Source organism: Stomoxys calcitrans, chromosome 1, assembly GCF_963082655.1.
Source record: "Stomoxys calcitrans chromosome 1, idStoCalc2.1, whole genome shotgun sequence".
NCBI lineage: Eukaryota > Metazoa > Arthropoda > Insecta > Diptera > Muscidae > Stomoxys > Stomoxys calcitrans.
Genome location: NC_081552.1, coordinates 200,821,361 through 200,938,771, shown reverse-complemented (window position 1 = coordinate 200,938,771; position 117,411 = coordinate 200,821,361). Strand labels below are relative to the sequence as shown.

Sequence of the window (117,411 nt, the reverse complement as noted above, 5' to 3'; positions counted from 1 at the left end):
TAGAAGGTGGGTCAACTCTACATGGAAGATTCAAAGATACAGAGAAATTTGAAAAATTAATGAGTGTTTCTTTTTTGTTTGAAAAATGGCCAAAGCGAATATCTTTCAAAATTAGAAAATGTTGTTGAAACAATTTTGATATCTAAGAGGAGAGATAGTTCCCCTCTCTTCCTAATTTTAAAAATGTCATCTGCGAGTTGGTTTAACCAATTTCTGCGTGTTGGTTTAACCACTTTGGCCCATTGTGAGAATACCAGTCTCATTTCGTCCCCTCCCTCAACCATACGGGTCTTGGATTTGCACATCTATGGCCATGATCTCATCTCGTCCCATCCCTCAACCATACTCATCTTGGTTACGTATTTGAGGAGACCTATCAGAGAAAGGGTTTCAAGATAACCCATATCAGTAAAAAATCGCCTTCCCAAGATGTTATGAGAATTCCCTGTAAACCGAAATATAAACAAAGCCATTGATTCAACGTCTCCTCCTCATGCTCATCAGACCTTCTCTAAAATAATTATTACATGGAGTAGCCAAACCGGGTTCTGTTATGGATGTTTTAGCGGTTGGACGGTCTCTCGGATATTTCCCCCTAACCTGAATATCAAATTTGTCCTCTACTTCCAAATTTCTTTCATTTGAGCCCAATATATGCTTGGTAGAGCTGGCAATCTATCGATAATGGCAACTTTCGATAAATACCAACACTAATGTCTCATCATCCATAATTCAAACGTCAATGAGAAGTAAAAATCAGGAGATCGATGCATATAGAAGCAATATCAATGCACAGACCAAATAAAATCAAATTTAATTAAGTCAGCCATTAAGTCAGTGAAAAAATCATTGTTAAAAATTTTAGCCCAAACGGATGAAAATTACGATGGTGTCGATAGCAAAAAATATCAATCGATATACGATAGTGCCTTCGATATATTGCAAATTTTGCCCATGGACATTCCACTAAGGAACAGGGGCAAACTTCTCACATATCAATGAGTGCAGTCCGATTCAAGTTTAAGCTTGGGCCTCCTTTTTATAGCCGAGTCCGAACGGCGTGTCGCAATGCGACCCCTCTTTGGCGAGAAGTTTTACATGGCATAGTACCTCACAAATGTTGCCAGCATTAGGAGGGGAAAAGCACCGTTGAAAATGTTTTTCTGATGGTCTCGCCAGGATTCGAACCCAGGCGTTCAGCGTCATAGGCGGACATGCTAACCTCTGCGCTACGATGGCCTCAGCCATCGATATCTTACCAGCTCGAATGCATGGTCGGAATATATGTCCGGTTTGGAGGGTGTTTTGGTCCAGATATTTGGTCCCGACAATGGATATTTGATTCGAGCTCTACTCTTACTTCCCTTTTATTTGAGCCACATATTGTCGCGGTCAGTAAATGAGTCTAGTTTGGGGGATTTTTAAGGGTGTGTGGCGGACCCCCATATATTTGGTCCCTACAATGTTGGATTCGGGGAAAATTCAGGGGGCGCCCCCGGTTTTTAATTTTTGACACTAGGAACACAAATCTGAAGTCCATTTTTGGGGCAAGGGCTCCTGGCCCCCCTATAAGTGGTCCAAATTACTTGGCCCCAAAAGTGGATACCAGATTCGTTTTCTAAATTACCTTTTATTTGAGTCCCATACTGTGCCGATCGGTATATAATTCGGTTTGGGTTGGGTTGGTCCCTCAGATACCCTCCGGTATTGCACCCCATATTTGGTTTTTTTTGGTTGCTATAAGAGTACAAACTAAATTTCGCTTGAATCCTAACAATCATTTCTGAGATCTGACGTTTTTGAAAATTTGGGAATGGGGGAGTGTCTGCCTCCCCTTTAGATATTGAAAAATTTAGTACCCCAGCTTACCCACAGGATTATACAACACCATCTGTGAAAATTTCAAGAAAATCGGTTCATCAAACAGACTTTGATTGATTTTTATATATAAGAAGGTTCCCATGTGCTCCTATCATGCGGTGCCTGATTTTGACTCTTGCCATAGTGCTCAGTGACGATAGCCAACAATTCAATCCTTCTTTAGTCGTTGGTATACCAGAGAGTCCTGGCAGTCCCGCATCTATGCACAGATTCTCAACTCTCCTCTGGCTCCTTACTGGCCATCCCATCTGTTATGTTCATTAGATCGACAAATGGCAGGCATGCAAGACTGACGAGCGGTTCGCTCAGGATGAGCCACATTCGTCCGCCTTCTCATTTCACAGCATACCATGTCAAGTGCACGGATTTTATTCGGGAAATTCAAACTTTCAGCCACACATTTTCATTTCACCGTCCTTGAATCAAAAGCTTTGAGTGCCACCATGCTGTTCACATAAATCTGCAGAAGCCGGTAAATTTTCCCAGAATCTCTTTTAGGGCTATCTCAGTTATGTTAGGTTAGGTTGAAAAGAGGGTGTGGATATTAATCGCCCCATACCCATCCTGTTGTGTTGTGTTGTGCGCTCTAAATACTAAAAAAGTAAACTCGATAAAGGCCCTAGGTTGGTTCATGTCTGGTATTGTGTCTCTACTAACCGCGAAAGCCGGGCAATGACATAGGAAATGAGCCAACGTCCATCATGCAATCACTTGCGGCACCAATGTTGCGTAAGTGTGCTCATAGCCTTATGTGTTCCGTTATGATAGCGAAAGTTATACTGACCTCCTTCTTACTTCTTTTCAGTAATAGCCTCGTCTTCTCCCGATCCGGATTACCCCATAGGATTTTCGTGGTCCTATCGGCCGTTTCGCTGTTCTACAGTGCTACAGGCGCGTTCGTCGCCCACGCCCTAAACTCTGACTGCGTCGAACCGAAGGCTTCGGTTTAGCCAAGTTTATTGACGGTAGTTCTCAGGTCCTCACTGCCAAATCGTTTGCTTTCTCATTCCCAGTTACTCCGCTATGGCCCGGCGGAGAAGGCGTTAACCTCCTTCTTCCATTCCAAGACTGTTCGTGATCTTAGGTGAGAGGTTAGGTTTAGGTGGCAGTCTGCCATCAGACTCACTTAGACGTTTTTCGTCCATTGTGATACCACAGGAACAGAAGAAGGAAGATGCCTTCTAGTTCCCAAGCCCAATAACTTGCGAATGTTCACATCCGCTAAATCAGACAGATTCTCAAAGAAATGAGAACCTAAAGTGGAACTGCTAGTGCGGGACATACACCCAGCAGATGTTCTATAGTCTCTTCTTCTTCGATGTCCTCACAGCTTCTGCAAAAGTCGTTGCTGGCAACCTTCAGTATGTCAGCATTTTTTTCGATTGGACAGTGACCTGTCATGACGGACACAATGACTGAGACATCTGTTCTTGCCAGTGACAGCAAAGCGGTAAACCTCTTCAAGTCTAAATTAGGAATGCTCACAGCCCGCTCCTTGTGACCATCTGTCATTCGTTGCCCTTCGGGTCTGGTTTTGAAAACGAAGCTTACACGTTGTTAGAGGCATACCCACAGATTCCAGTTTCCCTGGTTTTCCATGGGTTATCTCTATGGCCCGGCACCCAGAACAGGTGAATTGAACTGTTCAGCCATCTCGTTGAGAGATCTGCTACAGTCGAGGGCGGTTTTTGTTTTAAGAAATACGTTCTCCAGGGATTTAAAGGCCAATCGTCCTTATGTCGTTTGGAACCATTCGTATAGAAGTCTATGTAACTTCTATAACCAGGGATATCGTAGTTCCAATCGGTTCCATCAGAAATAATGGTACAGTCCTTTATTTTTAAAGCGGCTGAGGTAAGGTATAATCCACACTGCATGGAACATCGGACATTGTATCAACGCTAACACAGTGTCCGTAGCCGCCACATGATCAAAGAGAAAGCTTCTTAACCTCACGGCAGTGGTCACAGCAATTTGTCTAGCCACAATGTCCAGAGGCATTATGTGTAGCATTAAATTCAGTGCATCAGATGGTGTCGTCCTCAGTTCAGCTGTGATGCACGAACAAGCCATTCTTTGGATCCGGTTGAGTATTGAATAGTAGGTGGATTTTTGAAGCGCCGTCCACCAGACCACAACACCATATAGCATTATAGGTCTGACAACTGCAGTATATACACAATTCATGACGCGCGGTCTAAACCCCCAACTTTTGCCAATGGCTCTCTTGCAGGTGTATAGAGCAAGGGTTGCCTTTCTTGCCCTTTCCAAAATGTTGGATTTGAAGTTCGTAATCTTACCGTCCTCGTTCTTATTGCCCTTATGGTTTGTTTACTTACCGTTAAGATGTTCATATTTGACGTCCCCGCGATAATACCACATCACTCACGCATTTCGTAATCGCACAGATCTCCGCCTGAAGGAACGTATTATAGCCAGGCAGTCGATGACAGACCAGTGGTGTCCTCAAACTTTGATCCATCTGTGTAGCATAATCTTCCAGAAGAGTCCCTGGCTGGCAGCAATGCCTCGCACTCGACATCAAGTTTCGTCTCAAGTCTCCGATCGGTAACCTCTTCCATTCCTTCCAGGTTTCCTATCTTCGCTTCGATTATACTGCGATGATATGACCTACTCCTATCCGCTATCCATTCTCCCATCGCTTTAAGTCTCATAGGCACAGTGGCAGCCTAGCGCTTAATCTGAATATCTAGAATAGTCTCCACTGCCCTAGTGGACGTGGTCCTCATCGGTCCGCCTATGCCAAGGCAACATGTTCTCTGAAACTGTTGTATTATCCTTACATTGCACTTTTTCTCTTTGCAGTCCACCAATCTAAGTAAGTTGTATTGGTCTAATCACGCTTTTGATGAGCCAGTGAACTACTCTCGGATTCCTGTGATATCACAATGGGCGAAAACGTCTAAGTGAGGCTGATGGCCTCAGGGAACATGTTGTCTTGGCATAGGCGCCTTCTTTGAGGGTGACACCATTCGCATTGTTTGGGTGCCGGGCCATAGCGGAGTAAGGGTGAATGGTGGAACAATGAAACGGTTGATAGGACGACGTAAATACTACACAAAGGACTGCGGGCAACCCATCGGCTCCTGCTACCTTGTTGTTCTTCATTGGGATCACTGCTATTTGGACCTCATTCTGACTAGGTCGGAGATGAACTTTCTATACCATCATCAGGGAATGTTTCTGCGTTACCCCATTTGCCGTCATCGTCGAACAATATCAGACTGGGAAAATGTTATTTTAATATCCCGAGCACACTATCCGTACCTTCATCTGTCGCATTGCTACCGATTGCATGGTTGCTCTGTATATTCTTGGTTTCAGTAGCATTTCCACACTCTTGGTCGTACCATGGGTTTCTTGGGGGAGGCTTCTGGTACCCATGTACGGATTTCGCGGCATTTTGCATGGGGTGGGGAATGGATTGCCACTGCGCCGTTATATCATCGGGACTTGGTGTGCTTTCATCAAGCAGCTGGGTGGTCAGTCGAGTGGAGTATGCCGTTGCCTTCTGATGTGTTTGCAGTTTTTCTATGTCCAGCTTTCGGTCAGTGTCAGATGGTACTGCATGTACGGATTTCGCGGCACTTTCCATGGGGTGGATTGTCACTGCGCCGTTATATCATATACACCTATATGGTGTATATGGGAGCTAAAGTCGTAGTTTTTGCCAGATTTCGCTGAAATTTTAAACTTGATGTAGTACTGGAAGTCAAACCGAATATGGCCCATATCGGAACATATTAACATATAGCTGACATATAGACGGATTTGCCGACAGAGGGCCTTAAGCCCTTATAAGCCGCTATTATTATCCGATTTCGATTAAATTTGAAATGGTGAATTGTTTTAAGCCTCCCGACATTCGAAGTATGGTTCAGATCGGACTATATTTAGATATAGCTGCTATATAGACCGATCTGACGATTTAGGGTCTTAAGCCCATAAAAGCCACAATTTTTATTCGATTTCGGGGAAATTCGTTCAGATTCGTTCGTTCAGATCGGTGTTTATTCAGATATAGCTGCCATATAGAGCGATTTGCCGATTAAGGGTCTTTAGCCCATAAAAGCTGCATTAATTACCCGATTTCGCTGGGATTTGACACAGAGACTTGTATTAAGCTTCCCATCACCATCCGATCAGCACATTGTCCAGATCAGACTAATTTAGATATAGCTGCCGTATGAAGGCCACCGTAGCGCAGAGGTTAGCATGTCCGCCTATGACGCTGAAAGCCTGGTTTCGAATCCTGGCGAGACCATCAGAAAAAAACATTCAGCGGTGGTTTTCCCCTTCTAATGCTGGCAACATTTGTGAGCTACTATGCCATGTAAAATTTCTCTCCAAAGAGGTGATGCACTGCGGCACGCCGTTCGGACTCGGCTAAAAAAAAAGGAAGCCCCTTATCATTGACCTTAAACTTGAATTGGACTGCACTCATTGGTATGTGAGAAGTTTTCCCCTGTTCCTTAATGGAATGTTCATGGGCAAAATTAGCATTTTTTGCCATATAGATCGACCTTACAATTTAGGGTCTTAATCCCATAAAAAGCGGATTTGTTGACCGATTTCGCTGAAACTGGAGTTCTCGGGACCTCAACCAAATATGATCCAGACCAGCCCCTATTGCATATCACAATGGATATGGTAGTGGAGTTGTTATAAAATAGGATGGTTAATTTATCCATGGTGGTGGGTATTCAAAGTTCAACCGAACTTAACTCGTTTTACTTGAGACTTGCACATAATACATGTAAATTGTTTTAGTGATGCACCATTTCCAATACGAGAAAACACATTGAAATTCGTGAAACGTGCGAGTACATTGATTACCACAACAGCATTGTTGCATATTCGTATCTGTCGTTCAGACAAGACATTGGAATGTTGCCAATAGACTATGAGAAATGTTGTCGTACACATCTCAATGAGGTCTACTTGGATTCAATGGATGGATCGTCGATGTTGATGGGTACCATAAATCTCAATCGATGCGATACTTCTTTGTCATTTACATAAAGAGTAATTTAAAATATTTGCAAGTGACATGTCTTCCCTCAAAAAATGCTAGATATAATCTTCTTTGGCGTTTTTTACATTTACATTAATGATGTGATAAATTAATTAACACACATGGACATGCAGATTTGAAGTGGAAGAATGCATCAATGGGAATTATGTTAACTAAACTTATAAAACTTTGAATGGAGATGTAGGGGCGTAGTTAATATAGTGTTATGATTCACATTCAGCGTATAATTAAGCGCTTGTGGGGCGGAAATTTGTAAATGGTGTATATAGGATGTTATGACACATCATAATATGAAACCGTATTATGTGATCACTTCAAAAGCTTGGCTACAAAACAAAGCAAACTACAGCCCAAAGTGTGGTATCGTTATCGGGCAAAATGTTTTTTAAAACCGCAGCTATGGGCTGGGGGTTGGTAATTGAACAAATAATCGGCAATTCGGCGATGGAATAATGTTCAGACGGACCAATGAGTATAAGGAGGTATAGAAGACGAATGAACAGAGAGGTATGACGATCTTTCTCCTACTCTAGATTCTAAAATGTTAAAAATCCTCGAGGTGTCTCCCACCACTTGATCTTTCCCATCGGGCTTTTAGTTGTTGTTGTTGTAACCTCGACAAGCTCCTGTATGTGAGTAAGTACGTTTCGGTCCAAAGGACCGATCGCTGTGGGAACAAGGTGGCCATTGATTGTTTAAAAGCGCCAATAACTCGCCTTGCCATATCAAGCATCGTAGGCACTCAGTATTTGTGCAAGAGCCGCTGCCACCCGTCCTCTCACTGAGACTCTCCGCTCGATACCGCTGATTGTACGCGGCTGCCGTTGTAGCTACTCCGTATGGAGTATTCCACTATCCGCAGCCTGTGGACGCGCCCGGTAGCTCGCAGCTAAACTTCTGGTGACAGCAATGAACACCACATAGATCGGACTTCAATGCTACAGCCTGTGTGGTGCTTACAGCTATCCCGCGCCGGGGGGCTTTTAGTCGTACCGGTTTGCGAGTACCACCGTGTTTGCCTTCAAAAGGCTTCTTTGCTGGAGCTTCTTCGTCCATTCTGACAACATGACCTAGCTAACGTACCCGTTGTATTTTGATACGTGTAACTATGCTATCGTGGTCATACAGCTCGTGATTCATACGATGCCTATATTCTTCATTAACGCAAACTGGTCTATATACTTTACGAAGAATCTTTCTCTCAAACACTCGAAGCACTGCCTCATCGGCTTTCGCAAGTACCCATGCCTCAGAACCATATAACAGCAGGAGTAGTATCAGTGCCTTTTATAGTGTAATCTTCGTCTGTCGAGAGGTGGCCTCTCATCTCTTAGCCAGTATTATTCTTCGCTTTTTTCAAAACTGGTGTCATTCATTTCCGGTACGGCGGTGGCGAGGTAGATAAAATTGCTGACTATCTCAAAGTTGTGATTCCCAACTTTCTGCATATTCTTTATCTGAGTAGTTTTGGGAGTTGAACTCATCCATTTCGTCTTATCTTCATTTACTGCCAAGCTCATTTTCATTGAATTTCTTTCGATTTTTTCAAAGGCTGCAGTTACTACTTCCGATGACTGATCTATGATACCGATGTCGTCGGCATAGGCGTGTAGCATGTGTTGTCTTCTGAGTAGTGTGCCATATCTATTCACAATTGCATCTCGTACAATCTTTTCCAGCAGGATAATAAAGAGATCACACGATAAGCTGTCTTCTTGTCTGAAAGCTCGTTTGGTATTCAATGGTTCGGAGAGATTCTTTCCCATTCTTACTGAGGAATGCGTATCAGCAAGTGTCATCCTGCAGAGTCTTATTAATTTTGCAGGGATACCAAACTCAGCCATGACTTGAAGTACCTTTGGGCGTATAGGGCTGGTGAAGGCGGCTTTGTGGTCAACAGAGAGTTGGTAAGAATTGACCTGTCCTTCTTAGGTATTTTTTAGGATTTGGCGCATTGCGAATGTCTGGTCTATGGTGGATTTACCAGGTCTAAAGCCGCATTGATAGGGCTCAATTATTTCATTGGCAGTTAGCTCTTTCACACAGTACGCTCGAGAGTATCTTGTATTCGATGGGGAAGAGACTTATTCCTCTAAAGTTGGCACATTCCGTGTTGTCTTCTTTCTTGTGTACGGAACATAGTACGAGGGTTGCCTTTTATATTTCGGGAACACAAAAACAAATATTAATCATCGAATGTACTAGGTAGTATTTGTTGTCATAACAAAACACTTCATGCTCAAATCCAGCCAAATCGGACAATAATTGCGTCTCGTGGGGTTGAAGAAGTCAAATCGGGAGATCGGTTTATATGGCAGCTATATCAGGTTATAGACTGATACGGACCGAACTTACACCGTACACAGTTGTTGGAAGTCATAACAAAACACGATGTGCAAAATTTCAGACAAATCGGATAAAAATTGCGGCTTGTAAGGGCTCAAGAAGTCAGTTCGGGAGATCGGTTTATATAGGAGCTATATCATGTTATTGACCGATTTGGACCGTACTTGGCACAGTTGTTGGAATTCATAACAGAACCCGATATGCAAAATTGTTGTCGAATCTGACAAAAATTGCGGCTTGTAAGGGCTCGAGAAGTCAATTCGGGAGATTGGTTCATATGGGAGCTACATCAGATTATAGACCGATTCGGACGGTACAGTTGTTGGAAGTCATAACAGAACACTATGTGCAAAATATCAGCCAGGATATAGCCCCCATATAAATTGATCCCCAGATTTGACTTCTTGAGCCCTCAGAAGCCTCAATTTTCATCCGATGTGGCTGAAATTCGAAACAGAGACTTGTATTACGACTTTCAACATCCATGCCAAGTATGATCCGAGTCGGTCGAAAAACAGTTATAGCCCCCACATAAACCGATCCCCGGTTTTGATATTCGTGAGCCCTTAAAAGTCTCAATTTTCATCCAAATTGCCTGAAATTTGGAACAAAGACTTGTGTTACGACTTTCAACATCCACGCCAAGTATGATCCAAATCGGTCCATAAACAGATATAGCCCCCATATAGACCGCTTCCCAGATTTGACTTCTTGAGGCCTTAAAAGGCTCAATTTGACTTCTTGAGCCCTTACAAGCCTCAATTTTCATCCGATGTGGCAGAAATTTGGAACAAAGACTTGTGATATGGCTTTTAATATCCCTGCCAAGGAAGATCTGAATGGGTCCATAAACAGATATAGTCCCCATATAAACCGATCTCCGGATTTGACTTCTTGAGGTTTTAATAGCCTCAATTGTCATCCGATTTGGCGGAAATTTGGATCGAAGACTTGTGTTACGACTTTCAACATCCGTGCCAAGTATGATCGGAATCGGTATATAAACAGATATAGCCCCTATATAAACCGATCCCCGCATTTGACTTCTTGAGGCCTTAAAAGCCTCAATTTTCATCCGATTTCGCAGAAATTTGGAACAAAGACTTGTGTTACGATTTTTAATATCCATGCCAAGCATGATCTGAATCGGTCATAAAACAGATATAGCCCCTATATAAATCGATCCCCCGATTTGGATTCTTGAGGCCATAAAATCCTCAATTTTCATCCGATTTGGCTGAAATTTGGAACAAAGACTTGTGTTACGACTTTTAACATCCATGTCAAGTATGATCGGAATCGGTATATAAACAGATATAGCTTCTATATAAACCGCTCCTCGGTTTTGATTTCGTGAGCCCTTAAAAGTCTCAATTTTCATCCTGAAATTTGGAACAAAGACTTGTTTAACGGCTTTCAATATACATGCCAAGTAAGATACGAATCGGTCTATAAACAGATATAGCCCCCATATAAACTGATCTCCCAAGTTGACTTCTTAAACCCTTAATAGCCTCAATTTTTATCTGATGTGGCTGAAATTTGGAACAAAGACTTGAGTTATGAAATCCAATCCAACATCCATGCCAAGTAAAATCCGAATCGGTCTATAGAGACCCAAACTCAAACTCAGTTAATATACACTTAAAGTCCCTTAGAAAATGTCATAAAAATACAATAATATGGTCACCCCGTTGTGATGTTACACTTATCTATCTTATAAATCACTTTAGTCTCACATTGCCATTGAAACAAATGCATCGAAAATTGTTTGAAATGAAACCCCATATTTTCATTTAATGCCCTGATTGATTATTTTTTGTCTCCACCGCTCAATGGCATACAATTTTTTTTTTACAAGCAAAAAAGAACCAATCAAATATTCATTTGGGGCACCTTGACATTTGGCAAATCCAATTAAAAATGGAGACAAAAAATTAAAAAAAAAACAAAGAAAAACAACAAAAATTGCAGAAACTCGTCGTACATCACAGTACTACGAGTATTTGGATATGGAGCAAGGAAGACATTAACATCAATAAGAATGACATAAACAAGTTTGCAAATGGACAATTGTCTCCGAATCTACAGTAAGCGACAACGAAATGATAGCTGGCCAGGGTAAAAAATGGAGGTGCTCTTAAGCCCACTCCTGCCCTCCGTCATCTTCTGTACGAAGACTAAGAATATTGATGAGCATTTACACAAAAATATCAAAGTTATAACTTTGATCACAAAAAACTAAAGCAAACCGGATTGTTTGGATTTATTTATTCTAAGCCCATTACCATTGAAGACGACCAGAGAACAATGCGAAAATAAATCTTTGGAATGGCGTTGAATGCATAAAAATGCCATCTATGCTTTAGTCTTCTAAAGCAGTTGGCAATTGTGAGGAATTGTAATTTTTTTTTTGTAAATTCTGATGGCAAGTCGAACAATTTCAAACCAAAGCATTAAATTATGTAAAGATTTGTCTTCCATGGCAATTACAATCATAGAAACGTGTTCAGCTGCAAATGCAATAAAATATTTTTTCATTTATAAACCAGTAAGGGGAGGTAAAAGTCAGGCCCAACCGACCCTACACCACGGAGTCTATCTGCAATTTGCAAATCTACCCATGAACAGGGCAGACTTCTCACATATCAATGAGTGCTATCCGATCCGAAGTTTCAGAGCTCAGTGATAAGGTACCTCCTTTTTATAACCGAGTTTGAACGCCATGCCGCAATGCGACATCACTTTGGTGGAGAAGTTTTTACTCATCATATCAAACTCATCATATCATATCAAAAATTTCGCTAGCATTAGGGGGGATAACCACCACTGAAAACCGTTTTTTGAGATTTTTCTCGCCGGGACTCGTACCCAGGCGGTCAGTGTCCACCTATGACACTGACCGCCTGGGTACATGCTAACCTCTGAGCTACTGTGGCCTCCACCGAGTCTACCTACTACGTTTAATACATACAATCTATGTCTAAATCTAGTCAGACTGTAATTTTTTATTATTTTTGTTAGTGACCACTGTTGCTCTATAATCTCTTACGAGATGTTGCCTATTTTTTTATACCTATTGAAATATCGAATAGACCAGGATCTAAATTGTGGCTACCGGTTACAAGATATATATGGAGAGAGAGCTATACAATCAACCAAATTTGTTATTCAAAATAGCAAAAGCGTTTGCTAAAACAGCAGTATCTGCTGAAAATGGGAAAGCAGACATTACTGCTACATTAGCAAACTATTTTTATACCCACCACCGTAGGATAGGAGGTATATTCATATAGTCATTCCGTTTGCAACACATCTAAATATCAATTTCCGACCCTACAAAGTACATAACGGATCGTCGTAAAATTCTAAGACGATTTAACGATGTCCGGTGTCTGTCCGTCTATCCGTCCGTCTGTTGTAATCACTGTAGAGCCTCCAAAAATTGAGATATTGAGCTGAAATTTGGTACAGATACGTCATTAAGATCTTGAACGGGCCAAATCGGACCGTACTTGGATATATTTGCTATATAGACCGATTTTCCGATAAAGGGTCTAATGCCCATAATTATTTTTCATCCGATTTTGCTGAAATTTGAAACCGTGAGTAGTTTAAGGCTTCCCGACAACTGACCCAAATATGGTTCAGATCGGACTATATTTCGATATAGCTACCATATAGACCGATCTCCCGTTAAAGGGTCTGAAGCCCATAAAAGCTTTATTTATTATCCTATTTCGCTGAAATTTCAAACAGTGGGTTATTTTAAGCCTCCCGACATTTGACGTAAATATGATTTAGATTGCACTATATTTTGATATGGCTGTCCGATCTCCCGTTAAAGGGTCTGAAGCCCATAAAAGCTTTATTTATTACCCTATTTCGCTGAAACTTAAAACAAGTGGTTATTTTAAGCCTCCCGATATCTGACCCAAATATGGTTCAGATCGGACTATATTTCGATATAGCTACCATATAGACCGATCTCCCGATAAAGGGTCTAAAGACCATAAAAGCTTTATTTATTATCCGATTTCGCTGAAATTTGCAATAGTGGGTTATTTTAAGCCTCCTGATACCCAACCTAAATATGGTTCAGATTGGACTATATTTAGATATAGCTGCCATATACACCGATCTGCCGATAAGGGGATTGAAGCCCATATTAGCTTTATTTATTATCCGATTTCGCTGAAATTTGAAACAGTGAGTTTTTCTGAGCCTCACGATATCCGACCTTAATGAAAGTACGATCGACACTGCACGGTAGCTGGACATTGAAAAGCTGCAAACACAACAGATGGCAACGACATACTCCACTCGACTGACCCAACTGCTTGATGAAAGCACACCTTGTTCCGATGATATAATGGCGCAGTGGCAAACTATTGCCTACTCCATGGAAAATGCCCCGAAATCCGTACTTGGGTACCGGAAGCCTCCTCCAAAAAACCCATGGTACGACCAAGAGTGTCGAGGTGCTATTGAAACCAAGAATGCGGCATATAGAGCAACCCTGCGATCAGTAGTAACGCGCCAGATGAAGGAGAGGTATCGGGAAAAAAGGAGAGAGCACAAACTTTTATTGCGCAGAAAGAAAAATGAAATGGAAAGACGTGAGTGTGAGCGAATTGAGATGTACAGCAGTCAGAATGAAGTCCGGAAATTTTACCAAAGAATTAAACATCAAACCGATGGCTCTGGTGCAGGAACATCCTTCAAAGAAGGTCACAGAAGGAAATCTGGTTACTGACACAGATAATATGCTGAGGATATGTAAAGAACATTTTACCCAACTGCTAGTGACCGAAATTGGCGGCGAAGAGGATACGGCAGAACTAATCAATGATGAGGTCCAAGTAACAGTGACCCGACTAAAGAACAACAAGAACGGGTTACCCGCTGAACAATTTAAGACCGGAGGCGACACGCTGATAAGGCGTATGCATCAGCTTATCTGCGCAATCTGGCTAGAAGAACGCATACCCGATGATTGGAACCTCAGCATACTATGTCCCGTACACAAGAAAGGAGACAAGACGGAATGTGCCAACTACAGAGGCACATCGTATACAAGGTACTCTTGCGTGTACTGTGTGAAAGAATAAAACCTTAAGTCAATGAGATAATTGGGCCCTATCAATGCGGCTTTAGACCAGGTAAATCCACTCTGGGCCAGATATTCACACTGCACCAAATCCTGGAAAATACCCGAGAAGAACAAATCAACACCTACCATCTCTTTGTTGACTACAAAGCCGCCATCAATACTCCTTTACGTTCAAAGGTATTTCGAGCCATGTCTGAGTTTGGTATGCCTGCAAAATGAATAAGACTCTGCAGGATGACACTTGCTGACACGCGTTCTTCAGTAAGAATAGGAAAGTATCTCTCCGAACCATTTCGTGTGATCTCTTTAATATCCTGCTGAAGAAGATTATACGAGATGCAGATGTGAATAGATATGGCACACTAATCACAAGAGAACACATGCTACTCGCCTATGCCGATGATATCGGCATCATAGGTCGATCACCGGAAGTAGTAACTGCAGCCTTTGAATGAATCGAAAGAGAGTCAGTGAAAATGGGTCTGGCAGTAAATGGAGATAAGACGAAATTGATGGTTTCAACTCCCAAAAAGCCTTGCACAACTGATCAGATAAAGAAAATGGAGAAAGTTGGGAACCACAATTTTGAGACAGTCAGTAACTTTATCTACCTCGGCACTGCCGTAATCGAAACGAATGACACCAGTTTTGAGATTAAGAGAAGAATAACACTGGCAAACAGATGCTACTTTGGACTAAGTAAGCAGTTTAGAAACAAGGACACCTCTCGACAGACGAAGACTACACTATACAAGACACTGATACTACCCGTGTTGTTATGTGGTTCTAAAGCGTGGGTACTTGTGAAAGCAGATGAGGCAGTGCTTGGAGTATTTGAGAGAAAGATACTTCGTAAAATATATGGACCAGTTTGCGTTAATGGCGAATATAGGCGACGTATGAACCAAGAGCTGTATGACGACGATAGCATAGTTACACGCATCAAAATACAACAGCTGCGTTGGCTAGGTCATGTTGTCAGAATGGATAAAGAAGCTCCAGCAAAGAAGTCTTTTGAAGGCAAACACGGTGGTACACTCAAACCGGGAAGACCAAAAGCACAGTGGAAAGATCAAGTGGTGGCAGACACCTCGAAACTTGGTGTCTGAGATTTTAGAATGAGCGCAGAAGATGGAGGCGCTTGGAACGCCATTCTACATTCGGCTAGTGGAACAAATGTTCTGTCATAGCCAATTAAAGTAATGTGAGTAAGTAAGGGACAAAAGTACAGCTTTGTGTTTGTAGTTTATTGAAATGATGGCGCCGCCGTTTAGTAATTAAGCAGCAGTTTTTTTCAGCAAACAACTGACTTTTCAGCAGTAAGCCTGCTTTCTGAAATTGCAGAAGTACTGCTGTAATAGCAGAACTACTGCTACAATAGCAGCAATATTAACTACTAATAATAGTCAGCAGACAGTGTTTGCTGTTTGTAGCAAACTTTTTTTCTATGAGTGGAGATAATAATAACCGTAATAATCTATCAACTTGCTTGCTGATTAGAACTAATCATTGACCATTATGATGTTTATAAATCATGAAAAAGCTTTACCAGGTCAACATTTCTGCCCTTGTATATGTTCCATTTATTTTTTTGATTTAATTTAATCAGATTATAACAACCATTCAAGAGAAACCAGTTTTCGACAGCAGGAACTCTGTGGGATGCTGGCATAATTAATTCAACTCCTTTTTTTTGCAAATTTTCAATATCAGCGAAGTCAAGCTTGATTATCAGTGTACATTGCATTGTTGAAGATTACACAGTTTATGACATTCGTAGAGATGCACTTTGGTAGTTAGTTAAGCCAGGTGCCCAAACCGGAGAATTGGCATTTGCATCGTTTATTGCTGTTGGTGCTGCCACCGCACATACAGCAAATCAACTTGACATTGTTATGTGGGGAAGAAGTAGTTTCCACATTTTAAATATGCAAAATATGTTTCTGTGAATGGATGAAAAAGTAAGTGGTAACATGGCCATTTCATATATACAAGCAAAGCTATCCCGACCGGCGGAAAAATCAACTTAATGGTGGCCTTTCTTTCTGTTTTTATTTGCTTGCTTGGAAGTAGCGTAGATTATTTCCACCATTTGTAATGGCAGTAGGCACACGGCAGGCACATTGTACTGTTCGTGATGCAATAATTAAACAAAACTAAAATTACATTTCAATGACAATGAATTTTTTTAAAACAATATCACAACAGCAGCCAGCCACCACCCAGCCATGAAACAATGAAAATAAACCCAGCATTTCTAAGATATTAAATGTAAAATAGTTCAACTTTTTATAATGCAATGCCACATGCTGAAAAAATTGCCTCAAAAAACGTAGACTGCAAGTAGATTTATACCCGGCATGGATATTTTGGGTCCGGATTTTTTTGATCCGATTGAACTCACATTTCGTATCTAGAGAAATTTTTAAGTAAAAATATGTCAAAAATATGCAAAATGTAATCTTCCGAATTATAATATTACAATAAAGTTTTGTAGTCAAAGGACGATGCACAAAATGCCTAAACCAAGAATTATTACTTGAAAGCCACCGTAGCGCAGAGGTTCGCATGTCCACCTATGACGTTGAACGCCTGTGTTTGAATCCCCTCCTAATGCTGGCGACATGAGTGAGTTACTATGCCACTTGAAAAAAAAAATGCGATGGCCAGCCATATTGAATACTTTTTCTTAGAGAGTTGTCGCCTTCAAATGACCAATGGCCAACATTAGCGTCTGTTCCCAAGTTAGGGGCGACTGGAGGCGAGCTTCGGATCTTGGAGCAAGCGGGCTCGCCACAACGAGGGATACATGTGCAATCCCACAAAACCCTTGCGGTTGGGGCTCTGGGTCAGTAACCCGCCCCCGGAAAACTATGAGAAATACTATGAGAAACAAAGGAATAGTAAAAACGGACCCCACCAACGTTCACGACCCACTCAAACGAAAAAAGGACCACGATTTGCGGAACTGCACCTGGAATGTCCGCACTCTTTATAGAAGTACATGGCAGATATTATCGCCCTACATCAAGCGCAATGGACTGGGGATGGCGTCACTACAACACCAAATGGTGACGAACTATACTATAGCTGCCATGAGACGAGAAATGAATTTGGCTGTGGATTTGTGGTTAGTCGGAGACTGAAACAGCTTATCAGCGGGTTTACTTCGGTGGATGAGAGGCTAGCCACAATCCGCATAAAAGCCAAATTCTTCCACATCAGCCATATTTGTGTCCATGCCCCGGCGGAAGACAAGGACGAGCAGACCAAGGATATTTTCTACGAGCGCATTGAGACGCCACGTCGAAATATTGATCTAGGACCCCATAAAGTATATACTTGATCGTCTCGACATCTGTGTCGCACTAGCCATGTCCGTCCTTCTGTCCGTCCTTCCGTCCTTCCGTCCTCCGTCCTTCCGCCATCCGTCCTCGGTCCTTCCGTCCTCCGTCCTCCGTCCTTCCGTCCTCCGTCCTTCCGTCCTCCGTCCTTCCGTCCTCCGTCCTTCCGTCCTCCGTCCTTCCGTCCTCCGTCCTTCCGTCCTCCGTCCTTCCGTCCTCCGTCCTTCCGTCCTCCGTCCTTCCGTCCTCCGTCCTTCCGTCCTCCGTCCTCCGTCCTTCCGTCCTCCGTCCTTCCGTCCTTCCGTCCTCCGTCCTTCCGTCCTCCGTCCTTCCGTCCTCCGTCCTCGGTCCTTCCGTCCTCCGTCCGTTCGTCCTCGGTCCTTCCGTCCTCCGTCCTTCCGTCCTTCCGTCCTCCGTCCTTCCGTCCTCCGTCCTTCCGTCCTCCGTCCTTCCGTCCTCCGTCCTTCCGTCCTCCGTCCTTCCGTCCTCCGTCCTTCCGTCCTCCGTCCTTCCGTCCTCCGTCCTTCCGTCCTCCGTCCTTCCGTCCTCCGTCCTTCCGTCCTCCGTCCGTTCGTCCTCCGTCCATTCGTCCTCCGTCCATTCGTCCTCCGTCCTTCCGTCCTCCGTCCGTTCGTCCTCCGTCCGTTCGTTCTCCGTCCGTTCGTTCTCCGTCCGTTCGTCCGTTCGTTCTCCGTCCGTTCGTTCTCCGTCCGTTCGTCCTTCCGTCCTCCGTCCTCCGACCTTCCGTCCTCCGTTCTTCCGTCCTCCGTCCTTCCGTCTCCGTCCTTCCGTCTACCGTCCTCCATCCTTCCGTCCTTTCGTCCGTCCTTTCGTCCGTCCTTTCGTCCGTCCTTTCGTTCGTCCTTTCGTCCCTCCTTCCGTCCGTCCTTTCGTCCCTCCTTCCGTCCGTCTGTCCTTCCATCTGTCGAAATCACGATAGCAGTTGAACGCGTAAAGCTAGCCGCTTGAAATTTTGCACATGTAGTTACTATTGATGAAGGTCGTTGGGAAATGCAAAAGGGTCATATCGGTTCAGATTTGGATATAGCTCCCATATAACCCGATCTCCCGATTTGATTTCTTGAGCCTCTGGAAGCCTCAATTTGTATTCGATTTGGCTGAAATTTTGCACATAGCCTGTCCTTTCGTACGTCTTTTCGTCCTTCCTTTCGTCCGTCTGTCCTTCCGTCTGTCGAAATCACGATAGCAGTTGAACGCGTACAGCTAGCCGCTTGAAATTTTGCACATGTAGTTACAATTGATGAAGGCCGTTGGGAAATGCAAATGGGTCATATCGGTTCAGATTTAGATATAGCTCCCATATAACCCAATCTCCCGATTTGACTTCTTGAGCCTCTGGAAGGCTCAATTTTTATTCGATTTGGCTGAAATTTTGCACATAGTGTTCTATTATGACTTCCACAACTATGACAACGGATATATAACCTCATATAGCTCCCATATAAACCGATCTCCCGATTTGACTTTGTGAGCCCTTACAAGCCGCAATTTTTGTCTGATTTGGCTAAAATTGAGCATGTAGTGTTTCGTTATGACTTTCATACCCTGTGCTAAGCACGGTCTGAATCGGTCTATAGCCTGATATAGCTCCCATATAAACCGATCTCCCGATTTGACTTCGTGAGCCCTTACAAGCTGCAATTTTTGTCCGATTTGACTGAAATTTTGCAAGCGGTGTTCGGTTAGGATTTTCAACAACTGTGCCAAGTACGGTCCAAATCGGCCAAGAACCAATCTCCCGATTTGATTTCTTCCAACAACTGTGTACTTGGCACAGTTCAAATCGGTCTATAACCTGATATAGCTCCCATATAAACCGATCTCCCGATTTGATTTCTTAAGCTCCTAGAAGACTCAATTTTTGGCTGAATTTTTGCACATAGTGTTCTATTATGACTTCCAATAACTATGCCAAGTACAGTCAAAATCTGTGTATAACCTGATATAGCTCCCATATAAACCGATCACCCGATTTGACTTCTTGAGCTCCCGGAAGACTCAATTTTCATCGGATTTGGTAAAATTTTGCACAAAGTGTTTTGTTGTGACTTCTAACCACTGTGCCAAGAACGGTTAAAAGTGGTCAAGAACCTGATATAGCTCCCATGTAAACCAATCTCCCGATTTGACTTCTCGAGCTCTTACAAGCCGCGAGTTTTTTCCAATCTGGCTTTTTTCTTTCAGCCTTGTTTTCTTTCGAAACTCTCTTTAATTTCCTCCCAACCTCATACTTCTAGCCCTTTTTGTTCGAGTTGAACAAAATTTTACCATTTCGTATTATAAAGTACTTTGTAATACCTAAACGTACGAATATCACCAAACCTCGTCGTATCCGAGCCTACGACCCCAGATCAACATCCGTACCAAACTTAATGATTCTTGCTTTCGCCGTTTGGGCTGGTCAATGATCAGTCAGTCAGTCAAGCGCCTCTTTAATATATATAGAGTAGAGAAGGTGTATTAACTATAACATTGTAGGTGTATTAACTATAACATTGTAACATTGAGTTCTTTCTTCAAATGACTTTGTGGCTTCCGATCACATTGTCATCATTTTTCATTGGTCAATGTGCCTATTTTTGTGGGAGGGGTTGGGAGTTGCTCGGCCTCTAGATCAATAGACACAAATCTTTTTCTGTTCTCAAATACCTTTCATTTGAGTCTCATGTGGTTCCAATCGGTCAACTTTTTCCAGGTTTGTTTGGGGTCGATTTTTGTGAAAGTCAGCCCTCCTGAGATTTGACGCAAAATTTGATATCAGTTTTGTATTTCAATCCCAAACACCTTTCATTTGTGTCCCATATTGACCCAATTGGTCTGGATGTCAGTTTGTGCCCTCTGGGTGCCTAACAATTCAACTCGGGAGATCGGTATATGTAGAGTCTATATCTATAACCCTAAGATATGGTGAAGTATGGACAATTAAGTAACCCAGTTTTATCACAAGACCATTCAACTGTTTGAAAAACAGATGAAAAATGCTGCTTTTATAGGCCTAATACTCTATATCGGGAGATCGGTCTGTATGGCAGTTACAGCCAAATATGGACCATAATATGGATCTAAAGGGTGATTTTTTTGAGGTTAGGATTTTCATGCATTAGTATTTGACAGATCACGTGGGATTTCAGACATGGTGTCAAAGAGAAAGATGCTCAGTATGCTTTGACATTTCTTACTAACGAGCAACGCTTGCAAATCATTGAATTTTATTACCAAAATCAGTGTTCGGTTCGAAATGTGTTCATTCACCGTAACGTTGCGTCCAACAGCATCTTTGAAAAAATACGGTCCAATGATTCCACCAGCGTACAAACCACACCAAACAGTGCATTTTTCGGGATGCATGGGCAGTTCTTGAACGGCTTCTGGTTGCTCTTCACTCCAAATGCGGCAATTTTGCTTATTTACGAGAAATGAGCCTCATCGCTCAACAAAATTTGTCAAAATTTGAACACATTTCGAACCGAACACTGATTTTGGTAATAAAATTCAATGATTTGCAAGCGTTGCTCGTTAGTAAGTCTATTCATGATGAAATATCAAAGCATACTGAGCATCTTTCTCTTTGACACCATGTCTGAAATCCCACGTGATCTGTCAAATACTAATGCATGAAAATCCTAACCTCAAAAAAATCACCCTTTAGAAGATATTCAACAAAAAGGTGTAGAGGGGTACTAAAGCTCACTGTTTCCAATCTTCGAAATGGGACGAAAAATGCTCCTTTGATAGGCCCAATAATCTATATCGGGAGATTGGTCTATATGGCAGCTATATTCAAATATGGTACGATCTGGACGATATTCAACAAAAAGGTGTAGAGGGGTGCCAACTGTTTCAAATTTCATCAAAATCGGATGAAAAATCCTCCTTTGATAGGCTCAATACTCTATATTGGGAGATCGGTCTATATGGCAGCCACATTCAAATATGGTCCAATCTGGACGATATTCAACAAAAGGGTGTAGAGGGGTACCAAAGCTCATTGCTGTTCATCGAAATCGGATGAAAAATTCTCATTTGATAGGCTCAATACTCTATGTCGGGAAATCGGTCTATATGGCAGCTACATCCAAATATGGCATGATCTGGAAGATATTCAACAAAAAGGTGTGGAGGGGTACCAAAACACACTGTTTCAAAATTCATCAAAATCGAATGAAATATACGACTTGTGTGTTCAATATATGTGGGATCTGTGTCTTTAATCCTAATTTCATTATTTCGACTGAAACATATAATTGACCATATTTTTTGTTAAGTGTACAACATATCAGACAGACAAATAGGGAACTTAAGACAGCTAGCCAAATTAAATAGCATCAACCCTGAGTGGCAAAAAGTACCACGGAATCGGAAACTTTTGTTTGTTTGCGGTGGCAGGTGAAAGATTATTCTTCCTACCGCCAACATTCAACAACAAATGTATGTGCCCAATACCCATACTCGTATATATGTAACATGTATTACCGATTGCTTGAAAGTACTTTTTGGTGAAAGTCCACTTAGCTGCAGTTTCCAGGCAATACAGGGAAATGAAAATATAATGGGCATTAGGGAAGTTATGGTTCCTGGTAATATAAGAAATAGAGGTCAACTATTAACAATTGGATATAAAAGAGTTTCTTTGTAAGCCCCATCCAATTTAACCGTATAACCACAGTAGTAAAGTCTATTATTCGTTTGCTTGCAATTATAAACAAGTAAATGAGGGCTAGGTTCGGCCGGGCCGAATCTTGTATACCCTCCATCGTGGCTAGCATTTGTCAAGTTCTATGTCCGGCAACTCTTTATAGGCAAACAAAGGATAATGAATAAGGAGATATTCGACTATTCTCAATTTACTTTAATTGGCTATGACAGAACATTTGTTTCACTAGCCGAACGTAGGATATCTTTCCAAGCGTCTTGATCTTCTGCGCTCCTTCTACAATATCTGACACCAAGTTTCGAGGTGTCTCCCACCACTTGATCTTTCCATGGGGCTCTTGGTCATCCCGGTTTATGTTTGCCTACAAAAGACTTCTTTGCTGGAGTTTCTTCATCCATTCTGGCAGCATGACCTAGCCAACGCAGCCGTTTTGTTTTGATACGTGTAACTATGCTACCGTCGTCATACAGCTCATGGTTCATACTTCGCCTATATTCTCCATTAACGCAAACTGGTCCATATATTTTACAAAGACTCTTTCTCTCAAACACTCCAAGCACTGCCTCGTCTGCTTTCACAAGTAACCATGCCTTAGAAACACATAACAGCACGGGTAGTATCAGTGTCTTGTATAGTGTAATCTTCGTGTGTCGAGAAGTGGCCTTGTTTCTAAACTGCTTACTTAGTCCAAAGTAGCATCTGTTTGCCAGTATTATTCTTCGCTTTATCTCAAAACTGGAGTCATTCGTTTCGGTTACGGCGGTGCCGAGATAGATAAAGCTGCTGACTGTCTCAAAGTTGTGGTTCCCAACTTTTTCCATTTCCTTTGTCTGCTCGGTTGTACAAGGTGTTTTGGGTGTTGAAACCATTCCATTTGGTCTTAACTCCATTAACTGCCAAATCCATTTTCACTGATTCCCTTTCGATTCTTTCAAAGACTGGTGTTACTTCTTTCGGTGACCGAGCTATGATGTAGATGTCGTCGGCATAGGCGAATAGCATATGTTGTCTTGTGAGTAGTATGCCATATCTATTCACATCTGCATCTCGTATAATCTTCTTCAGTAGGATATTAAAGATATCACACGATAAGCTGTGTGTCTTTGTCTGAAACCTAGTCTGGTATTGAATGATTCGGAAAGATTCTTTCCTATTCTTACTGAGGAACGTGTTTCAGCAAGTGTCATCCTGCAGAGTATTATTAATATTGCAAGGATGCCAAACTGGAAAATGGCTTGTTGCCTCCGGTCTTAAATTGTTCAGCGGGTAACCCGTCGGCTTCTGGTTCCTTGTGGATCTTTAGTCGGGTCACTGCTACTTGGACCTGATTCTGACTAGGAGGAAAACATTCTATACCATCATCATTGATTGCTTCTGCGGTATCCTCTTCGCCGCCAACGTCGGACACTATCAGTTGGGTAAAATATTCTTTCGATATCCTCAGCACGCTGTCTATGTCAGTTACCAGATTTCCTTCTTTGTCTCTGCAGGAGGATGTGCCTGGACCAAAGCTATCGGTTTGATTTTTAATTCTTTGGTGGAATTTCCGGACTTTATTCTGACTCCTGTACATCTCAATTCGCTCACACTCATGTCTTTCTAATTCCCTATTCTTTCTGCGGAATGGACGCAGGACGTAACCTTTTCTCCGGATACCACTCCTTAAACTGGCGCGTTGCTACTGATTGCAAGGTTGCTCTGTTTACAGCACTCTTGGCTTCAGTAGCATCTCGACACTCTTTGTCGTACCATGGGTTTCTTGGAGGGGAGGCTTCCGGTACCCAAGTACGGATTTCGCGGATTTTCCATGTAGTGGGCAATGGTTTGCCACTGCGCCATTATATCATCGGAACAAGGTGTGCATTCATCAAGCAGTTGGGTCAGCCGAGTGAAGTGTGCCAATGCCATCTATTGTGGTTGCAGCCTTTCAATGTCCAGCTTCCGTGCAGTGTCAGGTCGTACTTTCCTCGCCATGTTCAAACGGGTGCGAACCTTTGCTGTAACAAGGTAATGATCCGAATCTATATTCGCTCCACGGATCGATCGTACATCTTACACGCTGGATGAATGCCTTCCATCTATCACAACTTCCTGTTCTAACTGTGCATGAATGGTCCAAATCGGTTCATAACCTGATATAGCTGCCATATAAACCGATCTTGGATCTTGACTTTTTGTGCCTCTAGAGGACGCATTTCTTATCCGGTTTGTGCCGACTTCCAAGAACTGTGCCAGAAATGGTCCCAATTGGTTCATAACCTGATATAACTGCCATATAAACCGATCTCGGGTCTCGACTTCTTGAGCCTCCAGAGGGCGCAATTCTTATTTGATTTGGCACGAGGTGTTTTGTTTTGACTTCCAATAAGTGTGCAAAGAATGGTTCAAATCGGTTCATAACCTGATATAGCTGTCATATAAAGCGATCTCGGATTTTAATTTCTTAAGCCTCTAGAGGGCGCAATACTTATCCCATATGGCTGAAATTTGGCATGAAGTGGTTAGTTTCGACTTCCAATAAATGTGCCAAGAATGGTCCAAATCGGTTCATAACCTGATATAGCTGTCATATAAACCGATCTCGGATTTTGATTTCTTGAGCCTCTAGAGGGCGCAATACTTATCCCATATGGCTGAAATTTGGCATGAAGTGGTTAGTTTCGACTTCCAATAACTGTACCAAGCATGATCCAAATTGGTTCATCACCTAATGTTGCTGTCACATAAACCGATCTTGGATCTTGACTTCTTGAGTCTCTAGAGAGCGCAATTCTTATCCGATTACCTGATATAACTGCCTTTTAAAGCATCTCGCATAATCGAAACACCATAAAAACGCTTTTAAATATTTTTTTTTTAATTTTTTTTCAGCTATTTGGCATTTTAAATCTTTCACCCAAAATTTCTCCAAATTTCCCTAATACGAAATTAATTATGGACTTACTTTTTACAAGCTTGCTTTTATGAGTCGTAACAAGTTGGCAATTTTTTCTAAATGCTGGTGGGATCACTTTTATTTTCTCAGCAAATGTCTTAATAATGACATAAATCATTGTGATAATGCAGCCCCATAATTAAGCAAACATCCTATTTAAAGTCATTTAGCAAATTTAAAATTTCTGCACAACAGCGAGTTTACATCACTTGGTCATGCGAAGGTATGGGTGGAGGAGTGGATGGATGGTTGGGTGGTGACTTGTTTGGCTAGTGGCCAATTCATGGAAACCCCTTACCTTGATTCCATTTTCGACTAAACAACAATTTATGAGAATTTCCCACATGGCATGTTGTTGTTGGTGTATAATAATTTTCTTAGTAAATGGCTGCATGTACATATGATTCTCAATTGTTTATTTATTACAAGAAAACGCAATGGAAATAATTACAATGCAAATTCTTCCATCAAATTAACACCTACTCCACCCCACCACCACCACCACCACCACCACCAGCACTGGGCTACTACATCTTGGGACGACTCTAAACAGGCAGATTCAAGGCCAAAGTGCTGATGAGAAGATTTCATTTGTCAAAAACATATTCCCATTACCTTCGGGTTACTCTGGGAAACCAAATGTTTGAAGCGCAAAGGCGTATGGGTGAAACCAAAAAGGCTTTTCCCATTGCATTCATTCACTCACTCACTACCTTCGATTCGGTTTAATTAAAAGATATTGCCAAAGTTCTACCATAGTAGCTGGCTACTATGTACCGGCTGAGACGGTTAAACTTCAAACATTTTATTATTGTCACGTAAGCGATAGATTTGTGCTGTTATAGTGCAATAAATATTTTCTAATGCTTAGCGGCATATATGGTGCTAAACAATCCATTACAGTTTTTGTTGCGATCTTATTTTGTTTTTCCAAATTAGATCATCTATGGCAGGCGGAATTGTTTGTAGATAAAATGTTAAGCTCACATCAAAGTAAACCATCTTAAAGTGATTGAAAACATGAATCACTGCAGTGATTCATTGTTGATTCTTTTATTTTTATAAACAATAAATCAAGGAAAAGATAAAGAGCTAAATGGTTGCCAAGTGGAAGCTTGAATGCTGAGACGCTTGAATGAGTCCTAGAGGGAAGTATGCCTTAATTCGGGACTCAAATTCACAACTACATCGAAAATATAAAATCTTTAAATTGGTTGTATCTCCTAAACTATGCGTCCTAGAGGGATATTGGCCATAATGCGTGACTCCATCAATAAATCAACTATGCGTCCTAGAGGGAAATGGACCATAATTCGTGAATCCATCGAAAATCCATCAAAAATCTAATTTTCTCCTTGAAAATTTTAAATTGACTGTATCTCCTAAACTATGCGTCCTAGAGGAAAATGGGTCATAATTCGTGACTCCATAAAAAAATTCAAAGTTTCATCGAAAATCCATCAAAAATCTAATTTTCGTCATGAAAACTTTAAAATGGCTGTATCTCCTAAACTATGCGTCCTAGCCATAATTCGTGACTCTATCAAAAAATTGAAAAAAAATCGAATTCGTTTTGAAAACTTTAAAATGGCTGTGTTTTTTAACTATGCATACTAGAGGGAAATTGACCAAAAATTCGTGACTCCATCAACAAATTCAAAATTTTATTAAAACACATCAAGAATCGAATTTTTGTCATGAAAACTTAAAAATGGCTGTATCTCCTAAACTATGCGTCCTGGAGGGAAATGAGCCATAATTCGTGACTCTATCAAAAAATTGAAAATTTCTTCGAAAATCCATCAAAAATCGAATTTTCGTCATGAAAACTTTTAAATGGCTGTATCTCCTAAACTATGCGTCCTTGAGGGAAATGGACCATAATTCGTGACACTTTCAAAAAATTAAAAATTTCATCGAAAATTCATCAAAAATCGAATGTCGGTCATGAAAACTCTAAAAATTAAAACACAAAAAAAAATTTGAATTTTTTGGTGGTATCTCCTAAACTATGCGTCCTAGAGGGAAATGGGCCATAAGTTGTGACTCCATCAAAAAATTCAAAACTTCGTCATGAAATGCGAAATGGGCCATAATTCGTGACTCCATCAAAAAATTCAATGTATCTACTAAACTATGCGTCCTGGAGGGAAATGGGCTATAATTCCTGATTCCATCAAAAAATTAAAAATTTCATCGAAAATCCATCAAAAATCGAATTTTGGTCATGAAAACTTTAAAAATTAAAACTCAAAAAAAAAATTGTTTTTTGGTGGTATCTCTTAAACTATGCGTCCTAGAGGGAAATGGGCTATAATTCGTGACTTCATCAAAAATTCAAAATTTCATCGAAAATCCACAAAAATCGAGTTTTCGTCTTGAAAACTTAAAAATGGCTGTATCTCCTAAACTATGCGTCCTAGAGGGAAATGGCCCATAATTTGTGACTCCATCAAATTCCAATTCCAAATGTCATCGAAAATCCATCAAAAATCGAATTTTGGTCATGAAAACTTTAAAAATGAAAACTCTAAAAAAATAAATAGAATTTTTTGGTGGTATCTCCTAAACTATGCGTCCTAGAGGGAAATGGGCCATTAGTTGTGACTCCATCAAAAAAATCAAAACTTCGTCATGAAATGGGAAATGGACCATAAGTCCATTTCCCAATGGACCATAATTCGTGACTCCATTGAAAAATCCGAAAATCCTTCAAAAATCGAAATTTTGTCGTGAAAACTTTAAAATATCTCCTAAACTATGCGTCCTAGAGGTAAATGGGCCATAATTCTTGACTCTATCAAAAAATTAGAAAAATAATCGAAATTTCAGTATGAAAACTTTGCATTGACCGTATCTCCCAAACTCGATCATTAACCATTAGTTTGAATCTAAATTTGTTTGCCTTTAATGTAAATTGGGAGTTCATCTATGGACACATTTGTAATGAAGGCACACAAAAAATAATCACCTTTGAATCACCGACTCGCAAAAAATGTTGAAACGGAAGTCACTTTAATGTTACCCTAGTTAGTAGTATCCAAGACCAAAGATTGAAGTGAACGTTTAAAAATGTCGATATACATTTTATTTTGACAATTAACAAGTCATTATCGATGATGACAGGTCAAAACAGTCAAAATAAAAACAAAACAAAAAGTAATGCAATTAAAAAACCCGAAAAGTTTTTGCGTAGCAAAGTTTTGCAAAATTTCATGTTGGTTAGTCAAATAAATCAGACCAATATAACATTGAAAAAAGGTTTGCAAACTGTAACGACTACCGTCGACCAGGAAGCTTTTGCAAACATTTGTTTTGATATTTGATGCGAGAAAACTGTAAAAACCCCAAACCCCATGACAAATTTAAGAAAAAAATCGACAAATACAACCTCAAACCAGATAAATCAAAGGCGGATTTATTCAAAGTTGCCGGGAAAAAGACATTAACCAAAAAAATAACCAATTAAATGTGGCACAGTGGGGGACATTTAATGAAGAGGGTGAATTGGCACGCTGTGTGCCAATAAGTACCCTCTGCTGATAATGATAGAAAAGGTGCAACGAAGAAAAGAAGTTTTGAAAATCACTTTATAATGATTTCAAGAGCTTTCTCAGGCTAAATCCCGCCCCCAACAAAATTACATTCGAAACAAAAAATAAAAAAAAAAATTATAAAACCTAATTATAATGAATTTTTATTTGGAAATTCCGTCTAACTATTCATATCCTTTATTTGTAGGTGTAAAAAATGCTTGACTCGTCAATTGGCATCTATTTTCCTCATGCTTTTTGGTGTACTTATTGCCAATTTTCTTCCCCACTGTGGCTAATCGACACTCACCTGTGAGTAAGACATCAATTTGTATATTGGACTGAACAGGTGATGAAGAAGTCAATCCTCATTACCAACATCAGCCACCGATGAATGTGTGCTAATATGCGGTACAAGTTTATGTGATTAGATTGTGATTTGCCAACAAGTGCAGGCAGGTCGATGGAACCGTCGCATATAATGTGACATGAATCGAGCAGCCACATACCTACCTTATACATGGATTGGTACACAAAATTCCATCATACCATTCACCACACCACACCACAACATCATGAATGAATCAACGAAGTCATAAAACAATCGGAAAAAGAAAACTATGGGTAAGCACAAAATCATGGTCACATTGACATGCAATGCTATTTTCATGAGTTCCTTATAGCTAATCTCCCAAGTAAAAAACAAACAAAAACTTTAGTAGACATAAACACCATTATGAATAAATTAAAAATGCAAGTCACATTGGACAAATGCTGGCTAAATTTGTATATGTACCAAATTGATTTTCGCGAGATATAAATCGTGATTGAATTTGTGAGTAGTAATTAAGAACTCTTGTAGTTTATAATTATTTTATGGCACAATAGAGACGGCAAATGTAGACAAAAATGCCCCCAAAGAGGCAAGCTGGTATTTTATTAGTTCACATAAGACAATTACACACATTTTAGTTGTTTAAGGGGTGATGTGGACTCCCAGTGTGGTCTCGCGAAAGTGGGTATATATTTCGTGCTCCCAAATACTTTTAATCTAAGCCCCATATTGGTATGATCGTTAAATACATACGTCCAATGAAGGGGTGTTTTGTGGGGTGAGGTGTTCCCCCACACACTTAATCCCGAAAAAATTATACGCATCGTACTCTACTCTCAAATACCATTTATTTATACCCCATATTGTCATTGGTTTAAGGGCAGTTTATGGGCGTCCCTCAAACTCTTGGCCTCAAAATTGTTCATCAAATTTGTTTTCTAATCTCAAATACCTTTCATTTGAGCCACATATTGCCATGGTCGGTAAATTAGTACTCTTTGTGGGGCCCAAATACATGGCCCCACATTTGGATATCAGATTCGTGTTCTACTCCTAAATGCCTTTATTTGAGCCCCATATTGCGATAGTCGAAAGTGGGTATCAATTTCGTGCTCTACTCCTCAATACCTTTCATTTAAGCCCCACATTGACATGGTTGGTAAATATGTCAGATTTAGGGGGGTTTTGGGGAGTGGAGTGGTACCTCAGCATCATGCTATACTTTGAAATACCATTTAGCATATTGCCATTGGTCTCAAAATTCAGTCAGTAAATATGTCCGGTTTAGGATATGGGCCGTAAAAACAATCAATATCGAGCTCCACTCTTTATTTATGAACAAAATGGTCATGGTTAGCAAATACCTCCTATATAGGAGGATTTTTAAGAGGGTGGGACGTCCCCTAGACATTTGGTCCCGAATGTTGATTTCAGATTCCTGGTCTATTCCCAAATAACTTTTCTTTAAGTCCCATATTTTCATAGTCGGCAAACATGTTCGGTTTGGGGCTGTTTTGGGGGATGGGACGGCCACTCAGTGACTTGACCCTGACAACACATATCAGATTCGTGTTCTACTCTAAAATACCATTTATTTGAGGACCATATTGTAATGGTCAAAAAATACGTCCTATTTGGGTAGTGTTATGGGGGTAGGGTTTCCCCATAGACACTTTTTCCCAAATATTCATATCAGATTCGTGCTTTACTCCCAAAGACCTTTCATTTGAGACCCACACTGCTATGGTCGTAAATTTGTCCTCTTGAGGTAGTGTTTTTGGGGAGGAGCGGCCGGCAAAACACTTGGTCCCACATTTCGATATCAGATTCGTATATATATACTCAAATACCTTTTATTCAAGCCCCATATTGCCAATGATCAGTAAATAAGCCCTGATTGCAAATGTTTTGGGGACGGGAAGGACCCCCAGAAACTTTGTCCCACATTTGGATATCAGATTCGTATTCTATTCGCAAATACCTTTCATTTGAGTCCCATATTGCAATGGTCGGAAAAACTGCCCGATTTAGGGGTGTTTTGGGGGGTTGAGATGGTCCCAAAAACACTTGGTACCACAATTGGATATCAGATACGTGTTCTACTCGCAAATACCTTTCATTTAAGTCCCAAATTGTCGTGATTGGACAATATATATATTTGGTAGGTTTGGGGGGCTGGGTGGCCCCCTAGGTACCCCATCCGAAATTTGGATACCAAATTTTTGGTTTTTGGTTAATATAAGAGAGGACACAACATTTCATTTTAAAAACCGCACCTCCCATCTCCGAGATCTGGCATTTCTGAAAATTAGGGTAAGGGGGAGGGTCCGTTCCCCTTTCAGATATCAAAAAATTAAGTACCCAATTTTCACCACGGGCCCATAAAGCATCGTCTGTAAAAAAAAAAATAAAATCGGTTCAGCCGTACGGAACATACATACAAACATTAGATTCGAACTCTAGTGTCATAGTCCTTTTTTATAATTCCCATTTTATCCCAATCAAACTATGCGTCCTATTGAAGGGTATTTAGTGGGTGGGATGGTCCCATGACTCTACCAAATGTGTATACCAGATTCGTAGCCAACTTCCAAAGAACTTTCATTTGATACCCATTCTGTGACGTTGCACATTCATGTCCTATTTAGGGGTTTTTAAGTTAAGGGAGGCCCCATAGACACCTTGGACCAAATTCTTAAAACAAATGTGTGTTCTTCCTTCCAAATACCTTTGATTTGGTATCCATATTGTCCAAATTGGTAAATAAGCCCTCGGGGCCGGGGTGGTGCCTCAGATACCAAGAACAATAGCCTGTTTGTCTATAACGAAACGAATTTGTCGCGTAGCTTAAGAGTTTGTTTAAACTGTAATTCGAGCAAAAAGGGAAGAATTTCGATGTATAAACAGATTCATCAAAGAGCTAATAACTCATCAAAATAAATACTAAAAACCATGCATATAGACGAATATAGATAAGAAAAAGAACCCCAGACGAACGAAAAACAACCTTTCGACATCGACAAGCAGGCTAAAAATTTTTATATCAGTTTCTTACTATATTTTTAAATACATTTCATTTGATATCCATATCGTCCCAATTCGTAAATATGCACTGCTGGGAGGTTTTGGGGGATGTGGAAGTCCCTCGCCAAGAAATACATTTTTATGGCAGATTTGTACTCTACTTCTAAATACCTTTCATTTGATACCCATATTGCCCAAAGCGGTGAAAGTGTCCTATTGGGAATTTTTTTTTGGAGTAGGGGACCCCCCGAACACTTTGGGTGATATTTGTATACCAAGTTCGTACTCTACCCTTAAATACCTTTCATTAGGAACCCATATTGTCCCAGTCGGTAAACATGTCCATTCGGGTGGGTTTTGAGATGGGGCGTCCCCCAGGTTATTCGACCCCAAAATTCTATACCAGTTTCGTGCTTTTGGGGTAGTACAAAATTTCGCTTAAATCGGTACACCCATGTCAGATTTATAATCTACCTTTAAATACCTGCCCAAAGCGTTGAAAGTGTCCTATTGGGAGATTTTTGTTTTGGGGTAGGGGACCCCCCGAACACTTAGGGTGACATTTGAATACCAAGTTCGTACTCTACCCGTAAATACCTTTCATTAGAAACCGATATTGTCCGTATCTGTAAACATGTCCGTTCGGGTGGGTTTTAAGATGGGGCATCCCCCCAGGTTTTTCGACCCCAAAATTCTATACCGATTTCGTGTTTTTGGGGTACCATAAGGTGGCATACAAAATTTCCGTTAAATCCCATCTCCGAGATCTGGCGTTTTTGAAAATTGGGGTAAGGGGGAGGGTCAGCTCCCCTTCGGATATCAAAAAATTTAGTACCCTATTTTCACTGGGGGTTAAAACTCTACCAGACAGACAAAGAAACAAACAACGATTTCATTTTTATACCCACCACCATAGTATAGGGGGTATACTACTCCGTTTGTAAAACCTCGAAATATTCGTCTAAGACCCCATAAAGTATATAAATTCTGGATCGTCTCGTCGTTCTGAGTCGATTTAGCCATATCCGTCCGTCCGTCTGTCGAAATCACGATAGCGGTCGAATGCGTAAAGCTTGCCGCTTCAACTTTTGAACAGATATTTAATATTGATGTAGGTCGTTGGGGATTGCAAATGGACCATATCGGTTCAGATTTAGATTGAGCTTCCATATAAACCGATCTCCCGATTTGATTTCTTGAGCCACTGGAATCCGCAATTTTTGTCCGATTTGGCTGAAATTTTGCATGTAGTGTTCTGTTATGACTTCCAACAACTGTGCCGGGTGCGGTCCAAATCGATCTATAACCTGATATAGCTTCTATATAAACCAATCTCCCGATTTGACTTCTTGAACCCTTACAAGCCGTAATTTTTGTCCCGATTTGACTTCTTGAGCCCTTACAAGCCGAGATTTTTGTCCGATTTGGCTGAAATTTTGCATGTGGTGTTCTCAAGAAGTCAAGACCCAAGATCGGTTTATATGGCAGCTATATCAGGTTATGGACCGATTCGAACCATACTTGGCACAGTTTTTGGATATCATAACAAAACACGTCATGCAAAATTTCATTCCAATCGGATAAGAATTGTGCACTCTAGAGGCTCAAGAAGTCAAGACCCAAGATCGGTTTATATGGCAGCTATATCAAAACATGGACCGATATGGCCCATTTACAATACCAACCGACCTACACTAATAAGAAGTATTTGTGCAAAATTTCAAGCGGCTAGCTTTACTCCTTCGGAAGTTAGCGTGCTTTCGACAGACGGACGGACGGACGGACGGACATGGCTAGATCGACATAAAATGTCGCGACGATCAAGAATATATATACTTTATAGGGTCTCAGACGAATATTTCGAGTAGTTACAAACAGAATGACGAAATTAGTATACCCCCCATCCTATGGTGGAGGGTATAAAAAGTCACAGTGTGGTGCTGTTTTTGGGCTAGTGGCGTCATTGGACCGTACTTCTTCAAAGATGATGCGAATCGTAACCTAAGTGTGAATGGTGAGCGCTACCGTGAGTTGATATCCAACTGTTTTTTGGCCAAAATGCAAGAGCTTGACATGCATGACATGTGGTTTCAACAAGGCGAGTTCAGTGAATATTTTATTTCACTTTCGGGACTGGTCAATTGGCCGCCTAGATCGTCCGATTTAACGCCTTTAGACTATTTTTTGTGGGGCTATGTTAAAGCTCATGTCTATACAGACAAGCTGCGCTTCAATTGACGCATCGGGAGACAAGATTAAAGCATTTATTCGTGCGATACCGGCTGAAATGTTGAAAACTGTCAAAATTGGACTAAGCGGATGGACCATTTGAGGTGCAGTTACGGTCATCATTTGCATGAAATAATCTACAAACATTAATTATATGGACCGTACTATGGATTCAAATAAAGATTTTATGCATTTTTTTTTAAATTTTATGATATTTTTTATTAATTTTTCAATGGCTTTTAAAAATCACCCTTTATAAGAACAGTTTTGTTCTGTGTATAGTAGAAAAGGGCACTGCAGGGCGTGCCTGGTTGGGCTAGTTACCTCTAACTGGTATTGAAGATAAGTGTGCACAATTGATACCAAACAAGAAACAATTATGGCCTGGGCCTTGCCAAGTAGAAGCGACTCAGAACACTCAGTTATTTGACTTAAATATCTGGAAAGATTTTTCACATTTAATTTGGATTGTTAGACAAAATTGCAACCATTTTATTATTAAATCCTTATTAATCCACAGAGATACCACAAATCTAATATGTATTGGCACGGCATTTAACACTTCATGGCCATTGCTTCGATAATAGTTGATGTTATCTCTAAAACGCCTTATTATGGAAAAGCCAATGTGAATAGGCGTCCAATAATAGCCTATTCCGATACGGAAAATTATTTCATTTGATTATGTCTGGCAACCGGTCCGCTAAGTGAGCAACCCACCGAGACAAACATTTGTCCGTTTTCCTGTTGTTTGCAATGGTTTGTTGATGTAACATAATTAAATAATTTTTCAATTGTTTAACAACAAACAGCATCATCAGAGTTGCCATGGTGAAAAAGTGTCAAATTGAGCTGAGGTCATCATAGTTTAATTTTGTAAATTAGTTATGCAAAGAAGTCTTTTGCCTGGGCCTAGGAAGTGGAAAAATTTCATAATAAATGTGATAATCAACATTTAATTTAACTTTGGGTCACCATACAATAAAAATTTTAGTTAACTGACATTTTTAAATTTTAGTCACCTCACATTATTAATTTCTTCACTTCAATGTGGTGAGGTGACTGAGAGCACTTCACATTAATATTTTTTTCGCATCAAAGTATGTAAAGGGTGATTTTTTTGAGGTTAGGATTTTCATGCATTAGTATTTGACAGATCACGTGGGATTTCAGACATGGTGTCAAAGAGAAAGATGCTCAGTATGCTTTGACATTTCTTACTAACGAGCAACGCTTGCAAATCATTGAATTTTATTACCAAAATCAGTGTTCGGTTCGAAATGTGTTCAAATTTTGACAAATTTTGTTCAGCGATGAGGCTCATTTCTGGTTGAATGGCTACGTAAATAAGCAAAATTGCCGCATTTGGAGTGAAGAGCAACCAGAAGCCGTTCAAGAACTGCCCATGCATCCCGAAAAATGCACTGTTTGGTGTGGTTTGTACGCTGGTGGAATCATTGGACCGTATTTTTTCAAAGATGCTGTTGGACGCAACGTTACGGTGAATGAACACATTTCGAACCGAACACTGATTTTGGTAATAAAATTCAATGATTTGCAAGCGTTGCTCGTTAGTAAGTCTATTCATGATGAAATGTCAAAGCATACTGAGCATCTTTCTCTTTGACACCATGTCTGAAATCCTACGTGATCTGTCAAATACTAATGCATGAAAATCCTAACCTCAAAAAAATCACCCTTTATTTGGTTTTAAACCTTAAAATTAAAGATTTAGTTGTGAAAGTTTGTTAACTTGGTGTATGTGGGGCCCAGTAGCATTTTGTACTTTGGTTGTGCATATAGGTATGATGCACCACCATATATCCCAAAGTCTGGGAAATATGTAAAACTTTTTGTATGATTCCCGACACGGGGTACCTATGAGCCCCACACAGGTTGGAACTTTGAGCACCAACTTGTGTGGTGTCCATCGTTACCACGGGAAGCTTAGCTGAAAGCTACTGGGTGCGTCCACAGTTTGCGGATGGTGGAAAGCTCCGTTTTTATGCGGAGTAGCTGCAAATAAGGCCGCGGCAGTCAGTGATTTTCGAGAGGAGAGTCTCAGTGAAGAGTCAGGTGGCACTGGCTCTTAATAAAATACTGAGTGCAAATGATACTCGAGATGACAAGGCGAGTTTTTGGCGTCTTCAAATAACCAATGGCCAACATCAGCGTCTGTTCCCAGGTTAGGGGCGGCTGGAGGCGAGGGTTGGATCTTGGAGCAAGCGAGGGATAAATATGCAATCCCACAAAACCCATGCGGTTGGGGCGCAGGGCCAGTAACCCGCCCCCGGGAGAGAACTACTATGAGAAACAAAGGAATAGTAAATACGCCACCACCACCCCCCCCCCACGCCGACGACCTACGCAAACGAAAAAAGAACCATGATTTGCGGATCTGCACCTGGAATGTCCGCACTCTTTATAAAGATGGTGCAGTATACGCGCTGGCGGATGTATTAGAGAAGTACAAGGCAGATATTACTGCCTTACAGAAAGTGCGATGGACTGGGAATGGCGTTACTACAACACCAAACGGTGACGAACTTTACTATAGCTGCCATAACCCGAGGCATGAATATGGCTGTGGATTTGTGGTTAGTCGGAGACTGAAACACCTTGTCAGCAGGTTTACTCCAGTGGATGAGGGGCTAGCCACAATCCGCATAAAAGCCAAATTCTTCTACATCAACAGCCTTATTTGTGCGGAAGACAAAGACGAGCAGACCAAAGATATTTTCTACGAGCGCCTAGAGAGAAAATATGACCGCTGCCCCGCCCATGATTTTAAAATCTTTCTGGGAGATTTTAATGCGAAGATAGGAAGTTTAGCCTCCACGAGATAACCTCCGGTAATGGGTTGAAGCTAATAGATTTTGCCGCGACAAAAAACATGGTAGTTGGTAGCACCAGATTTCAACATAAAAATATTCACAAAGCCAATCAAAACACGAGGAACCAAATTGATCACGTTGTGATAGATGGAAGGCATTCATCCAGTATGTTAGATGGACGATCGATACGTTGAGCGAATATGTAGGTGGTAGCACCACATGATAATTGGTAGCACCAGATTTCGACATAAAAATATTCATAAAGCCACATGGCTGTCGCCCGATCAAAACACGAGGAACCAAATTGATCACGTTGTGATAGATGGAAGGCATTCATCCAGCGTGTTAGATGTACGATCGATCCGTCGAGCGAATATAGATTCGGATCATTACCTTGTTGCAGCAAAGGTTCGCACCCGTTTGAACATGGCGAGGAAAGTACCATCTGACACTGCACGAAAGCTGGACATTGAAAAGCTGCAAACACAACAGATGGCAACGGCACTCCACTCCACTCGACTGACCCAACTGCTGAACTGAAGAAAGCACTCCTTGTTCCTATGATAAAATGGCGCAGTGGCTAACCATTGCCCACTCCATGGATAATGCCGCGATATCCGTAATTGGGTACCGGAAGCCTCCTCCAAGAAACCCATGGTACTCCCAAAAATGTCGAGATGCTACTGAAGCCAAGAATGCGGCATATAGAGCAATGTAGATGCAATGTGGGAACGCGCCAGATGAAGGAGTGGTATCGGGAGAAAAGGAGAGAGAGGAGAAACGTCTATTCTGCAGAAAGAAAAAGTAAATGGAAATGCGTGAGTGTGAGCGAATTGAGATGTACATATAGTCAGAATGAAGTCCAGAATTTTTCCAAATAATTAAACATCAAACCGTTGGCTTTGGTGCAGGCAGGCCTTAGAAGAAGTTCGCAGAAGGAAATCTGGTAACTGACACAGATAACATGCTTAGGATATGTAACGAACATATTACCCAATTGCTATTGTCCAACGTTGGCGGCGAAGAGGATACCGCAGAAACAATCCTCCTAGTCAGAATGAGGTCCAGGTAGCAGTGATACGATTAAAGAACAACAAGGCAGCAGGAGCCGACGGGTTACCCGCTGAACTATTTAAGACCGGAGGCGGCACGCTGATAACGGAGGCAACAACTGCTAGTGTCCGACGTTGGCGGCGAAGAGGATACCGCAGAACCAATCCTCCTAGTCAGAATGAGGTCCAGGTGGCAGTGATACGATTAATGAACAACAAGGCAGCAGGAGCCGACGGGTTACCCGTGGAACTGTTTAAGATCGGAGGCGACACGCTGATAAGGCGTATGCATCAGCTTATCTGCGCAATCTGGCTAGAAGAACACATATCCGATGGAGACTCGAAAGGTAACGGAATGTGGCAACTACAGAGGAATAAGTCTCCTCCCTCATCGCATACAAGATACTCTCGAGCGTACTGTGTGAAAGATTAAAACCTAAAGTCAATGAGATAATTTGGCCCTTTCAATGTGGCTTTAGACCTGGTAAATCCAACCTGGACCAGATATTCACACTGCGCCAAATCCTGGAAAAGACCCGAGAAGGACAAATCAACACATACCATCTCTTTGTTGGCTATAAAGCCGCGTTCGACAGCCCTATACGTTCAAAAGCATTTCCAGCCATGTCTGAGTTTGGTATGCCTGCAAAATTAATAAGACTCTGCAGGATGACACGCGTTCCTCAATAAGAATAGAAAAGAATCTCTCCAAACCATTTAATACCAAATGACAAAGAGACAGCCTATCGTGTGATCTGTTTAATATCCTGCTGGAGAAGATTGTACGAGATGCAGATGTGAATAGATATGGCACACTAATCACAAGAGAACACATGCTACTCGCCTATGCCGACGAAATCAACATCATAGTCGGTCACTGGAAGTAGTAACTGCTGCCTTCGAGAGAATCGAAAAGAGTCAGTAAAAATGGGCCTGGCAGTAAATGGAGAAAAGACGAAATGGATGGTTGCAACTAACAAAACGCCTTGTACAACCAAGCAGATAAAGAAAATGGAGAAAGTTGTAAACCACAACTTTGAGATAGTCACTAACATTATCTACCTCGTGGGTCCGCCGTAACTTGAACGAATGACACCAGTTTGGAGATAAAGCGAATACTGGCAAACAGATGCTACTTTGGACTTAGTAAGCAGTTTAGAAACAAGGCCATTTCTCGACAGACGAAGATTACACTATACAAGATACTGATACTACCCGTTCCGAGGCATGGGTACTTGTGAGAGCAGACGAGGCAGTGCTTGGAGTGTTTGAGAGAAAGATTCTTTGTAAAATATATGGACCATTTTGCGTTAATGGAGAATATAGGCGTCGTATGAACCACGAGCTGTATGACGACGATAGCATAGTTACACATATCAAGATACAACGGCTGCGTTGGCTAGGTCATGTCAGAATGGTTGAAGTCAAAAAAGTCTTTTGAAGGCAAAGAAGTCTTTCGAAGGCAAAGAAGTCTTTTGAAGGCAAACACGGTGATTAACGCAAACCGGGAAGACCAAAAGCCCGATGGAAAGATCCAGGGGTGGGAGACACCTCGAGACTTAGTGTCAGAGATTTTAGAATGAGCGCAGAAGATCGAGGCGCTTGGAACGCTATTTTACGTTCGGCTAGTGAAACAAATATTCTGTCATATCCAAATAAAGTAAACCAAAGTAATTTGTATGATTAAAAATACAATATTAATTAAATATTTCCAAGCTTGGAGTTGGCAACACTTGCCAAATGATTATGCGGCCTAAATACTTTGGCGAAATTGAGTTTCGCAGCAGTATATCTAAACTGTTTTCTTTCACCGGCTGAGCATTGATATTGTTGACATGTTGTACGACTTTATGCGAAGTGTTGTTAATGTCTTGTTCCTCAAATGGCAAGATTAAATCAAAGTTTTCCATCATGCAAGCGATGGTGATCAGTAAACACAGTGAGAGATCCAGAGACTATCAAGCATTTGTTTTTTTCCTTTCATTCAATTTATTGTAGTTTAACTGATTGGCATGGATCTTTTTTTTTCAATCATTTTTCTTGTGTATCCTTTCCTCAATCACTTGCAAATGGGTACACGCATGTGTTTTATTGTGACGTAATAATAATGCCATCATCTTTGGCACAAACAGTGGTCCGTCCTCTCCATCAGTCATATCTTCTCCAGATGCCCAGAAGTTGGACTGGCACAAACAAATTATTGTCAATGGTCTATTATAGCCGCAGCCATTATCATCATCATCATCGGCACCAGAGTTTCAGCGAGTATAGTTAAATTGTGCAATAATTGCATTCCATTCAGTGGAAACTAAGCTTGGAACAGTCTCGTCTCAACCATCTCAACTATTGAATTGGGAATTCGAACATGCCATGGCAAATACAATAGATGCAGATGCAGGTAGTCAGCAGCAACGGCAGCAGTAGTACATCAGTCCAAAACTATAGACAAAGTATCTCATCATTTGAATCTTTTGAATACCTTTGTGGTCTAAACAAACAATAACAATTACAGTGGGTGTCAAAAGTTTAAGGCAGTCATTCTATGATTTTGATTCTAAGAAATGGGTTTGAAGCGCCTTCATCTTCAGCGCATCATCTAAAATTTCTTATGCTTTTCTCACAGTCTTTTAATCAAAGTTTTGATCTTTCTTTATTCGTCTACTAGCTGGACAGGGCCCGCTCCGCTGTGCCTCCTTTCACTCTGTTATTTTATCTGAGCCCTATAATGGCACGGTCGGGAAAAAAGTCCTGTTTGGGGTGCTAGTACGGCCAAAATGTCGACATCATATTGATGCTCTACTCCCAAATTTCTTTCATTTGAGCCTTATATTGCTATGGTCAATAAATATGTTCGGTATGAGGGTGTTTTTGGGGGTGAGGTGGTATCCCTTCGTGCTCTAGTCTGAAATACCTTTCATTTGAGCCTAATATGGCCATTATTGGTTTAAATTTCCATAGGGTGGGTTTTGGAGGTGAGGCGGCCGCCCCTGTTTTTGGGTTATTGTAAACGTACTAAATTTTGCGTAAATCGCCCCATCCATCTCCGAGACCTGGCGCTTTTGAAATTAAGATAAGGGGAGGGTCCTGCCATTAAAGTTTGGATGTTAGATCTACTTCATTCTCTTGGTTTTGGTGGTGGTTTGGGGTAGGCAAATCCTTTGGCCCGAAAATGGATATCAGATTCATACTCTACTCTCAAAAAAATCTTTGAGCTACATATTGCTATAGTCGGTATATGTGTGGTTCAGGGGGAGTTTATGAGATGAGTCGTCCTTGAAACACTTGGTCATAAAACGGATATCAGATTTGAACTTTTTTTTTGCCATAATCCACAACAAGTCCTGTTTGAGAGGTAAGTAGGGTGGGGAGGACACCCACACACTTTGCCCTGAAAATATATCAGCATCGTGCTTGCCTGTTTAATTCCTTTTATTTGAGACGGCCCCCAAACACTTGGTCTCGAAATTGGATATCAAATTCGATTTCTACTATCAAAAATGCAAATTTTGCTCATGAACATTCCATTAAGGAACAGGCGCAAACTTCTCACATATCAATGAGTGCAGTCTGATCCAAGTTAAAGCTCAATTATAAAGGGCCTCCTTTTTATAGCCGAGTACGAATGGCGTGCCGCAGTGCGACACCTCTTTAGAGAGAAGTTTTACATGGCATAGTACCTCACCAGCATTAGGAGGGGAAAATCACCACAGAAAATTTTTTCTGATGCTCTCGCCAGGATTCGAACCGAGGCGTCATAGACGGACATGCTAACCTCTACGCTACGGTGGCCTCCACTATCAAATACCTGTTATTTGAGCTCCTTATTGCCATAGTAGGCAAACATGGCCAGTTTAAAGGGATTTTAGGGGAGGACTCTGAAATAATATCATCATTTGTGTAAGCCCTATATTGTGAAGCATTTTGAAGGTGGCTATCAAGATATTTAGGACTACGGCCCCTTTCAGGTCCACACTAATTATTTTTTTTATGTTGGTTATCTACTTTCAAAATCATATTTCAAAACTACCACTTGGGGGGGATACCACATTTTTAAAGATCCACGGGTCCTCCAGTGTCTATCCCAAATTGAGGATAAAAAGTGTACTCTCCTACCAATGGCCCATTATTGCTATCCTATTCTATCCTGAGCAGCCTTTATTTATTATTTTTAATTCCTTTCTTTGTGTAGGCGATTGCCCTCTTAAACGTCCTTTCATTTGAATACAATATATTCTCGGTCATCTTACATGACAGTGTTGTTTTTATTGGAAGAAGAGGGTCGGTCCCCCCGACGCTAAGACCCAAAAGACAATTTATTTGAGTCCTTTAATGTCGAGATCTACATGTCCAGTTGAACGGCAGGACGTGACCCTGACACTTGATTCCTTATATCAACATTAGATTCGAACTCCATGACAGTAGATACCTTTCCCTTAATTCCCATATTTTCCCGTTGGAACTACACGTCTTATTGAAGCGTATTGGGTGGGTGGGCCGGTACAAACTCTGTCCTAAATGTGTAAATCAGATTCCTTTCTCATACATCAAGGAATACATTTTTATATCAGCTTTTTACTATACTTTAAAATACCATTCATGTGATATCCATGTGACAATCCCAATCGGTAAATATGTCCTGCTGGGTGGTTTTGTGGGGTGGGGAGGTGCCTCAGGCTCCAAGGAATAAAATGTTATGTCAGATTTGTACTCTACTTTTAAATACATTTCATTTCATACCCATATTGCCCAAAGCGATAAAAGTGTCCCGACACTTAAGGTGACATATTTGTGTCAAGTACATACTCTACTCCTAAATACCTCTCATTTGATACCCATATTGCCCAAAGCGGTAAAAGTGTCCTGTTGGGTGGTATTTTTGGGGGTGGGGGAGCCCCCGACCTTTTTGTGCCATGTTCGTACTCTACTCTTAAATACCTTTCATTTGATACCCATATATTGTCCCAGTCGGTAAACATATCCGTTCGGGTGGGTTTTGAGATGGGGCGTTCCCCTAGGTTAGTTGACCCCGAAATTTTTTCGTTTTTTTGGGGTACCATAAGGTGACATACGAAATTTCGCTGAAATCGGTGCACCTACCTTCGAGATCTGGCGTTTTTGAATGGGGTAAGGGGGAAGTGCCCGTCCCCCCTTCGGATATCAAATAATGTAGTATCGAATTTTCACCGGAGGCTTAAATTCTACCATCTGAGGAAGGGACCTCTTTCTGACTCGACATTGCAATTCTAGGTCTAAGATGTCGCGCAAGACACGGAGGCTTTATCAGGATTTGTGGTGACGGGAAGAAGTTGGAGAGAAACGAGCTCATTATGTAGCACTGTCCTGCGATTGCAAGCAAAAAGTCTAAGGATTATGGGTGAAAACCTCTTGTAATTCATGGATTCCTCCCAGGCAATAGGCCCTCTCGGAATTCCTTTGTCGGTCCGCCAGGCTCCCTTCGCTTTTGTCTTGTGCATTATTCCGTTTGTAAAACCCCGTAATGTTCGTCTAAGACCCCATAAAGTATGTATTCTTGATCGTTTCGACGTTCTGAGTCGATCTAGCCATGTACGTCTGTCTCTCCGACCGTCGGTCCGCCTGTCGAAATCACGATGGTGGTCGAACCCGTAAATCTAGCCGCTAGAAATTTTGCACAGATACTTAATATTGGATCATTGGGCATTGCAAATGGGCCACATCGGTTCAGATTTAGATATAGCTTCCATATAAACCGATTTCCCGGTTTGATTTCTTGAGCCCCTGGAAGCCGTAATTTTTGTCTGATTTGGCTAAAATTGAGCATGCAGTGTTTTGTTATGACTTTCAACAACGGTCCAAATCGGAATACCGAAGTGGTATCCAACGCCCAGAAGCCTCAAGGTCTTAATGATCTAAAGCGAGAGGTGCAGCGCTACTAGAAAGAACCTCTAGATTAAGCGGCACAGACCCAGATCCCTCTGGACACACCCCACCTTAGTCCCATAGTTCCTGGATCTGGATACACAACAGAACCAAGCAGAAGAAAGATATAACAACAAAACTCACTGTTACAACAATAAGGTTAGGTAAGAGTGGCATTCCTTTACAGACTCACTTAGACAATTTTAAGCCCATTGTGATACCACAGTAGCGACACATCAAGGCTTCTGGCGGGAATCGAACCCAAATTAAAAGGCAAATTCATTCCATTCAACCGTATACTTCCTTTTCGCACCCACTGTACATTTTGTAACTACGTGCAGAAGAAATCCCGCTGTTGTTGCCTCTTCTTGCCGCATCAAATGTATGCTAACTGCCTAGCTGGCAGGCTAATACAGATGGTTGCCCATGTTAGTAGAACTGGCGAGCAATGCAAGTGATCTTCATTTATTTATTTATTTTATTTTGTTTGCTTTCAGTTCACGAATCTTGTATTAATGTTTTGGTTGTTGTTGTTGTTGCTGCAGTTTTCTGTAAAGGCAATTATCCGGTTTATAGATCAACATCACAGACCAAACACTGAGGACATTGGGACTTAGACTTCATATATGGTAATCGCAAAACATTTGAGCTCTATAGGTTTCTCCCCTACTGACCCATAGTCAATAGATTCGCAAAATTGTCTGTAAGTCATCCTTTAGCCATAGCTTGGCTGCCACAAGCAAGTCTTAAGACATTGAGCGGATGTTTATGGTTTTTTTATTTTTAACCTTTTATGAGTATGGATGTTTTTTAGGTTATTGAGTATGCTGTATTGAATAATTTGGACTCGATCTTTAACTAATTTGAAATCAGAAGTTTTCTTTGATGTCGGGTTGAATGCCATTTCGTCATAAATCGAAGAAAATGCATCATTTATGAATCCATTGCAGCTATATTTAATTATGGTCCGATTTGGATCAAACTCTGCACGGCCATCGAGTGGTCTTTTAAATACAATTCACTGTTCAAGTTCCAGCTGTCCCCCTTACCCCAATTTTCAAAAACACCAGATCTCGAAGATGGGTGCACCGACTTAAGCAAACTTTTGTATGCCACCTTATGGTACCCCCAAAAGGCCCCCAGCAGGACATTTTTACAGATTGGGACAATATGGGACAAATGAAAGGTATTTGAGAGTTAAATACGAATATGGTATTAAAAATTGGGTCCAAGTATCTAGGAGGCCGCCCCAGGGCCAAAGCCGCCCAAAAGTAGTGTCCAAAATAAAAAGTGAACCGATCGGGACAATATAGGACTCCAATGAAAGTTATTTGAGAGTAGAGTATGAATATGATATTTAAAATTAAGTCCAGGTACCTAGAGAGCCATCCCAAGCCCAAAACCGCCCCAAAAGTAATGTGAAAAATCAAAATGGACCGATCGGGACAAAATGGGACTCAAATGAAAGGTGGTCCGGACGCCTCTTGGCAGGCCCCTACTTTATCATCACGGCATTTCGAAAAACTGTTCGGGCTGCCAAATCTTCATTTGTGGTCGGATTTTCAAAATTTTTGCTGGATGGTGCTCAAAAATCCCCACAAAAAAATCCGCTTGAGGTAAAGAATATCTCCACTGGTTTCGGGGATATACGAGTTTTAATTTTTATTTGTTGATATTTTGGCTGAGATTGGCTTCGTATTTTGAAATTTGCGAAGACATTTGTGGTTCGATTTTAATTTTTTTACATGATTTGGATTCGTGATAAAATTTACAACGATTTTGCCGCAACAATTGTCCACATCTGATTATTCAGTTAAAAGTTATACGGTTTAAAAGTCAAAAAATGTGGAAAAAGTGTAATTTTTGAATTTTTTGGTCAAAAAAGAATATTCACCTTATTCCCTTTGTCGTTTTTTCGATTTTCTCCCACTGTGCGATGGGGGCATATTGAACGCGGTTGTCAAAGGGCTAAACACGGCTCACTGTGCCAAAATTTAACGAAATCGGGTGATAAATGCTTCTTTTTAGGGGCCCAATACCTCAAATCAGAAGATTGGTATATGTGGCAGCTATATCGAAATATAGACTGTTCTGATCCATATAGCGAACGGTTGTCGGAAAGCCTCACATAGATCCTTGTGGCAAATTTTAGCAAAGTCGGGTAATAAATGCTTCCTTATGGGCCCAAGACCCTAAATCGGGAGATCGGTATATGTCGAAAGCTATATCGAAATATAGACCGTTCCGATCCATATAGCGAACGGATGTCGGAAATCCTCACATAGATCCTTGTGGCAAATTTCAGCAAAATCGGGTAATAAATACTGTCTTATGGGCCCAAGACCCAAAATCCAAATATAGCCCGATCTTGAACATACTCAGTACAAAAGTTGAGGAGCTTAACGCTAAACATTGTGTCAAAATTAAGCGATTTTTGATAAGAAATGTGGCCTTAATGGGCCTAAAACCTTAACTCGAAAGATTGGTCTACATGGGGGCTATATCAAGATATAGTCCGATATAACCCATCTTCGAACTGAACCTGCCTACTAATTATCTACATTTTTAAAGCATGTAGCGTGATTTTAACAGAGAGACATACAGATAGAGGGACATAAATAGACCCTCTTAGATTTTTAGGACGATCAAGAATATTAAGGGTGATTTTTTAGCTATTATCTTTGTGCCAGCACTGGTCTAAACAGCTCACGCACGTTTCGTGTTTTGTTTCACTGTCTAACATCTTCAGTTTGGTCTATAATTTAACCATGAATCGTCTTACAAACGAACAACGCACATTATTGAGTTTTATTATCAAAATGCGTGCTCTGTTATGAAAGTTCATAGTGCGTTTCTTCCATTGTATGGACGAAACTCATTTTTGGCTCAATGGGCACATAAATAAGCAGAATTTTCGATCTTGGAGTGAAGATCAACCAGAAGCATTGCAATAGATACTACTACGCATCCAGAAAAGTCACAGTTTGGTGCGGTTTATGGGCTGGTAGCATCATTGGACCGTACTTCTTCAGTTACGCAGTTGACCAATTATACATCAAAGCACCCTGAGTGGGTTAATTAGCCTTTGCTGTTGACATTTGCACATTTTTCATTACACACTGAGACTCAGAATTTCATCCTAATTGTATTGGCAAAAAAATGCTTCAAATAATTTAACTGCTCGGACATTTATTTATAACTCGCCAAAGGCAAAAACCAACGCTCTTGTGCTCTAAATTTTGGAATATTTTTAAAATTCTGCTTAACAAAACAAAGACCTTAACATTTATGTGAACATGAACGGCAGAACAACAGTTTGTATACAAGTGCATCAGATGTCGGTGTTATTGATTTGGTTTTTTGACCAACAAAAATCAAGTCATTTCAAATGAAAAATGTGTTACATTTAAAGTTTTTTTTTTTTTTTGTTATACATCATATTTCTTTTTAAGCTCATTTTTCCACAGAAATAGATTTTTTTGGTTTTAACACATGCGCGTTGTATATACATATGTGAAAAACACAGGTCTAAAAGGGGATTAACCGCTATTTAAAATTTAAAAATAGCCTTCTGTGGCCTCAGGAAGTCAAATCGGAATATCGACTTTTATGGGAGCTGCGAGCATATCAGACCATTGATCGATTCAAACCAAACTCAACAAGTAAAAAGGCATTAAGTTCGGCCGGGCCGAACTTTGGATACCCACCACCTCGGGTATATATGTAAATCCCATTTCGTCACAATCCGGTGAAAATTGGATAACTTATGCACCCAAATTCGGCACTGACATTGAGTGGGCTAATATATGTGTCACTATTCAATTTTGTAGAACAAAATATTGGTCTCTTTGGCAGATATATCCAATTATAAACCTATCTGTACCATATTAAGGTCGGATATCGTGAGGCTTTAAATCTGAGCGAAATCGGTTAAAAAATAAAGCTTTTATGAACTTCAGACCATTTATCGGCAGAACGGTGTATATGACAGCTATATTTAAATATAGCTCGATCTGTATAATATTTAGGTCGAATGTTGGGAGGCTTAAAACTGCGCACTATTCCAAATTTCAGCGAAATCGGTTAAAAATAAAGCTTTTATGGACTTTAGACCCTTTATCGGCAGATCGGTCTCTTTGGCAGATATATCCAATTATAAACCGATCTGTACCATATTAAGGTCGGATATCGTGAGGCTCAGAAAAACACACCGTTTCAAATTTCAGCGAAATCGGTTAAAAAATAAAGCTTTTATGGACTTCAGACCCTTTAACGGCAGATCGGTCTATATGATAGATATATATAAATATAGCTCGATCTGTATCATATTTGGGTCGAATGTTGGGAGGCTTAAAACTGCGCACTATTCCAAATTTCAGCGAAATCGGATAAAAAATAATGCTTTTATGGCCTTTGGACCCTCTATCGGGAGATCGGTCTATATGGCAGCTATATCTAAATATAGTCCGATCTGAACCATATTTAGGTCAGATATCGGGAGGCTTTAAATAACCCACTGTTGTAAATTTCAGCGAAATCGGGTAATAAATAAAGCTTTTATGGTCTTCAGAGCCTTTATCGGGAGATCGGTCTATATGGCAGCTATATCTAAATATATTTCGATCTGAAACATATTTATGTCGGATGTTGGGAGGTCTTAACCTACTCACTGTTTCAAATTTCAGCGAAATCGGGTTATAAATAAAGCTTTTATGGGCTTCAGTCCCCTTATCGGCAGATCGGTCTATATGGCAGCTATATCTAAATATAGCCCGATCTGTATCATATATGGGTCGAATGTTGGGAGGCTAAAAACTGGCCACTATTCCAAATTTCAGTGAAATCGGATAAAAAATAATGCTTTTATGGCCTTTGGTCCCTCTATCGGGAGATCGGTCTATATGGCAGCTATATCTAAATATAGTCCAATCTGAAACATATTTAGGTCGGATGTTGGGAGGTCTTAACCCACTCACTGTTGTAATAAATACTAATAAATAACTAATAAATAAATCCTTTATGGTCTTCAGACCCTTCATCGGGAGATCGGTCTATATGGCAGCTATATCTAAATATAGTCGGATCTGAACCATATTTAGGTCGGGTATCAGGAGGCTAAAAATAACTCACTGTTTCAGCAAAATCGGTTGAAAAATAAAGTTTTTATGGGCATTAGACCCTTTATCGGAAAATCGGTCTATATAGGCTTAAAACTGCGCACTATTCCAAATTTCAGCGAAATCGGTTAAAAATAAATATTTTATGGACTTTAGACCCTCTATCGGCAGATCGGTCTATATTGCAGCTATATCTAAATATAGTCCGATCTGAACCATATTGAGGTCAGATGCCGGGAGGCTTAAAATAACCCACTGTTGTAAATTTCAGCGATATCGGGTAATAAATAAATCTTTTATGGTCTTCAGACCCTTCATCCAAATATGGTCCGATCTGTGCCAAATTTCAGCTCAATATCTCAATTTTTGAAGGCTCTAGAGTGATTACAACAGACGGACGGACAGACACACGGACATCGTTAAATCGTCTTAGAATTTTACGACGATCCGAAATACAATACTTTGTGAACCAAGGGAATGAGATTTCTTTCCGACTGCCTGATAATACAGTACGGACGGAGATCTCGGCAATAATAGAATGCATGGGATGGCGTTGTGTTAACGCTAGGACGTCGAGTGTGAACATCGTTACGTCAATAAGGCAATAACAGTCACGGCAGTAAGTTTAGGTAAAGTCTTGGGGTGTAAAAAGGAGATTAACGCCTTCTATGAGTTTGGCAAGATTCGCATTGTTTGGTTGCTGGGCCACAGCGGAGGGGGGATATGAAATACCTGACGATTTGGCAATAAAGGCCAGAGGGTTGCCGTCAATAAACGCGCATGTAACACTGTGCAACAGCGAAACGGTCAGTAGGACAACGAAATCAGAGGTGCGCCCTGTAAAGTGAATTTTTGCAAATTTCTTTTCCATCAAAGCATCCAGGTATTTTTCCCTGTGTGTATGCGGAACATTCTTTCCTCCTCAAGTAGACCAATTTCCCCCGTTCATTTCGCCGTCATACGTAAAGCTTTCTCATGTACAACTCAAAGAGTGCCGTGCAACTTTTCCTTAAGCGAGGTCAGTAAACCCCCATGCAGTCAGTATACCCCCATCCCATGGTGGATGACATTTCAATTTACCATCGTTGCTGCACTCTTAAGTGGCGCATTAAGAAGACATATTTCTTTCATAGTTGAATAAAATTAAACAATTATTTAATGTCTCCATAATCATCTTTAATGGCTGTATAATCGCTTTAGAAATTAATCCGAATAATTCTTAAGAGAATTTTGTTTAACAAAATTCAATTTATGCGACTCTAATCCAGATGATCTGCAATTTATTGCATGTTCACACAACGAGATGATATACTGCGAGCAACAAAACCTAAATGTCATCGATATTCAGGTTCATGAAAAACGAAAAAAAAAAATTAATAGCCAACAAAATACAGAGAAATAAATAAATTATAATGTCAGTCGGTCGGTATGGTACGAAACAGAAACGCAGACAGCAGACACCAATTGCAACAACAATAACTGCACTGTGACAACAACAGCAATAGACCTTATGAGCTTGAGCTTTAAGAGCTAAGAGCAACAAACAAAAATATGTGTTATTAGCCATTATAGCACATAAATGCTGAAAATGTTTCATTTGCGAGTACTGCAAGCAAACACACTGCTCTAGTCATACCTAAAACGAAAGACTTAAGACAGCAACGCGACACTTTTCATTCATTTATGAAAACACAATGGCCAGTGCACTGATTCGGGATTTTTTTGTTTTGTTTTTTTTTTTGTTTTTACCTCCAACTCTTATGTTTTGCAGGGTATTTAACATTAAATGACATATCCGCAAATGTAATGCAATGTTGATGGTGGTTATGGCGGTGGTGATGGAAAAAAGCGTTCCGAAAAAGCCCATAAAAAGCCAAACAATTAAAAGTGCATACGTACTGCAAATGTTATAAAATCACGACAAAAATAGAACGAGATAAACCCCACTGTTAGCTGCAACTCATTGACCGACCACACAAAAAGAGATGTGATTAGAAATTATACCGGATATCATATCGGATCGATGTGTGTATGCAAGCAATTGATAGTTGTCGAAAACACCAAAAGAAACAAAAACACAATAGCAGCAGCTGTCATTTTCTTGGGCCATTATTCCAACCGGAGATCATGTTCATTTTTTTTCTCTCAATTACATATGCTAATCTAAATTTAGCAAGAACCGCTTGCATTTTGATCATTTACTAAGGAAGCAGAAACAAAGTTATCTAAAGCCATTTTTCCAATCATCAGACAGCAAATGAATAATCTCGAGTATTGTAATAAATGGACTTCCGTAACTTATGTGTAGCACTCCAAGTAACCTAAATCGCTGCTTTTAATAATTTATTTGGGGATATTGAAAGTCTTCAACATACCACACCAGTTACTCGAAATGAATGTCTACGCCTTTAGACTAGGTTGGGCTAGGTTGAAAAGAGGGTGCAGATATTAATCCGCCCCATGCCACTATGGACATACACCTAAGCCAGTAATCGGCTTGTTGTGCGCTCCAGAAACTATAAAGCAACCTCTAAAAAGAAAATTTTAAGTTTGATATTCCGTGCTACTTAGAAAATCCTTAATTCTTTTCAATGCCACTCCCCTAAGTTGGTTCATGTCTGGTATTGTGTCTCAACCTAAGTGCCTGTATCTGTTGGACGCGAAAGCCGGGCAATGACAAAGGAAATGCTCCAACGTCTCATCATCTTCTCCGCATGGCCTACACATGCTATCACTTGCCGCACCGATTTTACACAAGTGAGCACATAGACCTATATGCCCCGTTATGATACCAATAGCTAAATTGACTTCCTTTCAGTAATAGCCTCGCCTTCTCACAATCTGGATCCCCCCATAGGATGTTTGCCGTCCTACCGACCGTTTCGCTGTTCCACAATGTTGCATGCGCATTCGTCGCCCACGCCCTTAACTCGGACTGCGTCGACCCGCAAGGCTTTGGGTTAATCAAGTTTATTGACGGCAGACCTCTGGTTTTCACCGCCAAATCGTCTGCTCTTTCATTTCCGTTATGGCCCGGCACCCAAACGATGCGGATTTTGTCATCCTCAGAGAAGGCGTTAATCTCCTTCTTACACTGCAAGACAGTTTGTGACCTTACCGTCCTGGTTGTTATTGCCCTTATGGCAATTTTACTGTCGGTAAAGATGTTCACACTCGGCGTCCTCACGTTAGCACCACACCACTTCACGCATTGGGTGACTGGTGTCAGGCAGTCTAAAACAGATCTCAGTCCCTAGGTTCTCAAAGTAGACCCCCAGGCCCACTCTGTCCTCTAGTTATGATCCATCCGTGTAACATGATCTTCCAGATGGCAATACTAGGGTTTCGTCAATCCAAGACAATGCCGATGGCAGCAGTGCCTCGCACTCGACCTCTAATGTCGTCGATCGAAAACCTCTTCCATTCCTTCCAGGTCTCCTATTGTTGCCTCGATTACACCGCGATGGTATGAGCTGCTCCCATCCTCAATCGCCTCAAGTCTCATAGCCGGAGTGGCTGCCTCACACTTAATCTGTATGTCAACGGCTCGGATATCTAGAATAGTCTACAGTGTCCTAGTGGGCGTGGTCCTCATCGCTCCGTCTATGCCAAGACAACATGTTCTCTGAACCTGTTGTATGGTCTTTATGTTGCACTTTTTCTCCATCGCCGTCCACCAAACTACTGAGGCGTAAGTAAGTATTGGTCTTATCACGCTCCTGTAGAGCCAGTGGACTATCCTCGGATTCTACATAGTACCCAACATCTGTTAGCCTTCTCAGTACGCTCCTGAATGTGACCCTTCCAATTCAGTTTCCTGTTCAAGATCACGCTTAAGTATTTGACCTTGTCAATTTCGAAATCGTCTTATTGAGGAAACATGGAGGACAACTATCTTCGAAAGACCCCACCAGTGCAGTTGTAATCCTGTTGACATTTTCGTCAATGTCTTCTATGCTTGGACAATATAAATTATCTTGCCCAAGTCTTCTTCTGAGTAGCCTTCCGAATTTGTTTGCAGTTGGTTTTCAACTAAATCCGGAAGCTTATCGGATTCGGCGCTGGCCGTGCCATTCTAAACCTAATGTAGCGATGGTCAGAGAAAGAGTGTTCCATGGAGACCCTCCAATCCTGAACCTCATCGATTAGATTTTCCGAACATATTTTTTGTTCCGGGTCGTCCATGGATCCTGAATTAGGGCAATATGAATCTTGCCCTTACTGATTTTCTCCAACAGAGTGTGTGTAGCAGTCTCGCTTGAGTGGAGGTTTATCTGGATTACCTCAATCATTGGTCCTCCAGTAATTGGGCATTTTGGGAGTAGGTGATGATCTCATCGTCTGCTCGCTATTCTTTAGACTGCTCGCTGTTCTTTAGACTGCATTGACTTTGCTGCCACTGCACTGCCTGATGTCATCGTATTAGGGTCTTTGCCTATCCTAGTCTTCCGACTCTTTATAAAGTCGGTAATGGTTTCATCGTCGGGTCCCTGTTCGTTAGGCTGTACTGAGTTTTCATTCCCTGTACTGCCTGATGTTTCAATACTAGGATCTTTGCCTATCTTAGTCTTCTAAATCGTTATTAGATGGGCTTCTTGGGATTAGGTGATGGTACCATCATCGGCTCCCTGTTCGTTAGGCTGCATTGAGATTCCTGTCGCTGCGCTGCCTAATGTTTTAATATTAGGCAGCTTTACCTCTGACTCTTGAAGTTTGTGATGGTTCCGTCGTCGGGTCGTTGTTTGTTAGGCTGTGTTGGGTCTCTCGCCACTGCACTGCCTAATATTTTAGTATTAGGATCTTTGCTTATCCTAGTATTTCCAATATTGAGAGAGGCCGTGATTGTCTCGTTGTCAGCCCCCTGTTCGTTGGGCGGTATTGAGTCACCTGCCACTGCAGGAAGACTGCCTATCCTAGTCTTCCCAATCTTGAAAAAGACGGCCTTCCTCCCGTTGTGCGCCATGTCTTTAGTCTTAGCCAAACTTGTCACGGACACTTGATCAATTCCAACCACAAGGAGAGTTCCTTCCTCATTCTCCTCCCTGTGTCGAAGACCTCCCACTTCTCTGCGACCAAACCTTGGTTTTGCTTGCCCAAGAATTCCAACTTGCGTTCCAACGCAAATTTACTGCCCCATCCCTTGATGAAGACCGTAGCCTTTGTGAGCTGCGAGGTCGAGCTTTGCGTCCTCCCAGGGGGCGTGAATACCTCTGACGAGCTGTTTGACGGTATCAATACATTCCGCCGACGCAAAAGGCAGCGTAATGATGTCCCCTCTATACTCGCAGCTCATCATTTGTATGTGTGGACCCTCTACAGAGTTCCACACATGTTCGAAAATCCAATCGTTAACCAGATCCTCCACTTGGGACTAATGATCTGGTGGAATTCTCCCGGATGCACTGCCGATATTGATGACTGCATTAGTCAGCCCATCTCTGTTGTGCTTCTTGCCACTCTGGCGTAAGAGGGCAGCTCCTTACCAGCTCCTTCTCAGCGACCATCTTCCCCTTTCGTGAAGGCTGTGGCCTCAGTTTGGAAGTGTCACAGTTCTCCATGAAGACTCAGGGGCCGTGCGCGCTTCCTTCGTTCCTGTTCCGACTTTGTCTACCTGGGCAGGACACTGTGCAGGAGTCTGGCTGGCTTGGTTTGCCCAGAGTACTTGAAAGCGGGGAGCTCTTTTTCTTCTTCAGCATCTTAGCAGTGTTATGCTCTTCGAGAAATCTGATTCTTTTTCCAGTTTCCATAGAAGTGCTTGCAAAGTTAGTTCTATCTCTTCCAGCATCCTGCACTTTCGCCCGATTGCGCTGCCGGTGCATACTCCTCTGTCTCCTTCATCGTGCACCGGACTGACTGTTTCATATTGACGAACTATCTAACCATATGAACTACAAAGAATTTCTGTTTTCCCTTCTCTTTCAGGGCTTTTATGAAAAATCTAAGGAGTCTATGATGCCGTTACTAATGCAGGTATAGCTGAAAAGATGTGTGAGACGTCTGTGGCCATTGACAGCCCCTGGTTTTCACCATCTATTATACACCATCTGTTTTACACATATTTCGAAGCAGAATTTTGCATGGCCCCAAAGAAAATAGGTAAGAGGTGAACTTCATTTTCGGAATTAGTACGTCAAAATTTTATGTAAGAATTGGCATTAGGTTAGGTTGGCCCATGCGGCTAAATTGCTTTGTGTGTGTTAGCAAAACGTCGATCAACTTGATGACAAGATGTCAATTTCACCATGATTTTTTATGTGTTTGGCCATGGCCGCTGAGTTGGTTCAAGTCCGGTTTAACAACTGATCCCAAACGGTGCACAGTGTTGCCAATTCGAAAAATCTTAAAAATAACTCCGGAACTTTTGAACGGGTAGAGATATGTACTTACATGGTCAATTTTGAGGTGTTTTCCAATAAGAATGCAAAATTTAGTAATCCTAGTGAGTCCAGAGACTGATCCATGGGGCTTGAAATTTGGTCACCTCGAGCATGTCAAATTTTGAATTGCTTGCCAAAACAATTCAATTCAAAACATACCTTGGCTGCATTGGCCAAGGTATGTCTAGAGACATTAAATGTCGCATTTAATTCAGTGCAACAGTTAGTTATGTCCTCAATGCGGCCGGGATGCACAAATTAGCCATGCTTTGAATGCGGCTGAGTATTGAACAGTAGGTGCATTTTTTGAGCGCCGCACAGTGGGATAAAAGCAAAAAAAAAAAAAACTAATAGAAAATATGCCACGTGATAACGGGTAGAGATACCTCTTTGAAAATGAGCACCGCACATGCTGGAACTTTGAGCTCCAACTAGTGTGGTGTCCATCGTTATGACGGAAAGCTTAGCTGAAAGCTACCGGTCGCGTCCACAGCTTCGTTTTTATGCGGAGTAGCTGCAAACGAGGCCGCGGGCAGTCTCGGATTTCGAGAGGACGATCACAGTGAAGGGGTCAGGTGGCACTGGCTCTTAATTAAATACTGAAGGCCAATGATACTCGAGATGAAAAGGCGAATTATTGGCGCCTTCAAATAATCAATGGTCAACATCAGCGTCTGTTCCCAGATTAGGGGCGGCTAGAGGCGAGGTCTTGGAGCAAGCGAGGTATACATGTGCGATCCCACAAAACCCATGCGGTTGGGGCGCAGGGCCAGTAACACGCCCCCAGAAAACTATAAGAATCACTCGAAGAAACAAAGGAATAGTAAAAACGGACCCCTCCCCCATCGTTGACGACCCACGCAAACGAAAAAAGGACCATGATTTGCGGATCTGCACCAGGAATGTCCGCACTCTCTATAGAGAAGGTGCAGTATACGCGCTAGTGGATGTGGAAGTGCGATGGACTGGGAATGGCGTCACAACAACATCAAACGGTGAAATAGCTGCCATAACACGAGGCATGAATTTGGCTGTGGATTTGTGGTTAGACGGAGACTGAAACACCTTGTCTTCAGCTTTACTCCGGTGAATGAGAGGCTAGCCACAATCCTTAAAAAAGCCAAAGTCTTCAACATCAACCTTATTTGAGTTCATACCCCGACGGACGAAGGCCACCGTAGCGCAGAGGTTAGCATGTCCGCCTATGACGCTGAACGCCTGGGTTCGTATACTGGCGAGACCATCAGAAAAAATTTTCCGCGGTGGTTTTCCCCTCCTAATGCTGGCAACATTTCTGTGGTACTATGCCATGTAAAACTTCTCTCCAAAGAGATGTCGAACTGCGGCACGCCGTTCGGACTCGGCTATAAAAAGGAGGTCCCTCATCATTAGAGATTAAACATGAATCGGACTGCACTCATTGATATGTGAGAAGTTTGCCCCTGTTCCTTAGTGTAATGTTCATGGGCAAAATTTGCAATTTATTTGCCCCGACGAAAGACAAGGACGAGCAGACCAAGGATATTTACTATGAGCGCCTAGAGAGAGAATATGACCGCTGCTCCACCCATGATATTAAAATCGTTCTGGGAGATTTTAATGCAAAGATAGGGAAGGAAGACATCCGTGGTCCAACAGTCGGAAAGTTTAACCTGAGAGAAAATACGACCGCTGGCCAGCCCGTGATATTAAAATCGTTCTGGGAGATTTAAATGCGAAGATAGGGAAGAAAGACATCTGTGGTCCAGTAGCCGGAAAGTTTAACCTTATAATGGGTTGAGGTTAATAGATTTCGCCGCGGCTAAAAACATGGTAGCTAGCAGCACCAGATTTCAAGATAAAAATATTCACAAAGCCACATGGCTGTCACCGGATCAAAACGCGAGGAACCAAATTGATCACGTTGTGATAGATGGAGGGTATTCTTCCATCATGTTAGATGTACAATCGATCCTTGGAGCGAATATAGATTAAAATCATTACCTTGTTGCAGCAAAGGTTCGCACCCGTTTGATCATGGCGAGGAAAGTACGATTTGACACTGTAAGGAAGCTGGATATTGAAAAGCTGCAAACACAACAGATGGCAGCGGCATACTCCACTCGACTGTCTGCTTGATGGAATCACTCCTTGTTCCGATGATAAAATGGCGCAGTAGCAAACCATTGCCCACTCCATGGAAAATGCCACGAAATCCGTACTTGGGTACCGAAAGCCTATCCTAAGAAACCCATGGTACGACCAAGAGTGTCGAAATGCTACAGAAGCCAAGAATGCGACGTAAAGAGCAACCCTGCAATCAGTAGCAATGCGTCAGATGAAGGAGAGGTATGGGGAGAAAAGTAGAGAGGAGAAACATCTATTCTGCAGAAAGAAAAAGGAAATAGAAAGATGTAAGTGTGAGTGTGAGCGAATTGAGATTTACAGGAGTCGAAATGAAGTCCGGAAATTCTACCAAAGAATTAAACATTAACCCGATTGCTTTAATGCAGGCACATTCTCCTGCAGAGACAAAGAAGAAAATCTGGTAACTGACACAGATAGCGTGCTGAGGGTATGGAAAGAACATTTTACCCAAATGGTAGTGTCCGACTGTGGCGGCGAAGAGGTTACCGCAGAACCAGTCCCTGATGATGGTATAGAATGTTTACCTCCTGGTCAGAATAAGGTCCAAGCAGCAGTGACCCGACTGAAGAACAACAAGGCAGCAGGAACCGACGGCTTACCCGCTGAACTATTTAAGACTGGAGGCGACGTATGCATCAGCTTGTCTGCTCAATCTGGCAGAAAGCATACCGATGATTGGAACCTAAGCATACTATGTTCCGTACACAAGAAAGAAGACAAGACGGAATGTGTCAACTACAGAGGAATAAGTCTCCTCCCCATCGCACACAAAATACTTTCGATAGTACTGTGAGAAGATTAAAACCTAAGATCAATGAGATAATTGAGCCCTATCAAAGCGGCTTAGGCCTGGTAAATCCACCCTAGACTAGATATTCATAATGCGCTAAACCTGGAATAGACTCGAGAAGAAGAAATCAACACCTACCGTGTCTTTGTTGACTACAAATCCGCTTTCGATAAGCCTTAAAGTTCAAAGGTATTTCAAGCAATGTCTGAGTTTGGTATCCCTGCAAAATTGATAAGAAAGGATCTCTCCGAACCATTTAATACCAAACGAAGTTTCAGAAAAGGAGACAGCTTATCGTGTGATCTCTTTAATATACTGCTGGAGAAGATTACACGATATGCAGATGTGAATAGATATGGCACACTAATCACAAGAGAACACATGCTACTCGCCTATGCCGGCGACATCGACATCATAGGTCGGTCACCAGAAGAAGTAACTGTAGTGAAAATGGGTCTGGCAGTAAAGGGAGATAAAACGAAATGGATGGTATCAACTCTCAAAACCCCTTGTACAACCAATCAGATAACGAAAATGGAGATAGTTGGGAACCACAGCAAGTTTATCCGTAACCGAAACGAATGACACCAGTTTTGAGATAAATCGAAGAATAATACTGGCAAACAGATGCCATTTTGGATTAAGTAAGCAGTTTGAAACAAGCCCACCCCTCGACAGACGATGATTACACTATACAAGAAACTGATATTACCCATGTTGTAATATGGTTCTGAGGCATGAGCACTTGTGAAACTAGACGAAGCAATGCTTGGAGTGTTTGAGAGAAAGATTCTTTGTAAAATATATGGACCATTTTGCGTTAATGGAGAACATAGGCTTCGTATGACACACGAGCTGTATGACGACGATAGCATAGTTACACGCATCAAAATACAACAGCTGCGTTGGCTAGATCATGTTGTCAGAATGGATGAAGAAGCTCCAGCAAAGAAGTCTTTTGAAGGCAAACACGTTGGTACAAAAGCCCGATGGAAAGATCAAGTGGTGGGAGATATCTCGAAGCTTGTGGGTCGATTATGGGAGGCAACCTTAGTTCAATTGCGTTATCAGTTGACAAATTTGCATTACGGATGGCGACTTTCAACTGAAGTTGCCAATGCCAGTTGCTAAAAATGGAATTTTTCGGCAATCGCTTTTTTGTTTCGTTTTTTTTTCTGTTGTTTTTATTAGTAAATAGGCAGTGAAATTAAAAGAATTTTTTTTTTGTGTTTAGACATCGCCGTGTACTTGCGAAGAATAGTTGAAAGTGTGAACAAATTTTAAACCAAAGAGGAAATGAAACTGTCGGGCTACAAAAGAATAAAACAAGTAAAAGTGTGCTAAATTCTGCCGGGCCGAATCCTATATACCCTCCACCATGGAAGTTCTTTGAATATACGAATACGAATATATACGAGCTAATTGAAGTTATTGACCGATATGGACTGCACTTGTAATGCCGTACAAGTCGTAGAAAAGTATTACCTCTAAAATTCGTGGCAAATTGAATAATAGTTGGGAGATCGTTTTATATGGCAGCTATATCCAAACCTGGGGCGATCTGGGCCAAATTGAAAAAAACAATATAGAAGGGCCTAACACAACACATTGTGCAAAATTTCGGCGAAATCGGACAAATAATGCGCTTTTTATGGACCCAAGACCTTAAAACGAAAGATCGGTCTATATAGCATCTATATCCAAATCTGGACTGATCAAAGCCAAATAAAAAAATGATATAGAGTGGCCTAACACAACTCACTGTCTCAAATTTTGGTAACATCGACGTCTTTTATGGGCCCAAGACCTTAAATCGAGAGATCGGCAGCTATATCCAAATCTGGACCGATCTAGGCCAAATTGCAGAAAGATGAAGGGTTGCCTAACACAACACATTCCCTCAAATTTTGGTAAAATCGGACAATAAATGCTCCTTTTATGGGCCCAAGACCTTAAATCGAGAGATCGGTCTTTGTGGCAGCTATATCCAAATCTGGGCCGATCTAGGCCACATCGCAGAAAGATGTCGGGTGGCCTTACTCTAATTTTGGCGAAATCTGATAATAAATGTGGCTTTTATGGGCCCAAGACCTTAAATCGGCGGATCGGTCTATATGGGGGCTATATCAAGATATAGTCCGATACATCTTGGAACTTAACCTGCCTATGGAGGAAAAAAAAATCTGTGCAAAGTTTCAGCTCAATATCTCTATTTTTAAAGACTGTAGCTTGATTTCAACAGACAGATGGACAGACGGACGGACATGTCTAGATCGTCTTAGATTTTTACGCTGATCAAGAATAGATATACTTTATAGGGTCGGAAATGGATATTTCGTTGTGTTGTAAATGGAATGACAAAATGTTTATGCCCCCATCCTTTGGTGGTGGGTATAAACATTTTCAGCCGTGGTTTCCCCTTCCTAATGCCGGCAACATTTGTGAGGTGCTATGCCATGTAAAAACTTCTGCCCAAATAGGTGTCGCACTGCGGCACGCCATTCGTACTCGGAGCCCAAACTTGAATCGGACAGCACTCATTCATATGTGAGTAGTTTGGCCCTGTTCCTTAATGAATTGTTCATGGGTAGAGATAGGCGATGGGTAAATACCCAAAAAGTATTTACCCGGTAAATTGGGTAAATACATGGGTATTTACCCATTTATAGCCAAAAGCTGGATATTTTCCAATATTTTCCAAGCAATTTTTGATGATTTCGTATTCTTTGTATATAAACCTGATCTTCTGATCCATAAAATCGAATTTTAGTTATATATAGCCGCTATATAGACCGATCTCCATACCTAAAGTCTGGAGCCAATAAATAGGTCATTTTTTATCCGATTTCGATGAAATTTGGCACAGTGTGTTCTAGTAGACCCCTTTTCATTTCTGTGAAGTGTGGATATTGTTGCCTTAGACCGACCGCCCGATCTCCCGATATATGGTATTGAGGCCATAGAAGATCCATTTTTTACCTGAATTAGATAAAATTTAGCACAGTGTGTTCTGGTAGACCCCTACCCATTCCTGTCAAATGTGGTCCAGGTCGGACCATATTTTGGATATAGCTGCCTTTAGACGTTTAGAGGGATACCAGAACTCGTTATGCCAAATTTCATTGAAATCGGATGAAAAATGCTCCTTTTCTGGGCTCATTACTCTATATCGGGAGATCGGTCTATATGGCAGCTATATCCAAATATGGTCCGATCTGGACCACATTTGACAGGAATGTAGGTAGGGGCCTACCAGAACACACTGTACCAAATTTCATCGAATTCGGATAAACAATGGATCTTTTATGGCCTCAATAACATATATCGGGAGATCGGGCGGTCGACCTACATCCAAATGCAGTCCGATCTGAACAGCACTTCACTGATATGGGAAGGGGTCTACCAGAACTTACTGTGCAAAATTTCATCGAAATCGGATGAAAAATTAACAATTTATTGCCTCAAGACTTTAAGTCTGGAAATCGGTCTATATATTGGGTTGCCCAAAAAGTAATTGCGGATTTTTTAAAAGAAAGTAAATGCATTTTTAATAAAACTTAGAATGAACTTTAATCAAATATACTTTTACACTTTTTTTCTAAAGCAAGCTAAAAGTAACAGCTGATAACTGACAGAAGAAAGAATGCAATTAAAGAGTCACAAGCTGTGATTTGAAAATTTGTCAACGCCGACTATATGAAAAATCCGCAATTACTTTTTGGGCAACCCAATAGCAGCTATATATAACTAAAATCCGATTTTATGAGATTAGAAGATCCGGTTTATATACAAAGAATACGAAGTCATCAACAATTGTTTTGAAATTGTCGGCAAAATTATAAATACCCAAAAAGGGTATTTTTTTGGTATTTACCCAATAAATACCCAAGCGTTGGGTATTTACCCGGTAGAAACCCATTTCTATTCATAGGGAAATTTGCATAGTTGTTAGATCCTTGCAGTCTATTCTGAGCCTACTCCCGGGTCCTAGATCTGTCGTATCCCTGAGTAGCTAAAAAATTTTTTTCATAAATAATTGTCCTTTACGAGGTGCAGAAATATTCTTGAGGAGCGAAATAACAACACGTCAGCTCCATTCAACAGTTTGAACAAACATTTTCCATTTTCTTGCTAGCATTTAATTCAATTTTAGTTCATATTGTCTGGACTTAAAATGCCATTATTTTGCTACAACTAAGGCGTAACGAAGATCATAACAGACCAAATAAAGTCTGGTAAAGAGCGCCAACCTTAAGCCATCATGTTTTCTGACAAACTGCCGGCAACCATAAATGCTTAAGAAAAAAAAAACAAAACAAATATCGCATCAACACAATGATGTAAATGGAAAAGAACAAAATGGCTTAATTCGCGACGAAATACCACTCAAGATCACGTTTATTGGCAGTTAAATAAAGACAAGGGGAAAAAACACAAAAACCCTTTCTCTTTCCACATTTTACATTTTGTACAACATAAACAATGTTAAAAAAAAGTTTGCACTTAATTTTAGGCTAGGCAAGTTTGAGAGCCAACCCAGTTTACACAAAAATGTTTTTTTTCACGTTTTCAGACTAGTGATGGACTATTTTTCTACGCCGAAGGCCATAGGTTATTTCTTTTCCTATCATTAAGCATGTAATGTTGTCCGTCCATCTGTCCGATTTATGCCAACTTTCGAGTGACTTAAGCCATCAACTTGAACTTCTGCACAGCTTATAATACGGCCATTTAGCTAAAACTGCTGATTTTGCAAACATCTTTTTCCGGTAGCGGTTGTGGGTATTTACGCCAACAAATGTGTGGGAAATGTGTACTTATTTTACCCTCCACTCTAGGAGGGGGGTATACTAATTTCGTCATTCCGTTTGTAGGACCTCGAAATATGAGTCTAAGACCCCATATATTATTGATCGTCATGATATTCTCGATCTTGCCATGTCCGTCCGTCTATCGAAGGCGTAAAGCCAGGCGCTTGAAATTTTGCACAAATACTTCTTATTCGTGTAGGTCGGTTGGGATTGTAAATGGGCCAAATCGGTCCAGGTTTTGATATAGCTGCCATATAAATCGATCTTGGGTCTTGACTTATTGAGCCTCTAGCTTCTACTTGAGCTTCTAGGGGGCGCAATTCTTATCCGATCCGACTGAAATTTTGCTCATATCGTTTAGATTCCAACTTCCAGCAACTGTGCCAAGTATGGTCTAAATCAGTACATAACCTGATATAGCCGCCATATGCACCGATCTTGGGCCTTGACTTCATGAGCCTCTTGAGGGCTCAATTCTTATCCGATTTTGCAGAATAACTGTGCCAAGTATGGTCTAAATGATATTCAGGGCGAGCCTGGCATGGTCCTACATACGTTAAGGTGGTCTTTATCCCCAAGGCGGGAAGAATAAACCACAGTACGACGAAGGATTATAGACCTATTAGTCTGTCATCGTTTTTGCTGAAAATACTGGAAAGACTGATTGACCTGAAGGTGAGAGGGGGACTAACGCCGGAGAACTTAAGTGGGGCACAATACGCATACCTCAAAGGCAGGTCGGTGGAGACGGCCCTTCACGAGGTGGTACATGAGGTCGAGACGTCTCTCTGGGATATTGAGAGGGCTTTCAATAATGAGGAGATTGGGGCGATAGTCGCCGCGCTGGACCGCGCGAGTATTGACCCCTTAACCCCCAATGGACAAATAATATGCTTCATGGCAGGATTATTAATGCAAATCTGGGAGATTATGTGGTCAGAAGGCGGGTGACCAGAGGAACACCCCAAGGAGGGGTGTTCTCACCGTTACTGTGGAACCTAGTGATTAACGAAATCCTAATGGATCTCGGTGGGGACGGATTATCGCTTATGCAGACGACGTCGTGCTGCTCATCCGAGGCAGGTTTCTGTCGATAATCAGCGAGATCATGGAAGGGTCACTGGGGAGGTTGTTGCGATGGGCCACCAGAAATGCGTTGAGGACCAATCCGGGGAAGACGGGGCTGCTGCTCTTTAGGCTTAGATATAAGATACCGGAGTTCAGACTACCGTCCCTGAAGGGGGTCACCCTGCGGCTGTCGAAGAAGGCGAAGCACCTAGGCATAGTCCTCGATTCGAAACTGTCCTGGAAGAGGAACACCGAGGAAAGAAGCCGTAAGGCACTGTGCGCTTTTTACTACTGCTGGAGGATGATCGGTAGAGGGTGACTCCCAAGATAATTTATTGGATGTGTACGGCTATTGTGAGATCAGTACTGGCCTATGGAGCACTGGTATGGTGGGATGCTGTAGGGAAGAGGACGCGTGCAAAAGAGTTGGATAAGATCCAGAGATTGGCCTGCGTCGGGATCACAGGGGCGCTGATATCCTCACCGCAGATAGGCCTGGAGGCGATACTGGATATGCAGCACATTGGGGCTTATATTTGTAACTGAGCCGCCAGGGTCGCGCTTAGGCTGAGAGATCTCGGCATGCTAAAGGAGGATGTTTGCGGCCACAGTTCGATTCTGGCTGTTATGGATCCGGAGGGTAGACTGAAAAGGATCTCCGACTACCTGGCGCCAGTGACGACTGGAGTGAGAGTATTCGCGATTCGTTTTCCTGAGAGGGACGAATGGAGGGCGGATGGTGTATTTGAGGAGGATGATACCTCGATCTACACAGATGGCTCCAAAATGGAGTCAGGGACTGGATTGGGGGTCTGCTTTGATGCACTTAATATCAGTATGTCCCTGAGACTGCCAGACGAGTGTACGGTCTTTTAGGCGGAGATCTGTGCCATTGCAGTGGCCGCAAGAGAAATTCTGGCAAGGGGCTTACCGCCCTCGAAACTCAGAATTTATGTGGACAGTATGGCGGCGCTCAAGGCCTTGGGGTCGAGGATGGTGAAGTCGAGATGCGTGGCAGACTGTTTGGAATCCCTGAATCGGCTCCGGGCTCACGATGTGACGCTGACATAGGTTCCTGGGCATGAGGGGATTTCAGGAAATGAGAGGGTGGACAAGTGCGCCAGGAGGGGTTCGTCTGCGCCAGGCGGACCAGTCATCTGTCTTGCCTACGTGCTATTTGTCGAGCTACTGAACACAGTAGAGGGGATGGCCAGGGAGGCGTTGGTAACGAGGTGGGACTCGGTAGATGGTGCCGGACTGTGAAGGCGCTATGGCCGGTCATCGACCGGAGGAGGAAGAGGGAGTTGCTGGCGTTCGATAAGAGGCCGATGAGTACTTTGACAGGGGTCATAACCGGACACTGTGCCATAGGCCGCATGGGGATACCGCACAATGACTCTGTAGGAGTTGACACAGGCTCCTGAGTAGGTAGATCCGTGCTTGCGTAGGGACGGGCGGTTCTTCACCCCCCGCTCGGGTTTCTCCACTCAACCTGTCTTTTCTTTTATTGTTGTATAAACTCTAGTACGAGGTCTCACATTTTCTTTTATCTTCCCTTTCTCTCTCTCTTCCCTTTTTCTCTCGGGCCGGTCATCGACCGGAGGAGGACGAAGAAGTTGCTGGCGTCCGATAAAAGGTCGATGAGTACTTTGACAGGGGTCATAACCGGACACTGTGCCATAGGCCGCATGGGGATACCGCACAATGACTCTGTAGGAGTTGACACAGGCTCCTGAGTAGGTAGATCCGTGCTTGCGTAGGGACGGGCGGTTCTTCACCCCCCGCTCGGGTTTCTCCACTCCTCCTGTCTTTTTCTTTTATTCTTGTATAACCTCTAGTACGAGGTCTCACTTTTTTTCTTCCCTTTCTCTCGTTAGGGTACCACAATGGGGCAAACTGGCCTTCCAATGAACTTTCCTTTGGTGGGTGAACCATTCAACTTAACCTATGGTCTAAATCATTTGATAAGCAGATATAGCCGCCATATTAACCGATCTTCCAATTTGACACTCTGAGCCACTGGAGGGCGCAATTTTTACTCGATTTGCCTGAAATTTTCGTGTGCTTTTGCTTTTGCTTTTGCTTTGTTTCTATAAATATGATACCGCACAATGACTCTGTAGGAGTTGACACAGGCTCCTGAGTAGGTAGATCCGTGCTTGCGTAGGGACGGGCGGTTCTTCACCCCCCGCTCGGGTTTCTCCACTCCTCCTGTCTTTTTCTTTTATTCTTGTATAACCTCTAGTACGAGGTCTCACTTTTTTTCTTCCCTTTCTCTCGTTAGGGTACCACAATGGGCCAAACTGGCCTTCCAATGAACTTTCCTTTGGTGGGTGAACCATTCAACTTAACCTATGGTCTAAATCATTTGATAAGCAGATATAGCCGCCATATTAACCGATCTTCCAATTTGACACTCTGAGCCACTGGAGGGCGCAATTTTTACTCGATTTGCCTGAAATTTTCGTGTGCTTTTGCTTTGTTTCTATGAATTCTGACAGCCATGACAAGCACGGTCCATATCGGTCAAAAACTTGATTTAGCTCATGTATATATATATTAAAAAAGTCATTCAAAGAATTTGACAAATGCGATCCATGGTGGAGGGCATATAGGATTCGGCCCGGCCGAACATAGCTCGCTTTAACTTGTTATACCCACCTCCGAAGGATGGGGTTACATTCATTTTGTCATTCAGTTTGCAACGCTTCGAAATATCCATTTCCGACCATATAAAGTATATATATTCTTGATCGTCGTAAATATCTAGCCATGCCCGTCCGTCTGTCTGTTGAAATCACGCTAAAGTCTTTAAAAATTGAGATACTGAGCTAAAACTTTGCACAGATTCTTTTTTTTGCCCATAGGCAGGTTAAGTTCGAAGATGGGCTATATCAGATTATATCTTGATATAGCCCCCATATAGACCGATCCGCCGATTTAGGGTCTTAGGCCCATAAAAGCCACATTTATTATCCGATTTTAATGAAATATGGGACATTTTGTTGCGTCAGGCCACTAGATATCCTTCTTTAAATTGGCCCCGATCGGTCCAGATTTGGCTATAGCTGCCATATAGACCGATCTCTCGAGTGGTTCAAAGAGTCCAACCCTTAAAACTTCCTAGTTTAACTTTCAAATTTCCTTATAACTCTATCCTCACTTCTGTTTTGTTTTTGTTTTAGTTTGTATTTGTTGTTGTTGTCGAAGGAAGGTAAAATGCTAAAATCATAGTTACAGAGGTTAAAAGACTGAAAGGCTACCCTACAATTTAGGTTCACTACAATCCACAACGAGAAAAAGAGAGGCTAACAGCATCAGTATAACAGCAGCGTGTCGCTTCAGCGGCAGCGTATAATCTCCAAATGCTCCTCTAAAACAGAAAATTCGCACATATGGAGAAATGAAACACTATCAACACCACATGGTTTAAGCGACATTATCCACTACCAGTTTCTTAACATTATTTCATCCCATTGTCGTATTGTACAAGCAGTCATTATTAGTTGTTGAGATTGTAAACGAGGCACAGTGCTGCAAAATTCAACATTTGTTGTGTTCCAAACACACAGAGAAAATAATAAAAATCGGTTCCAATCACGAAATTAATTGATTCAATTAATTTTTAAATGAAACTGCTTCAATCACGAAAATGATCATATCAATTAACGGTTTTGAAAAAGTAATTGAAACAAATTTTCAAATAATTTTTTAATTGAATCAATTAAAAAATCATTGAAATTTTCAATTAATTTTTTATTGGATCAATTGAAAAATTATTGAGATTATTTAAAAATTCCAAATTGGTACACAGATATGTACCTGGAACATGAATTTTAAGTGCGTTGCTTGGGCAAAGGTCCATCACCACCCGTATAAAAAAATCTCCGGGGGTTCTCCAAAAAAATTTCGGGTGCCGTGTGGGGTGCCCTTAAGATTTGTTGCTATTGTCGTAGTAGTGTATTGTGCACTGAGGCGGCAGCCCTTGGCCGATGAAGAACTCCATCGGATTAATCCGGCACGTAGAACCGGCTGCCATGGTTTTGCTATAGATCTGTCGAAATATGGGACGTATGAGTCTTTGAAATTTGCTTCACTTTGTATTGAATTTTATTGCCAGAAACAGGCAGGAGGTACTAGAGAGATACAGAAGATGGGCGGATTGGGATAAATTTCGGCACAAATTCTGCACGTCTTTCCATTCTAGACCAGAAAAGGAAGTGGAAACTGCGGGGGATATAAACATAGAAGTCAAGCGGATCACGAAGGCCCTGAATGACTCGCTTATGTCAGCATGTGCTAGTACCAAGCCAAGGGGCCAACAGCGACCGCCATGGTGAACCCCAGATCTGGTTGGTCTAAGGAAGGACTGCAGAAAACTCTTCAACAGAGCGAAAGCCACAAGAGCACCACACGATTTGGACAGCTATAAGGCTTAGCTAAGAAAATATAAGGACCAGCTGAGAAAGGCTCAGAACAAATCCTGGGTAGAATTCTGCAGCTCCGTGGGAGATACATCTGAAGCCTCTAGGCTTAGGAAGATTCTGTCCTCGAGACCTATTACGGTGGGGTATATTCAGAAGTCAGAGAATGTATGGACAATGTCTAGTGAGGAAACACTAGGACTACTTGCTGATACACATTTCCCGGGAAATTCTCCAACGGACAACGTGGCACCACAAGAGGTTGTCAGTGGTATGCATTCGTCGGAGGCTATTAGGGAAATTGTGTTTGAGGGAGGCCACCGTAGCGCAGAGGTTAGCATGTCCGCCTATGACGCTGAACGCCTGGGTTCGAATCCTGGCGAGACTATCAGAAAAATATTTTCAGCGGTGGTTTTCCCCTCTTAATGCTGGCAACATTTGTGAGGTACTATGCCATGTAAAACTTCTCTCTAAAGAGGTATCGCACTGCGGCACGCCGTTCGGACTCGGATATAAAAAGGAGGCCCCTTATCTCACTCCTGCACTCATTGATATGTAAGAAGTTTTCCCCTGTTCGTTATTGGAATGTTCATGGGCAAAATTTGCATTTGTGTTTAAGCGATAAGAAGTATCGATTCCTTTAAGTCCCAGGCCCTGATGATGTATCACCGGTTGAATCGCAAGCTGTGTCTGATAGGCAGGTCCCTTGGCTTAGAGGCATATACTCTGCTTGTATCAGCATGTCATATATACTTGTGGGATGGAAGGACACGAAGGTCATTTTCATTCCGAAAGCAGGAAAACCCTGCCACACGAAGGCAAATAATTTTCGTCCTATTAGTGTGTCATCCTTTATGCTGAAGACTCTTGAGAGGTTGATAGAAACATATCTTAGGGCAAAGATCCGTGGAGTAAAAGCAAATCAACTGAAACAGCCCTTCGATTTAGTCGGCTACATAGAGGGTTCTCTTGCTATCAATAATGTAAAATCGACGTCAATCATGAAGGAGTTGGAGTATCGAGGCATACACTCTAACGTAAGAAAGTTTATTAATAACTTACTTACTAAAAGTTGCATTACGGCAGGCTTGGGATCTGTGGATCTAAAAGATTGGTCGGTAGAGGAATTCCTCAAGGAGGTGTTCTGTCTCCTCTACTTTGGAATATAGCCATTAACAATATGCTATTGTCTCTAGAAAAAAAGGCGTAAAAGCGTATGCTGATGACGTGGCAATTGCGGTTAGGGAAAAGTTTTCCAGCACTCTTATAAGGATATGCTTCAGGAAGCTCTACGTGCAACAGCAAAGTGGGCTACCGAAGGTGGTCTAGGTATAAATCCGTGCAAGACAGAAGTAGTTCTTTTCGGCAGGAGATACAAATTGCCTACAGTGGAACCTGTCTCCTTGATTGGAGGGAATGTTCCATTTACAGAAAGTGCAAAATACCTGGGTGTTTGGCTGGACAGGAAATTGAACTTTAAATCCAAAATTTTGGAAAGGGAAAGAAAGGCAACTCTTGCCCTATACACCTGCAAGAGAGCCATTGGCAAAAGTTGGGGGCTTAGACCGCGTGTCATGCATTGGGTATATACTGCAGTTGTCAGACCTATAATGCTATATGGTGTAGTGGTCCGGTGGACGGCGCATCAAAAGTCCACCTACTGCTCAATACTTAACCGGATCCAAAGAATGGCTTGTTTGTGCATTACAGCCGCACTGAGAACGACACCCTCTGATGCACTCAAAATAATGCTACATCTAATGCCTCTGGACATTGTGGCTACCCAAATAGCAGCGAACACTGTCGTGAGGTTAAGAGAGCTTTCTCATTGGTCATGTGGCGGCAACGGGTTCTGTTTTATCCTTGATACAATATTCTATGTTCCAAGATGTGTGGATTATACCCAACCTGAGCCTCGTTTTGATAGAAAGTACTGTACCACTTTCTATCAAAATTAGAACTACGATATCCCTGGTAACAGAAGTTACATAGACTTTTATACGGATGGCTTTAAACTAAACGACCAAGTGGGCTTTAGGATGTACTCTAAAGATCAAGAACTGGTCATATCGAAAAGGTTACCCGACCACTGAAGTGTGTGTCCCGATTTAACTTCTTGAGCTCTTACAAGCTGCAATTTTTGTCCGCTTTGGCTGAAGTTTTGCACGTGGTGTTCTAAAGAACAGTCCGAATGGGTCCATAACCTGATATAAACCAGTCTCTCGATCGGTTCCTAGAAGCTTTAATTTTTGCTGGTTTGACACAAGTTTGTTATGTAGTATATTTATGGTATATATAAATTTTTGGAGGCCACCGTAGCGCAGAGGTTAGCATGTCCGCCTATGACGAATCCTGGCGAAACCATCAGAAAGAATTTTCAACGGTGGTTTTCCCCTCCCAATGCTGGCAACATTTGTGAGGTACTATGCCATGTAAAACTTCTCTCGAAAGAGGTGTCGCACTGCGGCACGCCGTTCGGACTCGTCTATAAAAAGGAGGCCCCTTATCATTGAGCTTAAAACTTGAATCGGACTGCACTCATTGAGAAGTTTGCCCCTGTTCCTTAGTGGAATGTTCATGGGCAAAACTTGCAACTTGCAAATTTTTGGCAGAATCCATGATGGTGGCTTCGTATGATTCGCCCCGGCCGAACTTAGCATGCTTTTACTTGTTTTAAATTAAAATATTTGGACTTGATACAAAAAAAAAACCGTTTCATTTATTTTTCCGGCCATGGATTTTTTCGCCTGCACCTAAACCCCTTGTTATGCGATAATTTTCTTAATCACGTAATACTTTTTTAACATCTTCGTCACATGGTGCGATGCTTTGCCTTGTTGCACCGAAAGCGGTGGCGGCGGCGGCGCCTTCGCAGATCAGTCGTCGAATGGCATACAACACACAACTCCCCGCAAAAACGAAACAAAAACAATGATGATGGTGTAGTATAAGACAAAAAGGTCTCAACATTATCTTCTTATACACGGGAGCGGGAGCTCTTGAGTTCCATGCGAACTTGTGTGCGGTTGTGTGTTGGACTGTTGATTATTTCGAATTTTCGTGGAGTTTTTTTTCTTTAAAGGTGCAAAACTTTTATAAATGCCAGTGTCGTGCAACAATTGAAAAGAGTTGTGTTTCGAACGTCTTAGCAGCAACTTGTTTGCCCGCACAGCAGAGATCTTCTTGTGTGTCGCGATTTTTATCCCACGGTTACCGTTAAATTCAAAATTGAACAAACCACAAACCCTCCACAACGGTTGACCTTATAGAACATACTTTGCCAGGATTAAAAGTATGATTTTATAAATCGCCGCCTCAAAAACAAAACACCGAAACAAAATGTTATGTGAAATATTGAAAATTAAAAGATTTTTTTAAAACAACAACAACGAAACGAAAACAATTGTAAAACGTGTCGCAAACCTAGTCTTCCGTTAATAGCATCCAATTCGCATCATTGCGGTGTTTGTGGTTTACAAGACAAAATGAAGACATTAATTATAATTTGTTTTGTGTGTGGTAAGTGCTGCCAGTGAACTGTGATGAATGAATGATGATGATGCGATGAAGTGAAGGAAATACCATGGAAAACTTGCAAAATTACTTGTGGTGACTGCCATCATCATCATCATCATCATCACCATCTTCATCTTGATGTGAACATTTCATTAAGAAATTTAAAGTGTACCAAATATGTCTACGCCTTGGACAATGATACTAATTAACGAATCAATTACACAAATGATCAGAGAGCGCATAGTTGGATCTGTTAAATTCCCAAATGTCGACTTTAGCAAGCTGAACTATAAACACGATTGACAATGGTATCAATTAATAGAAAATCGTTAAGCGTATTGCAATCTCAAACCATACCCGCCCCATAAATGATGATTGACTATGACATACAAGTAAACAATTTTCCCAACATTTTAGCGTAACAATGTCATAATCTGTGAAATTGTCTTTTAGTGAAAATGGAAAAGTGGACAATTAAAAATTCCAAAATGTTGCAATGTGTTGAGTTATAAGTTACTAAATACTAAATCACTCCCATGAACATTGCATTAAGGAACCGGGGATACTTCTCTCATATCATTGAGTGCAGTCCGATTTAAGTTCAAGCTCATTGATAAGGGACCTCCTTTTAAGGCCCAGTCAGAAGAAGGGCATGCCGCATAGCGACACCACTTGGTGGAGAAGTTTTAACATGGCAGGATACCTCACAAATGTAGCCAACATTAGTGAGGCGATAACCATCGCTGACGATTTTTTTGATGTCGGCGTCATAGGCTAACCACTGCGCCTCGGTTATAAGTTACTAGCTGGACAGGGCCCGCTGCGCTGCGCCTTCTTTTACTTTATATGGAACAAAATTATACTTTGAATAATTATTTTTCATAATTTAAGAGATTTTTGTGAAATACCATGCTACGAAAATCTTATATTGGGTTGCCCAAAAAGTAATTGCGGATTTTTCATAGAGTCGGCTTTGTCAACGTCGACTATATGAAAAATCCGCAATTACTTTTTGGGGAACCCAATATAAGATTTTCGTAGCATGGAATTTCACAAAAATCTCTTAAATTATGAAAAATAATTATAATTTTTTCACAGCTTGTGACTCTGTAATTGCATTCTTTCTTCTGTCAGTTATCAGCTGTTACTTTTAGCTTGCTTTAGAAAAAAAAAACTGTAAAAAAAGTATATTTGATTAAAATTCATTCTAAGTTTTATTAAAAATGCATTTACTTTCTTTTAAAAAATCCGCAATTACTTTTTGGGCAACCCAATATATAAAAATCAATTTGTGTTTGTTTGTTTGTATGTTTGTGTGTTCCTTATAGACTCAGAAATGACTGAAACTAATTTCTTGAAATTTTCACAGATGGTGCATAATGATCCCGTGGTTGTTGTTGTTGTAGCAGTGTATTGTACACTGAGGCGGCAGCCCTTGCCGATGAAGTACTCCATCGGGTCAATCCGGTACGTACAACCGGCTGCCCGTGGTGAAAATAGGGTACTACATTTTTTGATATCTGAAGGGGGGCGGACCCTCCCCCTTACCCTAATTTTCAGAAACGCCAGATGTTGGAGATGGGTGGTGCGATTTTAGCGAAATTTTGTGTGCTCTCATATAGTAACCTACAAATAAAAATTTGGTATCCAAATTTCGGATGGGGTACCTAGGGGGGGCCGCCCCACCCTTAAACCTACCAAACATATATTAAGACGAAGCATGACAATATGGGATTCAAATGAAAGGTATTTACGATAAGAAAACGTATCTGATCTCCAATTGTCGGATCAAGTGCTAGGGGGACCACCCCCAAGCCCCAAAACACCCCTAAATCAGACATATTTACCGACCACGGCAATATGGGACTCAAATGAAAGAAATTTGCGAGTAGAATACGAATCTAATATTCAAATGTGGTACCACGTTTCTGGGGGTCCACCCCTTCCCCAAAACACCCCAAAACAGGACTTATTTACTGACCATGGGAATATGGGGCTTAAATAAAAGGTATTTGAGTGTAGAATTCGAATCTAATATCCAAATATGGGACCAAGTGTTTGAGGGGGGCCGCCTCTTCGCAAAAACATACCCCAAAGGGGCAAATTTACGACCATAGCAATATGGGGCTTAAATGAAAGGTCTTTGGGAGTAAAGCACGATTCTGATATCAATATTCGGGAAAAGTGTTTATGGGGCCAACCCACCCCAACAACACCACCCAAATAGGAAGTATTTGCTGACTATTGCAATATGAGGCTCAAATAAGAGGGTTTTTAGAGTGGAACACGAATCCGAATTGATACCCACTTTCGGGACCAATTTTCTGTATATTGGATGAGAAACTGTATAACAATATAAATGCCTTTATCTGAATTCCGTATGATATGGTCATTTAAGTTTGGATGTTTAAGACTTATTTTCGCTTAATAGACTTTATTGGACCCCGATATTCTCATATGGATTTTGGTAGTGGGGAATGCCTGGGTTCCAACCCCGGAGAGAACATCAGAAAAAATTTTCAGCAATGGTTGCATTTTGTTAGTGGGAAGTGCCCCGGGGTGGTGGTGGGTGGGTGGTGTGGACGTTTATGTGGAAGTTTTGTGGGACGAGGCGTCGCCCAAACACTTCGACCCAAAATTGTTTATCAAATTCGTTTTCAAATCTCAAATACCTTCCATAAGAGCCACATATTACCATGGTCGGTAAATTTTTACTATTTGGGAGGGTGTTTTGGGGGTCGCCGAAACACTAAGCCCAGAAAATATATCAGCATCTTGCTCTACTCTCAAATCATTTATTGTATTTGAACCCCATATTGCCATTGGCCTCAAAATTGGTTATCAATAACGTTTGCTATCTCAAAAACGTCGCTTTGACAGTTGGTTCCGAATGTTGATATTACATTCGTAGTCTACTCCCAATTACCTTTCATTTGAGCTCCATATTTTCATAGTCATAGACAAACATGGCCGTTTTGGAGGCTGTTTTTATGGATGGGGCGGCCATTCAATGACTTGGCCCTGATTTTTGTTCTACTCTAAAATACCTCTTATTTGAGCCCCATATTGCAATGCTCCTATTTGGATGGTTTTATAGGGGGAAGGGTGGCGCATAAATACTTTTTCCCGAATATTGATATCGGATTCGTGCTTTACACCCAAAGACTTTTCAGATTCGTATTCCAAACTCAAATACACTTTATGTGAGCCCCATATTGCCATGATCAAAAAATAAGTCCTGTTTGGGGGGTGATTTGGGGAAGGGGGTGGATGGACCCCCAGAAACTTGGTCCTACATTTGGATATCAAATTCGTAATCTACTTGCAAATACCTTTCATTTGAGTCCCATATTGCCATTGTCGGTAAATATGTCCGATTTAGGGGTGTTTTGGGGGTTGGGGTGGTCCCCCTAGCACTTGGTCCGATAATTGGATATCTGATACGTTTTCTTATCGTAAATACCTTTCATTTGAGTCCCATATTGTCGTGATTGGTCTAAATCTATGTTTGGTAGGTTTAAGGGTGGGGCGGCCCCCCTAGGTACCCCAACCGAAGTTTGGAAACCAAATTTTTATTTGTAGGTTACTATATGAGAGCACACAAAATTTCGCTTAAATCGCACCACCCATCTCCGAGATCTGGCGTTTCTGAAAATTAGGGTAAGGGGGAGGGTCCGCCCCCCCCCCCCAAACGCCTCGAAACAGATATATTCGAAGTTCATGTCAATGTGGGAGGTCGGCCACCCCCAAATACCCCAAATGGGCATATTAGCCGGCTATATGGGAGTCAAATGAACGGTATTAGGGAGTAGATTACGAATCTTATATATAAAAATCAATTTGTGTTTGTTTGTATGTTTGTGTGTTCCTTATGGGGTACCTAGGGGGGCTGCCCCACCCTAAAACCTACCAAACATATATTCAGACCAATCATGACAATATGGGACTCAAATGAAAGGTATTTAGGATAAGAAAACGTATCTGATATCCAATTGTCGGACCAAGTGCTAGGGGGACCACCCCAACCCCCAAAACACCTCTAAATCGGACATATTTACCGACCACGGCAATATGAACTCAAATGAAAGGTATTTGCGAGTAGAATACGAATCTAATATTCAAATGTGGGACCACGTTTCTGGGGGTCCACTCCTTCCCCAAAACAGGACTTATTTACTGACCATGGCAATATGGGGCTTAAATAAAAGGTATTTGAGTGTAGAATTCGAATCTGATAACCAAATATGGGACCAAGTGTTTTAGGGGGGCCGCCTCTCCCCAAAAACATACCCCAAAGGGGCAAATTTACGACCATAGCAATATGGGGCTTAAATGAAAGGTCTTTGGGAGTAAAGCATGATTCTGATATCAATATTCGGGAAAAGTGTTTATGGGGCCAACCCACCCCCACAACACCACCCAAGTAGGAAGTATTTGCTGACTATTGCAATATGAGGCTCAAATAAGAGGGTTTTTAAAGTGGAACACGAATTCGATATATATTTTCAAGGCCAACTCACTGAGTGGCCGCCCATCCCCCAAGACAGTCATGTTTGCCGACTATGGAAATTTGGGAGTAGACCACGTATCTGATATCAACATTAGGGACCAACTGTCTAGGGGACGTCCCACCACTATTACAACCTCCAACGTATTTGCTCACCAAGACAATTTGGGTCTTAAAAGAGTGGAACTAAATATTTGTAGTTTTGAGGGGCAATACCCCAAACCGGACATATTTGTTGACTTTTGCAATAAGGAGTTCAAATGAGATTAGAAAACGTATTTGATATCCAATTTTGAGGCCAATGGCAATATGGGGTTCACATAAATGATATATAGATATATGATGAGTAGACCACGTTGCTGATATATTTTCCGGGCTAAGTGTTTTGGGGGACCACCCCAATCCCAAAAACACCCCGAAATCGGGCATATTTACCGACCATGTCAATGTGGAACTTAAATGAAAGGTATTTGAGGGTAGAGCAAGAATTGATACCCACTTTCGGGACCAATTTTCTGGGGGTCTACACCTTTCCCGAAATACCAGACAAACAGCAATTTTTTACTGACCATCCCAATATGGGGCTCAAATAAAAGTATTTGGGAGTAGAATGCGAGTTTGATATTCAAATGTAGGACCATGTATTTAGGGCATCACCCCTTCCCCAAAACACCCCCCAGAGTGTAAAAATGTTTCGACCATGCCAATATGTGGCTCAAACGAAAGGTATTTGAGATTAGAAAACGAATTTAATAACCTCTTTTGGGGCCAGGTGTTGGGGGGACGCCTCATCGTGTAAACTCCCCTAAACCAATGACAATATGGGGTTTAAATAAATGGTATTTGAAAGAAGAGCACGATGCAGATGTTTTTTAGGGCCAAGTGTCTGGGGGACCCCCTCACCCCCGAAAACACCCCTAAATGAGAGGAAACATGAGAATATCGGGCTGAAATAAAGTATTTTAAGAATGGAGTACACTTTACGTCCAAATTTAAATTCGTAGACCAATAAAGATCATATGGAATTCTGATAAACTGTTAGTCAAGCGATATACTATTTTCGTAGAATGGTATTGGGTTGCCCAAAAAGTAATTGCGGATTTTTCATATAGTCGACAAATTTTTTCACAGCTTGTGACTCTGTAATTGCATTCTTTCTTCTGTCAGTTATCAGCTGCTACTTTAAGCTTGCTTTGGAAAAAAAGTGTAAAAAAGGATATTTGATTAAAGTTCATTCATTTTGTATATTAAATGCTCACATGATAAATGGCCTTCAGTTTGAAAATTGACGGGGTTATGAAAACAGACCCACCTAAAATCAAGGCGCGAAAAATGTTTTCCAAATCGGTTCAGTGGTTTAATCGGCGAGATTAAAAAGGGACAACATTGAAAGCCAGTATTCCACCCCGTGTTAAAGATTTGTGTTTCTGAAAGCCTACACCCTCTTACAAATGTCTAGAACTGTTTCAGTTGTGGTCGGCCATAATTCATATTTTTCGCCCTCTGGACAACTGTGCCCATTATAAATTAGAAGTATCCCTACGGGAAATGTGTAGTCAATTGCCTCAAATATATCGGTACTAAACTGGAGAATTAGTTATCTGTCACCAGACATTTCCTACAGGGAATGAAAAGTTTCATTTGTCATAACTTATGATTCTTAATTTTTAATAATTAATTATTGTTAAAAATTGCTGATCCGTTAAATATATTGGCTAGCTAATGTTACCTCCCTAAAAATACTTGTAAAGTATACTCATCCCTTTGGAACTGTCCCAGGACCTATCCTACGGTGTTAGAATGTTGGCAATTCGTCTACTTATAAAAATGAAAGGTTTTTTCCATGTAAGGGGATGAGAACTGGAACCGGTCCCTGTCACCAGAGGACCTATCCCGTGGCAGGTTTGGGACCTGTCCCATTTCCCGTAGGGATGGTATGCGACAAATTGTATGTCGTTTGTCTGATATTCAGACCATTGACAAATTCTTCATGCTATTTTATTAAGAAAGCTGCATAGTTTTTTCCACAACATTTTTTGTTAATGCACAACAAAATTATTGAGGATTTATGCAATATTCGTTACTCATTTGCATTAAACTTTTAATATCCGATAATAAATGCCACCAGTAGGCCTCTCTAATTGAATTTTGTCTGATGGCATCAAAATCCCTGAAGCACCTAATTTATCATAGTTTTTTCAATTTTCGTTTCAAATTTTATTTTACAGGCATTTTGAATGTCTACGCCAGTGAAACAAATAAAGCCAATAAAATAACGACAACCAAACAAATTGCTGATGACACAACAGCGGCTGCAACAGCTACAGCATCATCATCGGCATCAGTAGCAGCAACAGCATCTGTGGCAACATCTGCTGTTGCAAAAGAGTCAACAGCAAATGAAGCTACCAAAGATAAAAGGCAAACAAAAGACACCAAAGATGCTGGCAACAATGATGTCTATGCGAATCACCGTTCGGATAGCATTACCAGTGGCAATGGCCGTTCTGCTGCAAATTCCGACGATCCCGAAGATCCGCAAGAGACCATCTATGGTACAGATGGTAGGCAATTTCTAATACGACCGCAACAGCACTCCACGCAACAGAGCGATGAAGAGCAACAGCAGCAGCAGTCAGCGCTTCAACGCCATCAGCCGGTAGCGCAATTGAGAAATTATCCGGTAACCATAAGGCCCCATAGTTCACAGCTACTGGAACAAAGTCAGGAGGTAAGTTTCCAAAAAAAAACACTGTAAACGAGCCCAAAAAATGAGAGACAGACATCTCAAGCAGACAGACGGCTAGTTAAACGACAAACAACACTCTGTCGATGGACGAATGAATGGGGAACCATCAACCATTGAAACGTTAAACGACCTTATTGTCGACAACAAGCAGCAATGCCTGCCTGCCTGTCAATGGATGTTAAATCGAAAATATCAAAAGGTTAATGAGATAATTAAGACAAGCAATATAAAGTGAAACCGTTTTAGTAAAAAAAAAAACCGAATAACAATGGGAACATAACATCGAAAATTGATTTGCAATGATGATAAACCAAAGAGTCAAAGAGTCATATATGAGATCCGAACTGATTTAGTTGATTCAGAGTGATTTATGCGCTCATGTTTTGTATGAGATGACACTGTTTTGCATAGCTAAATAGGAGGTAAAATGCAAATTTTGCCCATGAACATTTCATTAAGGAACTAGGGCAAACTTCTCACAAATCAATGAGTGCTGTCCGATCCAATTTTGAGCTGAATGATAGGGGGCCTCCTTTTTCTAGCCGAGTCCGAACGGCGTGCCGCAGAGCGACACCTCTTTGGGGAGATGTTTGTATTGGGTTGCCCAAAAAGTAATTGCGGATTGTTCATATAGTCGGCGTTGACAAATTTTTTTACAGCTTGTGACTCTGTTATTGCATTCTTTCTTCTGTCAGTTATCAGCTGTTAATTTTAGCTTGCATTAGAAAAAAAGTGTAAAAAAAGTATATTTGATTAAAGTTCATGCTAAGTTTTGTTAAAAATTCATTTACTTTCTTTAAAAAAAATCCGCAATTACTTTTTGGGCAACCCAACACATGGCAAAGTACCTCACAAATGTCGCCAGCATTAGGAGGGGATAACCACCGCTGAAAATTTTTCTGATGGTTGTGCCAGGATTCGAACCCAGGCGTTCAGCGTCATAGGCGGACATGCTATCCTCTGCACTACGGTGGCCTCGGTGGAGGTATTAACTTAAAAAATTCCCTGTAGATTCAGTTTTGTTTAAATAATTTTCTTATAGCGTTACATTTTTATTAAGAAAATAACTGAAACAAAAAAATTTATGAGAAAAATGTTGAACCTTCCATGTCGAACCTTACCAATACCCATTCGGGTGACCATATTGACCATGGGAGCCGGTTGGTTGTACGCACCGGATTGACCCGATGGAATCATGATCGGCAAGGGCTGCCGCCTCAGTGTACGTGTTCGTCCTTTTTTCGTCATGGGAGAGGTATATCCCGGAATACCTTCTCCGCACGCTTCTGGTCCGTGCCGGGATTGAAAAGAACCCTGGACCCTGGTTCTGTTCGGTTTGCCAGAACCACCTCCATCATCGGTCGGTGTCAGTGCGGTGTAACGGGTACATGGAGTGGGTACATTTCCGATTTTGCTCTGGCCTTAATTCACTACGGGAGTATAGTCACACTGAATATGTCGCAAGGTGCTGTGCGAACATAGACAGCAGCAAGCGTCGTTATCGTCGCCTTATGTGTCCTCGTCGTCGGACGATGTGACCCCCCGACCTCTCCCGTAAGGCAGTATACGCAACAGCAGCATCCCAACCCCAATATGGGCAGGCAGTGCCGGGAAGTGTCTCATTTTTGCAATTGAATTGCAACGGTCTCCGAGGCAAGATCGACAAGATAGTGGATTTTATGAGTCGGAAGAACATATTGGTTGCAGCGATCTAAGAGACAAAGCTGACCAACACCTGCAGCTTGCACAGTTGTCACGGATACAATGTGCTAAGTAAAGATCGCTAAATGAATGCAGGTGGGGGATTGGCCTGCGTGATACACCATTCAGTGCAGTATAGACCCATCTCGCCTGCGCCTGGACCTAGTGACCCCTACATGGAGTGCATGGGGATAGCAGGCAAGTTCGGTACTACCGAAATGACCCAATACAACGTGAAAATACCGCCGGTTAGTGATTGTAACCCAGTTAATGCCCAAGCTTACAAACCCGACTTAAGTGGGCTACTATCTGGCCATAATCATCTGGTTCTAGGAGACTTTAATGCACATCACATTTCTTGGCGTTCTGTCTTAGGCAGATTCAAGACTCCACGTTTTGCACGGTGAATGAGGATGCCCCCAACTAGGATTACGAGGAGGTGCAGCAGCTCGCCAGACATCTCCATTGCGTCCCCTGATCTCCTGAGTGACGTATCCCGGCAAGCCGTCATTTCTTAGGGGTCAAACCACCTCCCCCATAATTCTCACCATCGACCAACCACCCGACTTCATAACCTCTGAGCGCCGAACGTTTATCAATCAAAAGAAGGCCGATTGGGCCGGCTTCAGAAAGTACACCAATCGCCGCTTCAGTAAACTGACACCCCCTCGGATGTGCTAGTTGCCGAGAGGAAATTCCGAGAAATCGTTAACGCACCAGCCGCTCGCTTTATACCAGCCGGTCGAATACCCCAAACGTGGCCCAATTTCCCGGCGCAGGCAGTGTTACTCGCAGACGAGAGTGATGGGATTGGTTGAACGGACTCCCCACTAGGATTAGGAGAATCATCGAGCTGAATCTGGAAATAAACCGGGTAGTCAACGAACATAAGGGGAATGCGTGGCTGGAACACGTGGAGCTATATAACTTAGGTACAGGTCTAGGCAAGCTGTGGTCTGCTGTTAAGTCACTCTCGAACCCCAGTAGACGGGATGACAGGACCTTAGTCACTTTTGGCGAGGTAACTGTGACTGATTCGAAGAGATGCGCCAGGTTGTTTAACTGTCAATTTATTGTACATCCCGAAGGGCCAGGGCTAGGAGGAAAGCCATTCGTCGTATCCGTGGTCTCCGAGCCGATGGACAGCCATCACAATTTAACGTTGGCGAAGTTACGAATGTTATCCGTGGCGCCAAATCATTCGAGGCGTTGGGCCCCAACGGAATCTCTATACTGATGCAGAAGAAGCCGGATCTACCTGGAGTTGAGGACCTTACCGCTGTCCTCAACCTGTCTTTGAACAGCCGTATGTTGTTGGTGTAGCCTCATTTTCATGTGGAGGTGGTGATCCTCGACAAGCACCTGTCGGTGAGCAAGCTCGTTCCAGTCCAAAGGACCGATCACCGCGGGAACAGGGTGGCCATTAGTTATTTAAAGGCACCAATAACTCGCCTTGTCATATTGAGCATCATAGGCACTCAGTAGTTGTGCAAGATCCGGTGCCACCCGACCTCTCTGAGACTCTCCGCTTGATATCGCTTATTTTCCGCGACTGTCGTTGTTGATACTCCGTATGGAGTATTCCACTATCCGCAACCTTTGGACGCGCCCGGTAGCTCGCAGATAAGCTTCTAGTGACAGCAATGAACACCACACAGATCGGACCTCAATGTTCCAGCCTGTGTTGCGAACACATCTATCCCGTGTCGTGAACACTCTCTATAGTTCCCGATGTCTGGAAGATGGGCAAAATGATCCCGCTACTGAAGCCTGGAAAGGACCCAAGTTCAGGGCAGTCGTACAGGCCAATCTCCCTTCTCTGACCACTAGCCAAGATGCTTGAGGCACTACTCCTCCCGAGCCTTTCCATTCGCCGAGCATCAACATGGATTTCGAAGACTGCATAGCACAAGAACTGCTTTGCATGCCATCACCGCACCCATTTGCCGTGGCTTCAATCAGCCCAGTCCATGTGATAGGACGGTCCTCGTGGCACAGCACCTATTGAAGGCATTCCACACGGTCAGCCATGCCAAACTATTTGAGTACATCGCCAACACGTCAACACGATTTCTGGAAGAGGGACAGAGTGATCCCGCTACTGAAGCCTGGCAAAGACCCGAGTTTGGGAGATTCGCACAGACCGATCTTGAGAAGTTTAAATCCCAGGATTCTGAGTCCACGAACCACCCCTTCACGCACCCATGGATCCTGGATAAGAACCACGTCAAATCCCCCTGCCATCAGGAGGACCTTTAGTGCCGCCGAAGCGACCTTACGATGGTGGAGATTTAACTGTAGAAACCGGACCATATTCAGGATTCAGAACTTCAACCACTGTTGTGTTAGCCTCGCCTTCTGACTCCGTCAGGAGTTTATACTCACAAGATTCGTTGAAACTTGTCATGGTAAGCCTACGTACGCATCCAGGGGCAGGTGAGAAAGCTGTGGAACCACTCTTCCTCAGGACACTGGGCACTTGCCGTGTGGACGATTTCTCCTTAGATGTTTCACTAACTGTTGCTGTCGAAGAACTTTCTGAGTTCCGTGCTACCCCGCTGGCGCACACTTTGAGCCCAGTCCAACTTTGTGACCCACCCACACAGGGCTTGTCGGGTCCCGTTTCGATGCCATCCCCTCCTGTCTCGATGCGATGTCTTTAGCGATGTGGTCGAGTTTCTCAGGCAAGTGTTCATCAACAACTGCTGAGTCGTCTCCTGATTCCCCAAACCCACCGCTTATATAGACCTTCAGTTTCAACTTCTTGAATCCTTAGAATACAACCCCTTCTGACTTGTTGAGGTCTGCGAGACAGCCGGAGTTTAGTACGAATACTGCATGTCTCCGGTCACCATCAGCCTCATCCAATCTACCAATCTTCCAGTCGGTGGTTGAAAGATTGGGATTACATTCCCTTAGTCTTCCAATTATCGATTCAGGATCTGAGGAAATCCTTAGTATCCAAGCCATTGGTCGAGAAGGAATATCTTCCTACTTGACTAAATCTAGTGCTGCACCTAGCCAGATATCACCAATCTTTTTTAGCGCACAACGATACATTTCAATTGAGCGTTGATCCCTGAAGACAATTAGTCTGTATCGGAGCCAATACCAGCCTGCATCGTCACAAACTGGAGGAGACCCACGAAATTCCGGAAGGACATCAGAGTATACTGATGACACTCCATTGACTATCCCACTCCAATTATTCCTAGGTATGTAGCCCTGTTCTTCTCCCTTGTCGACAACTGCCATCACCAAACTGTCCCAGCGACATTAGCAAAGATTCTTGGACCCATCTTACTGTTGTTCGCCCTAGTTCTTTTAGGCATGGGATGCCCTACAGGTGACCGCAGCCTTTTAGCTGACTGCGGTGCAGTTTCTGATTCTAGACGTGTAGTCTTTGGGGTAGCCTGTGCAGCGAATTCCCGAGCCCAATTTAGGGAGTCTCTCGCTCTATTAGTAAGAGTCTTACGATTATTCGCACCTAGCCTCTCAATAAACCTGAGAGCGATGTGTTTTCTGTTATTCCAACCTCTTAAAGAGCGTGTTGTTTTGCCGGGGAAGACCGATGGCCTAGGCAAATTAAAGACATGCGAAGAAAGAATAGGTTCGGCCTTCGGCCTTGAGACTCGGACCAGGTGTCTTCGTCAAAAGCCCCTGCTGACCAGTCGTCTGTCGGCTAGTGAAGCATGGAGCAGCCGCTCCACCAATCGAGGTTTCAGTAGCAGACAACATGCTACGGCCTGATACCACCACCGCAGAAGTAGTTGGGTCTTTGGAGTCCCTTCTAAGCCTGCTCCCGGACTCTAGATCTGCCGCCGCACTGGAAACAGACGCAGATCATTAACGGCCTAATGAATACCTCTATCGCAGCTATCCTTGAGTGACTTAAATTTTTCTTCCAAAAATAATGACCTTTTACGAGTTACAGGAAAACTCTTGCTGTTAGAAGTCATAGAAAAATACCACCTCCAAAAATTTCAAGGCAAATCGAGTAATGATTGCGCCCTCGAGAGGCTCAGAAAGTCATATTGGGAGATCGGTTTATTTGGCAACTGCATCAGGTTATGAGCCGATTTAGACCATAACTGGCATAGTTGTTGGAAGTCATACCAAAATGACATGTGCGAAATTTCAACCAAATCGGATAAGAATTGCGTCCTCTAGCTGCTCAAGAAGTCAAATCGGGATATCGGTTTATATGGCGGTTATACCAGGTTATCGACTGATTAAGATCATACTTAAGGCAGTTGTAGGAAGTCATACCAAAATGACACGTGCGAAATTTCAGCCAAATTGGAAAAGAACTGTGCCCTCTAGAGGCTCAAGAAGTCTAATCGGAGGAATGAGTTTCGTCCTTCACCGCTGGCGTACACCTTGAGCCCACACCAACCGAAAGACTCACCCAGACAGGGCTTGTAGGGTTCCGTCTCGAAGCCTTCCCCTCCTGTTTCGATTATGAAAGGGGGAATTTCAGACCCCTGCAATCGGCCACACTTTAGGGATTTGATCGTTAGTTCCTCAGAAAAGTGTTTAGCAACAACTGCTGAGTCGTCTGGTCGGACCAAAAATGTGGCCTCTACAACCTTAATAGGCAATATCAAATGAAAGTCATATATGGGGGCTATATTTAAATCTGATCTGATTTGGCACACATACTGAGAGGTCAAATAAAACATTTTACCCTAAATTTTGTGGCTCCTACAGCCTTAAAAGTCAATATGAGAGCCATATCTAAATCTGATCGGATTTTGTTGAAATTTTGCACACATCAAAAATATCCCTTTATGGGAAATTTTGTTAAGATCCGATCAGAATTGAGGCTACTACAGCCTTAAAAGCCCATATCGGATATAAGATATACATGGGACCTATATCTAAGTCTAAGACGAACGCTATTACTTTTGAACCAATAGAAATGACTTATGCTTAATTTTATGATAATTGGGATACAAATGCGACTTGTACCTAACAAGAATACATGGACGAATAGCTTAATCGAATCAGGGAGTGATTCGAAGCCAATCGGTATATTTATCAATGGGCCTAGCTCTTCTACTTCTTAGTGTTGCAAATAAATGAACACAGTAATAATACCCTTACCACAGTGGTGGTGTAGGGTATATATACCCAATCTGTATTTCAGAAGCTTTTCCCTATATGGGCTTGTATCAAAACGTAGTTCTGTGTCTTGTCGGTATAAGGCTACAATATTACTCAGCGTCTAATTGTGGCGAATTTGGAAAAATTTCCTTTATGACAGATTTTCATCAGCTCGATGTTAAAAAAAAGTTCGTTTCTTAAGTCTTTTGTTTGCGATTTTTTTTTTTCAAACTCAAATATCTGTGAAATGGTAAGAAAAGTAAGAATTCTGTTTTTTTAAAGCCATATCAGATGAAAGATAAATATGGGAGCGATATTTCACATCTGCACCGATTTTGTTCAAAACACACATGCGACTTGTAACTTGATCTCAAGAATTCATGGACAGACAGACAGACGGGTAAAAACACCCAATCTGTATTACAGAAGCATTCCCCCATCTGGGCTTGTATCAAAACGTAGTTGTGTGTCTTGTCGGTATAAGGCTACAATATTACTCAGCGTCTAATTGTGGCGAATTTGGAAAAATTTCCTTTATGATCGATTTTCATCAGCTCGATGTTAAAAAAAAGTTAGTTTCTTAAGTCTTTTGTTTGCGATTTTTTTTTCAAATTCAAATATCTGTGAAATTGTAAGAAAAGTAGGAATTCTGTTTTTTTTTTTTTTTTTTTTTAACTACATCAGATGAAAGATATATATGGGAGCTATATCTAAATCTGGACCGATTTTGTTCAAAACACAAATGCGACTTGTACCCTGATCTCAAGAATACATGGACACACAGACAGACGGGTATAAACACCCAATCTGTATTTCAGAAGCATTCCCCCTTCTGGGCTTGTATCAAAACGTAGTTCTGTGTTTGTCGGTATAAGGCTACAATATTACTCAGCGTCTGACTGTGGCGAATTTGGAAAACAAAAAATCCTTTACCATGATTTTCATCAGCTCGATACTAAAAAAAAGTTCGTTTCTTAAGTCTTTTGTTTGCGATTTTCTTCCATTAGACAAAATCATTACTTTACATTGAAATATCTGTGAAATTGTACGAAAAGTAGGAATTCTGTTTTGTCCTTTGTGCTCACAACAAAACAAAAGGGGGGAAAGATTTGAGGTTCTCACCAGGTCGGTGTTAGTAAAAACAAAACAAGTTTGTTTCCTAAGTCTTTTGTTTGAATTTTTTTTTTTTTTTTCTTCAAGTAGGTGAATCAAAAATTTTCTGAAATTGTAAGAGTTCTGATTTATTTTCTTACATCGAGGATCTCAAGAAAGGAATGAATAGTCTGACTTATAATTGTGTAATACTCTGTTGTTTCCTTCTTTTAACTGAAATTACATAGGAGTTTTTCTACTTATCAGCAACCGTTGAGAATTGATAAATCTTATCTAGACGCTGAAATGCATCCAAATCATAACATAATGCAACACTTTGTTCGCTTGCCAACAGCAACTACATGCTACCACTGTAAATTACCTGCCACAACATTTAAACACTAACTTCGTTGTTGTTTTAATAAAATTTGACATGTTTGTAGCCTTTGACATCGGGCAACCATGCTGATTGCTGCCTGGTCTCACACAAAAGACACAATCGGGTCACCTATAGAGACTGTCTCACTGACAATATTTCAAAGGAGATACATTCATAGATTGTAGGGATTTTTTGAAATAAGTACGACATTCGTCGAACTATCAAAAAGTTTCCCCATATACCCCTAAGCACCTACAAAAAACATGGTAGAGACGAGTAGACAACAGCAGCCCATTTCCATCATTCATTATGGTTGTAATGAAGTTTTTTGTATTATGATAACAAATTTTTTTTTCCAAAACCAACAATGACACCAATGGGATGATATAAATAACAACTGGCTGTATGGAGTAGTATATTTGTTCAGAGGTCTTGGGAATCGTGACTTGCTTGTCATACACGATGCGATTTTTGAAGGCATTTGCAAATACTAAGTAGGAAGAGTGTTTTGTTGTGTCTCCCCCCCCATAACATTGTGTTCAACAAATATTTTCTATTGAATAACATCAATTAGGCTGCCTTACTGTTTCTTCTTAACATAATTTTTCTGATTTTAAATTATGGGATGGTTTATGCAGAATTTATAATACAGTGAATGATAATGACAACACTCGCAAAAAACAATTGAGCAAATTCTTTGTTTTTTATTTAAAAACGATTTTTTTTCCTTGCTTAGGCTTAACATAGAAGACATTGACGACAATGCAGGACCAGGACTGCAATAGTAGAGTCTTTCGCAGAAAAAATTTCTCTTCGAGAAAGCATATCTTCTACTACCACTATATTTCCCATGAACACTCCATTAAGGAACAGGGGATACTTTTCTCATATCAATGAGTGCAGTCCGATTAATGTTTAAGCTCAAAGATAAGGGGTCCCCTTTTTAATGCCGAGTCCGAACGGCGTGCCGCATAGCGACACCAGAGAAGTTTTAACATGGCAGGATATCTGACAAATGTAGCCAGCATTAGTAAGGGAAAATTTTTCTGATGTTCATGCCGGTATTTGAACCCAGGCGCTCGGCATCATAAGCGGACATGCTAACCTCTGCGCCACGGTGGCCTCCGAAAAAGGAAATCAGCGCAAGAAAATCCCTGGATGACCAGGGAGATTGGCAACAATCGGAAAGAGGTCGCGGACTTTATAAGGGAGTACATCGTGAAAAAGCGGCAGTTTATTGAGATGTGTATTACACACAGCTCAAGGTATATAATAAAATTATCAGAGTGGCAAAACGTGCCTCCTGGAAGCTTTTCTGCGAAAAAGTTGATAGCGTCAATGACGCCGTCAAGATAAAAAAAAACTTCTCTTAAAAACCCTTGTCCAAATTGAAACATTAGTAGTCTACATGGGAGTGAGAGCAGAGACAACGGAGGACATGTTGAGGCTTTTGATGACAAGACATTTTCCACAGGATACGACTTGTCTCACGGAAACTCCTAAGGCTTATCATAACAGAATTTATGATAGGGGAAACCTTAAAGAGCTTGAGGACCATTTAAGTCACCCAGACCTGATGGAATATACCCGGCCCTACTACAAAAGGAGGCCGACTATCTGGCGTCCCATCTGTCCGCTATTTTCACGGCCTACCTAGGACTTGTAGGCCACCGTAGCGCATAGATTAGCATGTCCGCCTATGCCGCTGAACGCCTAGGTTCGAATCCTGGCGTGACCATCAGAAAAAATTTTCAGCGTTGGTTTTCGCCTCCTAATGCTGGCAACATTTGTGAGGTACTGTGCCATGTAAAACTTCTCTCCAAAGGGGTGTGGCACTCCGGCACGTCGTTCGCACTCAGCTATAAAAAGGAGGCCCCTTACCATTAAGCTTAAACTTGAATCGGACTGCACGCATTGATATGTCAGAAGTTTAATTCTGTTACTTAGTGGAATGTTAATGGGCAAAATTTGCATCGCAATTTGCATTTATGGTAGGTGAAACCTTGAAGAGCTTGAGGACCATTTAAGTCACCCGAACCCGGTCGAATATTTTCGGCGTTACTACAAAAGGAGGCCGACTATCTGGCGTCTCATCTGGCCGCTATTTTCACGGCTTACCTAGGACTTGTAGGCCACTGTAGCGCAGACGTTAGCATGTCCGCCTATGCCGCTGAACGCCTGGGTTCGAATCCTGGCGTGACCATCAGAAAAAATTGTTATCGGTGATTTTCCCCTCCTAATGCTGGCAACATTTGTGAGGTACTGTGCCATGTAAAACTTCTCTGCAAAGAGGTGTCGTAATGCGGCACGTCGTACGGACTCGGCAATAAAAAGGAGGCCCCTTATCATTGATATGCCTTATCATACGATATGTCAGAAGTTTGTCCCTGTTAGTTAGTAGAATGTTATTGCATTGCAATTTGCATTACCTAGGACTTGCATATACTCCCAAAGCCTGGCAGAGGGCAAGGGTGGTATTTATACCCAATCCCGGCAAGGCAAGTTATGCTACACCAAAGGTCAATAAACCAATGAGCCTTACGTCGTTCCTACTCAAACCATTGAACGTATTGTGGATACCATTATAAAGAGTAGGAAATCCAGCGTACACCTCAAATACAAACTGCATGCCTATGTCGAGGGAAGGTCGATGGAGACTTTCATGCACAAGGTTGTGCATAAAACAGAAAAATCCTTCGATGTCAAGGCTTTCAACAATGTGCGAACTGACACAATGATCCAATCCTTAGATCAGTACCAGGTGGACCGGGTCCTTAGAACCTGGATAAACCATATGCTAAGTAACATATGGATAAATTGTGGGTCCCATGGCAAGAATATAAGGGGGAAAGTGGCAGAGGGTATGGCACGGGGGAAAATTTTATCGCCACTGTGTTATCCCTGATACAATGACCGATGTTGCAGGCAGTGTGGGTTATACCCTGCCTGAGCCGCTTTTTGATAAAAAGTACTGTACCACTATTCCTGATAGAACCGATTGGCACTACGATAGCCCTGGTAATGGAAGTTACATAGACTTCTATACGAATTGTTCCAAACTAGACGACCAGGTGGGCTTAACCGGATCCAAAGAGTGACTTGTTTGTGCATCACAGCCGCACTTAGGACGACACCCTCTAATGCACTGAAAATAATGCTACATCTAATGCCTCTGGACATTGTGGCTAGACAAATTGCAGGGAGCTTTATCATTGGTCATGTGGCGGCTACGGAAACTATGTTATCCTTGATATATTATTCGATGTTCCAGGCTGAGCCGCTTTTTGATAGAAATTACTGTACCACTATTCATGATAGAACCGATTGGAACTACGATATCTCTCGTACGGATGGTTCCAAACTAGACGAACAGGTGGGCTTTTGGGGTGTACTCTAAAGATCTAGAACTGGTTATACCGAAAAGGCTATCCGACCACTGCAGTGTGTATCAAGCGGAGATCCTTGCAATTAAGGTAGTGGTGGAATGGCTAAGATATAATGTCGTAACGACGTATGGCATAAATATCTTCTCAGACAGCCAGGCAGCCATAACATACCTGAAGAACGTATTTCTGAACACAAAAACCGCCCTCGATTGTCGCAGATCTCTCAATGAGATGGATGAAGAGTTCAAAATTATTCGTTCTGGGTGTCAGGCCACAGAGATATCCCAGGGAATCGTAAAGCGGTCGAGCTTGCGAGACTAGGAACTGCCTTACACACTCCAGGGACACTGGAATCTGTGGGTATACCTCTAGCGACATGTAAGCTTAGTTTTCAGGATCAGGCCCGAAGGCAACGAATGATAGATGGTCATAAAGAGTGGGCTGTGAGCATTCCAAAACTATGTGGCCTAATGTAGACTTCAAGAGGTCTACTGCTTTGCTGTCATTGGCTAGAACAGACGTCTCCGTCATTGTGTCCATCATGACAGGTAAATGTCTCATCGGAAACAAGCTGACAGACTGAAGGTTGCCAGCAATGACTTTTGCAGAAGCTGTGAGGACATCGAAAAAGATGAGGCTATAGAACACCTTTTGTGTGTGTGTCTCGCACTGGCAGTCAGAAGGAGTTCCACTTTAGGTTCTCATTTCTTTGAGAACCTGTCTGATTAGCAGACTTGAGCGTTCGCAAATTGTAGGGCTTTTTAAAGCTATCTGGATGGTTTAAAGGTAGGAACTAAATGATGATGACGGACTGCCACTTAAACCTAACCTATCACCACTCCTAAGGATGACCACCATAAATAACCTATTACGGATGCTGACTGACAAAAGATTTGACCCGTCTGCTACGCAGAAGATGCTACATATAATACTTCCAGGGGGTAAGGATCCGAATCAACTATGCAGAGTCGAAAGAATCTTGGAGTTGGCATGCGATTGGGCTAGACCTAGAGGTCTCAATGTTAACCCAGAGAAAACTGAGCTCTGTCTGTTCACGAGGAAGACGAAGCTGCGCCAATTTAAAGCACCGCGTTTCCTCAATAGAACGATTTCCATATCTGACAAGGCTTACAGATGTTGGGCATTAGGTAGACGTTCCTTTGGCTCGAAATGGGGCCTGAATTCACGATAGTCCACTGGCCCTACAAGAACGTGATGAGAAAAAGTTCAACGTAAAGATAATACAACAGGTTCAGAGAACATGTTGTCTTGGCAAAGGTGGAACGATAAAGACCCCGCCCACTAGGGCGCTAGATATCCGACCCATAGACATACAGATTATGTATACGGCAGCCACTGCGGCAATCGGGCTAAAGACGATGGGAGAATGGACAGAGGATAGGAGCAGATCACACCAATGCAAATGCATTGAATACAACAGGTTCAGAGACATGTTGTCTTGGCAAAGGTGGAGCGATGGGGCACTAGAGACAATTTTATATATCCGGCAGATTAAGTTAAAGGCATCCACTGCGGCTATGGGACTAAATATGATGGGAGAATGGACAGAGGATAGGAGCACATCACACCAATGCAAATGCATTGAATACAACAGGTTCAGAGACATGTTGTCTTGGCAAAGGTGCAGCGATGGGGCACTAGAGATAATTCTAGATATCGGACGGATTAAGTGTAAGGCAGCTACTGCGGCTATGTGGCTAAAGATGATGGGAGAATGAACTGAGGTTAGAAGGAGGTCACACCAATGCAATTGCCTACGAGCATTCCATTAAGGAAAAGGGTAAACTTTTGACATATCAATGGGTGCAATCCAATTTAAGTTTAACCTCAATAAAAAGGGGCCTCCTTTTTATAGCCGAGTCTGAACTGCGTGAGAGTGAGAGTGCAGTCCAATTTAAGTTTAACCTCAATAAAAAGGGGCCTCCTTTTTATAGCCGAGTCTGAACTGAGTGCGGCACCTCTTTGGAGAGAAGTTTTTACATGGCATAGTACCTCAAAAATGTCGCCAGCATTAGAAGGCGAAAACCACCGATGAAAATTTTTTCTAATGGTCGCGCCGGATTTCGAACCCAAGCGTTCAGCGTTATAGGCGAATATGCTAATCTCTGAACTACAGCTGGCCACACCATCGCTTTATAATCGAGGCGAAGATAGGAAGCCTAGAATGGATTGGAAGAGGTTTCCGATCGGATACCTCAGACGACACTTGAGGTCGAGTGCAAGGCACTGCTGCCAGCGGTACGGTCTTAGATTGCCGTAACTCTGGTAATGCCATCTAGAAGAAGAAGTTCATGCTACAATACACAGATGGATCAAAGCTATAGGACAGAGTGGGCCTAGAGGTCTACATTTAAAACCCAGAGACAGAGATTTGTTTTCGACTTCCTGACAATTATACGGTCCAGTGGGTAGAGATCCAGGCTATCACGGTATGCGTAAGGTGGTGTGGTGTTAACGTGAGGACGTCGAGTGTAAAGATATTTACTGACAGTAATCTGGCCATCATCCCAGTAACAACCAGGAAGGTAAGGTCACGAACAGTCTGAAGTGTAAGAATGAGATGAACGCCTTCTCTGAGGATGACACTATGCGCATTGTTTGGATGCCGGGCCATAACAGAATAAGGGCTATTTGAGCCCAAATCGGAAGCTATATCAGGTTATGAACCGATTTAGACCATACTTGGCACAGTTACTTATGGTCAGCCCAGACTTGTTTTCGCCTCTACGTTTAAGCCATCCGTGTAACTACAACTACCAGATAGCAATACCAAAGTTCTACCAAAACCAATATTGCGCCGTTGGCACCAGTGTCTTGCGCTCGGCATCAAGTGCAATTTTAGGTATCCGATCGAAACCCCATTCCAGTCAGGTACGTTAGTCTCAAGTCTCATCGCGGTACGGCAGAGTTATGAGCACAATACAGGCTGGAACATTGAGGTCCAATCTGTGTGGTGTTCATTGCTGTCACGAGAAGCTTAGCTGCGAGCTACCGGGCGCGTCTACAGGTTGCGGATAGTGGAATGCTCCATACGGAGTAGCTGCAATGGCATTCGCTGACAATCAGCGGTATCGAGTGGAGAGTCTCAGTGAGAGGCCGGGCGGCACCGGCTCTTGCACAAATACTGAGTGCCTATGATACTCGATGTGACAAGGCGAGTTATTGGTGCTTTTAAATAACCAATGGCGATCGGTCCTTTGGACCGGAAAGAGCTTGCTCACCTACAGGAGCTTGACGAGAATCGCCTCCTCCACATGACAATGTGGCTACAACAACGACAACAACCTCAAGTCTCATAGCCGCATTGTCTGCTTCATACGTAATCTGTGTGGCGTTGGGTCGTACTTCTAGAATTTCAGTCATTGCCCGAGTAGTTCTGGCTCTCCCCGCCTATGCCAAGACATGGACCGATTAGGGCTTTACTTGGTTTGGATGGTGAAGATCATAGTAAAAGTAATTTCAGTCAGTCTTTTCAAGAAGCCCCCGTAACGCAGAGGTTAGCATGTCCGCCTATGACGCTGGACGCTTGGGTTCGAATCCAGGCGTGAGCATCAGAAAATTTTTCAGCGGCGGTTATCCCATCATAATGCTGGCGACATTTGTGAGAAACTATGGCATTTGAAACAATGAAAAGCGTGCTAAATTCGGCCGGGCAGAATCTTGGGTACCCACCATCAAGGATTCCGCTAAAAATTTACTTAAGGGGGCCTATATCACCACATTGACGGATTCGGATAAAACTTAGCACTGATGTTGTCAGTCATAAGCCAACTCCGATGAAAATTTAGGCTTCTAAGGGCTGATGAAGTCAAATCCAGAAATCGGTTTAATCGGGCCTACACCTGTTTATAGACCGATTCGGGTCATATTTGGCATGGATGTTGGAAGCCATAACTCAAGTCTTTCAGCCAAATCGGATGAAGAAGTCAAATCCCGGGATCGGTTTATATGGGGGCTATATCCCTTTCTAGACCGATTCCGATCATACTTGGCATTGATGTTGGAAGTCGTAACTCAAGTCTTTCAGCCAAATCGACTGAAGAAGTCAAATCCGGGGATTGGTTTATATGGGGGCTATATCCCTTTACAGACCGAGTCGGATCATACTTGGCATGTATGTTGGAAGTCATAACTCAAGTCTTTGTTCCTAATTTCAGCCAAATCGGATGAAAATTGAGGTTTCTAAGGGCTCAATAAGCCAAATCCGGGAATCGGTTTATATGGGGCCATATCTATTTATAGACCGATTCGCATTATACTTGGCATGGATGTTGAAAGTCATAACTCAAGTCTTTGCTCCAGATTTCAGCCAAATCGGATGAAAATTGAGGTTTCTAGGGGCTCAAGAAGTCAAATTGGGGGATCGGTTAATATGGGGGCTATATCCAAATTTGAATCGATATGACCGATTTGCAATCCCCAACGAAATACTTCAATATTAAGTATCTGTGATAAATTTCAAGCAGCTAGCTTTACGTGTTCGACCGCTATCGTGATTACGACAAACATACCCAGATGGGTCTGTTTGTCTGCGACCCCATACAGTCTGTATGGGGTCGCAGATCAATATTTCGAGGTGTTACAAACGGAATGACTAGATTAGTATACCCCCATCCTATGGTGGTGGGTATAAAAATGGTATGGCAGCCATATAAAAACTTTTCCCCAATGGGGTATCTGCGGCACGCCGTTCGAACTCGACTATAAAATGGAGGCTCCTTATCCTTAGTCGTAAACTTGAATCGAACAGCACTCATTGCTCTGTGAAAAGTTTGCCCCTGTTCCTTAATGGAATGTTCATAGACAAATTTGCAACATTTGCATTTCAGCCAAAGCATTTTGCCCTCACGGGGCTCAAGAAGTGCAAACGGGAGATCGGTTTATATGGAAGCTACATAAGCTAAAAGACCGATTCAGGCTGAGCTTTGCATGTATATTGGAAGTCATACGAAAAGTTATTATGCAAAATTTCAGCCAAAATCGGATAATAGATGCGCCTTTTAGAGGCTCAAGAAGTCAAATCGGCCGATCGCTTTATATGGGAGCTGTATCAGGTTATGGACCTATTTAACCATACTTGACACAGCTATTAGAAGTCATAGCAAAACTTAACGCGCAAATTTTCAGCAAAATCGAATGGTAATTGAGCCTTCTAGAAGCTCAAGAATTCAAATCTGAAGATTGGTTTATATGGCAGCTATATCAGGTTATGAACCATACTTGGCATAGTTATTACAATTCAAAGCAAGACACCTCAAGCTAAATTTCAGCCAAATGCGAGATCGGTTTACATGGCAGATAGATCAAAGCATGGATCAATGTGGGTGCAATCCCCACCGACCTACACTAATTCTAAGTATTTGCGCAAAATTTCAAGCGGCTAGCTTTATTCCTTCGAATATTTGCATGCTTTCGACAAACAGACAGAGGGACGGACATGGCTTAATTGACTACGAATATCAAGACGATCAAGAGTATACATACTTGATGGTGTCGCAGATCAATATTTCGATGTAATACAAAAGGAATGACGAAATAAGTAAACCTCCCATCCTATGGTGGAGGGTATAAAAAATGGCTCCTCGAATCGGGCAATTTTCATCTTACTCACAAACATGGAGATTTTAGTCTTCTCTGGATTAACGTTTAGACTCTTAGGTCTAGACTATGTCGTAGTCTATCTTCTAGACCAGACCGCATCATTCTTCAGTTTAAATTCCTTATAGGCTATTACTAGTGGTTGTTGTTGTTGTAGCCACATTTCATGTGGAGCTGGCGATCCTCGTCAAGCTTCTTTAGGTGAGCAAGCTCGTTCCGGTCCAAAGGACCAATCGCCGCGGGAACCGTTTGGTCATTGGTTATTTAAAGGCGCCAATAAGCCGCCTTGGCATATCGAGCATCATAGACACTCAGTATTTGTGCAAAAGCTGGCCTCTCACTGAGACTCTCCGCTTTATACCACTGATTGTCGGCGACTGCCATTGCAGCTACTCAGTGTGGAGCATTCCACTATCCGCAACCTGTGGACGCGCCCGGAAGCTCGCAGCTAAGCTTCTCGCGACAGCACTGAACACCACACAGATCGAACCTCATTGTTCCAGGCTGTGTGGTGCTCACAGCTATCCCATACCGGGATTACTGGTGGTCACTCATAGGAGCATCGACAACTAGCAATTTTTTTCAAAATGAAAACCCAACTCATCCCATGAAGAGGTTCATGGGGTTCGGGATTTTTGTCTTTTGATATTACTAAAATATATATTGGGTTGCCCAAAAAGTAATAGCGGATTTTTTAAAAGAAAGTAAATGCATTTTTAATAAAGCTTAGAATGAACTTTAATCAAATATACTTTTTTACACTTTTTTCTAAAGTAACAGCTGATAACTGACAGAAGAAAGAATGCAATTACAGAGTCACAAGCCGTTGAAAAAATTTTTCAACGCCGACTATATGAAAAATCCGCAATTACTTTTTGGGCAACCCAATATATAACCTTATAACAATCAACAATCTTGTTGCATGGTGTAATACAGACCACCCACTTTAAAATGCCAGATTAATTTGCAGACTCTTCTGTTTTACATTTGAGTCAATCTATGTATGCCACTGTTAAAAAAAAAAAAAAACAAAATAACAAAACGTTTTATAGCAATTTGCCAAACTACACCCACACATTTGTGGAGGACATGTTTATGTTACTACAATTCTAATGCCACACACCACAGCTGTCGCATGCAACGCAGACTAGCAGGTGATGGACTCTTTAATGAAACAATTATCTGACTGACATTGCATCATACACAACAGAAGCCTAAATCTTTAAATTGGGTGCACTAACATACAAATTTTTCATAAAAAAAAACTCTTCAAGTCTTTCTTCCAACTGCCTTTGAAGCTTTTGACTGAGAAAACCAACAAACCACAAATTAAAACCGAACGAGCAACAGTCTAAACAACTCAGCAACAGCATCAGCAGCAATAACGACAACAATAATTTGCTCACAACATGGCCAGATATACCAATTAAGTCCCCTCAGACCCTCACTATAGCATGGACGTTCGTTACGGTGTGGCAGAGCTCAGTCACAATTAAACACCCAACCAGCAAACTGCACCCTCAACACCTTGACGGGTTGATGGCGGTGTCGTTGGTACTAAATCAACACTCTGTGAGAATTGTGTGGCATCTTAAAACAGCAAATGCCGCATTAAATGCCTTAATCACATGATAACGTTTTTCTTTGCGGTTTCATGTTGCCGTTTGCTTTTTTGTTTATAATTTTAAAAGATTTTTTTCGTTTTTTTTTTTTGGGGCTTTTGTAAAACCACAAAACAATAAACGCCGTTGAAGTTAATTTCGGTATGAAGTTTGTGACTAAAATTGATCAAACGGTGGTTGCATTTAAAAAGGTACGCTAAATCACTGGTGCTAGAAAATGTTTTCAAATAGGATTTCCATTGTTATCATAGAACATTTTTTTGAAAAAAATTATGCTTGCTTTTTTTAAGAAAATTTTGTAGGAATTTAATTTTCATAGAAAATTTTAGAAAATATGTTCAAATTATGTCTAAAACCTCTTGAATTTTTCCAACTCAATCTCGGTTGCGTGCTCCATCGATTAAATGGTCGCAGGGCATAGTAGCTGGCCAGACTACTCTAATGGCCCCTATGTGTAATTTAGGCACAGCAAAATGCAAATTTCAAAGTTGCCTATGAACATTTATTATGGAACAAGGGCCAACTTTTCACACATCAATGAGTTCTGTCCGACTAAAGTCTAATCTCAATGATAAGCATCCCCCTTTTTATAGTCGAAACCGAACGGTATCCCTCAGTGTCACACATCCTTGGGGAGGAGTTTTTACATGGCATAGTACCTCACAAATGTCGCCAGCATTAGGAGAGAATGGTTAGGTTAGGTAAGAGTGGCAGTATTTATAGACTCACCTAGACAATTCTAAGCCCATTGTAATACCACCACAGTAGTGGCAGACCAAGGCCTCAGGTGGGATCCAGGCGTTCAGCATCATCGTCGGACATACTAACCTCTGCGTAACGGTGGCCTTCAACACAGCAACTATTCCACCATAGGGGGGTATGCAAATTTCATCATTTCCTTTGTAACACGTCGAAATATTCATCTGAGACCCAAAAAAGTATACATATATTAGGGCGGGTCGATTTTTTTCTCAAATCGTATACCCAAAGCGTAAACAACATAAAGTTCTAGAAGCTTCTCCAAAGAAATCATGTATCTAAAATAAAATTCTAATCCGCGCCTCTTCACTTGAAAATGTAGATGCCCGCATTTGCCAAAAAAAAAAGAAATAAAAAGGCGTAAAGCTCGGCCGGCCGAACTTTGGATACCCACCACCTCGGCTATATATGCAAACCACCATTCGTCATAATCCGGTGAAAAATGCCTAATTTATGCCTCCATAGCAGCTATATCGAAATATGGTCCGATTTGGGCCAAATTCGGGACGGACATTGAATTGTCTAATAAGTACAAGTCATTGTTCAATTGTGTAGAACAACATATTGGTTTTTTTAGTAGCTATATCCAAATATAGACCGATTTGAACCATATACGACACGAATGTCGAAAAGCCTAATATAATTCACTGTGGCAAATTTCAGCGAAATCGAATTATAAGTGCGCCTTATAGGGGACCAAAACCTTAAATTGAGAGATCGGTCTATATGGCAGCTATATTCAAATCTGAACCGATCTGGGCCAAATTGAAGAGGGATGTCGAAGGCCCTAACACAACTCACTCTTGCAAATTTCGGCGACATCGGAAAATAAATGCGTTTTTTATGGGTCCAAAACCATAAATCGAGAGATCGGTCAAATCTGAACTGATCTGGGTCAAATTGCAGAAATATATCGAAGGGCCTATCACAATTCACTGCCTCAAATTTCAGCAAAATAGGACAATAAATGCGCCTTTTATGGGCCCAAGACATTTAATCGAGAGATCGGTCTATATGGCAGCTATATTCAAATCAGAACTTATCTGGGTCAAATTGCAGAAATATGTCGAGGAGCCTAACATAATTCACTGTTCCAAATTTCAGCGCAATCGGACAATAAATGCGCCTATTATGGGCCCAAGACCTTAAATCGAGAGATCGGTCTATATGGCAGCTATATCCAAATCTGGACCGATCTGGGCCAAATTAAAGAAATATGTCGAGGGGCCTTACACAACTCACTATCCCAAATTTTGGTCGAAATTAGATAATAAATGCACCTTTTATGGGCCCACGACTTAAATCGGCGGTTCGGTCTATATGGCAGCTATATTCAAATCTGGAACGATCTTGGCCAAATTAAGGAAGGATGTCGAAGGCCCTAAAACAACTCACTTAACCAAGTTTTGACAAATTCGGATTATAAATGTGGCTTTTATGGGCCCAAGATCTTAAATCGAGAGATTGGTCTATATGGCACCTATATCCAAATCTGGACCGATCTGTGCCATATTTCAGAAAGATGCCAAAGAGTCTAACGCAATTCACTGTCACAAATTTCGTTGATATCGGACAATAAATGCGCCTATTATGGGCCCAAGACCTTAAATCGAGAGATCGGTCTATATGGCAGCTATATCCAAATCTGGACCGATCTGGGACAAATTAAAGAAATATATCGAGGGGCCTTACTCCACCCCTTTTTCACAAATTTTGGCAAAATCGGATAATACATGCGACTTTTATGGGCCCAATACCTTAAATTGAGAGATCGGTCTATATGGCAGCTATATCCAAATCTGGACCGATCTGTGCCATATTGCAGAAAGATGTCGAAGGGCCTAACACAACTAACTGTCCCAAATTTTGGCAAAATCAGATAATAAATGCACCTTATATGGGCCCAGGACCTTAAATCGACGGATCGGTTTATATGTCAGCTATATATTTACAAATCTGGACCGATTTGGGCCAAATTGAAGAGGGTTGTCGAAGGCCCTAAAACAACTCTATGTCCTAAGTTTTGCCAAAATCGGATAATAAATGTGGCTTTTATGGACCTAAGGGGCTATATCAAGATATAGTCCGATATAGCCCATCTTCGAACTTAACCTACTTATGGACAAAAAAAAAGAATCTGTGCAAAGTTTCAGCTCAATATCTCTATTTTTAAAAACTGTAGCGTAATTTCAACAGACAGACGGACGGATATGGCTAGATAGTCTTAGATTTTTACGAGGACTTTATAGGGTCGGAAATGAATATTTCGATGTGTTGCAAACGGAATGACAAAATGAATATACCCCCATCCTTCGGTGGTGGGTATAAAAATATATTCTAGATAATGTACACGCAAAAATATAAAACGTTTGGAAAATTGTTGCGACAAACAAAATACTTTTATCACAAAGTTTTGCTTTTATTGTAACCCTGCAACATTTCGCTTCAACATATCAAACGTTAGCCATAAACGTAGTATTATTGAACTTAACAGCTTCGTCTACGGCAAGTAGGTATTTCCTTTTGTTGTAAAACCAAAAACTCTCTAATAGCAAAAGTGCTTCGATAGCCGCAAACGATTATTTGTGTACTGGACCAATAATTATTCTCTTGTGTCTCTCCTTCTAGCGAGAAAGGGGGAGCATTGGAGGATATAGACCAGTGGTTGGCAAAAAAACTCAATATATTGCACATTACTCTGTACTTACAGATGAAAATAATCCCAAGCAGATACATAGGCTTGCAAATAATTGCAATTGTGTGCTCGTCACTGGTATAGACACATTCACACACACACACAACTTTTTTCCTTTTTATACCCACCACCGAAGGATGGGGGTATATTCATTTTGTCATTCCGTTTGCAACACATCGAAATATCCATTTCCGACCCTATAAAGAATATATATTCTTGATCAGCGTAAAAATCTAAGACGATCTAGCCATGTCCGTCCGTCTGTCCATCTGTCCGTCTGTCTGTTGAAATCAAGCTACAGTCTTTAAAAATAGAGATATTGAGCTGAAATTTTGCACAGATTCTTTTTTTGTCCATAAGCAGGTTAAGTTCGAAGATGGGCTATATCGGACTATATCTTGATATAGCCCCCATATAGACCGATCCGCCGATTAAGGGTCTTAGGCCCATAAAAGCAACATTTATTATCCGATTTTGTTGAAATTTGGGACAGTGAGTTGTGTTAGGCCCTTCGACATCCTTTGTCAATTTGGCTCAGATCGGTCCAGATTTGGATATAGCTGCCATATAGACCGATCCTCCGATTTAGGGTCTAAGGCCCATAAAAGCCACATTTATGGTCTGATTTCGCTGAAATTTGGGACAGTGAGTTGTCTTAGGCCCTTTGACATGATTCTTTAGTTTGGTCCAGATCGGTTCAGATTTGGATATAGCTGCCATATAGACCGATGCTCTGGTTTAGGGTCTTAGGTCCACAAAAGCCACATTTATTATCCGATTTTGATGAAATTCGGGGCAGTGAGTTGTGTAGGGCCCATCGACATCCTTCGTTAATTTGGCTCAGATCGGTCCAGATTTGGATATAGCTGCCATATAGATCGATCCTCCGATTTATGGTGTAAGGCCCATAATAGCCACATTCATTATCCGATTTTGCTGAAATTTGGGACAGTGAGATGTGTTAGGCCCTTTGACATATTTCTTTAATTTGGTCCAGATCGGTTCAAATTTGGATATAGCTGCCATATAGACCGATTTCTTGATTTATGGTTTTGGGCCCATAAAATGCTCATTTATTGCCCGATGTCCCCGAAATTTGGAACAGTGAGTTAAGTTAAGCCCCTTGACATACTTCTGCAATATCGCACAGATCGGTCCAGATTTGGATATAGCTGCCATATAGACCGATATCCGGGTTTTAGGTTTTGGGGCCATAAAAGACGCATTTATTGTCCGATGTCGCTGAAATTTGAGACAGTGAGTTTGGTTAGGCTCTTCGACGTGCTTCTTCAATTTTGCCTAGATCGGTCCAGATTTGAATATAGCTGCCATATAGACCGATCTCTGGATTTAAGGTTTAGGGCCCATAAAAGAGGCATTTATTGTCCGATTTCGCCGAAATTTGGGACAGTGCTTAGTGTTAGGCTCTTCGATAATGAATGTGGCGGATAATGAATGTGGCTATTACGGGCCTTACACCATAAATCGGAGGATCGATCTATATGGCAGCTATATCCAAATCTGGACCGATCTGAGCCAAATTAACGAAGGATGTCGATGGGCCCTACACAACTCACTGCCCCGAATTTCATCAAAATCGGATAATAAATGTGGCTTTTGTGGACCTAAGACCCTAAACCGGAGGATCGGTCTATATGGCAGCTATATCCAAATCTGAACCGATCTGGACCAAACTAAAGAAACATGTCAAAGGGCCTAAGACAACTCACTGTCCCAAATTTCAGCGAAATCAGACCATAAATGTGGCTTTTATGGGCCTTAGACCCTAAATCGGAGGATCGGTCTATATGGCAGCTATATCCAAATCTGGACCGATCTGAGCCAAATTGACAAAGGATGTCGAAGGGCCTAACACAACTCACTGTCCCAAATTTCAACAAAATCGGATAATAAATGTGGCTTTTATGGGCCTAAGACCCTAAATCGGCGGATCGGTCTATATGGGGGCTATATCAAGATATAGTCCGATATAGCCCATCTTCGAACTTAACCTGCTTATGGACAAAAAAAGAATCTGTGCAAAATTTCAGCTCAATATCTCTATTTTTAAAGACTGTAGCGTGATTTCAACAGACAGACGGACGGACATGGCTAGATCGTCTTAGATTTTTACGCTGATCAAGAATATATATACTTTATAGGGTCGGAAATGGATATTTCGATGTGTTGCAAACGGAATGACAAAATGAATATACCCCCATCCTTCGGTGGTGGGTATAATAAGGTCCATGTAATAAGGGTCGCCCCACCTCCAAAAAGCCGCCGAAATGGGAACATTACTCGATCATAGCTTGATGAAACTCAAATGAAAGGCAAATGAGAGCAGATTACAAATATGACATTAAACTTTGTGTCAAACAAACTAGGTGGTGATTTACCTCCTGAAATCGCCTCCAATAGGTTATTTGACCCATTAAAACAATGGGGAATCAAGTGATAAATTTTTTGAGTAGAGTACGTCATTGTGCTCATGTGGCATATGGGGTTGTGGGGCACAACCCTGATATATACGCCTTTCACCAAAAGGCTGTATACACCAACCATGATAATATGGGGTTAAATTAAATGTATAAGGTTGTGGACCACCTCACCCCAAAACAGTCGATCTATCAGTCCGCCCCGCCCAAAAAACCTACCAAATATATACAATATATAGACCAATCCCTACAATATGGGACTCAAATGAAAGGCATTTAAGATTAGAAAACGTATCTGCTATCCAATTACAAACACCCCTAAATCGGACATAGTTACCGACCATGGCATGTGACAAAATTAATTTTTCGAAATATTTAACAATTATAGTTGCTTAATGTTTTCAGATTGTTTGCGTAAAATTTTACGGAAATAAAAGTCATTTAAAACCAAACAAATACCTGTAACACTTTTAAGGCTTTGAGAGATCAGGATCAGGAGAGTTGGCAATCAGTGCAAAGTTCAGTTCTGACTTTATGAACAAATATTGCCGCCGATGGATCAGTTCCAGCAACCATAGCAACCACAATTTCCAAAATAAAAAGTATTTAAGGTATCTTTACCAGTTTTATAGTAACAGAAAATTTAGGCAATTTTCGATTTTGAAAAAATATTGATGATATCTTGCAGATATGTTAAGATCAGTAACAAAACAATCCATGCCAAATTTTGTGCAGATTGGTTGAAAATTGTAGTTACTACAGGCATCAAAGTGCAAATCTGACGATACATATATATAGGAGCTATATCAAAATCTGAACCGATATTGATGAAATCTTGCAGATATGATAAGATCGATAACAGAACAATTCATGCCAAATTTTGTGCAGATAGGTTGAAAAATGTAGTAACTACAGCCATTAATTTGCAAATCGGGCGAAACATATATATGGGAGCTATATCAAAATCTGAACTGATTTTTAACAAAATCAATAGCGTTCGTCCTTGAACCAAAAAAGTGACATGTGCAAAATTTCGCGACGATTGGAAAACAAATACGACCTGTAAATTGATAACAAGAATACATAGACTCACAGACGGACATGGCTAAATCGAATCAAAAAGTGATTCTTAGTCGATCGGTATGCTTATCAATGGGACCAGCTCTTCTCCTCTTTAGCATTGCAAAGGAATGCACAAACGTGTAATTCCCTGTACCACAGTGGTGGTGTTAGGTAAAGTTCAAAAATGGGTGCAGATTTTAATCCGCCCCATGCCACTATGGACATACACCTAAGCCAGTAATCGGCTTGTTGTGCTTTCTAAAAACTGCAAAGTAACCTCTAAAAAGAAATGTTTAAGTTAGAAATTCCGTGCTACCTAAACAATACTTAATTGTTTTCAATATCACTTCCCTAAGTTGGTTCATTTCTGGTATTGTGTCTCCACCTAAGTGCCGGTATCTGTTAGACGCGAAAGCCGTGCAATGACAAAGGAAATGCTCCAAAGTTTCATCATCTTCCCCACATGCCCTACATATGATATCACTTGTTGCACCGATTTTACATAAGTGAGCTCGTAGTCCCATGTGTCCCGTTACGATACCAATAGCTAAACTGACCTCCTCCTTACTTTCTTTCAGTAATAACCTCGTTTTTCACGATCTGAATCCCTTTATGATACCCGTTATGTTACCAATAGCTATACTGATCTCCTTCTTACTTCCTTTAAGTAATAGCCTCGTCTATCACGATCTGGATTCCCCCATAGATTTTCGCCGTCCTACCGACCGTTTCGCTGTTCCACAATGTTGCATGCGCATTCATCGCCCACTCCCTTAACTCGGACTGCGTCGACCCGAAAGGCTTCGGGTTAGTCAAGTTTATTGACGGCAGTCCTCTGCCCTTTCCTTTCCCCTTACTCCGTTATGGCCCGGCACCTAAACGATGCGGATTTTGCCATCCTCAGAGAAGGCGTTAATCTCCTTCTTACACTGCAAGACTGTTCTTGACCTTGCCGTCCTGGTTGTTATTGCCCTTATGGCAATTTTACTGTCGGTAAAGATGTTCACACTCGACGTCCTCGCGTTAGCACCACACCACTTCACGCATTGCGTGATAGCCCGGATCTCCGCCTGCAGGACCGTATTATGGTCAGGCAGTCTAAAACAGATCTCAGTCCCTGGGTTCTCAATGTAGATCCCCAGGCCCACTCTGTCCCCCAGCTTTGATCAATCCATATAACATGGATTGCCATCTTCCAGATGGCAATACTAGGGTTCCGTCAATCCAAAAAGTGAATCTCAGGTATCAGATCGGAAATCTCTTCGATGGTATAAGCTGCTCCCATCCTCAATCCATTCTCCAATCGCCTAAGTCTCTTAGCCGCAGTGACTGCCTCACACTTAATCTGTATTTCAATGGGTTAGATATCTAGAATAGTCTCCAGTGCCCTAATGGGCGTGGTCCTCATCGTTCCGCCTATGCCAAGACAAAATGTTCTCTGAACCTGTTGCATGGTCCTTATGTTGCACTTTTTCTCCATAGCAGTCCACCAAACTACTGAGGCGTAAGTAAGTATTGGTCTAATCACGCTCCTGTAGAGCCAGTGGACTATCCTAGGATTCAGGCCCCATTTCGAGCCTACGGCCTGTCTACATAGTGTCCAATATCTGTGAGCCTTCTCAGTACGCTCTTGAATGTGACACTTCCAATTCTGTTTCCTGTCCAAGATCACACCTAAGTATTTGACCTTGTCAGATATCGAAACCGTCTTGTTGAGGAAACGTGGTCCCTTAAATTGGCCCACCTTCGTCTTCCTCATGAACAGGCATATGTTAGTGTTCTCTGGGTTTACATTGAGACCTCTTGATCTAGCCCAGTCATATGCCTAATGCAAGACCCTTTCGGCCCTTCTGAATAGCTCGTTCGGATCCTTACCTCTTAGAAGTATTATAACATCGTCTGCGTAGCAGACGAGTTCAAATCCCTCCTCAGGTCATTGAAGGTGGTCACCCATAAAAATGGCGATAAAATGCCCCCCTGTGGCGTGCCTTCTGCCACTTTCTTCCTTATATTTATGTCTTGGTACCCGAAATTTATCCACCTGTTCCTTAGCATATGGTTTATCCAGTCTCTAAGGACCGGGTCCACCCGGTACCGGTCTAAGAATTGGATCAGTGTGTCGGTCTGCACATTGTTAAAAGCCCCCTCGATGTCAATGCATACCGCCAGGGTGTACGTTTTGGCATCGAAGGATTCTTCTATTTTATGCACAACCTCGTGTAGGGCAGTCTCCACCGACCTTCCCTTGACATAGGCATGCTGTTTGTATTTGAGCAGTTCGCTGGATGTCCTACTCTTTATCATGGTGTCCACAATGCGTTCCATGGTTTTGAGTAGAAAGGGCGTAAGGCTTATGGGTCTGTAGGACTTCGCATAACTTGTAGTGGTGTAGGGTATAAAAAAAACACCGCGTACTTCCGAAGAATAGATGATAGTGTGAACAAATTTTAAAGCAAAGCAAAAATTAAACTGGCGGGCTACAAAAGAAAAAAAAAGGAATTACAGGCCGTCGGCCAACCCCAGGAGTGTCTAGGTATGTCCATTATACGGACGGCAGCTGATTTATTGCAAATTAACTTGGATATAAATCCAGTATGCGAGGTCTTTGGTGTTGACAAAATATTGGATTTGGATCAGCTAAAGACAAGATACTGAAAAGAGTGGTGGTAAAATTATTTGTTTACACATTTTCTCGCTGCGGGACTGCCAAAGCACTATTACCAGCATCAATTGACAAAAGTTGCCATACATAATACAAATTTTTATGTTGGTTGGTTGCTATTCATTATCGACCCATTAATATGGTAGCCGCCATTGAACATATATTTCATTTAGAATTAATACTTAGTAGTAGGTCTGAATGTAGCCTTTAGGAGACAGTAGCTATGACGACTACTTCAGGTACATTTAAGTATTTCACACTTTCATTTAAACATTTGTTTTTCTTAGATTAAAAGTCTTTTGGCCTTATTTGCTAATTTCTTAAACGCCTATTACAACATTTCCAAGGGAAAAGCTAAGCGTTGTCTTTGTTTTTTTTTCTATATAATGTAATAAATTGATGTTGCATAGTTTTTTTTTGCCTATTATTTATAGTTCACATTATTATGCATTGAAATGAATAACGAAGAAAAAACACAAAATGTGAGATATACCCGAGGAAATAACACAATCATCAATGGGCCTCAGTCTTAAAATGCAAAAAAAAAGCACACACAAAAAAAAATTCACACAACACAAATCTGAGATTCTCTGGCTCAGTGGTGTGGAAAAGGGCCAAAGACCAAGAGAGTGCCTTGAGACACACATACCAACGAAAATTGGGTAACTGTTACGATGTAACTTTCTTCCCACGCGATTTTCCGTCATGGTTACTAGTCTTAATTTTTCCACGTTGTTTGGCACTTCTTTGCGCACCCCACATGACTACGAGGAAGGGGAAGTTTGTGCTGAAATTATCTGTTTGTGTTTTTTTTCAAGCTAATGGCAAACAACTTAAATCATCATTTAACGTATTTATAAAACTATATTTTTTGCATTGCAGACAATTGAATTCACCATTGCCAAGCCATAATAATGATCGCGTCGTCACACAACGTTTTGACTTTATTTTAATTACGGCCAAGGCTTTTTCTGCCAATGCTTATGGCTTGAATAATTGTCGCAACAATTAATGATAACGTTAATGATGGCATTTAAGAATTTTACGAGTTTTCTTTTAAAAAATTTGTATTAAGAAATCATGCCAGCAATCCACCTGACAGCATTTTATTATATTTGACTGGCATTTGTTTGTTTACAGCAATCAAATTTGTGCCTAACCAGAGGAAGTTGGGAAACAAAAGACTTAGGAAACGAACTCGTTTCCAGCAGCGATCCCGTCCCGTCAAGTAGAAGAGAGACAAAAAAAACCAAAGTTGTGGTGAACGGTTTACATTTAATAAAATGTCTCTATTACCTAAGAAAAGAGTCGAGGTGCAGATAAAAAAAACCACAACAACAACAATCAAATGTAAAATACAGCAGATATAACGGAAAAACCTGTGTAGCTTCGAAATTTTTATTGAAAATTAGATGAACTTTAATTGAACAGAGAAAAATTCTTTAAGGGTTGGGGTGGCCAAAGAGATACTTCGCTTCAAATTGTCAGAAGCGGTTTATGTCCCTTTTGGAAACTTTGGAGGAAGGGTACCCCACAGGCACATGCTCTCAATCATCTATTATATAAAATTGAAAAGCCTTCTAACCAAAGACGAAACGCGACCCATAGTGGTTGAGGTGTGTTGCTATCTTTGGCTTTCCTTTTCCATTTGCATGTCCGATCATTGAGCTCGTCTCGAAAGAGAAACTAACAAAAATTGTAAAAATGAAATTGTTGCGCTTTGTTTGTCTGTTCCGCATAGACTCGAAAATGGCTGAACCGATTTTCATGAAATTTTTACAGATGGTAGAGTTTTAGCCTCCGGTGAGAATAGGGTACTACATTTTTTTACATCCGAAGGGGGGGCGGACCCTCCCCCTTACCCAAATTTTCAAAAACGCCATATCTCGGAGATGGGTGCACCTATTTAAGCGAAATTTATATACCACATTATGTCACCGAAGTTGGTATAAAATTTTATGGTCAAATAACCTGGGGGGGACGCCCCATCCTAAAACCGACCCGAACGGACATGTTTATCGATTGGCACAATATGGGTATCAAACGAAAGGTATTTAAGAGTAGAGTACGAACTTGGTATACAAATTTCGCACAAAGTTTTCGGAGGCGTCCCCTACCCCAAAAAACCCCCCAATAGGACACCTTTAACGCTTTGGGCAATATGGGTATCAAATAAAAGGTATTTAAAAGTAGAGTACATATCTGACATATATGCACCGATTTAAGCAAAATTTTGTATTATTCCAAAAACTCGAAATTGGTATAGAATTTTGGGGTCGAATAGCCGGGGGGGACGCCCCATCCTAAAACCGACCCGAACGGACATGTTTACCGATTGGCACAATATGGGTTTCAAACGAAAGGTATTTAAGAGTAAAGTACGAACTTGGTATACAAATTTCGCATAAAGTTTTCGGAGGCGTCCCCTACCCCAAAAAACCCCCCAATAGGACACCTTCAACGCTTTGGGCAATATGGGTATCAAATAAAAGGTATTTAAAAGTAGAGTACATATTTGACATATATGCACCGATTTAAGCGAAATTTTTTGTATTATTCCAAAAACTCGAAATTGGTATAGAATTTTGGGGTCGAATAGCCGGGGGGGACGCCCCATCTCAAAACCCATCCGAACGCACATGTTTACCGATTGGGACGTTATGGGTATCAAATGGAAGGTATTTAAGAGTAAAGTACGAACTTGGTATACAAATTTCGCACAAAGTTTTCGGAGGCGTCCCCTACCCCAAAAAACCCCCCAATAGGACACCTTCAACGCTTTGGGCAATATGGGTATCAAATGAAAAGTATTTAAAAGCAGAGTACAAATCTGACATGTGTGCACCGATTTAAGCGAAATTTTTTGTATTATTCCAAAAACTCGAAATTGGTATAGAATTTTGGGGTTAAATAGCCTGGGGGGACGCCCCATCCGAACGGACATATTTACCGATTTGAACGTTATGGGTATCAAATGGAAGGTATTTAAGAGTAAAGTACGAACTTGGTATACAAATTTCACCCAAATTGTTCGGGGGTGTCCCCTATCTCAAAAAACCCCAATCGGACACTTTCAACGATTTGGGCAATTTGGATATCATATGAAAGGTATTTAAAAGTAGAGTATAAATCTGACATAAAAATTTTTTTCTTGATGAGGGACTTCCCCATCCCCCAAAACCCCCCCAGCAGTGCATATTTACCAATTGGGACAAATATGGATATCAAATGAAAGGTATTTCAAAATAGAGTGAGAAACTGATATTAGAATTTATTTTTGTTATCTAAGGCGCCACCCCACCCTCAAAACCACTCAACAGGACATATTTACCGATTGGGACAATATGGGTATCAAATGAAAGTTATTTGGAAGGAAAAATACACATATGTTATAAGAATTTGGTCCAAGGTGTCAACGGGACCTCTCCAACCCCAAAAACCCCCCAAAACGGGGATGAATGCCCAACGTCACAAAATGGGTATAAAATAAAAGTTCTTTGAGAGGTGACTACGACTCTGATATACATATATGGGACCGAGTTTGGGACCGGCCCACCCACTAAATACCCTTCAATAGGACGTATAGTTCGATCGGGATAACAGGGGAATTCAACGAAAGGTCTATGACATTGGAGTTCGAATCTTATGTTGAAATAAGGATTCAAGAATCTAGGTTACGTCCTGACGTTCAGCCGGGCATATAGATCTCGGCATTAAAGGACTCAAATAAATTGGGTCATGTAGGACCACCGAGAATATATTGTATTCAAATGAAAGGACGTGTCAGAAGGCAATCGGTAAGAGGGTACACTTTTTACCCTCAAAGTAGTATAGACACTGGATCACTTGGGGATCTTTAAAAATGTGGTATCCCAAGTGGGACTCAAATAAATTGTGTTTTGGGTCATGTAGGACCACCGAGAATATATTGTATTCAAATGAAAGGACGTGTCAGAAGGCAATCGGTAAGAGGGTACACTTTTTACCCTGAAAGTAGTATAGACACTGGAGCACTTGGGGATCTTTAAAAATGTGGTATCCCAAGTGGTAGCTTTGAAATATGATTTTGAATGTAGATACCTAATACAAAAAAAAATTAATTAGTGTGGATCTGAACGAGACCTGTAGCCGTGAATGTCTTGATCGTCATCTTCAAAATGCTTGACATTATGGGGCTTAAATAAAATCGTGCTCTAGCACGATGCTGATACCATTTCAGGGTGCGCCCCCTAACCTCCCCTCAAAACGGCAATATTTGCTACTGTGGCAATAAGGGGCTCAAATGATAAGCGTTTGACAGTAGAAAACAAATTTGAAATGCAATTTTGAGGCCAAGTGTTTGGGGGTAGTGTCACCCCATAAACTCCCCTTCACTCCCCTTCGCCTCAAATTAAAGCAATTTAACAGTAGAGATCGATGCTGATATTTTTTCAGGGTTAAGTGGCCGTCCCATCCTCCATACCCCTCAAACTGGACATATTTGTGGATTATGTCAAAAAGGGGCTCAAATGTGATATCTGTTCTATGGCCAAGTGTTTCAGGGACGACTCATCTCATAACCCCACCCCACCCCACACCCCACCCCCCCCCCCCCCCCATTTATCATTTATCCATCGACCATCACAGTCAGCTCAGTATTCACCTCACTCGTATTTGTAGTGAACAGTGTGGCTTAAGATTTGGTGGCAGATATCTTCAGATTTCTTGCAGCAAAATATGGGGCACGTTCGTTGAGGTAGACGTTCAACCTATCGCAGATGTCAACAATGGGTGGGGGGCCTGATGCCGTCATCGTACAATCGTCCGCATATGATACGATCTCTATGCCGTCTGGAGGGGGTCGAATGGAGGATAGGTAGAGGTTAAACAGTGCCGGAGATATCACCCCACCTTAGGGAACTCCCTGTTTCACTTCCTGTCATAGAGGAAAGCTTTGTGCAAAATTTTGAGAAGATTGGTTTATAAATGCGCTTGCAAAGGCTTTCGAATGAAAATCAAGCCCAACAAAAGCAACTTTTGCAGCAAATTTTGTGACGACATTTTTTTTTAATTTTTTGAGAGCTATAGGAAAGTTTTTCAAAAAAGAAGACAAAAAATTCAGAAAAGTGCATGAAATCATTCGATCGATAGTACGGCCCATATAATTTAATGTTTGAAGATTTTTCATGTAAATGTTGAACGTGGCTACAGCTCAAATGGTCCATCCACTTAGTCCCATTTTGGCATACTTTTACCAACATTTCGGCTGGTATTTCACGAATAAATGCTTCAATGTTGTCTTACAATGCATCAATTGAAGCGGGCTTGCCTGTATAAACACGAACCCCCCAAAAAATAGTCTAAAGGCGTTGAATTGCACGATCTAGGCGGCCAATTGACCGGTCCCGAACGTGAAATAAAATGTTCACCAAACTCGCCTCTAAATAAGTTCATTGTTACGCGTGCTGTGTGGCATGTGGCACTGTCTTGTTGAAACCACATGTCATGCAAGTCAAGCTCTTGCATTTTAGTCAAAAAAAAAATAGATACCATCTCAGGGTAGCGCTCACCATTCACATTTCACAGTTACGATTTGCATTATCTTTGAAGAAGTACTGTCCAATGATGCCACCAGCCCATAAACCGCACCAAACTGGGTTTTCTGGATGCATTGGTAGCTCCTGCAATGCTTCTGGCTAATCTTGACTCCAAAATCGACAATTCTGCTTATTAACGTATCCATTAAGCCCAAAATGAGCTTCATCGCTCAATGGAAGATGCGCACGATGATCTTTCTTTACAGAGCACGCATTTTGATATAAAAAAATTCAATAATTTGCAAGTGTTGTTCGTTTGTAAGACGATTCATGGTTCAATTAGAGACCAAACTGAAGATCTTTGACAGTGAAACAAAACACGAAACGTGCGTGACCTGTTTAGACCAGTGTTGCCAAAAAGATAATTGCTAAAAAATCACCCTTTATAAGATCTATCTCCTAAATATTTGAAAAAGTCATTCAAAGAAGGTGTCAAATGCGGCTGAACAAGAAAAATCGGAGGATGCAAATCGTCATCTGAAACAGACTAATGACCTTAAAATGTTGACTTGATTTTATTTTTCTCCACAATTGATTTTGTAACTTTTCTATTTCTAGTTACAACATTATGCATATCTCCAAGATCTCAACCGGCCTTTGCAAAAACCTCTTCATCATGGAAAATCACGAGCTGCACAAAATAAAAAATCAGCAGCACGCCGACAACAGTCGGAAGCACAAGCCAATAGCCAAGCCGAGGAAGCCGAACAACGATATTCGGTGGCAGTAGAACAGCCAGTGCCACAGCATATACCGCGAGCCCACATCTATAGGCCACAAATTCCTTACCATGTTGCTTTGCAACAGCAACAGCAGCAGCAGCAGCAACAGCAACAACAACAGCTACAAGCACAACAACTAGCGGCAGCCGGCGAGCAAGCAAATTCACAGCAACAGCCTTATCAAATAATACCAGAAGAACAATTTCTCAAACTTTTGGAAGAAGAACTAAAGGCTAGGGCCTATCAAGAGGATCAAGTCAGACGGCAACAACAGGCACAAGCCCAAGCGCAGGCTCAAAACCAAAAGGTAGCGCACCAATCCCATGGCCTAGGCCATTATCGTCAACGAGTGGAGGCGGGCGAGGAATTACAACAACAACCCGAATATGTACAATACCAAGTGCCCAGATCCAGAGGTGGGCCCAAATATTTGCCCCTTCCCCAACAACAGCAGCAGGAGGAACAAGAGGCCGGCGCAGCAGCAGCGCAAGCACCTCTACCTCCGCAAATAGCCTATTACCATCCACAAATCAATTATAAAACATTAGCCAATCATCCGCTGGCCAAATCCTCCCTGGAAAAAGAAATTGAGAATTTGCTTGCCTCCAATAAGCCCCATGTGGCACCTGTACAGATTGTGGACAACTCAAATGAGCCCTCAGTGTTGCTTAACCATCAACATCATCGCCATGCCGCGCCTACACCACCTGCTCCCCAGCCTACAACTCAGACGCATGTGCCTCGCTCATCTCACAAAGCCTATTTGCCCAGTACAGCAGCCCCCAATAGTCTGCCGGAGACCAGCAATCAGCCTTTTATACCGTCAGCCCTCTTTAGATTTAGTGGCTACCAACAACCCACTGCCAATTATCCCATCCAATCCTATGCTCAACACATTGTGGATGCCAAAAAATTGGGACCGGTTGTATATCCGCAACAAACGAATGTGCCCACTGGCCAGCCTCCAGTTCAAGCATCTCAATTCTATTATCAGGAAGCTCCACTGCCCTCGCCAAGGCCCAAAGCGATAAGGCATAAATTCGGTACCAAATTCCCCACCACACCCACCCCGGTGAAGACGCACCAAAACGATGTTAACTATCCGACTCCAAGCAAATACGCCCATCCTTTGCTTTATGAAATCGAAAGGCCTACACCATCGACAGCCCCTTCGGCTCCTGCACAGACTGCCCATTTCTATCCGAGTCCACCAGATCCGCATAGAAATACACCAGCTCCACCTACACCTCCCCCAGCACCTGCAGCTACTACCAAATATGCTCAATACCCACCACCAGCATCCTCACAATCCTCCATTTATGTTTCCCAAGGCACTGGCATTGCCACCCCCTCGAGACCTGTGAGCACAGTAAAACCAAAAACCCTGGCAGACCTTAAACAATTGAATTTACCCCAGCCTGGTGACAAGCCTTTGACACAGGCAGAATTTCAGGCTTTGGTTGATGCCGGTTACCCCGTAACCGCTGTGCCTGTTCCCATTCCTGTACCCTATGAGCAGTATGTCAAGGATCATCCTGAGTATCGCAATCAACCTCCACCACAACCACCCGCACTGCCGGTCAACTATGAACAATTAATGCGCTTTGCTCAACTCCAACAGCATCAAGTTCCTCATCAGTATCTACCCCAACGAGCTGGTGGTCATCAGCATGCCAGATCTCTGGTCGCCAGACCATCAGAACCCTCAGTGAAAATAGTAGCCTCGCCCATGGATGCCCAGCAACAGACTGCCACCGCTATTGGGGGAGGCAGTGTCACCTACTTACGAGCCATACCCGAAAATTCGAAACGACGTCCTCGCGAGGAGGCCGAAACGAAAGTTATAGGAGCCAAGGAAGATCACAAAAATCCAGTGCAAGACCAGCCACTGGACCACGACGTAGTAGAGGTATTAGCGGTCAACTAGTTAAATGCAGATATTACGAAAAATCAATATTCTAATAATTTAAAACAAAAAATGTATTTTAATAAAATATTCCAATAATCTATTTAATATTTAATTGATAAAGTATTAAACAAATAGCTAAGTGTCTTCGAAATGTTAAATTATAATTTTTCTTTATAAATATTCCATATAAAGTTATTTGTTTATTTTTTTTTATTATTATTTTTGTTTTTGTACAAAAATCTAAGCACATAGCGAAATAAAATAAAATATTACTTACCTTATAATTTGCATTTCGACAGTCATTAAACTTCCCTTTGGGACCATGGAGGATTTTTGGTTCACAGCTTGACGAGGGATATTTTCCACTGCACGAGTCTTAGAAGCCATTCTCGCACAATTCGAAATGCAGCGCTCTGACCGCGCTCGGGATCTTTTTGTACTGCGTGTAGCTCTTTGGTGAGTCGGTTTGTTTGTTTGTTCCGTATAGAATCAAAAACGGCTGAACCGATTACCTTGAAATTTTCACTGGTTGTGTAGGTTGCTCTGGAAGGAAACATAGGTTATATAATTTTTTGAAATCGGGAGGGGGACGGACCCTCCCCCTTACCCAAAAAGTACTACCCAAAAATAAAAGTGGACCGATCGGTACAATATCTGATTCAAATGAAAGGTAATCAAGAGTAGAATACGAATTTCATAATAAAAGTTGGGTCCAAGCACCTGGGGGGAGGGGGGCCGCCCCAAAACCCCTTAAAATAGGTTTATTTGACGATCATGACAATAGGGGGCTCAAATGAAAAGTATTCGGGAGTAGAGTACGAATTTGGTCAGGAAGTAGGAATAGGATTTATAATTTATTCATAACGGAAGGGGCGGACCCTCCACCGATATCCCAAAAACACCACCCAAAACCAAAAGTGGACCGATCGGGAAAATATGGGTA

The 117,411-nt window shown here is 41.7% G+C and overlaps 1 protein-coding gene across 2 annotated transcripts; it reads left to right on the top strand.

Annotated features, from left to right (window-relative positions):
- The first annotated feature begins 29,097 nt into the window (after positions 1-29,097).
- On the top strand, positions 29,098-116,514 carry LOC106093462 (mediator of RNA polymerase II transcription subunit 15). Of its 2 annotated transcripts, XM_059360940.1 has the most exons (4): positions 29,098-29,507; positions 55,294-55,467; positions 79,220-79,722; positions 114,396-116,514. In XM_059360940.1, exons 2-4 carry the CDS (start codon positions 55,356-55,358, stop codon positions 116,484-116,486), a joined length of 2,706 nt encoding a protein of 901 aa, XP_059216923.1. In that variant the 5' UTR covers positions 29,098-29,507; positions 55,294-55,355; the 3' UTR covers positions 116,487-116,514. The 2 variants fall into 2 exon arrangements, with proteins under 2 accessions (XP_059216923.1, XP_059216924.1); XM_059360941.1 differs by lacking the exons at positions 29,098-29,507; positions 55,294-55,467 and adding an exon at positions 72,097-72,487.
- Positions 116,515-117,411: the final 897 nt, after the last annotated feature.

What these genes read in the sequence shown, in the direction of transcription:
- LOC106093462 (XM_059360940.1), top strand. Translation starts at nt 55,356, where the DNA reads ATGTGTGAGACGTCTGTGGCCATTGACAGCCCCTGGTTTTCACCATCT. An exon ending in CATGGCCCCAAAGAAAATAG is followed by an intron (nt 55,468 to 79,219) that starts GTAAGAGGTGAA and finishes TTTATTTTACAG; the next exon opens with GCATTTTGAATGTCTACGCC. An exon ending in TACTGGAACAAAGTCAGGAG is followed by an intron (nt 79,723 to 114,395) that starts GTAAGTTTCCAA and finishes TTCTATTTCTAG; the next exon opens with TTACAACATTATGCATATCT.